At 42.1% G+C, this 144179-nt stretch overlaps 2 protein-coding genes across 10 annotated transcripts in view; both read right to left on the reverse strand.

The window, feature by feature from the left end:
* Nucleotides 1-7663: 7663 nt before the first annotated feature.
* LOC132892043 (activin receptor type-1C) lies at nucleotides 7664-114468 on the reverse strand. Of its 5 annotated transcripts, none has more exons than XM_060930364.1 (10): nucleotides 114151-114468; nucleotides 100824-101054; nucleotides 60447-60689; nucleotides 52400-52630; nucleotides 44962-45129; nucleotides 31097-31253; nucleotides 24061-24185; nucleotides 18402-18532; nucleotides 18098-18193; nucleotides 7664-7713 (listed from the first exon to the last, which is right to left on the reverse strand). In XM_060930364.1, exons 1-10 carry the CDS (start codon nucleotides 114215-114217, stop codon nucleotides 7672-7674), a joined length of 1491 nt encoding a protein of 496 aa, XP_060786347.1. In that variant the 5' UTR covers nucleotides 114218-114468; the 3' UTR covers nucleotides 7664-7671. The 5 variants fall into 5 exon arrangements, with proteins under 5 accessions (XP_060786347.1, XP_060786349.1, XP_060786350.1 ...); XM_060930366.1 differs by lacking the exon at nucleotides 114151-114468 and adding an exon at nucleotides 113707-113768; XM_060930367.1 differs by lacking the exon at nucleotides 52400-52630.
* A 21156-nt stretch (nucleotides 114469-135624) lies between these two features.
* LOC132892044 (activin receptor type-1-like) overlaps nucleotides 135625-144179 on the reverse strand; it is a 245534-nt gene continuing 236979 nt past the window's right edge. For all 5 annotated transcript variants that reach the window (XM_060930371.1, XM_060930372.1, XM_060930370.1 and 2 more), the window contains 2 exons: nucleotides 143672-143802; nucleotides 135625-136639 (listed from right to left, as the gene is read on the reverse strand). In XM_060930371.1, coding sequence (XP_060786354.1) covers nucleotides 136505-136639; nucleotides 143672-143802 — 266 coding nt within the window. In that variant the 3' untranslated portion in view covers nucleotides 135625-136504. The remainder of the gene's footprint in view (nucleotides 136640-143671; nucleotides 143803-144179) is intronic.

The raw sequence follows: 144179 nt of genomic DNA on the forward strand, positions 1-144179 counted from the left end.
GGAACACCCCCATAAGATGTACTGTTTTGGAGATGCTCAGACCCAGTCATCTCGCAATCACAATTTGGCGCTTGTTAAAGTCACTCAAATCCTTACACTTGCCCATTTTTCCTGCTTCCAACACATCAACTTCAAGAACTGACTGTTATCTTGGCTTGCTGCCTAATATATCCCACCCCTTGACAGGTCCCACTGTAATGAGATAAATGTTATTCACTTCTTCACCTGTCAGTGATCATAATGTTATGGCTGATTGTTGTCTGTAACCATTACACACACTAGCGCATAGGATATTTGGTCAAATTTGAGTAAAAAGAGTCTAAGCTGAGTCAAAACTCACGTTGCATCAAAGTCAAGTTAACGATCATGAATATCACTTTAATCAAATTAACTCCAGATCCAGGAATGCTACATCACTGGTCAAACCATGTCCAGACCTGAACACTAGAACACATACAGTATATACACACATTATATTCCTAAAGAATATTTGAAATCTCCCAAAGTCATAACATCTAAGGATGTACCAACTTTTTTTATGATACATATTTAAAAAGTCTCCGCTGATCCTTGACACTGCTGTAATACTGAAGATCACTGAAGACTTTCTGCAAGCTTATGTTGCCAAGTTGGTGAACTGGATTCAATGACGTGTTTGGGAGAAGGAAGAACACTAAACTGAGCAGGAATGAAAACCAAAGCAGTAACATGGACGCAAAATATACAATGGCCCAACAGTCCTTTGGACTGTCAAGATATCTATAGATATCCAGTAGCCAGCTGCACCAGTTGAACTTAAGTTAGATGTTGAGAGAAATTAGTTCAAAATTAGCGCTATATAAAACAGCGCTGGCACCACAGGCACTTCAAGGTACATAATCAAAATTAGTTTTTTATACGTGTGTGTGTGTGAAAATAAACAATTACAATACAGACAAATTAAAGGAAAAACCAGCACGGTGTTGGACCACCATGAGCAACTAGAACAACTTTACTGGGCATCTGCTAAATGCTGCAAATGTAAATACACCATAGGGAGGAAGATATGTCTACGAAGGTTCTCAGTCATCCAGGTCATCGTAAACCGTAGGTGCTAAAGAAGGTAAGTGGACTTGCTTGAAATCCTTGAAGACGTTTCACCTCTCATCCAAAAGGCTTCTTCAGTTCTGTCTGACTAATGGGGAGTTTCACATATTTATCCTCTCATGGACCAACCCTGCTTAGGTTTGCTTTTGGTCCACTAGAGCAGGGTTTCTCAAACTTCTTTGCTCTGGGGCCCAGTAATGTTAGGCCTTGGTGCTGCAAGGCCCTAGTCTGGTTAACACCAGACCATATCACAAGTGAAATATGGTCTGGAATCCGCCTATTGAATTTCTCGTAGGGGAGGTGTGGTTTACGATTGTCAACGGCCGTTTATTGGACGTTGCGAATGTCTATCATTTGGCGTATACGTAGCCCATGGCCAATCATGGCAGTTGTACCTGGTGACGTAGTTAGAGCGACGAAGAAGACGAAGAAGAGAAGGAAAGAGAAAGAGAAGGCAAAACAAAAATAGGAAAACAATGGCACTGAACGATTACTGCCGTTTGTGCAAGACAAATATGAGAGAAGCTGGTTTGGTTAGTTTGGTTCGTATCACTCGCCGCCATGTTAAATGTGATCCGTAAACAGTCCCAAATAAACTACAAGCTTCCGTTTGTCGAGTAGTACGCGTCACCGTCTTTCCACCCCTCCCCACTCTCTGATTGGCTCCCTAACTCAGGCGAGTCTTTAGACCATAGTTTCCATGCTGTCTTTTCAGATCGGAACGATTGTGCAAAGCAGCATGGGATTTCCCAGGCTAGCAAGGCCCTGCATAGGCCTACGCCTCTGTGCACCCCCCTGAACCCCCCCCCACACACACACACCGTGTGCGCCTCCATAGATAGATAGATAGATAGATAGATAGATAGATAGATACATACATACATACATACATACATACGTTTATTATTATTTATTTATTTTTTGTTAGTAGTACTTGTTTCAAGTAGCAGGCTTATAGCTGCATAACAATATTTTGGCTAAATAAGACCTAACAGGAGTGCATTGGCAGAATTGTAGAAAATTGCCAAATGACCAGTAACTGTCCAAAGATATGCCATTATAATTATTATTATCATCATTATTATTATTATTATTAGTAGTAGTAGTAGTAGTAGTAGTAGGCCTATTATTATTATTGCTTAGGCCTAAACTATTATTAAACAAGGGAAACTAACAAGTGCTTTGGCTTTGAGATTATTGCCAAATTACCGTACATAAATATACTGATATGTAGGCCCAATAATTTGACTATTATTATTATTATTATTACCGTAAGAACAATTAAACCAAGATTTTTTTTTTACTTTTGTGTTTTAGATTTTTTTTTTTAAACTACACCTTTGAACTTGAAGCACTGCCAAACAGTGCCTCAATAACATACACACACTTATAAAAAGGTCTACCAAAAACATGGGACCTCAAACCGAGAAACCTAAAGACCCACTGTAGCCCTAATACTGACTGGTTACACAGTCCCAGTATGAAGAAGGGAGAACTGAATGTAGGCTACGTGCTGACTTTTAACCTCAAATGACAGGCCCAGTCACCCACAGAGATTTGGTAAAAGAAAAGTAAGCATTCTAATGCGAAGGATGTGCCTGCTTTCTCGCCACTAACAGGTCGAAACGAGGAAGACAGGGTGACAAGGCCACTCGGAGCGTGTTTTCTGAGTTGAGCCTGTTTCGGTATTTTGTCTTTGTGGCTGTCAAATGTGAAAATGCGGTCTTGCAGATGTATGTTGAATGGAAAGGCATCAGTGTTTTCAGTGCCATCTCACTCAGCTGGGGATATTCATCGCAGCATGACAGACAGAATTCAGACAGAGAAAGTCGATCAAATCTCGACTGCAGACCCGCATCGCACGAATGCTCCAGAGGTTTATCCTGCACCACAGGTGGCAGAGCGCTCGTTTCTGGGTTGGTGAACGAATCTCTTACCCATTGCTTTTCCATGAGATGGGATTTTGAGGGGAAGTATGAATCAAAATAATGCAGTGTTTCGGTAAGGTGTTGCGCGATCACTGCCGGCACCTGGCCCAAATCCACACCTTCGTCAGCCAGAGACGACAGACAGCCGAACATGTCAAACACACCTCTATTAACTCTGTTGGTCCAGACTGAGAGCTTCTTTTTGAAAGACATGATTTTATCATTGGCTTGAAAAACGTCACATGCTTGCATAGCTGCCAACATTCCGAAATTGTAAATAGTAATACAAGGTTGGGTACTGAGTCTTGGTGGGGGGTCAGGGGGGCTTCGCCCCCCCGCCACCAAAGCTTTCTAGCAAAACTACCCTGAAAAATCACACTAAAACAAAATAGTTTGACAAAATTTATTCTACAAACTAAACTATCATCTTACATTCATTTGCAAAGTTCTTTTCAACAATGTATGAAAATAGTCAGTGAATCAGGCAAAAACTTCAAACAATGCAATTGGCACATATAACTTTTGACAAAGTACACATTAGAGAAATAGACTAGAGCTTACTCAGGCTACATCCACACGACAACGAGATGTTATTTAAAAATATATCGCGTCCAAATGGGCAACGATCAGTAAAATATCAGGTCCATATGGCAACGCAACGCTTGCTGAAAACGATGCAATACACATGCCACACCTCTAGGGGCGCTGTAAGACGGTCCCTTCGGAGACAACAGAACAATAGAAGAAGTAAGGACGCATGCGCATAAACTATTATGCGCGAGACTTCATATTAGCCAAAGTCAGGAAAATCTGTTCGTAAAATTACATTATAATGACCAAATACAATGAAAAGTATTTTTCCAGTCTCACCTGTGAAAGGTAATCCCATGTGATCTCGTTTGGACGGTAAACCTGTTGGTACAGTTAAACGCAGCTAATCTTTATTCTCCGCTTTGACCTATCCAATATGGCGGCGAGGATGACGTATGATTCTACGCGGAAGGCGGCGTCTTTAATGGTCCGGAATAAATTGAATATTACATGTTGATGGATTAATTTGTTGTTTCTCACCTGTGAAAGGTAATCCCATGTGATCTCGTTTGGACGGTAAACCTGTTGGTACAGTTAAAGGCAGCGCATGAATCTTTATTCTCCGCTTTGACCTATCCAATATGGCGGCGAGGATGACGTATGATTCTACGCGGAAGGTGGCGTCTTTAATGGTCTGGAATAAATTGAATGCTACACATTGATGGATTAATTTGCTCCTCTACGCCCTTTTTGAGGAATGTATTGTCGGACTTAAACCAACATCTGAAGAGGTGAGATCGCTCCTTTTTTTCCCTATTTTTGCTGGCGGGATTGACTCTGCCCTAAGGGCAGAGTCTCTCTCTCTCTCTCACTTTGCACCATTACACAATAAATATTCACAGTGAAAATATTTTGTAAGTGCGTTTCATGAACCAAGTTATAGGATTTGTTGACAACTCGCATCGCATCGCAATGAGATGATCATTGGCACTACTGGTGTTAAGAATCAGACCATTTCATAAATGAATATTTTGCTGTAGAGCTGCAGTGTTTGTACAATTGCATGTTTTTGCTTCACTATTACTGTCACTATTCTGCTTCTTGCATTACTACTGTGAACTAACACTGAACATAATAATAATAATAATAATATCCAAGCTCGTGTTTCACTCTCACTAGTGCTCTGTAAGGCTTTTTCCTGGTGATATCCTGGTGATATTCGTTACACTTCTACCCGGCGTGAAGCACTCACAGTCATGTGGTTGTGACGTCATCGTAAACAAATCCGTTCTACTCATCCAGACGACTTCACAACGGCAACGTTGCCAGATCTTTCCACTCTGGAACCCGTTCTCAAAAAGATTGCGTTTTGGGCACCCAAAACGCCGGTGCCGTGTGGACGCCAGGCCTAAACGATAAGCAATTGTATCGGAGTCACCTGAATCCGTTGCCGTGTGGACAGGGCCTTAGCCATGCTTTCTTTAGAGATTAGTACTACGCTACATCTTCATAACAAAAGCATGAAACGCCATGCTTTGTTCAGAAACTTCGTGAACAAAGGCCAGACGATAGCGTGCCATGGATGATCTAATAGCATCATTGATTGGCTGAGAGAACAAGCAATAGCCAATGAAATTTGGCGTAGTATCTGCCGCTTGGAACGAAGCGGTGTTTTATCAAATACGAATCCCACCGGTGATAGACTTTGAAAATGACCCATGAAAATTGGCAAAATCGTATTTTATTGTAGTAAATTCGTATTTTCGTAATCAAAACGACAAATCGTAATAAATACGATTTATTCGTAGTAGTTGGCAGCTATGTGCTTGGCCTTGGATCGACAGGTTTAGCATATTGAAATGGTTCAGGATGTCAGAAAGATAAGCTACCTTTATAAGCCAAGACTGATCTCGCAGGTGATCGGCAAGATTGGACTGTTTATTTATCAAGAATGCCTCAACCTCATGCCTCAACTCGTACACTCTGTTCACCACTTTACCCCGTGACAGCCAACGAACCTCAGAGTACAAGAGCAGATGAACATGATCTGCACCCATCTCATCACACAGAGCTGTAAATAGACAGGAATTTGTCGGATTGGCCTTAATGAAGTTCACTATTTTGACCACTTGATTTAAAACTTTATGAAGCTCTGAGGACAGGCGTTTAGAGGCAAGTACCTCTCGATGAATAACACAATGCGTTGCCTGCACTGATGGTGAAACGGCTTTTACCCGAGCAACAACTCCGTTTTGCCTGCCGGTCATAGCCGCTGCCCCATCTGTGCAGACACAGACGCAACGCCCCCATATCAACCCATGCCCATCAAGCATACGGAATATTTCTCCAGCGGTTGTGGTCCCTGGAAGCACCTTACAAAACAAAAAATCCTCATGAAACCGGCCCTCATAAGCATATCTGATGTAGACCAGAAGCATAGCCGAGTTAGAGAGATCTGTGGTTTCATCCAATTGAATGGCAAACCAGTCAGATGACTTCGCCCTTTCTAAAATTTGCATTTCGATGTCTGCTGCCATATCGTCAATTCGACGACAGACCGTGTCATTTGACAGAGGAATCTCTTTTACTTTGGCTGCAGCAGCCGGACCCAACACCTCAATCGAAGGCGTAATTAGCTTCTCCCCAATTGTGAAGGGTGCCTGACATTTGGAAATGCGGTGTGAAATCATGTATGATGCCTTTGTTAGCGTTTCATTCTTGGTCAAATTACTTTTCAACACTTTAGTTTGGGTGGCCAATTCATCACGTTTTTTTCTGGAAAAAATCCTCTGATTTATCCTTGAGATGCGAATGTTTAGTTTCCAAATGCCGGCGTAATTTGGATGGCTTCATAGCTTTGTTGCTTAGCATGGTTTGGCAGATAACAGATTGGTTTCGGGGGACAACTATCACTTGAAATAAAGCCAAATTGTATGTATGAAGGGTCGTAATTGCGAGTGAATGGGCAATATTTTTTTGCCTCTGGCTCATGTTGTGTATCTGCACTGTCAGATGGGCGCTTTCCAAAGAAAGAGTCAAGAGTAGCTTGCTTTGAACATGCCATGATATTGCTCTCATAAAGCGTGTGTGCGCGAATGACTGGACTCGGGATAGAATGAATGAATGAATAAGTGCAAGTGTGCAACCGGGAACGCTTAACATTCTAGAATGGGGGGGCCGGGACTTACGCTACGTGGCACACAGTGACAAAAGCACTGAGAGCAGAGCCAGCCAATTGCTCTTCTACATAATCTGATTGACAGTGACCAGTAGTTTGAAATTATAATACTGACTATTAGTGCAGAGGCAGGCTTGCAGACCGACGGTAATCTTCTCATGGACCGGTACCGGTCCACGGCCCATAGATTGAGAAACACCGCACTAGAGGATAAATACCTGGAACTCCCCACTAGTCAGACAGAACTGAAGAAGCCTTTCGGATGAGAGGTGAAACATCTTCAAGGATTTCAAGCAAGTCCAGTTGCCTTCTTTAGCACCTATGGTTTAGGGATGAAGATATTCCCTCAGTTGATATTTTGATGATGGAGGTAGAGAACACATCACTCCAAAATCTCTGGCAGGCGTTCGGTTAGAGTAGGAGTTTTGGATTGATCTGATCGAGAGTGCTCTATACTACGATCATGAAAACACTAATAAAGGGAATATGTTTTGAAAGAATGGTGCTCCATCATTGTAAATTATTTCAACAAGGCTCGTTGCTGGTTCCTCAGGTTTCTTTCAAAATTTTATAGTCTATAATTATTAAATCAGCTTCTGCATAAAATATTAAATCAACATCTCTCTATATTTCCCATGCATTTCGCATATCTCTTGATTTCGCATATTAATTATATGTTCCACAATAAACAACGCCAAATCAGGAAAAGTTGGGACAGTATGTTGAAATTGAAATTAAAATTGAAAACAATGATTGGCAAATAATCTTTGACCTGTACTGCACTCAAAACAATACAACAGCACATTATTTGATGTTTTACCTCATGAATTTTATTGTTTTTTCAAAATAAACACATTTCCATTTTGAGGCTTGCAACACATTTCAAAAATAAAATGTGTCCCATTCTTCCTGCAAACAGGTCTGAAGGTGTGCAACAGTATGGGGTCATCACTGTCCAGTGGCGGCTGGTAGTCTTTCAAACAGGGGAGGCTGGCCGGTTACGATATTTCCAGATTTTAAAAGAAAAAAAGAAAAAACACATCAATTTTGCCCATACTCTTGCCTCTGATCTGGCTGATTGTTGGCAGGGTCACAAACTGTGAAATAACAGGTTCTTTTGGCTCATTAGCCTACTGTCCAATATACATGATGGTGGTGTTGGGGGGGGTATATTTTAACATTTTATATTTTAAAATTGTGGCATGTTGTTTAAAAATTGATCATTATTGAAAGCAGCTCTTTGTCAGGAACCTCAGCAGTAACAGCAGAGTGTTCTGGAATAGGCACAAGCACTGACCTTGGAAAGCCAAACATAGAGCTGGGTGCCACACATTTCATTCAATGACACTTTCCCTATATTTTACTTATTTTGACTGAGAAATGTTTTATTGACAATTTTGATAACCCTTCACTTTTAATCCAGGTCTGTAGTGTGAAATGTTCTCGGCTGTGTTTTTGTTTAAAAATGTTTTCCAAATTGTAGCTGTGTTTAATTCATATCCAGAGAAATATATATTCCAATATAATATACTCAGCATAAACATTTTAAATAGATTCTATATTTTTGGTCCATCCATGACATATTACTAAAGTAGCCTATTTACTGTTGTTGATGTGGGTCACTTGCTGTTAGCCAATTCACTTTCTCGTACCAGGAGAGCTGAAAGGAACGAGTATTATTCCCTACCTTTTTCACCAAGTCAATTTGAGGCGTTGGTCTACCCTGCTCTTTAATTTTAATTTTTTCCTCGAAAGGAAGACTGGCAAATGGCTTCGCCAAAATTAAATCAGCAATGCTTGGCATCCGTGCGCAGCTTTCTTGCTAGCTGACTAGCCCCCTCAAGTTCAAGTTCAGTCACTCAAATAAACGAAATTTCTGGAACTAAGATAGCAAACTTGACAACACTATGTTTACACTTTATTTACAATTAAAATATATACAAACTAAAGCTGGTAGAAACCATATGTAATGAATGAAATCGAAATGTAAGCTGATCTCTTACAATACACCACAGCACTTGCGAATCCGCATGGGACTGAACTGAAATTCACCGCTGCCTGTCTATATTTGAAACGAGCTGTCAATCAAAGAAAATATCCAGCCGCTTTCACCAATCACCAGTCTCCTCGCGGAAAGCTTTGCCATGTCCCTCCCACTGTGAGGCTGGGAGTCTGTGGGAGTCCGTGGGCAGGCGTTTTCGCAGTATTTGTCCAATAATCATCTTGCATTTTGATATTGAAAAGCACATAACTCCCAAATGCCATTGAAGTCCACTGAGGCTGGGCTGCATCGCGTTGTCACGAGGGGGAAAAACTCACGCACACATTAGGCAAACTGGGGAAAGTTATAACGGAATGATTTCGCACTGTAGTTGGGTTGAGCACATATATTTCTATGATTCTGGATCTGAAATAGCAATGTTATAAGGTCGGCTATAACATAAGCCTAGCGCAATTCATCCTACACGATGTTCGTCATTTTTAGAGGAGGCTGAGCCTCCCTCGTTGTCTTAGAGCAATCGCCCGTGTCACTGTCATATTTTTCGTTTCAAAATTCTCCACATATTCTCTACTGGGGACAGATGGGACACACCCTCCTCTTCCACATCCACGCCTTTGTAATGTGTGCAGAATGCGGTTTTACATTGTCTTATTGAAATCTTCCTGGAAAAGATGTCATCTTGAAGGCCGCATACGTTGCTCTAAAATCTCAATGTACTTTTCTGCATTAATGCTCCATCACAGTAGTGTAAGTTACTTTTGTCAAGGGCACGGACACAACCTCATACCATGACACACCCTGGCTTTTGGACTTGTTCCTGGCAACAGTCTGGATGGTCCTTTTTGTCTTTGGTCCAGAGAACATGGTGTCCATTTCTTCCAAAAAAGACCTGAAATACTGATTCGTCCGATCACAATACATGTTTCCACTGTGTGATGGTCCATCCCAGATGCCTCCGAGCCCAGAGAAGTCAATGGCAAATCTGGATACACTTAACATAAGGCTTCCTTTTTGCACAGTCAAGTTTTAACTGGCATTTGTGGAACTCCGTGGAAATCCGTATTGTAGCTTGACAAAGGTTTGCCAAAGTAATCCCAAGCCCATGTGGTTATATGAGCTATAGATGAATGAAGGTTCTTGATGCAGTGCTGTCTGAGGGATTGGAAATCATGGGTGTTCAGCTTAGGCTTGAGCCCTTGCCCCTTACACACTGAAATTCCTCCAGATTCTGGGTGAAACATCCGAATCCGTTCCTATCTTTCTTTGAGGGACATTGTTTTTAAACATTTCAATAATTTTCTCATGCATTTATTGGCAAACTGGATATCCTCAGCCCATCTTCGCTCCTCAAAGACTAGGCCTTTCCTGGATACTGATTTTGTACCAAATCATGATTACAGTCACCTGTTGACATCACCTGTTTCAAATCACATCATTATTTAATTGTTTTATCTCCTTACTCGCCCTAAATTGCCCTAGTTCCAACTTTTTTGGAATGGGTTGCAGGCCTAAAATGCAGGAATGGATGTATATTAACAAATGAAATCAAGTTGACCGGAGAAAATTTGGATTCGTAAAGTCTGCAATGAAATAGAAGTCAAAGTAAATTTAGAAATCACTGCTTTCTTTTTTCATTTGCATTTTTTCATACCATCCCAACTTTTTCTCATTTGGGGTTGTACTGTATGTTTTGTGCATTATAGTGAACATGTATAATTTATCAGAACCCATTTGGGACCCTGCCTGGCTTGAAGATGGTGGATGTTACATGAATAGTTGGTAAAACGAAATAAAATAAAGCTAAATATCAGACATCACTCTGGGTAAGCAGACATTCTTCATTCAGGATTCAGTACATTCTATATTCAAAAACTTACATACATACAACTTGAGCAACTCTATAGTGCATGCTGCTCTATAGTGCAATGAGAGGAAGCAGAAATATGAGTGCTCATATAGTACAATATTATTTACACACCTGTATGATTAGCATATTAGTCACCCAACCTTAAAAGGCTTCAAATCATAGTTGTACTTTTATGAAAGTACACATGATATTGCACTTCATATCAGTGAACATACAGCTGAGTTGTACGAATAAAACAGATATACAGACAATACATGGACTTTAAGGAGAAACGCAACGGCCCTACACCAATTCAGCAAAGAAAAGTAAATGCTCTTGGGTGGATCTACATTCTCTGCAAAGCTGTTAGTATTTTTTTTCCTCGTGTTTAAAAAAATAGCATTGTTTCACAGGAAGTCACACTTGTTATATGGAAATGTTTTTGCAGTGCAAATGAAAGTGATAGTACTGATATGGAAAAAAAAATCTAAAATTCAAAGGTTTAAAAATAAAACTGTCCTAAAATAAATGTCCTCATATGGTATTTCTGAAAGAAAGTTTAATTTCTGGGGAGAATTTTTTTTTTTTTTAATTCAAAGCAATGCATTAAAAAAAAATTCATGGTGCAAATTGCATAAATCAAATTCTCCAACCAGGACACGTGTTTTTAAACTATACATAATACATTCTGATATTTTGGTGTGCGCATGAAAAAAATTTTGATTGCATGTTTGGTTTGTGCATTGCATGATTAAATGGTAATTAAGTAATCCATATAGCTATTGTTTCCTAATCAATCAATCAATCCTTTGTCTCATAAGTGTTTTGCTCAGTAACAATAACAATCCACATATACATAAAGAATACACTATATACGTATTACACCAACCAAAGCAGTTATGGCACACTGCTTAAGATGTGTGACTTGACGCATTTGGCACTTCGAGAAAGCACATGAGGTAGCAATCATCTTTGTATTCTGAAAGATTCAGAGAGTACAACTTGAACAGCAAAGCAGAATGAAAGTGATAATAGCAGCAAGTTAAAATGATACCTTTTTGCTGCAGCTCATGCTGCTGAAGTTTCTGATAGGGCGTAATTTTGGGTAGGGACGCTAGGGACGTGTCCCTATCGATATTCAGCCGCTACTGTGTAATCACGATCGATAAAACCGATGTCTTAACCTGAGCAATGATTATATGGCACACAAAGGGTTAAATGTATGACACTGCTAATAATCCCCCCTCTAACGCAGATATCATTCTCTGATTAGCTACCTGTTTCTCGCTAGCTTACATGGTTGGCTATCCCAGCTGTCACTCCATCTGCTGTAAAAGCAGCACACTTCCCACAGCAGCCGTGACTACCTGCCCATCAACCCCCCGTATCTCGGACGTACACACCTGACCTACCCCACGCACCTCCCACTCTCCGTCAGCCTACAAATTGAGCTGGACTTCGATGTCCACGCATGCTTGCCCTACGACTCGCATGCTGACTTGAGGATCATAGATGACGGCCCCCCTCCCAAGAAACGAGACATTCGTTCATTCTTCTTCAAAGTCAAGAATGTAAGTGCAGGGTTTCCGTCGAGCTTTAAAAACTCAACAAAATCCTTTTGATGTATGGAAACCCTTCATAAAAGTATCGCTGCGGTTCCTTAGGCAGGTTTAGCAACGTGACAGGACGCATCAGAGCTAGGCTACTGCATAGCTGCAGAGAAAAGGAATGCTGGAGCAATGTAACTTGGTGTTAGATAATATCCTCGATGAATGAATGTTAAATTTATAGACCTAATGGTTTTACAGAATGTAAGTAGTCAGATGTAGGCTACTGCATGGCCATGCAGATGTGCGACTTGCATTTCAGAATCAACAGCGTGACAGCCGCTGAGTCTGCTGCGTTCACCGTTTTACAGAGACCTCTTTCGACTACTACTAGGCTAGGCTAGATACAACAAATCCATGGTCCTTTACTGCCACCTACAGACGAATATTGGTAACTGCCTTGGATCACTTTTGGGTCCCCACCAATGTCAAAATCAAAAGTTACTCCCTTGGCCCCGTGGGTTAGAGCTTTAAAGGAGCAGGTCCATGAAGATTAATTATGATGCTTCAGCCAATAGTATGAGTCGGAAATGAGTTTAACTCGAACATAAACGCCTGTTTTTCCATTTGACGAATAATATACATTCACTTTAATAGGAACACATGTACCTGTCACCTGGTCTATGGTGAGCCTGTGCCTACTGTATATTCACCGTAATTCCTGTTCTTATGTGAAAAGAGTGGAACTCAATGTGGTCTCTTGGTGTTGCAGCTTCAAGACTTGACAAGTTGTGCATTTTGAGATGCTTTCCTGCTCACAACTGTTGTAAAGAGTGGTTATTTGACTTATCATAGCCTTCCTGTCAGCTCGAACCAGTCTACTCTGCCCTATGTCTGGCTGGAGTCTCATCACATCGCTCCTGTAGAGGACGGCCCCATATGGACAGTTGAAAGTCGCACTTGGAAGACGCTCTGGACACTTATAGTTTTGCTATGATATCTGAGGACTTCAGTTGACTTGCTAACTTTAGCACTGCAGTTGTTATGAACAGTTTTGCACTCAAGTTTCCATCAATGAACAGTTTATAACTTATAAAAACAGACTTCATGTTAAAACTATAATGAGTTTCCTGGTTACACAGTGATACTTTGTGACTCTATAGGACACTGTTATAGAAGCGAGTTGTTTATAAATCACGCTATCTGTTATCACCCAAATGAGGATGGGTTCCCTTTTGAGTCTGGTTGCTCTCGAGGTTTCTTCCTCATGTCGTCGGAGGGAGTTTTTCCTTGCCACTGTCGCCACAGGCTTGCTCATTGGGGATAAATTAGCTAATATTTAAAGTGTTTAACTTTCTGTAAAGCTACTTTGCGCAATAGACAATGTCTATTGTTAAAAGCGCTATACGAATAAACTTGACTTGACTACTCCAGCCATTCTACTCTGACCTCTCTGAGGAGTTTCTACCTGCAGAACTGCCAGTAGAAGTTTTTTTTACTTTTGGTCTTTCGCACTTTTCTGTTTAAATACAACATTACATTATAGTCATTTAGCAGACGCTCTTATCCAGAGCGACGTACAATAGTACCCTGGCATACTCACAGCAGTGGGCGGCCCAGGGAGCAGTTGGGGGTCGGGTGCCTTGCTCAAGGGCACGTCAGCCATTCCTGCTGGTCCAGGGAATCGAACCAGCCACCTTTTGGTCTCAAAACTGCTTCGCTAACCTTTAGACCTAACACTATAGACTATTCTGTATGAAAATCCCAGGAAATCAGCAGTGTCTGGAAATACTCACCAACCATGCCATGGTCAAAGTGACTAAGATCATTTGTTTCCCATTCTGATGTGAACATTTTTAACTAAAGCTCAGGCTGTATCTTAAGCATTACACCGCTTCCCTATGACTGGCTAATTATATCATGGTTTGAATGTACAAGTGTTCCTAATAAAGTGATAGATTCATATCGAAATTATCTTATCTGTTACGTAAAATCTATCAGCCCCTTTACCGTGTCCATCAATGGAATGAGACCGATGAGACAATGTGACCACAACTGATATTATATGGTTGGTGGATCATTCTCAAGACAGCACTAAGAGTGACACGATCGTGTGTGTGGTCCTGTTACAAGTGTGAGATGGAAAGCCGGGATTGTTTTAACATGAGATCTCTACGACTATAACATGTAGGTTGATCACGCAGGACATACACAAGTGTGTAAATTAGTATAGGTTTAATTAGGAGAAAATCACTGCACGTGTCAAATGGAAATAATCTGGGATAATCCATAATCGTAATCTGAAGAACAAGAAACCGTCCAAATCAGGAAACATGAAAGTGTCAAACGTGCCACTTGGGATATATGGTTTAGACTTAATGCATGGCAAGACTTCGTAATGAGACAATAAATCAACAGGGGATTTATAGACAAACTATTCATGGACTCAGCTGGGAACAGGTGCAATGATGGTACAAGAAGTGGAGATGAGACCAAAACAGAAATAATTACAAACAGGAATGCAACAGGGGAAACCATGACAACACCTTTGTACACCGACAACACAGACGTCTGGTGGCTGCTGCTGCTGCGATCTACAAGATGCACACAAGCTGATGCCCACCAGACCTGAAGAGGATAGTTCCTCAGCCGTATGTGATCAGACGTGCAACTCGCACGAGCATATTCATGCCAAGTCATGCACTCACTGAAGCAGTCTCAAGAACCTACTCCACAGGCAGGACCTTCTTCCACACTGCGGTCCGTATTTAGAATTGACTCTCAGACAGCATAGTTGGAGAGATTAGTGACGATAGCTTTCAGTCTTTCCAAACTCATGTTCATCACTATTTGCTTTCCGTACTGTGATCTTGTGGACTTCTTGGCTGCTGTGAACCATTGATTGATTGATTGGCCCTTTTGGTTTACCATTACTGTATAGTGCTTGTGAGCTCTGCAGCTCAGGGCCCAAATATATCTCTGACATGCTTGTGATATATGAACCTTCTAGGACTCTGAGGACATCTGGGGCTGGTCTACTGACCGTCCCAAGGGTTAGAACAAAACATGGTGAAGCAGATTTTATCATCGTGCTGCACAAACCCTGGAATAACCTCCCAGATGATGTGAGACGAGCCCTGACTCTGACCAATTTTAAGACAAAACAAAAAACATTGCTTTTTTTTTTTTATACTGCCTACTCCACCCTGTAATGACTACTATTTTATCTCTCTTCTTTTTTTTTTTTTTAAAGGTAGACTGCCTTTCAGATTTTTCAAGTGTAGGTCATAAAAATAATTTTCCCGACAACCAATTATTTTTGTTTAGTGGACCCAAAGCTAACTGAATTCGAATCACAGACTTCCAATTTTATTACTGTAGGTTTTTTTAATAGAAGAATTAATGAATTTAGGGCCACATGGCCCTAAATTCTCCGCTATTTTTTCCTGCTTCACCATACTACATCATGCATCATGTGGTGGGCTTTCCCGGTTTGCGCAAGGCATTGTGGGATTCAAATTTGAAACAGGAGAGAAAAATGGAGTATGTAAGTGTGCGAATGAAACGTGAAAGACCAACTACAGCAACGGAAAGTGAGAAGAAAAGACATTATATTATATCCGAAGGAAAGGAAACGCAGGACCAAACTAATAAATAATCAGCGCTCAGCAAGCACCTCGGTGTGATCAGCTGTTTGTTTAGCGACAGAATGATGGAACTGTCAGTGCACGGTCAAAAGTAAAGGAGAACTGAAGGCAATATTTTTTTACTATCAAAATTCTCTTTCTCATTTTATTAAATATCGGAATGCATTTCTGATCGCTATTTTGTCGCTGTTCTGAGTGTTTGAAATATGCTCTGTAATATATCAGTCCATATGTCAAAGCAATGGCCGTAAACGAGATTCGTTGAGACCTGTGCGAGACATCGTAGGACGGAAGTAAAACGTACAGCGGAAATCAAAGCGACCAACATCTGCCAAAGCTGTCAAAAGACGCACGCACCCTCTTTCGAATGCTGGCGCAATCAAGCCGGACGTTTTGTTTGTTTTGATAGCAATCAGGAAAGTCTGAAAAAGTAGGCAGTAATCATCATTTAAACTCATTTTTTTGCAATATTTCGTTTGGAAAACAGCTTTCAAAATGGCGGCACTGACACCTGGCTGACACTTCACGTTTCGAAGTCTCGCACAAGTCTCGTGAAGATCGTGCGGATAAGCGACGCCTGCCGTGGACCAAACGAACTAAATTCAACACGGCTGAAAACCGAATAGGCCGATAAGTATAATATTTAATTGCATTTAGTTGCCAATACGAGTCACGATATAAGGTTACTGAAACCGAAAACGTAATTGAATAACACGTTAAGAAATAAAACAAGTTTAAAAATGCATATGAGCTGATATCCTAGTAGTAGAGTAACCAATCAGAGCACGCGATTACTCATATCCAGTGAATGTGAATAGGATAAATATAATATATATATTAGTGCTGTCAAGCGATTAAAATATTTAATCGCAATTAATGTTGCGACTGTCATAGTTAACTCGCGATTAATCGCAATTTAATCGCACATTTTTGTCACATGAAAAACCATTGTAATTCTCTTATCAGCATAAAAAAGTGAATGGGCTTGCTTTGTACCAATGTTTTTTTTTTTAATTGCAGAGCATAACACGTCTTGTCACAGCCACTGCAAAGTCGGGCTGGAGCCGCCGATGGGAAAACGAAACCTAAGCCGAGCGCCGTGGCTCTTCGTCCCGAGGCACGGGGCTAGCGCGCCATGCCCGCACTGGTTCTTTGGGGGGAGGGCAGAGGACTCTGGCTGTGCGTGGCGTGGCATTACAGTCTAGCTGCTATCGTTTTTCTAAGCAAAGTCTCTGTTCCAAGTTCCTGGCAGTTTCAAAAGCTTATGAAAAACCTACATCATGTCACAGAGCGTTAATCTTGCGATAAAAAAAAATTATCGCCGTTAAAATTGAGTCAAGTTAACGCGATAATAACGCGACATTTTTGACAGCACTAATATATATATATATATTTTTTTTTTTAAACACCACATTTTGTGTCAATCTCACATCAGTGTCAATTTCTGACTAAAGTAGTACAGGATATTTTCGTTTGGTGGACTTCTAGCAGTGAAACCCCAGCAAAACTGTTCCGCCTGGTACACTCATACCGGGATCGCACATGCTACCATGTCACTTTCTCAGTGGTCCTGAAAATGCATCACCACACGAACAATATTTGCTCAGTCATGGTCTTACAACGGTCCCTTTCCACTGATGGATGTGGACTTGAGCAGACCAACACATGAGTCATTGTAGACTGACAAATGTGTTGTAGTTTAACCTGATAAAATGGTCAATAAGGGTAGTAGCTGAACATAATATACTGGCAACTCAGTGTACTTCGTTAACACATTAACAGTCACATTAATGTGTTAAGGAAAGATGCCAAGTCTGATTGGGTACAATCTTTTTTTCTTTTGCAACTTTTCAATGTGCTGCAGCAGGTACAGAAACATGAAAAACGACTGGAGGAGTGAAGAGTAGAAGAGATGAGAAGAGATAAGATAAAAGGAAATAAGAGACTGTGAAGGAAAAAATATATATACAGAGAAGAGAGAAAAGAGATGAAGAATAAAGTGGAAAAAATAGGCAGTGTTTAGTAGGTCATCCAGATAACGACTGAATTCTTGCTTGTATGCAAGTTCACAGTTCCTCTGCAAACTCCCTGCATCTTCTGCATTCTCGAAACGAAACCAGGTTCACTTTGAGCAGCTCAGAATCCTTTTCACTCTCAGTCACTGCGCAGAAGGAAGGCTCCACTGCTACACGCTGGAGTGTTTGGCATCACAAACGCAGAGTTTTGAAATGTGGTCCCTTAATTAGTGATGAAGGGCTCACTCAAAGGTCATCAGCACCTTTGAGCAGGTAGTGTGTGTGTGTTACTCTTTAACGTCCTTCACAACTGTCACCTGGGAGATGGTTTTCTTCACACGTAGCGCAGTGAGGCGAGCGGCCGAGTTAGCGTACCAGCACTCCCTCATGATTTTACCCATCACTCTCAGGGCCTGAGTGCGCACACACACACACACACACACACACCTCTTAAAGGTCACCAAAGTGGACTAAGTGTACGTATTCCTAAAGGATATGTCCATGAATGCCATTTATTTATTAAATGTGCTCACTAAAAACACCAAACAGTCTGGAATTATTTTAAAGTGAATAAAAAACAGGAAAATAATAAACGATACTGACGTTTTTACGTCAGCCTACCTCACAGCTCTGCCACTGGTTGGGGATGTTAGGCCGCAGCTTCTGCTCACACACGACCCTCCTCATGTCCTCCACCGACGGATCTGAAGGCACCAGGTCATAATAAGGCAGCTGGAAATCCTCATGTATCCCTGGGGAAGGAGAAAAGCGCCGAACGGTATGAAATCTACTGTTTAAAAATAGTATTCTCATTTTAGAGATGGGGGCGGCACGGTGGTGTAGTGGTTAGCGCTGTCGCCTCACAGCAAGAAGGTCCGGGTTCGAGCCCTGCAGCCGGCAAGGGCCTTTCTGTGCGGAGTTTGCATGTTCTCCCCGTGTCCGCGTGGGTTTCCTCCGGGTGCTCCGGTTTCCCCCACAGTCCAAAGACATGCAGGTTAGGTTAACTGGTGACTCTAAATTGAGCGTAGGTGTGAATGTGAGTGTGAATGGTTGTCTGTGTCTATATGTCAGCCCTGTGATGACCTGGCGACTTGTCCAGGGTGTACCCCGCCTTTCGCCCGTAGTCAGCTGGGATAGGCTCCAGCTTGCCTGCGACCCTGTAGAACAGGATAAAGTGGCTAGAGATAATGAGATGAGATGAGATTTTAGAGATGCAAAGAGCATCCTGGACTTTGCATGGCTCCGTCATGGGTCGAGCAGGGTGAAGAATCTCCACAAGAGGGAGCTCTGACTGTATATTATTGGGTATACACTCACCAGCCACTTTATTAGAAACACCCATACACATCCACCTGCTGTGTTATCTTAATCAGCCGATCCCTTGACTGCAGCACGATGCATCAAATCATGCGGCTCCAAATCAAGACAAGCTAAATAATGGTCACAATGTTCAAACATCAGAATGGGAAAAACTGATCTCAGAGTGTGACTTTCTTTCTTTCACTGTGGCATGGGTGTTGGTTGAGCCAGATGGACTGATTTGAGTATTTCAGAAACGGTTGATCTCTTGGGGTTTTCACACAACAGTCTCTACACAGAATGGTACGAAAAACAAAAAAACACTGAGTGAGCAAGTGACAGTTCTGTGGATGGAAACAAACGCCTTGTTGATAAGAGAGCTCAGAGGAAAATGGCCAGATTGGTTCGAGCTTTTTGCCAGGAAGGATATAGTAACTCAGATCAACTCTTGACAGCCATGCACTGCACAAAACTGAAAACTGAATCTGAGGAGAAAATTCCTTAATACTAGTGAAATTAGGGGCGGCACGGTGGTGTAGTGGTTAGCGCTGTCGCCTCACAGCAAGAAGGTCCGGGTTCGAGCCCCGTGGCCAGCGAGGGCCTTTCTGTGCGGAGTTTGCATGTTCTCCCCGTGTCCGCGTGGGTTTCCTCCGGGTGCTCCGGTTTCCCCCACAGTCCAAAGACATGCAGGTTAGGTTAACTGGTGACTCTAAATTGACCGTAGGTGTGAATGTGAGTGTGAATGGTTGTCTGTGTCTATGTGTCAGCCCTGTGATGACCTGGCGACTTGTCCAGGGTGTACCCCGCCTTTCTCCCGTAGTCAGCTGGGATAGGCTCCAGCTTGCCTGCGACCCTGTAGAACAGGATAAAGCGGCTACAGATAATGAGATGACTAGTGAAAATATCTTGCTGCATAGACAGATAATTTTACTTGACAAAACATCTTGGAATAAGTTGGTTCCAATCAAGAACTAGTTTTAATAATCTCAGAGTTGATGTCTTGTATTCTTCTACACTGCAAAAATCATATCTTAACAAGTTAGAATATCTTGAATATAGTTGAAACGATCGAGCATTTCCTATGAGAAGAAAATAAGACACAAACTCTGAGATTATTAAAACTAGTTCTAGATTGGAACCAACTTATTCCAAGACGTCTTGTCAAGTAAAATTATCTGTCCATGCAGCGAGATAATTTCACTAGTGTTAAGGAATTTTCTCCTCAAATTCAGTTTTGCAGTATGGTGAGCAAAAAAGCATCTCAGCATGCAACAGCAGGAAAACACACTGGGTTCTAGTCCTGCAGCCAAGAACAGGGATCTTAGAAAGAATCAAGAACAAGTTCCTATTAAAGTGGCCGGTGAGTGTATAGCATGAAGCCATAAAAACAGGATCGGACAAAGTGTTTGCATTCCCAAACTGCATGTATGTGAGGTCAAAGGCTTAGAACACACCCCATACATAGACATTAACAAATGATGTTTGGTGTTTATAGACATTATAAACTCGGATCAGAGAGAGCTACTGATATTAGTAGTACTGATATTAGTGTGACTGATATTATCAGTTAAATGTGCATTTCTGACATTGAAATTAATGCTTTACTGCGCTAATTAGCCAAATACACTACCGTTCAAAAGTTTGGGGTCACTTTGAAATGTCCTTATTTTTGAAAGAAAAGCACTGTTCTTTTCAATGAAGATCACTTTAAACTAATCAGAAATCCACTCTATACATTGCTAATGTGGTAAATGACTATTCTAGCTGCAAATGTCTGGTTTTTGGTGCAATATCTCCATAGGTGTATAGAGGCCCATTTCCAGCAACTCTCACTCCAGTGTTCTAATGGTACAATGTGTTTGCTCATTGCCTCAGAAGGCTAATGGATGATTAGAAAACCCTTGTACAATCATGTTAGCACAGCTGAAAACAGTTGAGCTCTTTAGAGAAGCTATAAAACTGACCTTCCTTTGAGCAGATTGAGTTTCTGGAGCATCACATTTGTGGGGTCGATTAAATGCTCAAAATGGCCAGAAAAATCTCATCTCATCTCATTATCTCTAGCCGCTTTATCCTGTTCTACAGGGTCGCAGGCAAGCTGGAGCCTATCCCAGCTGACTACGGGCGAAAGGCGGGGTACACCCTGGACAAGTCGCCAGGTCATCACAGGGCTGACACATAGACACAGACAACCATTCACACTCACATTCACACCTACGCTCAATTTAGAGTCACCAGTTAACCTAACCTGCATGTCTTTGGACTGTGGGGGAAACCGGAGCACCCGGAGGAAACCCACGCGGACACGGGGAGAACATGCAAACTCCGCACAGAAAGGCCCTCGCCGGCCGCGGGGCTCGAACCCAGACCTTCTTGCTGTGAGGCGACAGCGCTAACCACTACACCACCGTGCCGCCGGCCAGAAAAATGTCTTGACTATATTTTCTATTCATTTTACAACTTATGGTGGTAAATAAAAGAGTGACTTTTCATGGAAAACACAAAATTGTCTGGGTGACCCCAAACTTTTGAACGGTAGTGTATGTACAGCCAGAACAGTGTCTCTCTCTCTCTCTCTCACACACACACACACACACACACACACACACACACACACAGCTGTCAGCCAGGGCAGCATGATGGTGTAGTGGTTAACAGTGTCACCTCATATTTAATTAGTGGAACTTCTTGCCTTCTTAATGTGCTCAACTAAATGAAGAGAAACAAGATCCATCATTACCTTAAGATATGAAGAAGTGTCTTTTAATTAATAAACATAATGAAAAAACATTGAATTAGAAGATGTGTCCAAACTTTTGACTGGTATTGTACATGTTTTTGGGAGGTAGAAGGAACCTGAAGAACCCTGAGGAACCCACATGGACGCAGGGAGAACATGCACAGAAACTCCACTTAGGACCCTGGAGCTGTGAGGTAGTGAAATTACTCACTGCACCACCCACATCTTTCTCTCATCCCCATTTTCTGCTGAAATTATTGCTAGCAGATTCTGCATTTAGTCACAGATCACATAACGGTCATAAACAGTATGTCAAAACAGGAAGTGATGTGTTGTTCCAGCATTAGTGTGTAAACAGAATGTACTATTTACTGGTAGTATGGTACTATACAGATTGGGACCCAAGTGTTTGACATCTAAATTGCAAAAGTCTGAGTTTGGATTTTGAAAAAAATAAAATAAAATAAATAACCCCAACCCTAAATTAAAAAAGCCATGCAAACAGGCAAACATTTAGAGAGGGTTTTTTTGTTTGTTTGTTTGTTGCCAAAACAAATCTGTAAACACAACTAGAGCGGCGGCTACAATTATCCGCACCTTAACGATCTTTTGGCTGTTGCAAAAGTAGAAAAGACTTTCAATACGTAAATTGTGCATGAATAATTACTCAAACTTACAGTGGGGAAAAAAATGAGTTGATTCCCAATTACTCAGCATATCAGATCACGTGACACTGTTCCACAATTATCGACACCTTTGTCCACAGTTATCGACACCGTTCCACAATTATCGACATCCAGATGATTATTATTTAAAAAAATAATCGGTATGTGGTATTTAGTTAACAAAACAGTTTTTATTTAAAATTTGTTTTACACAGACTTATATTTAGTACAAAATATATTTTATATAAATATATGGATGTTGGTGTTTACGTAAATGAGGAAGTAATTCTAATGTTTGTAAACAAATGAACTGATAATGTTTAACCTGCGTCAGAAAATCTTTTTGTTCCACTTTCTAAGTATTTTCGTAGATCACGTTTTGTTAATCAATCGTTGTTGTTTGTATTAATTTCTAGTTTTGTCGTTTACCAATAAATGTCAACAGGCGATTGAGATCGTAACCACATGACAATCCAGGTCAAAGGTCGCATGTCATTCCTCCAACCAAAATATAAAATGTCTACTGATATTGTAATATGTGGTCGATATTTACAACAAACTGCAAAAAAAAAAAAATTTCTGAATGGAATAGAAAAATCTGAATATTTCAAGCATGTAATTTTTTATATGCTTGGAATTTAATTCTGCTCTAATTCTATTTATTGCACTCGGATTCCAAATACTCTATAAACATTCCATTCTGTTATGAATCAGAAAAAAATTATTATAAATCACAGCACTTTTTTTTTTTTAAAGTACTTCATCTACTTCAACAATGTTACACAAAGATCAATACATAACAGTTGTAAACATCGCTTAATCCCACAGGGTGTCGATAATGGTGGACACCGGTGAAAGTGATCACTATTATTGACACCTCACGTGACTCTCAAACGCGCGCTTAGATACAAAACAGCGGCTGTCAAATGAAAGAGTAAGAAATAAAGTAGGTTTTGACGAGGAGATCATGAAATATCGGTGAATTTGATCAGTAAAAACATGTCCATGATCTTTCCACCCTGCTCACCTGCGATGATAACTTCCAGGTTTTCCGAAAAATTACTGATCGTGCTGAAAAAAATTCCATCTCAGGTAACGAGCTGTGTCATCAGCTGGGTCTTCCGGTTGATTGATTAACCAATAATAACTGTTGGAACTGAGACTCACCTTTGTAAAATTGATTTTTATTAGTAAATCTGAAAAAGTGTCGATAATTATGGACTGTCGATAATGATAGCCGCCGCTCTAATATACAGTATTTTCACCACATTTAAATCTGAATAAAATTTTGGTTAAAAGCTTGCAATTTCTGCATTTTTTCAGAAACATGCTGCTTGTTTTCATGACCTATGAATAAGTGATAGTGATGATAACCCGTGATAGCTGAAAACATTTTATCACATTTATATTGTTACCGATTAAATTGTAATAAACTAAGATTTTATATTATGAAACACAAAAGTGGGATCAAGTTCAGAATTCAGCATTTTTACTTTCGATTCTTTCCAAAAGACAAAAACAAGACCATTTGCTGTCACTGGTGATGACTGCAACTTCAGACGGTTACCACACACACCTCTGACTGAACATCTTCTGGCCAGCTCCCAGAACACCAGCCCCAGAGAATAGATATCAGCCCGCTTAAATGACTCGAAGCTGCTCATGTTAATGGTGTCATCCAGAATCTCAGGGGCCATATACCTACAAACACACACACACACACACACACACACACACACACACCAAATTCACGTACTGTACATCAAGATCTGTGTCAAAAGTGCTTCTGAGACAGAAGGTCTCAGAAACATGAAGAAACAAACATGCCCATATGGAAAAGATGTAGATAAATCTTATAAAATTTGTATGTCCTTTGTCTGAAACTTGTATGTAAAGCATACAACAGTGAAACCAGATATAAGATCCTTAGTAAATTTGAACAAAATGAAACTTGTATGATTTGCGTATTTATCAGAACAATACACTACCGTTCAAAAGTTTGGGGTCACTTTGAAATGTCCTTATTTTTGAAAGAAATGCACTGTTCTTTTCAATGAAGATCACTTTAAACTAATCAGAAATCCACTCTATACATTGCTAATGTGGTAAATGACTATTCTAGCTGCAAATGTCTGGTTTTTGGTGCAATATCTCCATAGGTGTATAGAGGCCCATTTCCAGCAACTCTCACTCCAGTGTTCTAATGGTACAATGTGTTTGCTCATTGCCTCAGAAGGCTAATGGATGATTAGAAAACCCTTGTACAATCATGTTAGCACAGCTGAAAACAGTTGAGCTCTTTAGAGAAGCTATAAAACTGACCTTCCTTTGAGCAGATTGAGTTTCTGGAGCATCACATTTTTGTGGGGTCGATTAAATGCTCAAAATGGCCAGAAAAATGTCTTGACTATATTTTCTATTCATTTTACAACTTATGGTGGTAAATAAAAGTGTGACTTTTCATGGAAAACACCAAAATTGTCTGGGTGACCCCAAACTTTTGAACGGTAGTGTATATGACAGTAATGCAAAAGTGGCCACTTTCAGGAGTAAATTATATTCCTTATATGATGCACAATACATGAAACAAACTGAAGGTGATGGAAAGTTAATTTTTTTTATAAGTTTCTTCCATTTCTTTTCCATATGGGGAAGTCAAAGAAAAGAAAAAGTGCTTAAGGACATGGACATGTGTGTTACACACAGGGACAAACACATACATCACCTCAACACTACAGACCAAAGATCACAAAACAGAGCAAATTCAATTTACTCAGGCAGACACTTACAGAGAACCAGGCAACACACACACACACACACACACACACACACACACACACACACAATAAAGAGCTAATGGAAACTGATCCCTGTATTCAGAGGCTGCACATATGGCCTGCTGTACGTAGCCGGGCAAAATGACTCAGTAATGGTGAGCTGATAGTCACTCACATTCAACAACAGGCAGTGAACTTTAAAATCAGGAATGAAAAGAAAGCATAGCAACTGCAGAATGTAAGTGTGAGGCACATCTGCTCTTCCTGAACATGAATCCATTATGTATGTAAAAAATAAAAATGCAGTTTTAACTTTTTTTCTTTTTTTTTTTAAATATGAAATCTTTCACCATCTCATTACCCCCAGGACACAGCATCCACAACATTAAACAGAGCTATAATCTAATACACTATGGCATAAGCAAATTGCTGCATTATTAAAGGAATAAAACAATTCAGTACATGCTGTTTTTGGAAAATAATCAACTTCAGTCACTTTACATTGGGTCACATCCCACCACTACACTCCTTACATACCTGGCATCTCATCTCATCTCATTATCTCTAGCCGCTTTATCCTTTTCTACAGGGTCGCAGGCAAGCTGGAGCCTATCCCAGCTGACTACAGGCGAAAGGCGGGGTACACCCTGGACAAGTCGCCAGATCATCACAGGGCTGACACATAGACACAGACAACCATTCACACTCACATTCACACCTACGCTCAATTTAGAGTCACCAGTTAACCTAACCTGCATGTCTTTGGACTGTGGGGGAAACCGGAGCACCCGGAGGAAACCCACGCGGACACGGGGAGAACATGCAAACTCCACACAGAAAGGCCCTCGCCGGCCACGGGGCTCGAACCCGGACCTTCTTGCTGTGAGGCGACAGCGCTAACCATTACACCACCGTGCCGCCCCATACCTGGCATATATTGGTATATAATATGGGTCATATGTTAATTTTAGAGATTACAATCCAATCCAATCACCAATTTGATGCGCCATATCAGTATCAGGCAGAGACCAAGACAAAAATAGATCAGCTATCATGGAAAAACAAAAAATTCTGGAACTGGAAATGTTAACGTATCAAGAGACTTGACTTTTTTCTTTTGGTAAAGGTGGCATATTATCCCCCTTTTCCACAAGTTGACACAGTTCCCTGAGGTCGTAATGAAATGTCTGTGAAATGCTTTGGGTAAAATACCACAAAGATAAAGCATCACAGATCCCGTCTAAACAGCCCTGTTCAAAACAGCTGATTTGAAGAACGGCCTGTTCCTTTAAATGATAATGAGCCACTGCTCACTCAACCCCACCCCCCTCTCCTGCCGGCCAATCAGTAAACCTTTCTTCATTAATATTCGATTCAAAAGGAAGTTCTCAAGCCATGAGTGGTGATACTAAGATGAGGAGGCGGGATAATTCTAATGATCTCCTTGTGACATAGCAGGAGGAGCCAAATCTGAACGGCTTTTTGAAGCACGAAAGAAACTGACTATGTCTTATTTCAGAGTTTATGGGTTGGGAGGCTCAAGATACCTAAATGCATGTGCACAAGCACTGGAAAAGTGAGATTTTTATATGTCCAAAAAAGTTGGGATGCTGTAAAACATAACAATGTGAAGATTTGCAAATCATCAAAACCCTATATTTCATTGAAAATGGTACAAAGGCAACATATCAAATGTTGAAACTGAGAAATGTTACTGCTTTTTGAAAAATATATGCTCATTTTGAATTTGAGGTCAGCAACACATTTCAGAAAACTTGGGACAGGAGCAACAAAAGATTGAAAAAGTTGTGTAATGCATAAAAAAAATAAAAAAAAAAACTAATTTGATTGATTGGCATCAGGTCAGTAAGATGATTGGGTATAAAAAGAGCATCCCTGAGAGGTGGAGTCTCTCAGAAGTAAAGATGGGGAGGGGTTCACCGCTCTGTGAAAGACTGCGTGGGCAAACAATGCAACAATTTAAGAATAACGTTCCTCAATGTAAAACTGCAAAGAACTTGTGGATCACATCATTTATGGTCCATAATATCATTAAAAGATTCAGAGAATCTGGAGAAATCTCTGTATGCAAGAGACAAGGCTGAGAACTGACATTGGATGCCTGTGATCTTCAGGTCCTCAGGAGACACTGCATTAAAAGCAGACACGTGTCTGTAGTGGAAATCACTGTATGGGCTCAGGGACACTTCAGAAAACCATTGTCTGTGAACACAGTTCATTACTGCATCCACAAATGCAAGTTAAAACCAGATATAAACAATATCCAGAAACACCGCCACTAGGGTGGTCCCGAAACGTATGGGAAAATTTTTTTTTACCAAAACATTCCGACCACCCTACCATTTTTTTTACATAGGTTAAAAGAAGGCAACAAGCAAAATTTCTGAAAAATTGGTTAATATTTAGAGGTGCCACACGAGGTTGCAAATCGGGTTAAGCCATTAACATTAGTTGGTGCGTAGACTGTTGCAGAGAAGATCTCAAACCCCCAAAAAGTCTCAGTTCTAGAGGGAATATGCCACTTCTATGAAAAAGAAGAGGCAGGAAGAGTTTTTAGACTGATAGAAGGTTAACTTTCATGCACTAAGGGGTTCTTAAACAATGAGCACTGATCGTAATATGCTGATGAAGTTGTGAATGTTTTTCTTTCTATGTTTTTCAGATGGCTAGCAACAGTAATACAAGTAGTACCGGTGGTGCAAAGCACAAAACCAGAAAGGACAATTATGTTTGGTTAATTGGTCCCACTTCCAAGGAACTGTCTGGGAGAAAGCTTCCTTCTGCTAGGGAAGTCCTTAGTGTGTTCTTTTATCTCCACAAGATACCAGAATACCGAAGGGTTTAGAAAATCACAGACAAATAATAGCTATTGTTGCTTTGAACACAGGAAGTTATATTACTGTATTGTTTGTATTAATATGAAACAGTTAATAAGCCACATTATTTTATATTGTGTCTTGAGTGAAAACTTTAATGGCTTTGTGGCTCCTCTAAACATTGTTCAATCTTAACCAAATTTCGCACAATAACTTCTTTTAGGCAATGTAAAAAAAAAGGTAAGGTGGTCGTAACAAAATCCTAAAAAAAAAAATTGGGGGGACCACCCTAACCGCCACCTTCTCTGGGCCTGAACTCTTTTATGATGGACTGAGGCGAAGTGGAAAACTGTCCCAAGGTCTGACGAATCAAAAGTAGAAATTCTTTTTAGAAATCATGGACCCCACATCCTCCAGGTTAAAGAGGAGAGGGACCATCCGGCTTGTTATCAGCAGGGTTTTTTCTAGAAAAATTTAGTATGAGGGCGGCTCACCATGGCGCGGGACCGGGGGAGGGGGGTATGGGGGGGGGGGGGGGGGGGATATGGTGCCGGTTGTCCCCCCCGCCGTGCAAAGCCTTTGAAAAATGCTCCAATGGGACATTCTGAGGCTATCTGAGAGGGAAATTGTAACAAATTGTCTGTCAACATTGAAAAAGAAAGAAGTCAGGCCAAAAAAAAAAAAAAAAAGTGTGTTTCCGGTAACATGAAATACTAAAATAAGGTCGGTAGGTAGGAAAGTTTTTTTTTCTTAATTTTTTTTATTTTGTTTGAAAAAATTAACACAAGTAAACATCTTACAAAATAGTATTTTGGCACAGAATCCTTTATACCACACATCATAATAAAATAAGTGTTTTAAATCTTTAAACGAATAAAAAAAAAATATCGCGAGAGTTCGAGTTATGATCTACGGAAGCGATATTTCATGATATTTTCATGTAATAACGTGAAAACACCTTATCAAGAAATAACGTGAAAATAACGTCCTAGGCTAGGCTACTTCCATTAAAAGCAGACGGCCTAGCGTAGCCTACTGTAGAACTTGGGTCGAGCAAAAACATGGCTGAATCCTGAATGACTCCTATTTGTATAAATAGGGGACTACATAGGCGGCAAAATGTAGTGTTTTTCCCTACCATGGAAGTGCACTTGTATACTGAAAAGGAAGCAATTTGCATTACAGCCTTGAATGAGGATTCAAAATGGCGGCTCGGCTCAGTTTATGCAGGAGGGCTGATAGAAGTGGCGAAACATTTTACTTTTTATCGTTTCTTTCACAACTTGAATGCGTTGAAACAAAAAATTATGACAAACTAACGCCGCTTACACTAAAATATCGAGGGAAATTTGTAATAAAAACTTTACGGTCGGCAATTTCGACGCGGAAATTCTCGATCGGTCGGGTTACGGGAAACACACTTTTTTTTTTTTATTTGGCTTAATCTTCTTCTGCCCCGGACAGTCTTTGGCTTTCTTCCGCTTCGTGCCGCGGGATGACATCTTTAAATGCCCAAGTGTCAACAAAAACAACTCGCGAACTACTTCTGTCAAAAGCTCCCGCGTCGGTGGGTGAAAGGTCATTCAGTCTCGAGAAATCTCGCGCTACAAGTCAGCTGACCTTGTATGTAACCCATGTTAAATCTCGCGAGAGCAGCCGCGACAAGTAAACAACTAAACAACATGGCGCCTCAGTCTGGAAAACGCCAATTCGGATTGTGTTTGGACCGTCTGGCGGTGTATCTACTATGATTGGAATATTTTTGGAGCAATTATAACGTATTTGATGATCAGACACATTGTCACGTAGTGTTGCTGGGACGTTTTCACGGAGTCGGTAAGGGGGCGTACGCCGAGAGTAAGAGGGCGCAGCGCCCCTGTTCCCCCGTTTAGACGAAAGCCTGATCAGTACACAGTTCAAAAGCCAGCATCTGTGATGGTATGAGGGGGCATTAGTGCACATGACATGGATAGCTTGTACATCTGGGAGGCATCATTAATACTGAATGATATAAACATGTCTCAGAGCAACATGCTGCCATCCAGACAAAATCTTTTTCAGGGAAGGCCTTCCTTCTTTCAGCAAGACAATACCAAACCACTTTCTGCACATATTAAAACTGCATGGCTCCATAGTAAAAGAGTGCAGGTGCTAAACTGGCCTGCTGCAGTCCAGACCTGTCTCCTGTTTAAAACATTTGGCGCATTATGAAGCGCAAAATATGACAAAGGAGACCCTGACCTGTTGAGCAACTGAAATTGTATATCAGGCAAGAATGGGACAACATTTCTCTTTCAAAACTACAGCAATCGGTCTCGTCATTTCCCAAATGTTTACAGAGTGGTGTTAAAAGTAGACATGATGCAACACAGTGGTAAACACGCCCCTGTCCCAACTTTTCTGAAATGTGTTGCTGACATCAAATTAAAAAATAAAAAAATTTTTAAAAAGAGCATATCTTTTTCAAAAAGCAATAAAATTTCTGTTTCAACATTTGATATGTTGTCTTTGTACCATTTTCAATGAAATATAGGGTTTCCGTGATGTGCAAATCTTCACATTCTGTTTTTATTTAGTTTACACAGCGTCCCAACTTTTTTGGAATTGGTGCTGTCAGTGATTTTTGTGTGGAAAAAACATTGTGAAGTGCTTCAGTTTAAAAAAAAAAAAAAAAAAAGCTTAGTAGTTTTTGCCATTGCCATCTCTAACTAATATGTTAAATAATATATAAATCAAGCTGCTCTGTCCATTGTGCATTTAATGAATAAAAAGTTTGTTTTAATTCTGACAATCATAAATCTATCATGCATTATATACAGATATACAGTAGGTAATTAAGCTATACCTACTGTATATCTTAATTATATGTGCTGCTGTTCTATTTGAAAACGTTTACAAATTTAAAAAAAAAAAAAGAAAAAATGGTGTTTCTAAGAATTCTAAATGTTTTTGCACCAGTATTTTAAGCATATTCACTGCTGCAGAGGGAGACACAGACCTCTTGGTGCCCACTCTGTGGTTCGCCGGGATGTCAATAGTGTTGGTGGTGGAGTCGTGTTTGACAGCCAATCCCAGGTCAGCAATAACTGCAGTGCTGTTCTTTTTCACCAAGATATTCTTGGACTTTATATCTCTGTGAGCAATGGCTGGTTTTCCTGAAAAAAAACCCCCACACATCTATGGTCACATCAGTCAGGTTCTTTTCAGATTTATAGGTTAAAGTTACAATCAAATAATTACACCCACACAATTTAAACACTAAACTGACACTAATTAAACCTACACAATGCTCCTGATCTGTCAAGACGTTTGGTGTCCAGCGGTTACTTCTTTAGTTCTTTTGGACTGTAGTTATGAGGCTCATAAGGCTAAAATGTAAGAGAAGCTTATAGTGTTCAGTTTCGCACCATGTCTATTGTCTTAAAGACATTGTACATCTGAAGTGATTCAGTTTTTTGTTGTTTTAAATTTCAGTGCCATGGCCTGATGGTTAGAGAAGCAGCTTTGGCACCAAAAGGTCACCGGTTTGATTCCCTGGACCACTAGGAATGGCTGAAGTGCCCTTGAGTAAGGCACCTAACCCCCAACTGCTCTGGGTAGGTTGTACGTCACTCTGGACAAGAACATCTGCTACATGCTTGTAATGTAATAAAAATAAATGTTTTATCTTTTACCACTACGCTAAATTGAATGCTCGATTCTGATTGGTCAGACGGTTTTGATTAATTTTCTATGACAGTATCTCTGACAGTGATCCAAATCACAGGTTTATATTAATACACTTGTTTGAACATATTGTATTCGAACCATATTGTGATATGGTGTTTCTATAGGAACAACTTGAATGGCAGACGAAAAGAAAAAAAAACGTATCACTGATATGGTGACGTTTCTGTAAGAAACCTTTTTTCATATTTTGTGGAAGGAGTCTTCAATATCAGCCCTTTTTAACAGTTGATAAGTTTTCCATGACTGGACAATAACATGAAAAGCTGTGAGGTTTTATTCCCTTATTAACGTGACTAGCTAAGACCACACACGTCAACCTTTGGTCAATCAAACCTGTATAACCAACCTCCAAAATCCTTATTTCCTTTATAAAATCCTTATAAGATGCAAATTAAAATAATTTACCTAAAATTTGAATGATAATTAACAATGATATATCCAAGTTACTTTTTATTCAATGTTAATAACAATAAACCTTCAGAATGAATACAAAGCTCCAATGTTTGACAAAAACACAAAGTGTCACTCTAATATTCTGAATTGTACTCCATGACAGCTTTTTTAGCACTCTGCACCAATACCTCACTAGGCTGCATGTCACAGCAAGTGTCTGTGTTGATCTTATACTGCAGTAGGCCAGGTCAGTGTGTCTGCATTCAGGTTCTTTCTGCTCTCTGTGTGCATCTTCCTGACTTGAGAGAAAACTCTCTCACAGTCAGCATTACTGTGGGGTAAACAGAGCACTGCCTAAATTGAACTAAAACTCCCACTACCTTGCGTTTTCTGTCTCTTCCAGTTGTTGGCATATCAGTTTTTGAGCGCGCAAATACTGTCATCAGTGGCTGATTTTGCCTTTGGCTTGCATTCCGCTGATGTAGTTTCGATTTGAAATGTTCCTTCACATCATACACTCCCGATGCTGCAACTTTGATGTCACGCACACACAGTGTGCAGTGTGCGTATTCTTCGTTTTTGGAGGCTGCTGGTTGGATTATGCCATTGAAAAGGTCCTTCCATTCAGAGAGAAACCTACCGCTGTATTGTGTTTTGAATTTCTTTGCCGGAGTGCCCATTCAGAATCTTTTCAGTCGCTACTGAAAGTCGCTCAGGTGGAAATACGCTTTTCAAACAAAATGTTACTTCACGGTTGGCGGGATTCTCGCAATGCGGTGTGCGCATGATCAGAAGTGGAACGAAGTCTCGCTACCACGAGATAACGCGCAATTTCATAAGACTCTTTACTGGCTGTCTGTGCTTTCTGTGGTGTACAGTACGTTTGTAAATGTTATGCGCTCTTTTATCATCGTGGGAATTGATTATAGCTCTAAATAAATATTGAAGTTTTTTTAAAGAATCCGTATAACTTTATTTGTACGCCCGTATACTACGTTTATTGAATCAAATCCGTATAAAATACGGACATTCCATATAGGTTGACATGTATGTAAGACTGGTGAAGCTGCTATAATTTATAATGATAACAGGAACTAGCTTGTTTCACAGACGTTCCCCAGCTTTATTGTAGCATTTTGTTGCTTAAGTATTAAACTGTTTATGTAAGCTGTTTGTGTCGTTTCTTTCCTCATACAGTACTTGGTTACGCCTTCGCTTGCCTTGCTTCTCCTGTCAGCTCAGGATTCCACAGGTATTTTGAGATTTTCATTTTAGCCCACTTTCCACAACAACTGGATAAAATTCAGTTAGATTACACAGTGTTTCACCTGCTGAGACAAATAATCACGGACATTTTCAACAGAATTGAGCGTTGGTGGATTTACAGGTCAGTCATAGTGTCATCGTGGTCCATCATGCTCATCGAATAGGTCGCAAACACACACACACACATGCATGTGGCCCTATGCAGCCTACAGTTATCATCCTGGAATGTGTCAGTGTTGTGTTCTGCTTGGATAACGAACAAGTACAAACGTCCAACTCAACTAATAAATTATAATCTGCTTTATGCTCATTGGATGAGAAGGTACAACTGGGGGTCTGCTTCAGCATTCACAGCACGTTCTCATGGCTGGGTCCTTGAGCAAGACTGTTAACTCTCAACTGCTCAGTTGTATCCTGTCTCAACTGGATACCTACACAGTGCAAAACCATCTTCACACACCAAACATGTCCTGTCTAATCAACTGTTTTTGACATTAAACTGTTCCTTGAATTAATGCAAACCCAACCTCGGTAATGCTTGTTCATCTGTACTTCTGCATTGTAACATGTGACGTTCTAAATCATCATATTAAAGCTGTACTGCATTTCAGATTTTTCAAGTTTAGGTCATAAAAATAATTTTCCCCAACACCCAATTATTTTTGTTTAGTGGACCGAAAGCAAGTATACAGTGTTTGAATGGATCGACCTTCGAGAGATTCATTAAACCCATTTTCATAACACACTAATGATCATGATCATGTCTCAAAGTAAGTTGTTAATGGTACTGGCTTCAAATTGTGAAATATTCAAAGTTAGTTAAATTAACCTACACCGTATGCAAAAAAAAAGTCAAATAAATGTAATTTAAAAAAAATCTTTATTAAAGCTAGACTGCCTTTCAGATTTTTCAAGTGTAGGTCATAAAAAGAATTTTCCCTGACACTCAATTATTTTTGTTTTGTGGACTGAAAGCTACTGAATTCGAATCACAGACTTCCAATTTTATTAGGGTTTTTTAAAATATATCAATTAATGAATTTCTCTCCATGTGGCCATAAATTCTCCACCATTTTTTCCTGCTCCACCATGACCCAATACAAGATACTATGTCATGCATCACGTGGTGGGCTTTCCCCGTGTATGCAAGGCATTATGGGATACAAATTTGAAACAGGAGAAAAAAATGGAGGACGCAAGTGTGCGAATGAAACGTGAAAGACCGACTACAGTAACGGAAAGAAAGAGAGAAGAAAAGACGTTATGTTATATGCGAAGGAAAGGAAATGCAGGACCAAACTAATAAATATAGGCGCTCAGCGAGCACCTCGGTGTGATCAGCTGTTCGTTTAGTGACAGAATGATGGAACTGTCAGTGCACGCTCAAAGGTAAACCTGTAGATGGCAGTAATGCAACACTGTGGATGCCAGCTGCTGTAAAACCCAAAAGAAGAAGATGGTAAACCTGCGCATGCGCACACGGACTTCCTCTGTCTGCTTGACTGCGCGAAGCGAGCGATTTCATGCACATTATTTGCTTTAATCCCCTCAAATTAAATAACTTCCCAGCCACAGAATGGCCTGATATTTTGTGATATTACAGAAATAAACAGATATCACAATGACCACATTTCAGACAAAACTAAACTGCACCGATTTTATGAAATCGAAAGGCTGTATAGCTTTAATGCATTTGTGTTTCAGTTAACAACTTGTTCCACACCAGCCTGAACCTGCTTTGGGAATTTTGGGAGCCCAAAGTGTCACTGTTCTACAAATCCTATAGCTGTATTCAAGCAAAAGCAAATTTATCTAAAGATCTACATTGAATGTGTCAGTCTGTCAGAGTTGCACAACGTAACTTTAAGCTAACACAAGCAAATGGCACACCAATAGATATCCCGGTAGATGGCTCCAGACTGGTAGCTACTCTAAGGCTACATCCACACGACAACAAGATTTTTTTTTTTAGCGGGTAAAAAAATATCGCGTCCACATGGGCAACGGATCAGTAAAATATCAGGTACATATGGCAACGCAACCCTTGCTGAAAACGATGTAATACACATGCCACACCTCTACATGCGCTGTAAGATGGTCCCATCGGAGACACCAGAACAATAGAAGAAGTAGGACGCATGCGCATAAACCCCTTCTTCTACCCGGCGTGAAGCACTCACAGGAACAAACACACAACAACAAGAAGATGGCTGCGACAACGCGAGGAAATCGTGCCTTCTGTGTGTACAAATTAGTTTTATTAGTGTGCATAGTTTTATATAATTTAATTTTCTTATTGTGTGTGAACATTTTGAAAAGCATTTTTATATAATTTATATGGGTGGCACGGTGGTGTAGTGGTTAACGCTGTCGTCCGGGTTCGAGCCCCGTGGCTGGCGAGGGCCTTTCTGTGCGGAGTTTGCATGTTCTCCCCGTGTCCGCATGGGTTTCCTCCGGGTGCTCCGGTTTCCCCCACAGTCCAAAGACATGCAGGTTAGGTTAACTGGTGACTCTAAATTGACTGTAGGTGTGAATGTGAGTGTGAATGGTTGTCTGTGTCTATGTGTCAGCCCTGTGATGACCTGGCGACTTGTCCAGGGTGTACCCCGCCTTTCGCCCGTAGTCAGCTGGGATAGGCTCCAGCTTGCCTGCGACCCTGTAGAACAGGATAAAGCGGCTAGAGATAATGAGATGAGATATAATTTATATAACTTTTTATATTGTGTGTGAACATTTTGAAATGCAGTCTTATCCAATAAAAAAAAAGAAATTCAAGAAATGGTTCAGTTACTTGTTTATTTAAAAGAAAAGCTGTTGTTACGAATGATGCGCGCGAGAGTGCTGCTTGTTCTAGTCATGTGGTTGTGACGTCATCGTAAACAAATCCGTTCTACTCATCCAGACGACTTCGCAACGGCGCCGTTGCCAGATTTTTCCACTCTGGAACCCGTTCTCAAAAAATATCGTTTTGGGCCACCCAAAACGCCAGTGCCGTGTGGACGCCAGGCCGAAACGATAAAAAATTTTATCAGATTCACCTGAATCCGTTGCCGTGTGGACAGGGCCTAATTGTCTCCACTGTGTGCTGTGTCTTTATAACCACATCACTTCTTTGCTCTCAGACTCCTATTGGCTTCTTGGTCATTTCTAAATCATTGCTGTCATTTCACAGTAGAGCTGTGGTCGTATCCTGATTAAACCTTACACTCAGGCTACATCCACACGACAACGGCAACGAGATTTTATTTAAAAAAATATCACGTCCACATGGGCAACGGATCAGTAAAATATCAGGTACATATGGCAAGGCAACGCTTGCTGAAAACGATGCAATACACATGCCACACCTCTAGGGGCGCTATAAGACGGTCCCATCGGAGACACCAGAACAATAGAAGAAGTAGGACGCATGCGCATAAACCCCTTCTTCTACCCGGCGTGAAGCACTCACAGGAACAAACACACAACAACAACAAGAAGATGGCTGCAACTACGTGAGGAAATCGTGCCTTCTGTGTGTACAAATTAGTTTTATTAGTGTGCATAGTTTTATATAACTTAATTTTCTTATTGTGTGTGAACATTTTGAAAAGCATTTTTATATAATTTATATAACTTTTTATATTGTGTGTGAACATTTTGAAAAGCAGTCTTATCCAATAAAAAAAAGAAATTCAAGAAATGGTTCAGTTACTTGTTTATTTAAAAGAAAAGCTGTATACAAAAGTGAATGCAATGCAGTGATTCATACAAAACAGCGAGAGTGCTGCTTGTTCTAGTCATGTGGTTGTGACGTCATCGTAAACAAATCCGTTCTACTCGTCCAGACGACTTCGCAATGGCACCGTTGCCAGATTTTTCCACTCCGGAACCCGTTCTCAAAAAATATCGTTTGGGGGCACCCAAAACGCCGGTGCCGTGTGGACGCCAGGCCGAAACGATAAACAATTTTATCAGATTCACCTGAATCCGTTGCCGTGTGGACAGGGCCTCAGCCTCTGCATGTTTCACGTCACTTGAGCTCATGTGCAAAAAAAAAAAACCTGTTGTAAATGAACCATTAGAGCCTGTCTACAAAGCTTTTCCAGGGACTATTAGAAGCTCACATAGCCCTTTAGAAACATCCATTATCTGTAGCCGCATATCCTGTTCCAGGGTCACGGGCAAGCTGGAGCCTATCCCAGCTGACTACGGGCGAAAGGCGGGGTACACCCTGGACAAGTCGCCAGGTCATCGCAGGGCTGACACATAGACACAGACAACCATTCACACTCACATTCACACCTACGCTCAATTTAGAGTCACCAGTTAACCTAACCTGCATGTCTTTGGACTGTGGGGGAAACCGGAGCACCCGGAGGAAACCCACGCGGACACGGGGAGAACATGCAAACTCCACACAGAAAGGCCCTCGCCGGCCACTGGGCTTGAACCCAGGACCTTCTTGCCATGAGGTGACAGTGCTAACCACTACACCACCGTGCCACCTCCTTTAGAAACATACATTGGGGAAAATAAATACATCAGAGCGGTCACAGCTTCTAGACAACAATATTCATTCATCCCCTTCGATCTGCAAGTTAATACATTCAAGACTGCTCTATTTTACTGCATAATTGATGATTGTTGTTTTTTTTTTTTTTTTTTTAGTTCCAGGAATCAGCTTCTGGGAAAGAGCTATGACAGCAAAAATGATCGTATACAAATAACACAAATTTGTCACTTTGACCCTTAGGATGGTTTTAGTAATCAAGCACGGCAGTCTAATCTAAGCTGGTTGCTATTCCAAGAAGATCAAGCAGAATTATCTGAACTGATTGACCACTAAGCTGAGAGTGAACCATGTGGACAGAACAAGCTGTGACTCTTCTTTTGACGTCACTACCAAGTCAGGCTGGCAAAATATTGAGACTCGAGATGGTTAAAAGAATGTATAAATAGCTAAGTGTGTAGAATGTTAAAGAGCATGCAACAGCAAACAAAGAGCATACAGTGAATATAAAAAGTCTAGACACCCCGTTAAAATGATCGGTTTTTCTGATGTAAAAAAAAAATAAAGACCACGATAAATTATTTCAAAACTTTTCACACCTTTAATGTGACCTATAACCTGTACAATTCAATTGAAAAACAAACAAATCTGTTAGGGGCAAAAAAAAAAAAAAAAAAACATATAGTAAGCTGGTTGCATAAGTGTGCACACCCTTAAACTGATACTTTGTTGAAGCACCTTTTGATTTAATTACAGCATTCAGTCTTTTTGGGGTGGAGTCGATCAGCCTGCCACATCTAGACTTGGCAATATTTGGCCACTCTTCCTTGCAAAAGCGCTCCAAATCTGTCAGATTGTGAGGGCGTCTCTTGTGCACAGCCCTCTTCAGGTCACCCCACAGATTTTCAATTGGATTTAGGTCTGGGCTCTGGCTGGGCCATTCCAAAACTTTTTTGGCGTCATTTCTGTGCTGAAAGATGAAATTCCTCTTCATCTTCAGCTTTCGGGCCAAAATTGACTGGTATTTAGAACTGTTCATAATTCCCTCCACCTTGACTAAAGCCCCTGTTCCAACTGAAGAAATACGACCCCAAAACATGACACTGCCACCACCATGCTTCACCGTGGCCATGGTGTTCTTTTGGTGATGCGCAGTGTTGTTTTTGCGCCAAACATACCTTTTGGAATTGTGGCCAAAAAGTTCAACCTTGGTTTCATCAGACCATAACGCATTTTCCCACATGCTTTTGGGAGAGTTCATGTTTTGTTTTTTTGCAAAATTTAGCCAGGCCTGGATGTTTTTCTTTGACCCTACCTCATAGTCCAGACATATGGAGAATACGGGAGATTGTTGTCACGTGTAGTACACAACAAGTACTTGCCAGAAATTCCTGCAGCTCCTTCAGTGTTGCTGTAGGCCTCTCGGCAGCCTCCCTGACCAGTTTTTGTCTCATCTTTTCATCATTTTTGTAGGGACTTCCAGTTCTCGGTAATGTCACTGTTGTCCCATAATTTCTCCACTTCTTGATGACGGTCTTCACTGTGCTCCATGGTATATCTAATGCCGTGGAAATGTTTTTCTACCCTTCTGACTGATACCTTTCAACAATGAGATCCCTTTGACGCTTTGTAAGCTCTCTGTGAACCCTGGCTTTTGCTGGAGGATACAACTGAGTAAATGTCTGAACTTTATTTGGGGTTAATCAGAGTCATTTTAATTGATGGCAGGTGTGAACCCAAAAAGACCAAATGCTGTAATTAAATCAAAAGGTGCTTCAACTAAGTATTTGTTTAAGGGTGTGCACACTTATGCAACCAGCTTATTGTACATTTTTTATTGATTATGTTTTTACCCCGGGCAGCACGGTGGTGTAGTGGTTAGCGCTGTCGCCTCACAGCAAGAAGGTCCGGGTTCAAGCCCCATGGCCGGCGAGGGCCTTTCTGTGCGGAGTTTGCATGTTCTCCCCGTGTCCGCGTGGGTTTCCTCCGGGTGCTCCGGTTTCCCCCACAGTCCAAAGACATGCAGGTTAGGTTAACTGGTGACTCTAAATTGAGCGTAGGTGTGAATGTGAGTGTGAATGGTTGTCTGTGTCTATGTGTCAGCCCTGTGATGACCTGGCGACTTGTCCAGGGTGTACCCCGCCTTTCGCCTGTAGTCAGCTGGGATAGGCTCCAGCTTGCCTGCGACCCTGTAGAACAGGATAAAGCGGCTACAGATAATGAGATGAGATGAGATGTTTTTCCCCCTATCAGATTTGTTTGTTTTTCAGCTGAATTGTACAGGTTACAGGTCACATAAAAGGTGGGAAAAGTTTTGAAATAATTATCGTGGTCTCATTTTTTTTACATCAGAAAAAACGACCATTTTAACGGGGTGTGTACACTTTTTATATCCACTGTATATGACAGGGTCAAAAATGCATGTGCATGTTATCTGAGATATCTGCCACCCAGGAAAACCATATGACTGCTTTGGATCGGCGTGAGAGGTGTGCAAGGAGGACACTGAGTGACAGAGCCAAGAAGCGTGGACACGGGAGGAGATGTTGAAATGGACTTTAATTTTTAATCGGGTTTTAATTCTCCTGCGAACCAGTCATATTTTTTTGTGTTTTTTTGCAGGTCTGCTTGGTATTTTATTTCCTTTTTTTAATCAGTCTATTTGACTATATTAATTCAAAGATTCAATCCTGGGTTATGTTTTTATTGTGTAATAAATGTAATTTTAAATTGGGTTCTGCTCTCCTGTTGGTTTTTAACTCTGCTCCTCTGATTGTTTTAAGAATCTGTAAGCCTTTCTAGAGTCCCAGGCTCTGCCAATTCCGAGGTGGCATTGTTGCTTTTTACATGTCTAAATTTGAGAATTTAATCTTAAGTACCACCGACGTTTTAGTTGCTGGATGGCGGGGCCACACATAGCTATGGAAAAATGAAGAGAGCACTTTATATGGTGACCACATAGCTGTAAGCTCTTTCAAAGGTGCTTTAAAGGAGAACTGAAGGCTAATGTTTTAATTATCAAAATTCTCTCATTTTATTAAATATCAGAATGCATTTTTGATCGCTATTTTGTCGCTGCTATAGCAAGTTGAGTGTCTGAAATATGCTCTGTAATATATCAGTCCATATGTCAAAGCAATGGCCATAAATGAGATTCGTTGAGACCTGTGCGAGGCATCATAGGACGGAAGTAAAACGTACAGCGGAAATCAAAGTCACCAACATCTGCCAACGTTGTCAAAAGACGCGCGCTCCCTCTTTCGAATGCTGATGTAATCAGGCTGGAAGTTTTGTTTGTTTTGACAGCAATCAGGAAAGTTTGAAAAAAGTAGGCAGTAATCGTCATTTAAACTCGTTTTTGTGCAATACTTCGTTTGGAAAACAGTTTTCAAAATGGCGGCACTGACACCTGGCTAACACTTCACGTTTCGAAGTCTCGCACAAGTCTCATGAAGATCGCGCAGATAAGCGACGCCTGCCGTGGACCAAACGAACTAAATTCAACACGGCTAAAAACCGAATAGGCCGATAAGTATAATATTTAATTGCAATTAGTTCGTTTCTTAGACAAGTATATTTTTTAAGTTTGTTACCTTGTTAACAGTTTCGGCGAGAATCTCCCGCCTTCTTCAGAAACAGTCACCAGATGTCGAGTGGTGACGTGCCTTATCAGCTGATGTTGCGTGCAGGAGGCGTGAACGTCCCGGGACGTTCACGCCTCCTGCACGCAACATCAGCTGATAAGGCACGTCACCACTCGACATCTGGTGACTGTTTCTGAAGAAGGCGGGAGATTCTCGCCGAAACTGTTAACAAGGTAACAAACTTAAAAAATATACTTGTCTAAGAAACGAACTTAAAATATTTGTAATAGTTAGACATAATGAACATCCACTACGTATTAAAAATAAGTTATGGAGAAGATTGTGCCAAAGAGGTACGCTACCTGGAAAAGCTAGGAAAAAAATTGGCGCGACAAAGAAACCATCTCCGCTTCAATCTCCGCTGCCGAGACGAAGGCGTCATTCCAGCAAGCCTCTACATAAAAAATCCGATACCAACAAGAAACGCGGAAAGGACCATCGAAAGAGCGCGAATGACTCTGGTAAGAGAAAGAATCAGATGCACGACTAACAAAATCAACAATTTAAACACAGAAATAGCACAAAGAAAACAAGAATTCAAACGCCGGTTCAAATTCAGCAGTGACATGGAAAAAAATATGGAAGAACATCTGAATGCAATACAAGAACAAGAGTTTTCAAAAACAAAAACACGCCATATTAAAAAACTGAACAGACTTATCAATAAGAAACAAAATAAATGCAAGGACAAGCAAACAAACGAAAACTGGATTTGCAACCTGTCTAAACACACACTAACAACAGCAGAACGCACTATACTCTCACGGGGACTAAACTATGCCATCACACCAAATAAAATCCCGCATGAAGAATTCGTATTAGCCACGGAACTAGCGTGCAATATGATACAGGACCAAGGACAGAAGGCCGCATTAAGGAATGAAATAGCAGGCATCCTCACCTCAGCTAAACCGCCACCCAGAAACATAACCAAACAGGAAATGGAAGCCATCAGAACACTCACAAAGAACAAGAAAATAACAATATTACCGGCTGATAAAGGGAGGACCACGGTTATCATGGACACTAATCAATATGCAAAACAAATGAATGAAATGCTCACGGACCCAAACACATATGAAGTATTAAAAAAAGACCCGACGGAGGAAAAGAAAAGAAGACTAAAGCTATTACTCAAACCGTTACTGGATGACAACAAAATCGATAAACAAACATACAACCACCTCATCCCCACAGCAAACATCACCCCCCGGATCTACGGCACACCGAAAATTCATAAACCCGGAGCACCACTAAGACCCATAGTAGACAGTATAGGATCAGTTACTTACAACCTTTCCAAGATGTTGGCAGACATAATCAAACCACTCCTCGGACTCACGGAATACCACTGCAAAAACTCAAAACAACTGGCAAAAGAATTAAAGGAAATCAAGATAAAAAAGGATGAAATGTTTGTATCGCATGACGTCATATCCCTCTTTACAAAAACACCGGTCACAAACACTCTCAACATAGTAGAAAACCGGATAAAAGCAGACAGAACCCTGAAAAAACGCACAAAACTTACAGTACAGGACATAACAAAACTATTACATTTCATTTCCACTTCCACATTTTTCCAATTTAGAGGCATAATCTATAGACAAAAAGAGGGATTTGCAATGGGGGACCCGCTATCTGCCACTCTATGTAACTTTTTTATGGAGGATCTGGAAACCCGAGCCATAGAAACAGCACCGGATGACTGCAAACCTATCTTCTGGAAAAGATACGTTGATGACATTCTTGAAATAACCAAAACAGGCCACACACAACAACTCACGGATCATTTAAACTCCATAGACAAGACAGGCAACATCAAATTCACACACGAAGAGGAAACGGACAAGACAATAGCTTTTTTGGACTTAAAAATACACCACACAGAAGAAGGGAACATTAGAATTACAACATACAGAAAACCTACACACACCGACCAATATCTTCTCTGGACATCAGAACATCCCATCGCACACAAAATGTCGGTAATCAGAACACTATACGACCGAGCACAGACCATTACGGAGGAGAAAGACAGACAGGAGGAGGAACAACACATCCAACAGGCATTAAAAAACTGCCAATATCCACCGTGGGCAATTCGGAAAGGGAAATTACAGACACAAATAAAAGAAAATAAACAAACAAGAAAAAACACCGAAAAAACAAACCGAGGCTTTGTCACACTACCATACATAAAAGGAGTTACAGAACGCATCCAACGATCCATGAGGAAATACCACATCAACACCCCGGTCAAACCATACAAGAACCTCCGACAGCTGCTAGTTCACCCCAAAGACAAAATACAACTGGACAATAAATGCAACGTCATCTATGAAATCCCTTGCCGTTCATGTAATAAAGTCTATATTGGTGAAACGGGCAGATGCTTCCATACTCGAAGGAAAGAACACCAATTAGAATGTGAAAAAGAAACAACAAGAAGACTCACAAGATCCGAAAAAGAAAAAGCACACCAAGAAAACCTAAAATCAGCCATTTCAGACCACTGCAAACGGCAAAATCACATAATGAATTGGGAAGAGGCCAGAGTCATTCGCGCTGAAGAAAATAGATTCCAGCGTTGGATTTTAGAGGCAGTGGAAATACGCAAGCGGGCGCAGAGGACGATGAACCGGGACGAGGGAGCGTATGCACTGTCGCACACCTGGAGCGCCATCCTGGAGGAGCGACCTGACAGCAGGAGGCGTGGACTACCTGTCAAATTGGGCGGGACGTTCACGCCTCCTGCACGCAACATCAGCTGATAAGGCACGTCACCACTCGACATCTGGTGACTGTTTCTGAAGAAGGCGGGAGATTCTCGCCGAAACTGTTAACAAGGTAACAAACTTAAAAAATATACTTGTCTAAGAAACGAACTTAAAATATTTGCAATTAGTTGCCAATACGAGTCACGATATCAGATTACTAATACCGAAAACATAATTGAATAACATGTTAAGAAATAAAGCAAGTTTAAAAATAACTTCAGTTCTCTTTTAAAAGTCACTTCTGAGCTTCATGAGAGCCGACACAGACAGCTAAAAGCATACAGTTCAAAATGTTGGATAAGGAACCCTATTATTCTCCTGAAATCACAGTTTAAGCATTTGAGCAAGATCAGCATGAACAAAACACCTTTGACAGAAATGCAGGATATTTTCTTCACTCTATTATCTTTTTGTCCAGAACAACTCCAGGGCTTTTAGGATAAATGCACCCTTGGATAGTCACTTGCTCATGAAGAGGTGTGCTATTCTCGGAGGAACAGAAAGAAAGGATTTAGCAGATACAGGTGAAAGCAGGAAGGAGAATCGAGTGCTGGCTCACCCTGAGTGCCGATGATCTCCATGTGAAGGTGAGCCAGGCCGCTGGCGATGGACAGCGCGAGGACGATCATGCCATCAACAGACACTGTGTATCTGTTCAGGTAGTCAAACAGTGAGCCGTGTTCATGATACTCTGACACCAGCCACAGCTGAGTCCATGAACCGTTATCTACACAAAGAAAGAGACAGACACACAGGAGTATGATAATGTGCAATTTCTTTTTATAGTCCATTTTGACATCCTAAAGTGAAATAAAAGTTAAATCAAGAATTCATCTCTCTTGGGGAATCTTCAGAGGATATATTCACTATATAACAGTACTCAAAGTCAAGGCCATTTAGGAAGTGAAGACTTGAGGAGCCCTTAGTTTTAAAAGCATATGAAGCAGCTTTTAAAAAATAAGAGTTCCTCAAGAGTTCATTTTCTAAATAGCCTTTAGTAAGTGAATCTTTGGAGGGGAGGGAGCATATGAAGTTATCACCAATACCTCATGAGGAACACCTTTACCTCACCCAGAACAGAGATACCTGGGCCCCACTCTGGAGCCAGGCCTGGGGAGGGGCTCATTGGTGAGCATATGGTGGCTGGGCCTTTACCCATGGGGCCCAGCCAGGCACAGCCCAAAAGAGCATTATGGGTCCACCCTCCTGTGGGTTCACCACCAGCAGGGAGAACCATAAGGGTACAGTGCAATATGGACTGGGTGGCAGTATGAGGCGGGGGATTATATTACTTGGCTGTCCTGGGAACACCTTGGCATCCCCCCAGAGAAGCTGGGAACAGGAACATTTGGGCATCACTTCTGAGACAGCTACCACCACAATCCAGAACCAGATAAGCGGTAGAAAATGAACAATGGAAATATGAAGTAACACTGAAGAGTACATTTATTTATTTAGAAAGATCTCATAGACACAGGCAGCATGGTGGTGAAGCAGGTATTGATGCCCTGTTACAGATCCAGGGTCTGCGTTCTGATCCTCAGCATTGTCTGTTTTGCCTGTCCTCACCATGTTTCCTCCAGGTTCTTCAGATTCTTTTCACCTCCCAAAAATATGTTGCTAAGTAGATTGGAAACTTTAAACTGCCTCGAGGTGTGAATAAGTGTGTGTATGTTTTCTTTTGGCGCTAGTTGGAAAAATAGATCCCTCATTGGTTGTTTGGATTAATAACGGTTCTACTTTTTTCTGAAAGGAAAACCATTCACTGTGGGATTCTATGTGGGAAACCTTAAAGGGTCCCCAAGTACTAAATGGAACTTTTCTTTTTAAAACGGCATACAGTTTGAACTAGTGTTGTAGTACTTGAGATTGGTCTTGGTCTCGAGACCGGTCTCAAGACCACTTTTTGAAGGTCTCGGTCTCATCTCAGAATCGGCTGGATTTTTATTCAGTCTTGACTCGATCTCAGACATAGAGGACTCGGGAATTTATTTCAAGACCAGTCAAGACCACAACTGTGGGGATTTCACTAGATTGCCTGTGTATTGTCTGATTTATTTGTTAATATCGTTACTGTGATTGGGTCTAAAATTTCCTGAGTCAAATGCGACCAATAACATGACTCATTGCTAAGCAGGGCTTTGAACCGGTTCAAGGAACGAAAACCGGGAACTTTTTCTATTTCACATGGAACAGAAACAAAACCAGAAACTTTATTATTTTTTATGTTCCGGAACAGAAACGCTTATTAAAAATAATGGTAACCGGTTAATACCGGTTTTTATTTCGTTCCTCAAAGTTTCCGTAGCCTACAAATAAAAAAGTCATTCTTCTCCTGCGCAAGTTTCTATGACCCGCTGGGGTTCACTTCCTGTGTGACGTTCGCTGACTGAATGGAGAGAGCGGGAGGGTGGACTACTATCACGTCTCCACGTGATAAGTGAGTAAGTGCATTACTGAGTGTCTGAGCAAAGAAGAGCCTGAACGTTGCAACCTCCCTATTGGCTGTTTGTAAAAATGTATCAATTGTTGCCCTTCCCACGGGAATCATCGCGGGCTCGAGAGACGAGACCTGACGAGTTAGTTTGTTGGTAGCAGAACAAAATGTCTGGACACAAATCGGGTTTTCAGAAAAGGAAAGAAAATAAACGGAGGGTCGAAAATACAAAAAAGGAGGCAGAAAATGCAAAACGAGTTTTAAGGTAGGACAAATGGTTACTTTTCTGAGGCAGCCCGCCGTGGCTGCAGGCTTTCAGTTGTGTCATTGAATGGTTACTTTTCTGAGGCAGCCCGCCGTGGCTGCCTGCAGGCTTATTTATTATAGCCCATTTAGTTAAAATAGTTGATATAAAATGTTTATAGTTATAGTTATGTGATGGTTGTCCTGATTTAGACTGGTGTTTTTTTGGGGGGGGTTGCGCGATGTTGCACCCGGGTCCAGATTAGGGCAGAACCGGCCCTGGCTACATTTCAGGTGTAGTTTGTTTTATGTATGTATGTACTTGCATAGATGTGTACTTGGTCTTCCAATATGGCGCCTAACAAAATCTCGCGGCGCGGTGGCGTCATGCGGTAGCCCTCTATAGGACCTGACTAGCCTTTGGTAACACACTAAACTAATTATCTTTCATTTTTGGCACTTTTTCTGTTTGTGTAGATGGGAAGACATACTGAGAATCCAAATCACCAACATTTGAAATAATAATTGTTTTGAATTATTTCTTGTCTTATTTAATGAAGGTTGTAATAGAATTAGCCTACATTTGGCTTAAGCTGGATGAGACAGAGACATAATTTTATAGCCATTTGTTAAACAGCTGACAGGGAACGTAATTAACTGTTCCGGGAACGAAATTTTTTTGTTCTAACCGGTTCGGGAACGTCTATTTAATGGTGGAACCCAAAACCGGAAACGTTAAAATTCCGTTTCTGTTCGGAATGAACCAATAGGAAAAAAATTCTGGTTCAAAGCCCTGTTGCTAAGTTTAAATTTTTCTTCCTGTTAATGGCCGTTACCCCTCCCCGACTCCCCTTCACACCCACTGGTCTGGTTCTGGTCTTGACTTGGTCTCGCCCTGTCTTAGTCTTGACTTGATCAAACTTGACCCCCTCAAAGTCTTGGTCTTGTCTCGGTCTCGACGCACTCTGGTCTCTGTCATGACTTGGTCTTGGTTTAGGTGGTCTTGACTTCAACACTAGTTGGAACCACTGGTACTGACCTAGTGGTCTATGGAAAAAAAAGTTTGGGGAAAAGACCCCCCACACAGATATGAGCAGAATTTTGGTTTATCGACAGTTAAAGCTAATTTCCATCAAACCTTTTTGACCCTGTCCTTGAGGATGGGTATTAATACAACAGCCTACACTTTAGTTCCATCTACATGTCTGACAGACCTGCTGCAGCTGTGCATCTCATCATCTCATTTCTCTCATTAAGAGCCCCTCTACAGCAAATGAGTGAGACAAGTTGGATAACATGCTGACTAACAGGCCCATCAGTGTCGCCATGTGGTATGAAGAAAACACAAGCTGGGCTGCATGACATATCCTGAGCTCCAGAGAAAGCCACTTGCCTATCTGAAAGAGAAGTCAGTCAGATGTCAAGTACATTTGGCTTTTTCATTTCCCTCTCTGTCTGGTATGGTCTTTCGTTAGACTTCTAGCTAATGGAAACAACACTAAAAGAGATCATTACTCTTTCTATACATCAAATGTTAGCATCCCTCAAAGCTTTACGAATGAACTTTGAGCCACAGTGCTGTTAAATGCTCGATTCTGATTGGCCAGAACATACTGAAAAACTGTTCTCTAAACCAGTGCAGGTTGGAATGTGTTTCTCTTAGCAAGGTTTACAGTAATGGGCTCATTCTCATCATTCTCACATGTGATCGTTTCTGTAGTAACAGCTTCCACAGGGTCTTGTATGGCAGACATGCTATGTCAAAAAAGTGTAGTCATTGGTATGGTGAATCACTTCCTGTGAGAAGACTTTAATTTTACAGTTTTGGAAGGCATCTCCAGTGTCAGCGCTTTGTAACAGTGACAGACGAAGTTTTCGGACATCTTCAGGATGGAGTGTTTTTCACGCTTTGTGGTTCTTGGTCACATGACGAGCTGGATTTTTTTTTTTTGGTCTTATTAACTTCAAGAGAGAGAAAAAAGAGCTGCTATAAGTGAACCAGGGAACTAACTGTTTTTTCGGACATTCTATAATGAAAATGACATGTTCTTTTATTTTTTTTTTTATCTTTGACTTTGATCTAAGTCAAATAAAACACTAAAGAGTGCATTGTTACTGGAGAATAATCAACTTCAGTGTGGTAACAGTAACTCCACTTCATGTCAGGCCACATTACACCACCTTGTCATTGATTATTGATTGATTTTTCCTAACAGCATACACCCAAGTGCTTTATTCCTTACTGACATTATCTTAAAACATTCAAAAAATAGCCCGAAAAGATATTTTGACCACAGACATATACAGGAGAATATGGAAGTCATGACCTCCAAGCCAGAGAGAGAGAGAGAGAGAGAGAGAGAGAGAGAGAGAGTGTGTCGTGTCAAGTCAAGTCAAGTCAACTTTATTGTCAAATATGCTATACATGCTCAACATACAGCACAGACGAAATTTCAGTCCTCTCTGACCCACGGTGCAAACAGGCAATGCAATAAATAAAAATAGAATAATTGAAATAAACAATATAAACAGTATAAACACTCTAGATAAGAACTAGACATAGACTAAACACTCATATATATATATATATATATATTGGAGCAAATAAACAGTCAAGGGCACTTGAGGTACAGCAGGTAAACATGAAATAAGCAGTATAAGCAATAAACTAATGGCTGTTAAGGTGAGGTAGTGTGGAATAGTGCAAATGAGCGAGGTAAAGTGAAATGTGCAGTCCCTGAGTTCAGTGTGTTAATGAACGTTGAGAGTACGTGTGTGTTGGGGGGGGGACTGTGAGGGTGACATGTCAGATGTTGAAGGGGGGACAGGTAGTCTGGTTAACACCAGACCATATCACAAGTGAAATATGGTCTGGAATCCGCCTATTGAATTTCTCGTAGGGGAGGTGTGGTTTACGATCGTCAACGGCCGTTTATTGGACGTTGCGAATGTCTATCATTTGGCGTATACGTAGCCCATGGCCAATCATGGCAGTTGTACCCGGTGACGTAGTTAGAGCGCCGAAGAGGCGAAGAAAGACTGAAACGCCAAATGCTGTTCTTTTTTTAAAACAAACTTTCGCTCTAAACTATTCAGAACAGTGTCTAAAGCTTGATCGAAAGTTTGGTTCATATCGCTCGCCGCCATGTTAAATGTGATCCGTAAACAGTCCCAAATAAACTACAAGCTTCCGTTTGTCGAGTAGTACGCGTCACCGTCTTTCCACCCCTCCCCACTCTCTGATTGGCTCCCTAACTCAGGCGAGCCTTTAGACCATAGTTTCCATGCTGTCTTTTCAGATCGGAACGATTGTGCAAAGCAGCATGGGATTTCCCAGGCTAGGGGACAGGGGTGTGTGCAAGCAGAATCTGTGGCAGGGGGCAGAGGGGGGAGGAGGGGCAGAACAGGGAGGGAGTTGAGCCTCCTGACCGCCTGGTGAAAGAAATTGTCCTTGAGCCTGCTGGTTTTGGCCCGGAGACTCTGCAGTCTCCTCCCCGATAGCAGCAGACTGAAGAGGCTGTGAGATGGGTGGGTGGGGTCACCTGCAATCCTGATGGCTTTGCGGGTGAGGCGGGAGTTATAAATATCCATTAGAGAAGGGAGAGAGACACCAATGATCCTCTCAGCTGCTCTCACGATGCACTGCAGAGTCTTGCAGCAGGACACCGTGCAGACGCCGTACCACATGGTGATGCAGCTGGTCAGGATGTTCTCGATGGTGCCTCTGTAGAATGTGTGCATGATGGGGGCCGGGACTCTTGCTCTCCTCAGTTTGCGGAGGAAGTACAGACACTGTTGGGCTTTTTTGGCCAGTGATGCAGTGTTGTTGCTCCACGACAGGTCTTCAGAGATGTGCACACCCAGAAACTTGGTGCTGCTCACCCTCTCCACTGCAGCACCGTCGATAGATAGTGGAGCATGCTGGGTGTGCGCTCTCCTGAAGTCCACAACAATCTCCTTTGTCTTCTCCACGTTCAGGCAGAGATTGTTGTCCTTGCACCACATGGCCAAGCAGCTCACCTCACTCCTGTAGATTGTCTCATTGCCATTGCTGATGAGACCCACCACAGTCGTGTCGTCCGCAAACTTAATGAAGAAATTGCAGCTGGATGTTGGTGTGCAGTCGTGGGTCAGCAGAGTGAAGAGGAGGGGCTCAGCACACATCCTTGGGGGGCCCCGTGTTCAATGTGATGGTGCTGGAGGAGTTGCTGCCGACCCGTACAGTCTGAGGTCTCCCCGTCAGGAAGTCCAGCAGCCAGTTGCACAGGGAGGTGTTGAGTCCCAGCTGGTCCAGTTTATGAATGAGCTGCTGAGGAATGATTGTGTTGAATGCTGAGCTAAAGTCTATGAACAGCATTCTGACATACGAGTCTTTTGTCTCCAGGTGGGTGAGGGCTGAGTGGAGGGCAGTGGAGATGGCGTCATCGGTCGAACGGTTGGACCGATATGCAAACTAGAAAGGGTCCAGGGCAGGGGGGAGGGCAGACTTGATATGCCGCATGATTAGCCGCTCGAAGCACTTCATGAGGATGGGAGTGAGTGCGACAGGGCGGTAGTCATTGAAGCAGGAGGGAAACTGCTTCTTCGGGACCGGGATGATGGTGGTGGCTTTGAGGCATGTGGGGACAACAGCCTGGCTCAACGAGATGTTGAAGATGTCTGTAAAGACATCTGTGAGCTCCTCGGCACAGTCTCTCAGGACACGACCAGGAATGTTATCAGGACCCGGGGCTTTCCGTGCATTTGTCATCCTGAGAGCTCTCCTCACGCTGTCTGGGGACAGTACCAACACCTGGTCACCGGGAGGTGGTGGGGTCTTCTGTGCCGTGGTGCTGTTGTCTGCCTCAAAGCGAGCGAAGAAGTCGTTCAACTGATTCAGCAGAGGCATGGAGTTGTCACAGGTCTGCAGCGAGGGCTTGTAGTCTGTGATGGTCTGAATCCCACGCCACAGGTTCCTGGTGTCTCTGCTGTCTGTCTGTCTGTGCGTGTGTCTCTCTGTGTGTGTCTGTCTGGGTGTGTGTGTCTTTGTGTTTCTGTCTGTCTGTGTGTGTCTGTGTGTCTGCATGTGTGTGGCTGTTTGTCTGTGTGTCTGTCTGTCTGTCTCTCTGTGTGTGTGTCCGTGTCCGTGTGTGTGTGTGTGTGCGCGCGCGCACGTGTCTGTGTGTGTCTCTCTGTGTCTGTTTGTGCGTGTCTCTCTGTGCATGTCTCCGTGTCTGTCTGGCTGTCTGTGCATGTCTCTGTGTCTGTCTGTCCATGCATGTGTCTCTCTGTGTCTGTGTGTGTCTGTCTGTGTTCATGCATGCGTGCATGTGGCTACCTTTGTTATCAGCTGCGATGAAGCCCAGAATGTTCTCATGCCGAAGCATGATGGTCTGGTAGATCTCAGCCTCGCGGAACCAGGAACGTTCATCTCGGGAAGAGAAGATCTTCACGGCCACATCTTCTCCTCGCCACTTCCCTCTCCACACCTCTCCGAAACGGCCCTTACCGATGCTCTCCTGTAGCACTATGGTTCGTGCTATCGTTCTCTGTACCAGCAGTGGCAGCCCTGAGACCCACATACCCACTCTTTCAGTCCAAATACACTGTATATTCTGCTTATATACAGCACATTGTGATTACAGAACCAACCGTGAAATGAACAGAAGCAGACAAAACAGCATGGAACATGTTTGGTGAACTGGTAAAACACTAGTTATAGGATCCTGAACATTCAACAGAACTGTCTACCAAAAAAAAGTAAAGTCACTCAACTGCTGAAGGAAAATCCCTCATAAAGTCTTGGAAATTATTTTTTTCACCCTAATATACACTATATGGCCAAAAGTATGTGGACGTCTGACCATCACACCAAAATGTGGTTCTTCCTCAAACTGTTACCACAAAGTTGGACGCACACAACTGTATAGGACGTCTTCATACAGTATACTCTCGCATTACAATTTCCTTTCACTGGAACGAAGAGGAACAAAGAGGCCCAAACCTGTTCCAATATGACATTGCCCCGTGTACAAAGAGATGTCCATGAAGATACGATTTGCCAAGCTCAAGGTTAGAGTAGAAGAACTCAAGTGTCCTGCACAGAGCCTTGACCTCAATACCACTGAACACCTGTGGGATGAATTAGAACAATGACTGTACACCGCCTCCTCATCTGACCTCAGGAATGCTCTTGAAGCTGAATGAGCACAAATTCCCACAGCCATGCTCCAAAATCTAGTAGAAAGCCTTCCCAGAAGAGTGGAGATTATTATAATAGTTAAAGGGGCACTACATCTGGATTGGGATGGTCAAAAAAGCATGAGTGTGATAGTTAGGTGTCCACAAACTTTTGGCCATACCGTGTATTTTGCTCCATTTTAGAAGTACGTTTTGCTTACAGTGTTTGGGGTCAAGGCCAGCAATGTAACAGGAAAAAGGCTGTAATAGTACATGAACTTGGCCCCCACCTGAAAGATTTAATCATAAACCCACATTTTATTTCTTAAGCAACTGTGCTCGAATCGGGTAACACTTTGGTATAAAGTTCACAAATAAGCATATTATGAAAAACTCACTTTTTCAGTGCATTTGCACATACATTGGGTATCCGGAGCCTACCGACCCACAAACTCTGAAATAAGACACACAGTCAGTTTCTTTTGTGCTTCAACAAGCCGTTCAGATTCAGCTCCTCTTTCTATGTCACAAGGAGATCACTAGAATTACTCCGCCCCCTTCATCAGAGTATCTCCACTCATGTCTTGAGAACCTCCTTTGCGAATGAATATCCTTGGGTTTCAGTCACATGACTTTTCATAGTGGTTTTACTGGAAGTGAAATAGCTGGAGGTCTAGCAAACCAAAACGGCTGCCGTAGTGCAAACAACTAGCAATAACTTATCAGAGTATGCTGGTAATTTAGAAGCCACTGCTGGCTTTAGATATATTCAGAAGATTGCTCTGTGCAATGGAATCGACCCCTACAGTCTGGGAAAGAAGGATTTGTCATACGATCTCGAAAACTGCCCTTCAGTCGAGTTCCCCGACATCTCGAACTATCTGGTGTTGCAGACGTCCTTCTACACCGCAAAACAGATGAAAGCGTGGAAGAGTATGGAGGCTTACAACTTTTTTGTATGTGGCTGGGTAAAGGACCTCGGGATCAAGTCACTGCCCAATGAAACCTGTCTTGTTTTTGCCCGTGGAAGTAGGTTTTTTTTAAGCTTTTCGTTTGCGTCTTTACAACGAAGTGCGGCAAGTTGAAGTGTAAACAAACAACAGTTGGCTTGATTCTCACTTGTGTTGGCTCTTATCTCTCAGCTAAATCATTCACAAAGATCATCAGAAACCCCTTTAAACACCTGGATCTTAGTTAAACAAGACGGAGAAGTGATCACGGCGCATTGTAACTGTACGGCTGGGGAAGAATTTTGTCGCGACCTTCATGCATATGGACTTTGTGAGGAGTAAACAAAGAAACAGCTGGGGACTTTAGCGCTTCGTGACTAAAAAAAGTACCATAAAATAATGATACATAGCAAGAAAAGTACTTGGAAAACACTAAGGACGTAGCTGAGATGGAAATACAAACCTTTCACCAAGTGATCACTGCAAACTCGAGCATGCTTCAACTCGGCTCCCTTCGATTTCACCGAGAGGTTCAAAAGCCACCTTTCTTGACATCTTTTTGTGAAATCCTGTGTTCGTTCACCCTTTTTTATTAGTTCACGGGGAACCCTGAAGAAACTTTTATCAGTTTCACAGTTTGATCAATTCGAACAACCTAAAACAACGCAGGCATAAGGAATTTTTCATGCAAGCAATGCACCTTCTCTGTACAAACGCTTTGTCAACTGAGCTTTGGTCGACCACCAGCTAAAGTTTTGAATAACTAATGAGGCGGATGTGATGTCACGTGAAACCCAAGAATTCATATGGAAAGTGCTACCTTACTGGCCAGCAGAAGATTTGGGGGGGCTGTTGCAAGGGAGTAACTTTGATTTTGACATTGGTGGGGACACAAAAGTGATCCAAGGCAGAGCTTCCGAAAGGTGTTTTTTTTTCCATTAGCAATCATAATTTCATGTCATGTAGATCTTATAGGTTAATGAGGGCAGCTGTGGCCTAATGGTTAGGGAGTTGGTCTTTGGATCCCAGGGTTGCAGGTTCAAATCCCATCCTTACCTCTCCCTACATCTCCATCCATGGCTGAAGTGCCCTTGAGCAACCCAACATTGCTAGAATCTGATGATTTATTACTTTTATACCACACAATTTCTAATTTGTGTTTAAGCAGTCGTTCTGTCTCTTCCACAGAAATACATGAAAATAAGAATTAAAAACTTTAAGCATTTTTAGCATTAAATATTGGGTTTTTTTTTTAATTCAATATCTGTATTGTTTGACATTGGGGGGGGTCTCAAAATTCACTGACTGCCTTATTGAGACACTCATAAATAGGTGCTACTGGTGGCATTTTCTATTCTGTAATTAAGCTCAAATTTAGTTAAAATGATATTTGGATATATAATTTAGTGATTGCCTATTATAGCATGATTATGATTACATTAGTATTGCATTTGTAGAATACCCGCATTTTTTTGTCTTTTTGTTGCCCCTCCATTTTCCATATCATGTCTTTTTGTTGCCTGTTTCTGTGTTCGTAACGTGTTATGATTTTCACTGCAGATGTGCTTGTGACTCCTTTTATGTTCATGCTGCAGTTACCAATATTCGTCTGTAGGTGGCAGTAAAGGACCATGGATTTGTTGTATCTAGCCTAGTAGTAGTAGAAAGAGTTCTCTGTAAGACAGTGAACGCAGCAGACTCAGCAGCAGACTCAGCGGCTGTCACGCTGTTGATTCTGAAATGCAAGTCGCACATCTGCATGGCCATGCAGTAGCCTACATCTGACTACTTACATTCTGTAAAACCATTAGGTCTATAAATTTAACATTCATTCATCGAGGATATTATCCAACACCAAGTTACATTGCTCCAGCATTCCTTTTCTCTGCAGCTATGCAGTAGCCTAGCTCTGATGCGTCCTGTCACGTTGCTAAACCTGCCTATCATGTCGTCCATGATACTCAAGTCAGCATGCGAGTCGTAGGGCAAGCATGCGTGGACATCGAAGTCCAGCTCAATTTGTAGGCTGATGGAGAGTGGGGGGTGCGTGGGGTAGGTCAGGTGTGTACGTGTGAGATACGGGGGGTTGATGGGCAGGTAGTCATGGCTGCTGTGGGAAGTGTGCTGCTTTTACAGCAGATGGAGTGACAGCTGGGATAGCCAACCATGTAAGTTAGCGAGAAACAGGTAGCTAATCAGAGAATGTATATCTACGTTAGAGGGGGGATTATTAGCAGTGTCATACATTTAACCCTTTGTGTGCCATATAATCATTGCTCAGGTTAGGACATCGGTTTTATTGATCGTGATTACACAGTAGCGGCTGAATATTGGTAGGGACATGTCCCTAGCGTCCCTACCCAAAATTACGCCCTAGGGCTGTTGAGTGAACAGTGGCTCAAACAACCGCTATACAGGCGCTTGGCCCAACACAGGAGAGCCAGCTCCTCAGGCCAGGACTCGGCTGTCTACATTCATCTTAACAACAAAGGACAGTCATTTCAGGATTGTAATGTACGCATTTCAGGCCAAGTTTACATTAGACCGTATCTGTCTCGTTTTCTTCGCGGATGCACTGTCCATTTACATTAAAACGCCTGGAAACACCGGGAAACGGGAATCCGCCAGGGTCCACGTATTCAATCCAGATCGTGTCTGGTCCGGTGCTGTGTAAACATTGAGAATACGCGGATACGCTGTGCTGAGCTCTAGCTGGCGTCGTCATTGGACAACGTCACTGTGACATCCACCTTCCTGATTCGCTGGCGTTGGTCATGTGACGCGACTGCTGAAAAACGGCGCGGACTTCCGCCTTGTATCACCTTTCATTAAAGAGTATAAAAGTATGAAAATATTGCAAATACTGCCCATTGTGTAGTTATGATTGTCTTTAGGCTTGCCATCCTTCCACTTGCAAGTGGTAAGTGACACGCATGCCCGACATGCACTGAGATCACACACACAGCGGCTCAGTCCCAAATCACTGCTTGTGCGCTTCACTCGCGCGCTCTGTGAGCTGCGCAGGGCTGGAGTGCGCACCCTCCAGAGGGCACTCGCTGTTCAGGGCGGAGTGATTTGGAGCGCAGGATGCCTGCGGACCCGAGCGTATCCGTGTATTGGCGTTGCTGTGTGCACACTAATCGTTTTAAAAACATTAATCTGATGATCCGCTGATACGGTCTAATGTAAACCCCACCTTAGCCAGAGAGGATCGTTGGTATGAGCGAGGAGTTAAAGAAGCCATTTTTGTCAACCTGGAACAGCCATCACTGAACAGAGGTGGGGGTCTAAGACATCATTTGTCAACCATCTACAAGGCGGTATTGGACACTCTTCCCAGACGGCTGGGTGTACGCCAGGACCCAGCTGTTTTCAGTGACTCACAGGAGGACAGAGAGAGTCAGATTGCCATTGATCACCCTAACGGACAACCCTTTGATCACCCTAATGACTCGCCGTTCACACCCAGCCTCCAGTGACCCACACCAACATGATGCCTCAATGACACCTTAGATGAGCTGGTCATCAGAATTCTGATTCTGATTCAGGAGAGGATAAATATCTGATACTCCCTATTAGTCAGACAGAACTGAGGAAGCCTTTTGGACGAGAGGTGAAACGTTTTCAAGAATCTTCAAGCAAGTCCAGTTGCCCTTTTCTACCACCCACAGTTTACTATGACCTGGATGATTGAGAATCTTCACAGACAAGTGGCTCATTCTCATTTAAAAGAACAGGCCGTTCCTCAAATCAGCTGTTTTGAACAGGGCTGTTTAGATGGGGTGAGAAGGGACAGGTTGTGCTTTATCCTTGTCATAGGCCAAGTTTACATTAGACCGTATCTGTCTCGTTTTCTTCGCGGATGCACTGTCCGTTTACATTAAAACGCCTGGAAACGCCGGGAAACGGGAATCCGCCAGGGTCCACGTATTCAATCCAGATCGTGTCTGGTCCGGTGCTGTGTAAACATTGAGGATACGCGGATACGCTGTGCTGAGCTCTAGCTGGCGTCGTCATTGGACAACGTCACTGTGACATCCACCTTCCTGATTCGCTGGTGTTGGTCATGTGACGCGACTGCTGAAAAACGTTACGGACTTCCGCCTTGTATCACCTTTCATTAAAGAGTATAAAAGTATGAAAATACTGCAAATACTGATGCAAATACTGCCCATTGTGTAGTTATGATTGTCTTTAGGCTTGCCATCCTTCCACTTGCAAGTGGTAAGTGACACGCATGCCCGACATGCACTGAGATCACACACACAGCGGCTCAGTCCCAAATCACTGCTTGTGCGCTTCACTCGCGCGCTCTGTGAGCTGCGCAGGGCCGGAGTGCACACCCTCCAGAGGGCACTCGCTGTTCAGGGCGGAGTGATTTGGAGCGCAGGATGCCTGCGGAGCCGAGCGTATCCGTGTATTGGCGTTGCCGTGTGCACGCGAATCGTTTTAAAAACGTTAATCTGATGATCCGCTGATACGGTCTAACGTAAACCCCACCATATTTTGAGCAAAGTACGTCACAGACATTTCATTCAGACCTCAGGGAACTGTGTGAACTTGTGGAAAAAGAAGATAATATGTCACCTTTAATAATGATGAAATACGACATGCAGAAATCTTTAGCACATCACAAGATAATGAAGTATACAATACATATATATATATATATATATATATATATATATATATATATATATATATATATGAATGAACATGTTAACTCATCCTGTAAATTAATATCATGACTTATGTAAAATTTACAAGATTCTCTGATATAAATACAAATGAAATATACTGATAACATTTTCACCTGTGGCATGAAGCGCAAGTATACAGTGTTTGAATGGATCGACCTTTGAGAGATCCATTAAACCCATTTTCATAGCACACTAATAATCATGATCATGTTGTCTCAAAGCAAATTGTTAGTGGTACTGGCTTCAAATTGTGAAATATTCAAAGTTAGTTAAATTAATCTACACTGTATGCAAAAAAAAAAGTCAAATAAATGTAATTTTAAAAAATTTGATTAAAAGCTAGACTGCCTTTCAGATTTTTCAGTTCAGGTCATAAAAAGAATTTCCCCGACACCCAATTATTTTTATTTAGTGGACCAAAAGCTACTGAATTCAAATCACAGACTTCCAATTTTATTAGGGTTTTTTTAAATATATCAATTAATGAATTTAGGACTACATGGCCCTAAATTCTCTGCTATTTTTTCCTGCTTCACCATGACCCAATACGAGATACTACATCATGCATCACGTGGTGGGCTTTCCCTGTTTGTACAAGGCATTGTGGGATACAAATTTGAAACAGGAGAGAAAAATGGAGGGCGTGAGTGTGCGAATGAAACGTGAAAGACCGACTACAGTAACGGAAAGAAAGCGAGAAGAAAAGACGTTATGTTATATATGAAGGAAAGGAAACGCAGGCCCAAGCTAATAAATATCGGCGCTCAGCGAGCACCTCGGTGTGATCAGCTGTTCGTTTAGCGACAGAATGATGGAACTGTCAGTGCACGCTCAAAGGTAAACCTGTAGATGGCAGTAATGCAACACTGTGGATGCCAGCTGCCATAAAACCTAAAAGAAGATGATAAACCTGCGCATGCGCACACGGACTTCCTCTGTCTGCTTGACTGCGCAAAGCGAGCGATTTCATGCACATTATTTGCTTTAATCCTCTCAAATTAAATAACTTCCCAGCCACAGAATGGCCTGATATTTTGTCAGATATTACAGAAATAAACATATATCACAATGACCACATTTCAGACAGAACTAAATTTTGCCGATTTTATGGAATCAAAAGGCCGTCTAAGCTTTAATATGGTGTCATTATATTCATTAACCAAATGAGTTAACAAATGTTCATGCTTAATTTTTACCATTATTAATTCCTATTTGTATATGCTGTTAATATACATGCTTCGTTCATTCTTGATAGGTTAAACATTAATATATTAAGGAGTTAAATATTAATATATCAAAAATATTAACTATCTGTGAACCTTATAGTAAAGTGTCTTCTTGAATTTTATCGTTTTACAGGACCTTCTTGAAAATCATTTTGATGAAGAAGCATCCTGTTAAAATATCATTAAATAAACAAACAAACAAACAAACAAACAAACTGAAGGCAATGTTGAATTCTATGTTTGGGGGGGGGGGGGGGGTCCCCTTGAAAGCAGTTATCTTCATGGTGCTATATCTGTTTGTTTTTCTCTTCTCTCTGGTCTCAGCTCACCTGATCCCGAGCCTGACGTGCTCATGTCATAGATCAATTCTTTCAGGCATTTCTCTGACGACACGAGACTCTGGTCGTCCAGAGGCTCCTCTGGATCCTGGTTTCGGCTCTTACTGTGCACGCAGCGCTGGTTCCGGATAGCACACACACCCAGAAACACACCAACACACAGTAGGCATGAAGGCACCAGGATAACAGCCGATAACTCAAGCCGGCCCCAGTCAGGGTCCACAGAGGATGGTTCTGTAGTGCACACACACACACACACACACACACACACACACACACACACACACACACAAATCCAATGAATACTGTTGACAGAAACATATGGCTGCAAGAACAGATAATAATCCATCCACCAGGGGCATTGCACCCTCTAGTGTTGGCTTCCTCTAAGCGTGAGATTGACTGCCAGGGAGTTGTGATAATTAGTTCACAGTAGTGGTAGTAATGGAGCCACAAATGATCTCATTTTGCCCAGGCAGTGCAAGAGCTCCTTGGTACAGCTGTAGTCAGAGAGAATCAGAACCAACTGTGAAATAGCTTTTGTATGTGAAAGCAGCCTTTAAAAAAAAAAAAATCCACGCTCTAAGACCAGGGTGAAAGTGTGACTCACTCAATCAGGTGTATCAGCCCAAGAAAATGTGCAAGACATGGGGTTCTCCAGGATGTGTGATACAGGTCATAGCACAACAACAGGAAATACACAGGGCGTCCAAAAAGTCAGGAACTACAGTAATTAGAGTACCAAGAAGTACCAGGAGCCTCGACCCCTTCATCCAAATGTTAATGCCAGCGTACATAGTTGTGGTCAGAAGTTTAAATACAGTGACATGAATGTCATCTTGGATATGAACGTCATGGCAATATTTGGGCTTTCAGTAATTTCTTTGAACTGTTCTTTTTCTGTGGCAGAATGATTGTACAGCATACAGCTTTAATTAAAAAAAAAAAACACTAGCATTTGGTGCACAAGTTTTAATTTTCTTTGGGTTTTCTGAAATCAACACAGGGTCAAAATTATACATACAGGGTCAAAAGTGTACATACGCTCACTTAGATTATTAATTCAGAGGTGCTGAAGCTTCCAAAATGTCTCTTATCTTGCCAAGGTCGAGGTCTCTTAATTTCCTGTTAGTGATGACTGACTACAGCTGGTAGCTTCTCTGTGCCTTCATAAAAAGGGCTTGTTTACAGCACTCATTGGATTGACCAACACACAGTAAAATGGGAAAGTCCAAGGAGCTCAGTGCAGATCTGAGAAAGATGATCGCAGATATGCACAACTCTGGAATGTCTCTTGGAGCCATTTCTAAACAACTGCAAATTCCAAGATCAGTTCAAACAATTGTATCCAAGTTATTGTGAGGTGTAGTCACTTTGCCAAGCCACTTTGCTTCAAGAAAACTCAAACTGTCACCCTCAACTGAAAGGAAATTGGTTTGGATGGTCAGGAACAACCTGGGGACCACCATGACACAGCCCTGCCATGAACTGGAAGCTGATGGATCACTGTCTACAGTTCAGATCACTGTGGACTAAGAGGCTGCTATCCAAGAAATAACCCCCTGCTCCAAAACCGACACCTTCAAGCTTAACTAAAGTTTGAAGCTGACCACACGGACAAAGAAAAAAGCCTTCTAGAGGATAGCTGTATGGTCAGATGAGACAAAGATTGGGTTGTTTGGCCACAGTGACCACCATGTACAGAGGGACACTGTACCAGCTGGTGGCCTTTCTGTGCGGAGTTTGCATGTTCTCCCCGTGTCTGCGTGGGTTTCCTCCGGGTGCTCCGGTTTCCCCCACAGTCCAAAGACATGCAGGTTAGGTTAACTGGTGACTCTAAATTGACCGTAGGTGTGAATGTGAGTGTGAATGGTTGTCTACGTGTCAGCCCTGCGATGACCTGGCGACTTGTCCAGGGTGTACCCCGCCTTTCGCCCGTAGTCAGCTGGGATAGGCTCCAGCTTGCCTGCGACCCTGTAGAACAGGATAAAGCGGCTAGAGATAATGAGATGAGATGAATATTTAATATAATATAACTACATGGTGCTAATCTTGGGTGCATTATAATACTATTGTATCTTGCCTTTTATATCCATGTTTAGCTAGCAATTTTGGGTTTTTTTATTTTATTTTTTTATTCTACTTAGTGCCATTTGTACAAATTTATTATTGATAATACACTTAATTCCATGATTAAACAGTCAACATGGCGCCATCCTGAAACTTTCCTTTGGACAACAATGGAAATAAGTATTTTACACTTTGTTGTGCTATCCTTGGTTTTAGTTTCATGTATTTAGTTCAAGTGTGCATTAGTATATTGTCGTATTTGTATGTAATTTTTACCTTAATAAAACTATCTATCTCTCACTCACTCATTTAGCTGGCAACGGACCCAGTTGATCCTTAGCTGCCTTCACAAGTCCTCGTCAGACATCACGCTCCTTCGCTAAGGTCCACCAGCTATTAGGGTCCTCTACTCTTAAAGATGTCATATCTTTTCTTCAGTTGTCACTCCACCTCTTCCTTGGTCTCCCTGGGGGTCTGATACTGACAGGAAATCCTTTGGTGATTTGTTTGACAGATCTTGTTTCTCCCATTCGGGTGATGTGCCCTGCCCATCTTAGCCTCATGGCATGTACCATGTTGGTCATAGGTGGTAGTCGTGATAGGTCCCGTAGCTCTTGGTTATGTTGTCTTCTCTTCTCTCCAGTGCTGTCGTCGATGACTTGGCCATAGATTCGTCTTAGAATACCATTTTCAAAGACCAGTAGTTTTTGTTCTAGTTGTTTTGTAAAGGCCCAGGTCTCTGCTCCATATATAACAGTTGGTCGGATGATGGTTGTGTATATCTGGAGTTTGGTTTTTCTGTTGATATTTCTTGCATTAAGTATTGATTTCATTGCCCATGCACAGCGAGAACCCGTTGCTATTCGGGTTTTTACCTCTTCAGCAATGTTGTTGTCAGATGTTACAGTTGACCCCAGGTATTTATTTGAAGCTGGCTACCTTTCCTAATACAAGGTTACTGAAGGTGTAACCTTCTTCCCCACCTGTTCTTGAGGCTTTCATTATTTTTGTCTTACTTTCATTTATTTCCAACCTAACCTTTCTTCCAGCTTCTTTAAATGCATTCAGTGTTGGTTCCAAAGCAGCAATTCTTGTTGAAAATATATACACATCATCTATATATGCTAATCTGTCACATGCTGCCGTTCCAACGTGAATTGTTGGGTTAGCCTGAGGAGTTTGTCTCATCCCATTCCAGGACCAGGTTGAAAAGGAGAGTTGAGAGTGGGCACCCCTGTTTGAGACCACCTCCATCTTCGAATGGTTCAGTTGTCTCACCTCCAAGTCTAGCATGGCATCTGGTATTCTTGTAGTACATTTGGATTAGTCTCGCTAATTTTGGTGGTATTCGGAAGTATTCTAAAACTTTCCATAAAGACTGTGTATGCTGTCATAAGCATCTATCTATCTATCTATCTATCTATCTATCTATCTATCTATCTATCTATCTATCTATCTATCTATCATTAATATTATAAATATTTGAGCTGTACTGGTTGAGAGTAGAACTGTGCAAGGTGGCCCACTTTAGATTGTTCCTTCTGGACTAGACAGGGCCAGAGTGACCTACGCCATCATTGATGGTCTCGTTGTTCATTATTGTTATTGCCTCTTTCAACAAAACAATATGAAATCCGTAAACATTTTATTTGTAATATTGACTTTTAATAACGGTCTGCATAAATACTCTAAGTACAGCATGGCCGATTGACTGAAAATGGAATTCAATGTCCAGTGGTGCTTGAAAGTTTGTGAACCCTTTAGAATCTTCTATATTTCTGCATAAATATGACCTAAAACATCATCAGATTTTCACACAAGTCCTAAAAGTAGATTAAGAGAACCCAGTTCAACAAATAAGACAAAAATATTATACTTGGTCATTTATTTATTGAGGAAAATGATCCAATATTACATTTCTGTGAGTGGCAAAAGTATGTGAACCTCTAAGATTAGCAGTTAATTTGAAGGTGAAATTAGAGTCAGGTGTTTTCAATCAATGGGATGACAATCAGGTGTGAGTGGGCACCCTGTTTTATTTAAAGAACAGGGATCTATCAAAGTCTGATCTTCACAACACATGTTTGTGGAAGTGTATCATGGCATGAACAAAGGAGATTTCTGAGGACCTCAGAAAAAGCGTTGTTGATGCTCATCAGGCTGGAAAAGGTTACAAAACCATCTCTAAAGAGTTTGGACTCCACCAATCCACAGTCAGACAGATTGTGTACAAATGGAGGAAATTTAAGACTATTGTTACCCTCCCAGGAGTGGTCGACCAACAAAGATCACTCCAAGAGCAAGGTGTGTAATAGTCAGCGAGGTCACAAAGGACCCCAAGGTAACTTTTAACCAACTGAAGGTCTCTCTCACATTGGCTAATGTTAATGTTCATGAGTCCACCATCAGGAGAACACTGAACAACAATGGTGTGCATGGCAGGGTTGCAAGGAGAAAGCCACTGCTCTCCAAAAAGAACATTGCTGCTTGTTTGCAGTTTGCTAAAGATCACGTGGACAAGCCAGAAGGCTATTGGAAAAATGTTTTGTGGATGGATGAGACCAAAATAGAACTTTTTGATTTAAATGAGAAATGTTATGGGGCGGCACGGTGGTGTAGTGGTTAGCGCTGTCACCTCACAGCAAGAAGGTCTGGGTTCGAGCCCTGGGGCCGGCGAGGGCCTTTCTGTGCGGAGTTTGCATGTTCTCCCCGTGTCCGCGTGGGTTTCCTCCGGGTGCTCCGGTTTCCCCCACAGTCCAAAGACATGCAGGTTAGGTTAACTGGTGACTCTAAATTGAGCGTAGGTGTGAATGTGAGTGTGAATGGTTGTCTGTGTCTATGTGTCAGCCCTGTGATGACCTGGCGACTTGTCCAGGGTGTACCCCGCCTTTCACCCGTAGTCAGCTGGGATAGGCTCCAGCTTGCCTGCGACCCTGTAGAAGGATAAAGCGGCTAGAGATGATGAGAATGAGAGGAGATGAGAAAATGTTATGTTTGGAGAAAAACACTGCATTCCAGCATAAGAACCTTATCCCATCTGTGAAACATGGTGGTGGTAGTATCATGGTTTGGGCTGGTTTTGCTGCATCTGGGTCAGGATGGCTTGCCATTGTTGATGGAACAATGAATTCTTAATTATACCAGCAAATTCTAAAGGAAAATGTCAGGACATCTGTCCATGAACTGAATCTCAAGAGAAGGTGGGTCATGCAGCAAGACAACAACCCTAAGCACACAAGACATTCTACCAAAGAATGGTTAAAGAAGAATAAAGTTAATGTTTTGGAATGGCCACGTCAAAGTCCTGACCTTAATCCAATCGAAATGTTGTGGAAGGACCTGAAGCGAGCAGTTTGTATGAGGAGACTCACCAACATCCCAGAGTTGAAGCTGTTCTGTACGGAGGAACGGGCTAAAATTCCTCCAAGCCGGTGTGCAGGACTGATCAACAGTTACCGCAAACATTTAGTTGCAGTTATTTGCTGCACAAGGGGGTCACACCAGATACTGAAAGCACAGGTTCACATACTTTTGCCACTCACAGATATGTAATACTGGATAATTTTCTTCAATAAATAAATGACCAAGTATAATATTTTTGTCTAATTTGTTTAACTGGGTTCTCTTTATCTACTTTTAGGACTTGTGTGAAAATCTGATGTTGTTTTAGGTCATATTTATGCAGAAATATAGAAAATTCTAAAGGGTTCCCAAACTTTCAAGCACCACTGTACCATACATTTTCATTATTATTGTTATTTACCACAAAATATTCAACAATAAGTAGCAAATGGATTTTTGTCTGAAAATGTGTGAAAATTTGTGAGAAAATATATGTGAGAATGGAACCTTTAATAAAAAATAAAAACACTTATGCAAAAAAAAAAAAAAAGAAAAATTCTTAGGAGCAGATTATGTAGCTGGATGTAAATGCAAGCAATTAGTCTTTAATAAAATCCAAGTCGATAATCAAACTTTGGCATAATGTTGGCTGGATCTGAAATAATGGATTAACTGGATCAAAGGGCGAGCAACTGGAAACAGGCCAAAGAAGGAAATCAATCAGAACTGCAAAATGATAAGATGGCAAGCTTCACAAAATAAAAACAGGAAACAAGTCAAACTAGCGTTCAAGTGAGTAGGAATGTCTGTACTGGATTAGTATCTGGACTGAGAGCAGAAGCTTCTGGCTTGGTGGTAGAATAAGAAGTCTCTATAACTTTGTTTGATTGGGGTATAAATATAGTCTATAACCCCAAATCAGGAAAACTTGGGATGGTATGTTGAAATTGAAATTAAAAACTGAAAACAATGATTTGCAAATGATCTTTGACCTGTATTGCACTCAAAACAGTACAGCAGCACATTATTTGATGAATTTTACTGCTTTTTCAAAAACACATTTCAAAAAAAAGTTGGGACAGTGAAGCATTCACCACTTTATAATGTTGCCGTTCCTCCTCACAACACTTAAAAGATGTTTAGGGACTGAAGACACCAAGTGATGAAACGTTTCAGGTCTTACTTTGTCCCATTCTTCCTGCAAACAGGTCTTAAGGTGTGCAAGAGTACGGGGTTGTCACCATCATATTTTTTTATTTCTAAATTCCCCACACATTCTCTACTGGGGACAGAGGGGACGCACCCTCTTCTTCCACAGCCATGCCTTTGTAACGTGTGCAGAATGTGGTTTTGCATTGTCTTGTTGAAATCTCCCTGGAAAAGATGTCGTCTTGAAGGCAGCATATGTTACTCCAAAATTTCAGTGTACTTTTCTGCATTAATGCTCCATCACAGAAGTGCAAGTTACCTTTGCCAAGGGCACTAACACAACCCCATACCATGACACCCTGGCTTTTGGACTTGATGCTGCTGGTAACAGACTGGATGGTCCTTTTTGTCTTTGGTTCAGCGCACAAGGTGTCCATTTCTTCCAAAAAAAAACCCTGAAATATTGATTCATCTGACCACAATACATATTTCCACTGTGCGATGGTCCATCCCAGATGCCTCCAAGCCCAGAGAAGGCATGAGGCTTCTGGACACAGTTAACATAAGGCTTCCTTTTTTTTGCACAGTAAAGTTTTAACTGGCGTTTGTGGATGAAACTCTGTATTGTAGAGCTTGATAAAGACTTTTCAAAGTAATCCTGAGCCCATGTGGTTATATCAGCGAGAGATGAACGATGGTTCTTAATGCCGTGCCGTCTGAGGGATCAGAGATCACGGGGGTTCAGATTAGGTTTGAGCCCTTTGCACACTGAAGTTCCTCCAGATTCCCTGAATCTTTTATCGATATTATGCACCATAGAGGGTGAAATATCCAAATCCCTTCCTATCTTTCTTTGAGAAACATTGTTTTTAAACACTTCAATAGTTTTCTCATACATTTGTTGACAAACTGGAGCTCCTCGACCCATCTTTGCTCCTCAAAGACTAGACCTTTCCTAGATACTGCTTTTGTACGAAATCATGATTACAATCACCTGTTGACATCACCTGTTTCAAATCACATCATTATTTAATTGTTTTACCTCATTACTTGCTCTAAATGCAGGAATGGATGTATATTAACAAATGAAATGAAGTTGGCCAACAAAACATGAAATATCTAAAAACAGAGTTCATACTGTGTGCAATGAAATACAAGACAAAGTAAATTTAGGAATCACTTTTCTTTTTTTATTTACTTTTTCCATACCGTTCCAACTTTTTCAGATCTAGGGTTGTATTTTATTTAAAAAAAAAAAATTTAATTACAGTTTAGTCAGTATTTGTGCCACAGATAAATGTAGATACAGAAGGATACAGAATAGTAAATTTAAAAAAAATACTTTTGTACTTTTTACAGAATAACATGATTTAAAATGAAAAACTGAACAATAATGTAGATTTAATAGATAAACTGGTCACTTTCAGATCCAAATATAACTCTGTCAATCTAATGTTTTCTGAAAGGCATGTAAATCACTTCAGCCAGGGCTTCTCAACGTTTTCTGCTTTAAGGCCCACCTATTCATACTTATAACAAGTTGGGGCCCTTTAAAAAAGATCCCCAATTATTTTGGCTCATCAATTCTATTAGAATCTAATAATCTACTGTAAAGTGTATTAATGGGCTGCAACATCACTCCCTGTTACAGATGGGAGAATAAATGCAGTAAAAACAAACTGTTTGTAATTGTAGGTATTGTATTTAAAACTGTATGAATGTGCCAGAAGCGAACATAAAACCATGCATGCAGGGCATTCTCAGTCAAAAGGAATTAATGATCCAAAAGTGGAGTCTGGTCCATTAACACAAGACCTTATTGCCATGTTTGTGTTCAGCAAACAAGCAGGTTATTAAAACCAATAAGTACACTCAAAAGAAGTGGATATAGGAACCACCCAATGGGATTAGATCCTTACACACTAATAAAGAAGGATTTTTTTCCCTGCAAGTTGGAAAATCATCCATCCGTTGAGTTCCCTGACATCTCAAACTACCTGGTGCTGCAGACATCAAGTCAAGTCAAGTCAAGTTTATTTCTATAACGCTTTTAACAATAAACATTGTCGCAAAGCAGCTTTACAGAATTTGAACGACTTAAAATATGAACTAATTTTATCCCTAATCTATCCCCAATGAGCACGCCTGTGGCGACGGTGGCAAGGAAAAACTCCCTCAGACGACATGAGGAAGAAACTTCGAGAGGAACCAGACTCAAAAGGGAACCCATCCTCATTTGGGCAACAACAGACAAAATGACTAACATTAACAGTCCTAACATCAAGTCAGCTTCATTGATGCTATAAACCCCCCACCGACGGAAACCCGAGTGGGTTCACAACAACCACAGTCCCAAAGTCAGCAAGTCAACTGCAGTCCCCAGCCACAAAAGCACCACTGCAAGAGTCCAGAGCGTCCTCCAGGCGCGATCCCCAACTGTCCACATGGGGACATCGTTCTACATGGACACACGGATGAAAACCTGGAAGAGCATGGAGGAGTACAACTTTTTATATGCGGCTGGGTTAAAGATCTGGGGATCGGGAGACTAGAAGATAGATGGCGGTAGACGGATCTAAGTGCAGGAAGTGTGTTCATTAGCAGGCGTTATATTTACAAAAACAAAACACGAACAAAAGCAATGCAGAATCATAAAGCAGAGCATTTAAACAGCGTTATAAACATGGCTAGAAACAAATGTGACAGTGATGCTGATGATACTTCGTAAAGCCTCTGTGAAAACAGCATCCTTATCTGTGCATGCTGATTGCACTCAAATCAATATCAGGTGTTTCCCATAACGACTGGGTCCCAAGTGCACGCACAACGTGCTCCGTGAGCACACACGGCTGCTCAAGCTGTGCTATACTCAAGCGCGCGAAGTCGTGACAGTCAAGTGTTCACCTGCTGTGTGACCACAGCTTTTAGCTCGCCATGCATCACCACCAAAATGGTTAATTTTTATAAATAACCCATCGCAAAGTATCGCAAGCAGTCATGTGACCGTAGCTTAATGAGGCAGATGTGATGTCGGATGCAACATCGGATACAACCCAGCAACTGTACCCGACTACGAGTAAAAATTAGCTTCAACTTGGAAAAAAAAAAAAAAACGGCCCACTAGACGGTACTTCGTGGCCACTAATGGGCCGTGGCCCAGTGGTTGAGAAACACTGACTTAAGCCCATAAAAATGCATGAGTGATAGTGCTAATATCGACTATAAGACAAATATACTGTACTTTGTGTGATACATGTGTCTAATGAGCACGATCAAGATCGATGCCTTCTCCAATTAGATATAAATTCATCCATCCATTCATTCATTATCTGTAGCCGCTTTATCCTGTTCTACAGGGTCGCAGCCAGGCTGGAGCCTATCCCAGCTGACTACGGGCGAAAGGCGGGGTACACCCTGGACAAGTCGCCAGGTCATCACAGGGCTGACACATAGACACAGACAACCATTCACACTCACATTCACACCTACAGTCAATTTAGAGTCACCAGTTAACCTAACCTGCATGTCTTTGGACTGTGGGGGAAACCGGAGCACCCGGAGGAAACCCACGCGGACACGGGGAGAACATGCAAACTCCACACAGAAAGGCCCTCGCCGGCCACGGGGCTCGAACCCAGACCTTCTTGCTGTGAGGCGACAGTGCTGACCACTACACCACCTTGTCGCCCTTAGATATAAATTTTTTCCAATATAAATAAACAAACAAACAAACAAGTCTCACCGATGCTGATTCCCTATCCAGATTTTCTCATTTTAGAGTAAACTTGTGTCATCTATGTTTCACTTCTGAGAAGATTTTGATGATGTCCTTTACTTGGGTTTATGCTGTGCTTCCTTTCTCTGCAGCGTTGCTGTGCCTGCTTAAGTAATCATGCTCCCATAATGCCGAGAACGTAAAACATTATGAGCCTCAGGCTTTAAACAAGAACAATCAGCTTTCACAGTACATCCTGTCTTCTGACGTGACTTTATAGCTTGTTTTTATGGCTGTGACAATAAACACAAATGTGAACATTACCCACTCCTCTTGTTCTTTTACACAGTTTCAAAGGAGTAATTCTGTTCTTCAGAGCCGGCTGGGACTCTCTGCATCTTATTACATTGATAACCAGTTGTGAATGTGCAGCATCAAATATTTCACTGACCAACAAACAATAACTGCAAATCAGAACATCACAAAAAGCTGCACCTGTCGGAGACAAACAAATGGATTTGGCAAACGTGAACAAAAAGTCAGTGAAAGGAAATCACTGCTGCCCAGATGGAGTCTCTCTCACACACTCGAACAGCTCTTTTCTTCTTAAAGCATTTTCTTTCAGAGGCTTTTCACGTGTCTTAAATGGACTGCTTGGCACGGTTTTACAAACTAAATCTCTTACATTTAATTGCAGGAATTTATCATTGCAATAACTAAAAAAAATTAAAACTTAGAAACCAACTGAAACTCAACAAGTGAGCTGAGAAGATGAAAATGGCAGTGTTGATTCATAGCTGAACGCATCACCTGAACAATCCAAGTCCATTCAAAAGAATCAACCTTTCTGTGCGAACCTGAAGTGTATTTTAGTTCTCTATTAGAAACTAATATATCAATCACAAAATCAATTCAGTTAAATTGAACAGAAGACACAGAAATCACAAAGCGGCTTTCCAGAAATCCCAAATATTTAGATCCCTAATGAGCAAGCCAGAGGCGACAGTGGCAAGGCTAAACTTGAAGAAACCTTGAAAGGAACCAGATGCAAAAGGGAACTCGTACTCTTCTGTTCTGATATCCGATATTGGGATTATTAAATCATTACTCTTCTGCAACTGCATACGATCAAGGCACACAGTATTAAGTGTGTTGAAGGGTTGAAAGAAGGTTCAGTATGAGCATATTGTGAATAAGAGTCCTGGGATAAGCACAGGAAATAAATATATCACAAACGCACACATCAGTCCATCAGCCGTAACATGAAAACCACTGACAGGTGAAGTGAATAACAGTGAAAAGCTACTGTAACATGAACTGCTGAAGAAGTTAATGCTGGATAAAACAGAAAGGTGTCAGCATTAACTTTTCAGCAGTTTGTGTTAGAGTAGCTCTTCTGTGGGATTGGATCATATAGGCAAGCCTTTGTGCCCCATGTGAATCAATGAGCCTTGTTCACCGGTTGTCCTTTAGATCCTTGGACCACTTTTGGGAGGTACTAACCACTGTATACTGGAAACACCCCACAAGATGTGCCATTTTGGAGATGCTCAGACCCAGACATCTAGCATCACAATTCAGCCCTTTTCAAAGTCACTCAGATTCTTACGCTTGCTCATTTTTCCTGCTTCCAACACATCAAGTTCAAGAACCGACTGTTCTCTTGGCTTGCTGCCTAAAATCTCCCACCCCTTGACAGGTGCCATTGTAATGAGATAATCAGCGTTATTCACTTATTCACCTGTTAGTGTTTTTAATTTTACAGCTGATCGAGATTATCTATATATATATATATATATATATATATATATATATATATATGAGTGATTCCACGCTTATGGGTACTGAAATGGGGACATGAACTTATTCACCTAAAACCATTTCTTTTTTTACCATCAGGTCACAAAATATGTAATCTTTAATGAATGATATGTTAAAAGATAACTTTAATTTTCTGAGATGTAATAAAAACATATTTATATGCCAAAGTCAAGCCTATGAGTTCCAAAATGATGTCTGTTCCATTACTTCTGTTACGATTGTCCATCTCGCGTCTGTTACAAATTAATTACAATCTAGCTCTATACCATGTTAATCTTATTGAAAGAATGTGTATGTTTATTCTACTACACATGTTTATTAATTATATTTGCTAAAACATCACCTTCCTATGTTTCAAAAAGTAATTCTACATTGTTAAAATTGAGAATATATATGTCCACAACACTTCTGTTACGTTCTGACTTTGGCATATAAATATGTTTTTATTACATCTCAGAAAATTAAAGTTATCTTTTAACATATCATTCATTAAAGATTACATGTTTTGTGACCTGATGGTAAAAAAAAGAAATGGTTTTAGGTGAATTTTTAAAAATAAATTCATGTCCCCATTTCAGTACCCATAAGCGTGGAATCACTCATATATATATATATATATATATATATATATATATATATATATATATATTATATAACACACACAGAGAGTACTGTGCAAAAGTCTTCAGCACCTGTAAACAAATGCTGTCGACCAAAAATGGCTTAAAAATAATGAAATTAAATAAAATGCTTCAACAAAAATACTATAAACAGCAATAAGCCAAAATAAATCAATATTTGGTGTGAGACGACCCTTTGCATAAAAAAAAAAAGTAGTCTCAGGTCCAGTGAGTGCAGTTTTATGTGGAAATGAGCTGTAGGTTTTACTGAGTATCTTACAGAACCAGCCCCAGTTCTTCTGGACACTAACTGTCACACTTGCGTCTTCATTTTGCACCAAAACCCAGCAGCCTTCATTATGTTTTCTTTTTTAATCTGAAAAGTGCACTCTTATGGAACATGCTGCTCAGATACAGATTTTTTTTTTCCTGTCACATTTCATTTTGTGCTGGAAAAAGGACATTTGGACTCCAAAATGTTTTTGTGTTGTTGACTTGAAAATGTCGAAGTCATAAAACAGAAAAATATCTCAACTAAGTAAAAAGAAACAACATCCATCATTACTTTAAGACAGAAAGTGTCTTTTAATTGATAAAAATAAGGAAAAAACATTGAATTAGGAGGCGTGTCCAGATTTTTATCTGGTACTGTATATATTCCAGTGTTGTAGTCGAGTCACTAAGCCTCGAGTCCGAGTCCAGTCTCGAGTCAAGTCTGAGTCATTAAAGAAAATTTTGAGTCGAGTCCAGGAACAAGACTCCATCCGCACCATGTGACGGTGGCTGTTGCTGCCTTTATATGAAAGCGTCTCTGCGACTGTGTCGGACTAATGTTACTGCTCGACTGCCCCATTTTAGTTAACAGGCTACAGATAAAAAAAACTTGTTCATTGCTCAGCAAGCCCCGCCCACTATCAACAGGGCAAATAACATGAGAGAGGGTTAACACTAGCTAGTTCATCGCTCAGAAAGCCCCGCCCACTACCAACAGAGCAATGAACATAGCGTGTCACTTCCTTCTCTGGGTGGAGTCTTACCAAATGACGATTGAAGTTCGAGGTTGTCCCCGTTGTCTCCTTGATAGTTCTTCTACATATGGAACACACAGCAGTGCATTTTTCCCACTGCACGAGAAGTCTTAGAAGCAAAGCGGGCAATCCTAGCGGCGTCTCTCCAGGCATTTTAGCGCCATTAACGTTAGTTTGTTCCTGAACATGACGTATGAACAGGTGAATGTGCATTCTCTTGCATGAAGTTAGTACAAAAATTTATGTAGCTGTAAATATAAATATCTTATGCCAAATTATTATGGCATGTTACAAAAAAATAAAGAAAAAAATCCGAGTCCTCGTCTCCAATTTACGAGTCTGAATGCAGTTAATGCACGAGTCCAAGTCCAAGTCATCAGTGCTGAAGTCCAAGTCAAGTCACGAGTCCTTAAAATTAGGGCACGTGTTGGACTCGAGTACTACAAGCTTGGTATATTCATTCATCTCTCTCTCTCTCTCTCTCTCTCTCTCTTTTTTTCCTCAAATCACTCACACATACACATAATGGTGCAAAATTCAGAAGATCAGGTCCTGGTATGGGAGGGACTTTGACTACTACTATTACACTGCACCTGTAGTCTGCACAAATATATCTCTCTGTTTGGAACACATGATCTGGTCACACCTCATCTCATCTCATTATCTGTAGCCGCTTTATCCTGTTCTACAGGGTCGCAGGCGAGCTGGAGCCTATCCCAGCTGACTACAGGCGAAAGGCGGGGTACACCCTGGACAAGTCGCCAGGTCATCACAGGGCTGACACATAGACACAGACAACCATTCACACTCACATTCACACCTACGGTCAATTTAGAGTCACCAGTTAACCTAACCTGCATGTCTTTGGACTGTGGGGGAAACTGGAGCACCCGGAGGAAACCCACGCGGACACGGGGAGAACATGCAAACTCCGCACAGAAAGGCCCTCGCCGGCCACGGGGCTCGAACCCAGGACCTTCTTGCTGTGAGGCGACAGTGCTAACCACTACACCACCATGCCGCCCTCTGTTCATACCTAATAAAGTATATTTTATTTGGATATATCCCTAAAAAACAGGCACAAATAATAAACATTGCATAAAATTATTAATGTTGTAATTAACCTCGGGAAAAATGCTGTTAATTATACAAATGTTTCGACTCTCTCTCTGAATTGTAACTGATGAGAATTTCAGGAATCAGAAACTCTAATTGTTCCACTACGGAAATATGAAGCTTCAGTGTGTGTTTTGCGAATGTGAATCATATTTTAACACTTTGATTGTACTTATAACAAGGTCTTTAACATCTCGACACTGAAAGTGTTCCCCTTCTACAATACAGTTGGGAAACTGTAAGTGTGAGTTGAACAAGCTTCATCATTTATCAACAGTAACAAACAGAGTTTCGTAACAAGTCTGTATTTCAGCACTGCAGTGTGTCAGGAGTAAGACACCCTGGTCTAAACTGGCTCCTGGTGTGTGTCTTCTTTCCCTGAGGGCCACTGTTTTTCTGCATTTGTACAGGGTCACGGCATAAAACAGAGCTCAGTGTTTCAACACACGTTTCCCTCCCCTTTCTCTCAAAGCGTTCTGCAACCCAGGGTTCATCAATGCAAGACAAGAACACTTTAGAAGAAAGCAGACATCATTACCGAAGAAGAAGAAACACGACCTGTCTGTAAACACTCCTTTTTGAGGATTCTGTCAGACTGACAGGATGGGATTTTACATAAGAATGAGGTGTTGAAAGCATATACAGACAAGGGAAAATGTTTGCATACCCTGTGGCTTTTGAATGAAAAAGAAAAAAAATCAAATCAATCTATCTCTATTTTATAATTTATCCACAAAAAAGGTTTCACAATGACCCTCAGCCTCCAACCTTGACATCTCACAGATACGGTATGTGAAGTAGAAAGGGCAAACAGTCTGACAACATTAGAACAGAAATGTTACGAAGAAGGATGGTGACAAACTGAGATGATGAAAAAGACACTTTAAGAGTACAAAAGAGGTTGGAAGCAGTTATAAATGCTGATTACATTCAAAAAGGGAAATTAAAACTTTTTGTTGAACAAACCTTTGCACTTGAGTATATTGTATATCGGCTATGGTGTGTAATACAAGGACAACAAGAAGACAGAGTCATCTATATCCCGCGCCCGATATACCAACGATATGCCAAGTTTCAAGATATTATTTGTCACATTTTTCAAGTTGTGCTGCAGGAAACCAACCCGACCTCTTTACACTGACCTCAGCAGCCCATGGCATAAACCCACTGGATCTTTGGTCCAGGTGAGCTAAAAATTTATATTTCTCACATTTCTTAGCATCAAAAGGCACAAATACATTACTTAATCAACACATACACCAACTTTCAAGACCAAACCACTCAGTTTTCAAGTTCTGCTCCGGAAACAAAATCTACCTCTAGCCGCTTTGTCCTGTTCTACAGGGTCGCAGGCAAGCTGGAGCCTATCCCAGCTGACTACGGGCGAAAGGCGGGGTACACCCTGGACAAGTCGCCAGGTCATCACAGGGCTGACACATAGACACAGACAACCATTCACACTCACACTCACACCTACGGTCAATTTAGAGTCACCAGTTAACCTAACCTGCATGTCTTTGGACTGTGGGGGAAACCGGAGCACCCGGAGGAAACCCACGCGGAGAACATGCAAACTCCGCACAGAAAGGCCCTCGCCGGCCACGGGGCTCGAACCCGGACCTTCTTGCTGTGAGGCGACAGCGCTAATCACTACACCACCGTGCTGCCCTTGAGAGACTACTGCAAGTCTGAAATTGTTTCCATGGAAACATGAAAAATTTAAATTTCTCAAATTTCTTAGTATAAAACGGCACATCTACATCACCTTGTTAACACGTGCACCAAGTTTCAAATCCGTATCATGAATAGTTTTGGATATATGCTTCAGAAACAAATGTTGCTCTTAGAAACTAATGGCCCTTTTCCACTACCCTTTTTCAGCTCACTTCAGCCCGACACGGCTCGCATTTCGACTACCTCAGAGCAGCACGACTCAGCTCGCTTCAGCCTTACTTAGCACCCAAAACTCGCACGGTTTTGGAGTGGGGCTGAAGCGAGCCAAACCGAGCCGAGTGAGGCTGGGGGCGTGAGCAGACACTCCCCTGTGCACTGATTGGTGAGGAGGAGTGTCCTCACATGCCCACACACGCCCCGCGAGCACGCTGGGATCTGTAAACACCGTAAACCCGGAAGAAGAATAATTCCGAATTACGAGAATTATGAAGCCTTATGCGCCTCGCCTCATCTATACGCTCTTGCCAGTATCTGTTGGCGTTGTCGGTGACAACAAGCCACAGCACCAAGACCAGCAACACTAACGACTCCATGTCCTCCATGTTTATTGTTTACTATCCGGGTCGTGAGACTACCGCTTAAAAGATCACTGATGTCACTGTTTGCGCCGCCTAACGACATCACGTGACGTCCACCCACTTTCGCTAACTCCACCCAATGTGTCCACCCACTTCCAGCCAGCACGGTTCAGCGCGGTTGTAGTCGAAATGCAACCCCAACGGCCCCGCTCAGCTCGACTCAGCCCAACTCAGCACCGCACGACTCAGCCCAACTCAGCTGCGTTGGTAGTGGAAAAGCAGTATAAGTCAAAATCTATTTTTTATGTAAAAATTTGAAAAATAATTTTTTCCAAAAATCCAAAATAGCAAAATGCGCTAGTTCACATGTTGCTTGATATGTATACAAAGTTTCATGAAGATATCTTCAGTAGTTTGAAAGATATGGCCCAGAAATGAAAACATGACCGGACGGACGGAACCCATTTCTATATCCTCCGCCAAACTTCGTTTGGGCGGAGGATAAATATCTGAGTCAACTACCTGACCACTTATTACCTAGCTTTAATTTATTGAGTAAATATGTGAAAAATAAGTCTAAAATTTGCATCATTGATAATGAGACAAAATGAAGTGTTATTCTTAAAAGGTAACAACTAACACCATGTGTTAGGAGTATTATCAGAATCAGAAAAAGCTTTATTGCCAAGTAATTGTTGCAACTAGAAGGAATTTGGCTTGGTCTTGTTTAGGAGGCCAGCAGTGGCAGAGCATTTTTTAACATAGTTACTGGGAGACCAAATGGTCTCCCAGTGGCCAGATTTGGTCTCCTAGTCAATGCCAAACCAGCTTCACTGGGAGACCAAATTTTAAACCAAGTTATGTCTTATCATTTGGTTCAATCAGTTGCAATTAATTAACCAAGTACCATGCAAGTATACATTTAACAAGGAAAACGAAGATCTATGTTATAAGATATACACACAAGATCATGTTGGTTAAGAAAAACAAAACTAAAATTTGGTTACTGAGATGGCTGATGTCAGAATCCGATGTCATTACTGTGTAACTTTGAGTGTCTTTGACATAACATTTGTGCTTGGTAATTGCTCTTGATAGCTGTGTAATCACTGTAGTGTGTTTGTCTGTATGGTGATTGGTGAACCATTTTGCATCACAGAATATGCCGCAGCGGTGCAGCCACATGGACTCTGGGGCCTGTGATTATATTGCCCAGACCAGTTGGTCTCCTAGTGGAAAATCCTTAAAAAATGCTCTGAGCAGTGGTAGGAAAGAAACTGTTTGTGGTGTGAGGTTTTGGTCTTGATGGACCACAGCCTCCTGTCGGAGGGGAGCGTCTCAAAGAGTTTATGTCCGGGGTGGGAGGGATCAGCCACAATCTTTCCTGCCCACCTCAGTGTCCTGGAGGCGAACAGGTCCTCAAGTGAAGGCAGGCTGTAGCCGATCACCTTCTCTTATAATGTGCAACCATTTATTATGAGTGTAAAAACCTGATGTTTTTAGAAGAGGCCTTTCTTTGTCACATGTACACTCCAGCACAGCAAAATTCCTCCTCTGCATTTAACCCATCTGAAGCAGTGAACACACACACATACCCAGAGCAGTGGGCAGCTCTGCTACAGCACCCAGGAAGCAGTTGGAGATTAGGTGCTTTGCTCAAGGCCACTTCAGCCATGATGCAGAGGGAGAGGAAAGAGCTGTTTATTCACTGAACTCCCTTCACAATTTTCTTGCCAGTCCTGGGAATCAAACTAGTGACCCTTTGATCCCAAGGCTGCTTCCTAACCTTCAGGCCATGGCTGCCCATAGGGATATGCGTTGATTTAAAAGGCAAATTGGGTCCACAATTATATATTAATTATTATTTCTTACAATTCATTTAGAAATTTGATTATTATTAAAAAAAATACAGACCTGTGTGTGTAAAAAAAAAAATAATTAATTTTTCATACTGTTGTGTAAATAATTTAATAGGCTAGGTGATTTGCCCATAACACTAATACATTAAAAAAAAAGCGTCCTTCTCTACGTCACGATCATTTGGAATTCAACAATAAGCCAACCCCAGAGTCTGAACAAAACATTGGTCACATGTTTATTAGATGCTACTGAATCAAAACACATCAGATTCAGTAACACTGAAGAGTTAGCCTGGCTAACGCAACTTCAAAGCTCTGCGAGCATTGGTCTGGCATAGATATTAAGCGTTTCCCAAAGCGCGTGGTTGACCCGCCTCCCTGAAATGCCTCAGTTTGCTACTGGTCGAAGCCAGAAAAGGCTGTGGCGAAGCTTAAACCAATCACATCACTCTTTCCTCTGACGTATGTGACGCGACGGAAACTGCTTGAGTAACAGGAAGAAGATAAATACCTCCAGGGCTGCTCTTTGCTCCGTTTTCAATGAGAACTTCCCGTTGAATGCTTTCAATACAGCATCTACTGCTGTGTCAAAGGCTTGCCGCTGCTCCATGTTCGTAATGTTTCTAGTGAATGAAGCGCTTCCGGCATAGATTCTGTAAACAATCTATGGCTTCCGGTCGCAGTTCTACTACATCACTGCCTTGAACACGCCTCTACCCAGGGCCGTTGGAGATACTCAAAGTTGATTGGCTCCCGATTTTTCGGGAGCTTAGAAGAGCTGGAGATAGCTTGCCTTGCCAGACTAAGTTCGCAACATCTCCCCGTGTTGCGTCACACTTAGGATGGGCGGGCTCAGGCTACTGAAGAGTTGCCTAGTGAATCAAAGTAGTATTGTTGTCTTAAAGGTAGATTACCTTTCAGATTTTTCAAGTGTAGATCATAAAAAGAATTTTCCCGACACCTAATTATTTTTGTTTAGTGGACTGAAAGCTACTGAATTCAAATCACAGACTTCCAATTTTATTCGTTTTTTTTAAAATGAATAGAACAATTAATGAATTTAAGGCCACGTGGCCCTAAATTCTCTGCTATTTTTTCCTGCTTCACCATGACGTAATACAAGATACTACATCATGCTGGGCTTTCCCCGTTTGCGCAAGGCATTGTGGGATACAAATTTGAAACAGGAGAGAAAAATGGAGGATGTGAGTGTGCGGATGAAATTTGAAAGACCGACTACAGTAACGGAAAGAAAGAGAGAAGAAAAGATGTTATGTTCTATACGAAGGAAAGGAAATGCAGGACCAAACTAATAAATATCGGCGCTCAGCGAGCACCTCGGTGTGATCAGCTGTTCGTTTAACGACAGAATGATGGAACTGTCAGTGCACGCTCAAAGGGAAACCTGTAGATGGCAGTAATGCAACACTGTGGATGCCAGCTGCTGTAAAACCCAAAAGAAGAAGAAAAGAAGAAGGATGGAACCCATCCTATTCAAGAAAACTAATAACCAGAACTCAATATTAAATATAATAACTTCAATAATGGTGGGTTGTCGTTTCCACTGGTGTCAATACATTTAGAAATCACAGATATGTTGGCTATGCTTCATGGACCCCATGGTAGCTAGACTCCAATTTAGGAACTAGTGAGCAAAGAAAGTTTTATCTGCATCCATAGATAGTTAACATTTAAATAATATTGGCTGCTGTTGAGTGGCATATCAGATAAATTCAATTCAGCTAGCATGATACTGAATAAGTTGAAGACGAGTAGCTGAATGGAATATATCTGATAGACCAGGGCTTTTCAAAGTGTGGGGCACGCCTCCCCTAGGGGGCACCAGAGTTCTTCAGGGGGGGTGCAACATGAGGAAAAATAAACCAGAATAAGTTACTATTGCGGACATTTAGCGAACTTCAGCTAGCCTTTGCCAGAGACAAAATGGATCGATTTTTAGTAACTAAAGCTCCAGTGAGTGAGGAGACAGAGTCTGGGCCAAGCAAAAAAAGAAGGAAGTATGACCACGATTATTTAAAGTTTGGATTTTCATGGACTGGATCTGAAGATGCTCCACTGCCACAGTGTGTTGCCTGCCAAGAGGTGCTAGCTAACAATGCTATGGGATGTTTAAAATGTGTAAAACAAGATGTTTTTTTTTTAAAGCACAGATGTTTAAAATGTGTAAAAAAAAAAAAGATGTTTTAAAAAGCACAGATGTTTAAAATGTTTAAAAAAAGAGGTTTTAAAAAAGCACAGATGTTTAAATGTGTAAAAAAAAGAGGCTTTAAAAAAAGCACAGATGTTTAAAATGTGTAAAAAAAAGATGTTTTAAAAAAGCACAGATGTTTAAAATGTGTAAAAAAAAAAAGATGTTTTAAAAAGCACAGATGTTTAAAATGTGTTAAAAAAGAGGTTTTAAAAAAGCACAGATGTTTAAAATGTGTAAAAAAGAGGTTTTAAAAAAGCACAGATGTTTTAAAAAGCACAGATGTTTAAAATGTGTAAAAAAAAAAGGCTTTAAAAAACGTTTAAAATGTGTAAAAAAAATATGTTTTAAAAAAGCACAGATGTTTAAAATGTGTAAAAAAAAAGATGTTTTAAAAAGCACAGATGTTTAAAATGTTTAAAAAAAAGAGGTTTTAAAAAAGCACAGATGTTTAAATGTGTAAAAAAAGAGGCTTTAAAAAAAGCACAGATGTTTAAAATGTGTAAAAAAAATGTTTTAAAAAGCACAGATGTTTAAAATGTGTAAAAAAAAGATGTTTTAAAAAAGCACAGATGTTTAAAATGTGTAAAAAAAAAGATGTTTTAAAAAGCACAGATGTTTAAAATGTGTTAAAAAAGAGGTTTTAAAAAAGCACAGATGTTTAAAATGTGTAAAAAAGAGGTTTTAAAAAAGCACAGATGTTTTAAAAAGCACAGATGTTTAAAAGATGTGTAAAAAAAAAGAGGCTTTAAAAAAAGTTTAAAATGTGTAAAAAAAGATGTTTTAAAAAAGCACAGATGTTTAAAATGTCTCATCTCATCTCATTATCTCTAGCCGCTTTATCCTGTTCTACAGGGTCGCAGGCAAGCTGGAGCCTATCCCAGCTGACTACGGGCGAAAGGCGGGGTACACCCTGGACAAGTCGCCAGGTCATCACAGGGATGACACATAGACACAGACAACCATTCACACTCACATTCACACCTACGCTCAATTTAGAGTCACCAGTTAACCTAACCTGCATGTCTTTGGACTGTGGGGGAAACCGGAGCACCCGGAGGAAACCCACGCGGACACGGGGAGAACATGCAAACTCCGCACAGAAAGGCCCTCACCGGCCACGGGGCTCAAACCCGGACCTTCTTGCTGTGAGGCGACAGCGCTAACCACTACACCACCGTGCCGCCCTGTTTAAAATATGTAAAAGAAAAAAATAATGTGTACAACAACCATTTTTTTTTAAAATACGAATGGAACATTAAGTAAAGCAACAACAAAAATTGTAAGGGGGGCGCTGTTGTTTATTTGCTCTCTGAGGGGGGGCTGACTCTCCCACACTTTGAAAACCCCTGTGATAGACCATAAAAAAAAGCAAGCCAATATTATTATTATACATTCCTTTTGGGTGTTCAATGCATTTTTCTCTTTCAAAATTCTCTCAAAAGCTTCCATATTTAACGAAGCAAACCCGGCAGCCATGTTTGTTAACAAATTGTCACAGTCGCTTGCTAGCGCGGAAGTTTTACGCTGGCGGTGAATAAAGAAATGCTTCTGCACAGGCGCAGCAGAAAACTCTCTCACTGGATATTCGCATTAGCTCCGATGTGTGACGTCATGTCACCTTGACAAGCATGCAGTATCGTAAACCATATTCAACATTCGTTCTCCATTGGGTAGAGTGACATAATACACATAGGATAAGCGATATGCTAACAATATTGCATGCTATCAAGCCAAATGAATGAAAACCGCTAGAAGGGAATAGAACACATGGTTTTATTCCATCAAAAAAGTGTCCTGTATGGATAATAATTATCATTATATCATCAAATACGGGCGGCATGGTGGTGTAGTGGTTAGCGCTGTCGCCTCACAGCAAGAAGGTCCAGGTTTGAGCCCCGTGGCCGGTGAGGGCCTTTCTGTGCGGAGTTTGCATGTTCTCCCCGTGTCCGCATGGGTTTCCTCCGGGTGCTCCGGTTTCCCCCACAGTCCAAAGACATGCAGGTTAGGTTAACTGGTGACTCTAAATTGAGCGTAGGTGTGAATGTGAGTGTGAATGGTTGTCTATGTGTCAGCCCTGTGATGACCTGCCGACTTGTCCAGGGTGTACCCCGCCTTTCGCCCGTAGTCAGCTGGGATAGGCTCCAGCTTGCCTGCGACCCTGTAGAACAGGATAAAGCGGCTACAGATAATGAGAATGAGATCATCAAATACCTAGAAATACATCTATGAAGTAAATATCTGTCTAAAAGTTGCATGAAGATTCACAAAGGAAAATGATTTCGAATTAAACTATTAACCAACTTTACACTGTTAAATCATGAAAATAAGCAAGAAAAATGTTGGGTGGAAAGGGTTTACTGAATATGTAGTCATGTTCCATATTGAAACCATCAATCTGCCCGGATGTTTTTATGCTATTTTGTATTCATTACTCCAAGAGTACAGATGCAGTTCAATTAATTGCTTCCACCCCCACACAAAAACTCATCAGCCTCGGTCAGTCTGCTCACAAGTTTCAGCATGGCAATGTCATTTCATCATCATCATCTTCCTTTATTTAACCAGGTAAGGGGGGAAAAAAACCCTCATTGAGATTAAAAATCTCTTTTCAAGAGTGACTTAGTCAAGAAAGCAGCAACCATTGCTAAAAGAGTAAAATACAAACAATACAAAGACACACACAAACAGCCATTCCAAACATTTCACTATTATTCCAGGAAATCGAGTTGTACATGAGCCGATAGCCACCAAGACGCGTAGCACCGAGTTGGCTATAAGCCATGTACGACAAGATTGAGTGGAATAACTGTTTTATTCTATCCACATTCACTGGATTTTGAGAAACGGAGCATTTTTATTTTTTACAAATTTGATAAAAACTTTACACAAAACATCTGACAAAATCATTTCCGCTTAGAATGCAAACAATCCGGCAAAATGACAGGAGTAATTTGTGAAACATGTAGCAATAATAATTCTTGAAAAAAAAAAAAAAAGATACGTTCTTACCATCAAATACTTTCATTCCATATTTTGTTGCGCTTTTTTTTTTATTTTGGGGGGGTTTTGTTTTCGAGTAGAATTTTTATTTCGTCCTCGGTTGGTTCAGCAACACGCTCCGCCATTTTTTTTTTAAAGATATTTTTGGGCTTTATTATTGGATAGGACAGTGTAGAGACAGGAAATGAGCAGGAGAGAGAGACGGGGAGGGATCGGGAAATGACCTCAGGTCAGAATCGAAGCTGGGTCCCCGGATTTATGGTATGGCGCCTTATCCACCTGAGCTACGACGCCCCCCACGCTCCGCCATTTTGTTTTTATCTACTCACGGTATTGCTGGGCTTCAGTCATGTGACTTTTCCAAGCGGTTTTACCGGAAGTGGTGGTCTGAACGGCTGCCGTGGTGCAAACAACTAGCGATAACTTATCAGAGTATGCTCGTGATCTAGAAGTCACTGCTGGCTTTAGATATATTGTGTGGAAGAGTATGGAGGCTTACAACTTTTTTGTACTGTATGTGGCTGGGTAAAGGACCTCGGGATCAAGTCGCTGCCCAATGAATCCTGGATTGTTTTGGCTCGTGTGAGTACGTTTTGTTTTTTTAGCTTTTCGTTTGCGTCTTTACAACGAAGCGCTGCAAGTTGAAGTGGAAACAAACAGTTGGCTTGATTCTCACTTGTGTTGGCTCTTATCTCTCAGCTAAATCATTCACAAAGATCATCAGAAACCCCTTTAAAGACCTGGATCTTATGCCGCTTTTCCACTACAAACGCGGCTGAGTCGGGCTGAGCCGTGCCGTGCTGAGTCGGGCTGAGTCGAGCTGAGCGGGGCTGTTGGAGTTGCATTTCGACTACAACCGTGCTGAACCGTGCTGGCTGGAAGTGGGTGGACACATTGGGTGGAGTTAGCGAAAGTGGGTGGACGTCACATGATGTCGTTAGGCAGCGCAAACAGTGACATCAGTGAGCTTTTAAGCGGTAGTCTCACAACCCGGATAGTAAACAATAAACATGGAGGACATGGAGTCGTTAGTGTTGCTGGTCTTGGTGCTGTGGCTTGTTGTCACCGACAACGCGGACAGATACTGGCAAGAGCGTATAGATGAGGCGAGGCGCATAAGGCTTCAGAAAGTCTCGTAATTCGTAATTCTTCTTCTTCCGGGTTTGCGGTGTTTACAGATCCCAGCGTGCTCGCGGGGCGTGTGTGGGCATGTGAGGACACTCCTCCTCACCAATCAGTGCACAGGGGAGTGTCTGCTCACGCCCCCAGCCTCACTCGGCTCGCTTTGGCTTGCTTCAGCCCCACTCCAAAACGGTGCGAGTTTTAGGGGCTAAGCAGGGCTGAAGCGAGCCGAGTCGTGCTGGTTTTTGGTAGTCGAAACGCGAGCCGTGTCGGGCTGAAGTGAGCTGAAAAAGGGTAGTGGAAAAGGGCCATTAGTTAAACAGGACGGAGAAGTGATCACGGCGCATTGTAACTGTACGGCTGGGGAAGAATTTTGTCGCGACCTTCATGCATATGGACTTTGTGAGGAGTAAACAAAGAAACAGCTGGGGACTTTAGCACTTCGTGACTAAAAAAAAAAGTACCATAAAATAACGACACACAGCAAGAAAAGTACTTGGAAAACACTAAGGACAGAGCTGAGAGGGAAATACAAACCTTTCACCAAGTGAAACTCGAGCATGCTTCGACTCGGCTCCCTTTGATTTCAGTCAGAGGTTCGAAAGCCATCTTTCTCCACATCTTTTTGTGAAATCCTGTGTTCGTTCACAGGAAACCCTGAAGAAACTTTTATCATCAGTTTCATGGTTTAATCGATTTGCACGACACAAAAAACAACGCAAGCATAAGGCGTTTTTCATGCGAGCAATGCACCTTCTCCGTACAAACGCTTTGCATACATGTCAACCTTTGGTCAATCAAACCTGTATAACCAACCTCCAAAATCCGTATAAGATGCAAATTAAAATAATGTACCTAAAATTTGAATGACAATCAACAATGATATATCCCAGTTACTTTTTATTCAATATTAATAACAATAAACCTTCAGAATGAAGACAAAGCTCCAATGTTTGACAAAAACACAAAGTGTTATCAGCGTAGTTACAAAGGAAATACTTCGTTGTTTGGAGACAGGTTTCACCAAGCGGCTATTATGCGTGAGTCTTCATATTAGCCACAAAGTCAGAAAAATCTGTTCGTAAAATTACGTTATAATGACCAAATACAATGAAAAGTATTTTTCCAGTCTCACCTGTGAAAGGTAATCCCATGTGATCTCGTTTGGATGGTAAACCTGTTGGTACAGTTAAACGCAGCACATGAATGAGGCATCTTTATTCTCGGGCAAGGATGACGTATGATTCTACGCAGAAGGCGGCGTCTATGACTTCACGGTTGGCGGGATTCTCGCAATGCGGTGTGCGCATGATCAAAAGTGGAACGAAGTCTCGCTACCACAAGATAACGCGCGATTTCATAAGACTCTTTACTGGCTGTCTGTGGCGTACAGTACGTTTGTAAATGTTATGCGTTCTTTTATCATCGTGGGAATTGATTATAGCTCTAAATAAATATTGAAGTTTTTTTTTTTTAAAGAATCCGTATAACTTTATTTATACGCCCGTATACTATGTTTATTGAATCAAATCCGTATAAAATACGGACATTCCGTATAGGTTGACATGTATGGCTTTGTCAGCTGAGCTTTGGTAGACCACCAGCTAAAGTTTTGAATAACTAATGAGGTGGATGTGACATCACGTAAAACCCAGCAATATGAGCTGATATCCTAGTAGTAGAGTAGCCAGTCAGAGCATGCGATTGCTCATGTGCAGTGAATGTGGAGAGAACAAACTGTAATATCCAGTTTCTATGCAATAAAAGATCACTGCTGGAACATGTACAATTTCCAAATTCATGCCAAAACAAATAATGCGTTGCCTGATTGTGCTATTTTCTCAAGCTATTAAAATTGACTTACATTTCCTCATAGTGACCAGCTCTGTCAATTTCAGCGCCTTCTGTAAATTATTAAAATTGTTAACATTTATTGATTTGCAAGTGTAAGTTAAGTAAAAACATACTAATGCCCATCAGGGCTTCCAGGTTCTGGGGGGCCCAGCTGAAGCTCCTTGTCCCTGTACCGTGTAGGTGGACCAACTGAAAAACTGAATAAGAATCAATATGAATTGTTTCACACATCCACTCCAGGCGGAAAGGTGGTGTAGTGGTTAGCGCTGTCGCCTCACAGCAAGAAGGTCCGGGTTCGAGCCCCGTGGCCGGCGAGGGCCTTTCTGTGTGGAGTTTGCATGTTCTCCCCGTGTCCGCGTGGGTTTCCTCCGGGTGCTCCGGTTTCCCCCACAGTCCAAAGACATGCAGGTTAGGTTAACTGGTGACTCTAAATTGAGCGTAGGTGTGAATGTGAGTGTGAATGGTTGTCTGTGTCTATGTGTCAGCCCTGTGATGACCTGGCGACTTGTCCAGGGTGTACCCCGCCTTTCGCCCGTAGTCAGCTGGGATAGGCTCCAGCTTGCCTGCGACCCTGTAGAACGGGATAAAGCGGCTAGAGATAATGAGATGAGACATCCACTCCAAAAACGAACATGGAAATTTGAATTTCCCCTGAAACTCAAAGTCGAGTACTCTCTCTCAACCTGAATGACCAGTTACATTACATGACATTTTTAATTATTGGTGCATTTTATTTTAATGCATGTTTCTCTCTCTCTCTCTCTCCCCCAAAGTGGCATTCGGGCCCCTTTATGCTTCAGTACACAGTCCCTGGTAACAATAACCATGGTAACAGACAGTACGGTCCTGATGCAGTGACAGGCTGCCAAACAGAGAGTCGAGCTTTTCAGTCACACCTTCCGGTCACCCGTGGACTAAAATCTATTATAGCAGAACCGGATTCTCAAAACAGGTTTATTCAGGGATTTCACGGTTTCACGTCCAGCTGCCCAAAGGATGCCTGCTCATTAGAGAAGGAACATTCCACAGAAAACGCCCTGCTATGTGGAAAACAAAAATAGGTAGTCCGGCCTCCACATTTAAAATTTTTTTTTTCTTAAATCTAACTCAAGGACTTGCAGTAGGGCCAAAACATAGTTGGTTAATCCATGGAATCAGTTTTCTTTTCAAAGCTAGTGAAAAGAAAAATTGAACAAAATGCTTCAACTTTTGATTTTCTGACCTTCATGACAGAATGCCAAATTCACAAATTTCAAAAGCTCTGACTCATCTTTGTTAGTTGTATGCTCGTGTTGGTTGGACTGCCTTGTCCACACATGGACTTAAACATCGGCATGTTCTCGTTTATGAATGTACAATCAAACCGGAATGTCTGCACACCCCTTTCACCTTTTATTACATTACAGACTTATTCTACAATAGATTGAGTTCATTTTTTTGCCTCAAACATCTACACACAATCACTAATAATTACAAAGTGAAAACAGGTTTTTAGAAAATATGCAATTTTATTTTACTGACAAAAATAGGTATTTTAGGGGTTACACAGGGGTTATAGCTTCAATGCGTCTTGGGAAAGAAGCTACGAGCTTGGCACACTTGTTTCTGGACATTCTTCTTGGCATATCCTTGCAAGCTCCGTCAGGTTGGATGGGCAACATTGGTACAAAGCCATTTTCAGCTCTTTCCACAGATGTTCAATTGGATTCAGGTCTGGGCTCTGGCTGGGCTACTCAAGGACATTCACAGACTTTCTCCGAAGCCACTCCTTTGTTCTCTTGGCTGTGTGCTTCGGGTCGTTGTCATGTTGGAAGGTAAACCTTCGCCCCAGTCTGAGGTCCAGAGCATTCTGGAGCAGGTTTTCTTCAAGGATCTCGGTGTACTTAGCTGCATTCATCTTTCCCTCTATCAGGACTAGTTGCCCCGTTCCTGCTGCTGAAAAACATCCCCACATCATGATGCTACCACCGCCATGCTTCACTGTAGGGATGGCATTAGCCAGGTGATGGAGCGGTGCCTGGTTTCCTCCAGATGTGATGCTTGGTATTCAGGCCAAAAAGTTCAATTTTGGTTTCATCAGACCAGAGAATCTTGTTTCTCTGGTTTGAGAGTACTCTAGGTGCCTTTTGGCAAACTCCAAGCAGGCCGTCATATGCCTTTTACTAAGGAGTGGCTTCCGTCTGGCCACTCTACCATAAAGGCCTGATTTGTGGAGTGCTGCCTGGATGGTTGATCTTCTGAAAGGTTCTCCCATCTCCACAAGGATACGCTGGAGCTCTGTCAGAGTGACCCTTGGGTTCCTGCTCGCCTCCCTGGCCAAGGCCCATCTTCCCCAGTCACTCGGTTTGGCCAGGTGGCCAGGTCTAGGAAGATTCTTGGTGGTTCCAAACTTCTTCCATTTATGAATGATGGTGGCCACTGTGCTCTTTGGGACTTGTAAAGCTTCAGCAATTTTTCTGTACCCTTCTCCAGATCTATGCCTTGGCACAATCCTGTTTCTGAGGTCTGCAGATAATTCCTTTGACCCCATGGCTTGGAGTTTGCTCTGACATGCACTGTCAACTGTGGGACCTTATACAGGCAGGTGTTGGCAATCCCCAATCATGTCCAATCAATTGAATTTACCACAGGTGGACTCCAATTAAGTTGTAGAAACATCTCAAGCAGTATCAGTGGAAACAAAATGCACTTCAGCTCACTTTTGGGTGTTGTATCAAAGGGTGTGCACACTTGTGTACATATATTTTACATTTTGATTTTTAATAAATTAGCACAAATGTCTAAAAACCTGCTTTCACTTTGTCATTATGGGCTATTTTGTGTTGAATTTTGTGACAAAAAATGAACCAAATCTATTGTAGAATAAGTCTATAATGTAATAAATCGTGGAGAAGGTGAAAGGGGTGTGCAGACTTTCCGGCTTGACTATATTTTAGGTCTGCTTCCATCGTCCCTTCAAGTGTACTTTTGTCAAAAAAAACAAGTATGGGCAGTTAGTCTTCATTTGCAGGATCTGTTCTTACTTTCTGTTCCAAAGGTCTGTACTGAATTGGGAAAAAAGGCATTTAACCTCCTAGGGCCTAGCGGTCATATACGTGGACAGCACTTTTTAGAAATTCAGAACAAGAATCCACATATGTGGACATACTTTTTCTCAAAAAGTACATCTTATCAAAGATGATGCTTAGTTTTTATTCTAATCAGGTTCTAATAAGCCCAAATAGCAAAAAGAAATAAAAAATGCATGTAAAAAAACAGCTTGGGTCTTAGGAGGTTAAGTTTTTTGCGCCCTCTGCTTGGAACCAATTACAAACTGACCTGAAACTTAAGGAGTTGGTGTCATTACACGTATTTAAAATGATTTTAAATGATCTGCAGACAGAAACATCCAGCTGTAAATGACATTTTGTCATACCGTAACCACTTATCCTGTGCAGGGTCGTGGGCAAGCTGGAGCCTATCCCAGCTGACTATGAGCAAGAGGCAGGGTACACCCTGGACAAGTCACCAGATCAGGAGGAAACCCACACGGATATGGGGAGAACATGCAAACTCCGCACAGAAAGGCCCCCGTCGGCCACTGGGCTCGAACCCAGAACCTTCTTGCTGTGAGGCGACTCTGCTAACTACTACACCACCATGCCGCCTCATTTTGTTATACTGATTTTTAATGAACTTTTGTTGATTACTTTTAAATTCTCTCTTCAGTGTGCAACTTATTTTGGAAATTATTTCATGTTTGTGTGTCTGGATGCATGTTTTGGCTCTATGCTTTGTTAACTGTGCTGCTGCCAGTCTTGGCCAGGACGCTCTTGTGAAAAAGATCTTTAATCTCAATGAGTCTTTCCTGGTTAAATAAAGGTTAAATTAAACAAATAAAAACTGTAAATGACGTGCACCACATGCAGAGGAATAGGTTCACTGGGATCAGAGGGCAATGTCATGATCTCATCACGTGTTGTATAATATTCGAGTTGACCCTGAGAAAATTAAGTACCGTACACGGCAAAGTCTCAAGGTTAGCAGCTCACTCATCCAAACTGTAATAAATCACGGAGATCATCTGTAGTGCACTAACTCTGCAAGCCATAAAGGCAAAAAAAAGTCATGATGTTTTATCTGTATGCAAACATAATGCTTGGTAATATTCTATGTTGGTCACTCTGATAGTTTACAGTATAATATCTACAATCCATACAGACAAATCTTCCACTCCATAGTGAACATACCAGGTGAGAATTTGGCATTATTCAGAATTCAATACCACTAAATTACAAACCATAATATACACAATCGTCTCAGACAGTTCATGACTGTTAAGAAACCATTAATCGCTTACTTACAATTAAAATCTAACCCTGAGCAAATCAGGATGATAGTTTCAGGTAGATCTACTGATTACACACACACACCAGGCAGCACTGAGCTCTAATCACTCTGCCATGAAAGTTTGGCATAAGAGGATATAATCCAGTGCATAATCTTAGCCTGTCTTCCCTTGGCAGAGTGCATTTTCAAAGTCAGTGCTCAGTGTGAGTTTGAACACCTCCCATTAGGCCATAGTGAAGTATTAATAACTCTCAGCTGGGAGATAACACTGCCAGTGTGCACGTAACCCTGCCAGGATATCACATCACAGCTCAGCAGAAGAGGATCAATGTCTTTCTCGTGTGCCAGGGGTCAAAATTTGAGATCACACATGCTCATACATATAAAAAAGACTTGCCCTTTATTTCAAATTATGTCTTTCATTCATTAGACTGAAAGAGATTTTAGAAAATGCTCGAGTTTATGAGCACCACCATGATTTATTCATCTTCAGCAGTGTGGGAAATAAGGAATTTTAAGCAGACTGTCACAGTGAAATGTCTGTCCATCCAAATTTCAGCCTGTCCGAATGACGGGCCAAAGGCCCGGAACAATGAGGCTGGGGGTTCGGGGCCCGCCTTTGGGCCCTGGAAGCTACGTTCACACTGCAAGGCTTAATGCTCAATTCCGATTTTTTTGTGAGGTCGTTCACATTAACAAATATATGCGACTTGTATGTGATCCTCAGTATGAACAAAAAGCGACCTAAAAGTGTTCCGCATGCGCATTGCAGGATACGATGACGTCACACGCAGTGAGCATGGCCAGTGTTTACGGAAGTAAAACCGCCCGGTTGCGGTATGACCCATCCAATCTAGCTTGAATAGCTGCATCCCCCCAAATGGAAATCAGCTCCCTAACATCTGCGTCCTTCCATTGAGAAGATTCAGAACCTTCACAGCCCGAAGTGTCCCTCGCATTGATGTCATGCGCAGGGGCGCAGATACGTTTTTTGAACTGGGGGGGACAAAAAACTGGGGGGGACAAAGCTGCCAGCAAACCAACCCCAACCCCGATATGCCTGTCAAACTTGTTGTGGGTTACCATAGCAACCAAGCTCGAGCTCGCAACCTGTGCAGTCTGCGCAGCTCAACCAACCGAATATCAGTCTTTGTTTTATGTGAGTTGTTGCAACTATGTATGTACTGCCGTGCACCTCAATAAACCGAATGGTAATTAGTCTTTTGATTTTTCCGTGAGGTTTGCCTTATGCAAAGAAAGACAGCATAGACGTTTTTTCCTCCCTATAAGTGGGGGGGACTGAACGAGGTGAATTTAAATCTGGGTGGGACGAGTCCCACCCTCTATCTGCGCCCGTGATTATGCGCCATGTTGTTGTAACTTTTTTTGAGAGACCCGCCGCCTACTTCAGCGCAGAATAGTGACGTTTGTGGCTTGTTGATGACGTGTAAAGTCGGATGAATGCGACCTGGCGGTTCAGACTGAAGTCGCATATGAAAAGAGCGGATAGGAATCGGAATTAGGACCACATATCCAAACGGCCTGGGTCGGATTTGAAAAAATCGGATCTGTGTCGTTCATATTGTCAATAAAAGATCGGATACAGGTCACATATGGGCGAAAAGATCGGATTTGAGTCACTTCAGCCTGCAGTGTGAACGTAGCCTAAGATGCCTGGAGATGCTTCTCAGCTTTTTCCAGGCACATTTTTGTGGTCTTCAAAGGCCAAATTACACAAAACCTTGAATATCATTTACAAGAAAAACATGCTTAGAAGTTTATACCCAAGGAAACAGTAGCGCACACAGGTCAGTTCCATATCTAGAAAAAAGTATGGGGGGCCAAGAATATTCCAGTTGGTTACAACTTACTGGTCCTCATTACAGGATATCGGTATTATAACAACACTCATGAAACATTATGTCAACAATGACTATTTTTTATACTATGGTTATAATAAGTCTATAAGAAATTTAGTAATTAACAATACAACTATTCTTACATAGAGTTAAAATTTTGAGTCCGAGATTCCAAGTAACTTAACAAAATTGCTTAAAATGACTCAGAACTAGACATGGTCATATCATTTGGCATTCAGACTAAAATCTGCGGGACTAGAACTTAGAAAATAGAAGAAAATTCTTTTAAACTCTATTCAAATATAAATCTACATCCTCCAAAGCATATGGCTGTGACTGTCATTCTTATTATGAATTAAAAAAAAAATGCACATAATAATAATAATAACAACAACATAACCTCTGATTGGCAGTTTGGCACTTAATATTGCACTGCAAAGTTTAATGTAAACTGAACTCTTTATCACCTGACTGGATCAATCAGATACCGTCAACGAAAAACACGAGTTCAACTGCATTGTGCAATCAAAACAACAGTGAATAACGAGTGTATTATTATTGTCTTATTTAGTGTGCTACTAGGGGGAGAGGGAGTTGCCTGTAAATTTGAATTTTTAAATCCTTGCGTGCACGATTTTAAATCCCTGCGTGCACGAGTTAGGAATTTTTAAATCCCTGCGTGCACGAGTGGCTGGAGCTAGGGCTCGTGCTAAAGCTTCCCATGATCCACGCTCGCTTCTGACGTCGGATCGGGCCGAGCCTGGGCTGGTTCAAAAGGGCTCAGGGAGAAGGATGTACCTGTAAATTGTGGTGGGGCTAGGACTTTGGGTGGCCGAGTTATGAAATTTTAAATGCTAGCTCGAGCCAGGGCTCGTGTTAAGTTTTTTGGGGGCTCTGGGGTGAATAGCAGGCCAAGCCACGGTCATAGTGGGCCATGCCTGTGCTGTTTCGAAAGGGCTCAGGAAGAGGGAGGTGCCTGTAAATTTTGGCGGGTCTACGACCTTCGGTGGCCAAATTACGAATTTTTAAATCCCCGCACATGCAAGAGGCTGGAGCCAGGGCTCGTGCTAAAGCTTTCCGCGATCTGCGTTCGCTGCGGACATCGGATTGGGCCGAGTCTGGGTTTCTTTGAAAGGTTTCGGGGAGAGGGAGATGCCTGTATATATTTTGGTGGGGCAAGGACTTTGGATGGCCGAGTTATGAATTTTTAAAGTCGGCCCGCGGGGGCCCCCGTTTCACAGACCGTGTTACAACAATGTACTCGCCTGGTGTAACATTTAGAAGAAGATTAGAAGTAGATTAGACCTGTATCTTTACAATTTTTTCATGGGCCATCCAGGTTGATGCTTTTGAAATAGAAACGGACACATTCGAATTATTTTTTAATCGGCCATCCGGTCCAATGCTTTTGAAATACAGACAGACAAATGCGAAAATTACCGGTCAATGTCCACCAATCCGGCCTTATTTCCCACACTGTTCAGTAACCACTTCATCCTGGTCAGGGTCTTGATGGATCTGAAACCTACAATGGGAATATTGGGTGTGAGCCAGGAATACAATTTGCAATTTTGGTCCATCATAGGGCACAGTGCACGTGCACACGCACAATTACCAGTGCATTCCTTATTTTTAAGACCATACCACATTGTTGATTTGGCCACTATTATTGAGAATTCCCATCAGCAGCTGCCAAATCCAAACGCAACACACGGAATCAACCTCGGACATGTTCTCTCCTTAATTTGTCATGAAATAATGATGAACTAGGCCATGAAACTGCTCATCAATCCATTGTCCAATTAATTTTGGGCCTCAGAAAGTGACTGTCAAAAAAGGCTTCAATTCCTAAAAGGTTAATGCAATATTTTTGTTAAATCTCTTGAATTAAAGCTGAAAATCTACCCTTCAAGCACATCTTTATTGCTTCATTTCATGTCCATCGTGGGGGTATATAGTGCCACAACAACAGATACGGATGCAGGTATATGGAGCTTTACGAGAATTAGCAAACAAAAGAATAAGATGTAATCTGAAGCAGTGTCACAGTCTAGGCAAGGGTCAGGTGATCGACAAACAACATGAACTAGTGCAGGCAACAGCAGGACGTGAAAACCAGAAAGACAATTCAAAAGCAACAGCTTGGTATAGACTGGTACAGAAATACAGCTCATATTTCACAACGAGTAAGTGGAGTGAGAATCCTTAAGTACTGTGATTTGTGATCGAGTCCAGGCGTATGTGATCGGTAATTAGGCGAGTATGAACAAGTCTGTCATGGCTGTGAGTTTTAGTCCTCAGTGGACATGTTTGTCGGCCATGCTGTACTCTGGGAATTGTAGTTCTGATGCGTTGATGTAACATACAAAGGCAAAAATCACTTATCCAAATACTTATGGACAACTGTACAAGCCATAACATTATAAGCACTGACAGGTGAAGTGAAGTGAATAACACTGATTATCTCATTATAGTGGTACCGATCAAGGGGTGGGATATATTAGGCAGCAAGAGAACAGTCAGTTCTTGAAGCTATGCATGGGGCATGAAGCCTAGCCTCAATGTTCCAATCCCACAGAAGAGCTCCTATCACACAAACTGCTGAAAAGTTCATGCTGGCTAAACCAGAAAGGTATCAGCGTTCATTTTTTCAGAAGTTTGTATGACAGTAGCTCTTCTTCTGTGAGATTGGAATAGGGCTGCGTACCGGTACTGTGTACCGGTACTGTACCGTGAAAATCGATTCGGTACAGGTCCAAAATACCGGATCATGAAGTACCGGTACTGTACCGATATAAATTTACACCAAGTATCTGCTTATTTTGTGACTGAAGATGCGTAAATCCTACCACAAAGACGAAAATTTAGCACTGGAAAAGACGTAAAATGCCGCGCTGAAACTTGAAATCGGAGCCGTCTTTGACTTGAGATCCTCTCGCCACAGTCTCACGAGACATTGCGAGAGCTTGGCTGATCCAGCATTCTGATTGGTCAAAAAGACTCAAAAGCAGGTCAGCCATTTTTCCTTTGCTGGCATTGGCAGCCTTTGTTGCTTTGTGTAATTTTGCCGCGTAAGTTAAAGGCCGCGGACTGCGCGTAGTCTGTAGTACTCTAGTGTAGTCACTTCTCGCTGTGAGACAACTTATGACTTTTTGTCCCAAGTTAACTATAGGGTGACTGAGAAGTGAGGTAGGAAACCTAGTTATGTTCGGTTTTCTTTGAATAAAGATACTGACAAGTTGTCAACAGTTTATTAAATGTTTCTGTCATTATTGAAGAAGTTCAGAAGAATTTGTCAAATTGTTCAGGTACAGGTCCGGACCTGTACCTAAACCTCTGTACCGGTACCTGTACCTGATGTTACGTTTAGGTACGTAGCCCTAGATTAGAACATATGGGCAAGCCTTCGTACCTCATGTGAAATCAGTGAGCTTTCGACACCCATGACCCTGTCGCCAGTTCACCGGTTGTCCTTTAGATCCTTGGGCCACTTTTGGTAGGTACTAACCACTGTATCCCAGGAACACCCCACAAGATGCATCATTTTGGAGATGCTCAGACCCAGTCATCTAACGATCACAATTTGGCCCTTGTGAAAGTCACTCAGATTCATACACTTGCCCATTTTTCCTGTTTCTAACACATCAACTTTGAGAACTGACTGTTCTTATCTTGCTGCCTAATCTATCCCACCCCTTGACAGTAATGAGATAATCAATGTTATTCACTTCACCTGTCAGTGGTCATAATGTTATGGCTGATCGGTGTCTAGCAACTACACTAATTGGACATTTACTTTTCTAGGTATTGAGTTATTCAATTCAGCTCGATTTTATTTCCTTAACAAAACAAGCCACATGTAACCATGGCAAGTAAAAACTCCCTGACCTGACATGAGGAAAAAAATCTAGAACCCAGATATCCCACCTTTTCTGTGGGATACCAGTTAGTGGGATTATAAAATGTTATAAACAAACACTAGTAAATCTGTCGGATGTTCAGTATGAGGAAGACTGTGAATAAGAGTCCTGGGATGAGCACAGGACAATCTTTATGAATACAGCAGCAGTCCTTATGTTCCGGTCAGTATCCAGGTGAGATTAGGAAGATTATTCCCTGAAGCAAGGGTAAGACTTCACTATTAATGGCTTTTGCAGTAGACAGTGAGTCAGAAGTACTCCATGCAATAATAGAGCATCAGAATGACTCAGACATGGGGGTTTTGTTTTTTTTTTTTTTTTGAAAACACACACAGTTATAAAACGTGTCCTTTACCATTCAAAAGGACCTGACCATGAGATTGTTGTTAACTGGATCTTTCATTTGGTGGACCATTTCTTTTAAATTCTTGGGCAATTCTGCTGTGCATCTGGTATGAAACACTCATACCAGAATCACGCACACCAGTCAACACAGCAATATCATTTCCACCATCAGAATAGTTCACCAATCAAATATCTTCTCAGTGGTGGAATGTTTCCATTAAAGGATGGGGTAGAGGAAGCTGACAAACTGTGCAGTAATAACAGATGAAATACACTGAGGCTACATCCACACGACAACAGCAACGAGATTTTTTTTTTTAGCGGGTAAAAAAATATATATATATATATATCGCGTCCACATGGGCAACGGATCAGTAAAATATATCGGGTACATATGGCAACGCAACGCTTGCTGAAAACGATGCAATACACATGCCACACCTCTACATGCGCTGTAAGACGGTCCCATCAGAGACACCAGAACAATACAAGAAGTAGGACGCATGCGCATAAACCCCTTCTTCTACTCGGCGTGAAGCACTCACAGGAACAAGCACACAACAACAAGAAGAAGATGGCTGCGACTACGCGAGGAAATCGTGCCTTCTGTGTGTACAAATTAGTTTTATTAGTGTGCATAGTTTTATATAACTTAATTTTCTTATTGTGTGTGAACATTTTGAAAAGCAGTCTTATCCAATTAAAAAAAAAAGAAATTCAAGAAATGGTTCAGTTACTTGTTTATTTCAAAGAAAAGCTGTATACAAAAGTGAATGCAATGCAGTGGTTCATACAAAACAGTCTGTTGAAGGGTCTTCTGACCCTTTTCCCCTCTGCCTCCATTATAGTCAGGTAACTGTTGCTTTGTGTGGAAGGCTGGACTTTCTGTTCATCAAAGCGGGTGTAAATTGTCTGTCTGGCAGGTCAGTCAGGTTAATGTGTCAACAATTTCAAAAGATTCTTATCCAATAATAAAGATTCTTATCCATTGTTGCTGTTGTTGTTACGAATGATGCGCGCGAGAGTGCTGCTTGTTCTAGTCATGTGGTTGTGATGTCATCGTAAACAAATCCGTTCTACTCATCCAGACGACTTCGCAACGGCGCCGTTGCCAGATTTTTCCACTCTGGAACCCGTTCTCAAAAAATATCGTTTTGGGGCACCCAAAACGCCGGTGCCGTGTGGACGCCAAGCCGAAACGATAAACAATTTTATCAGATTCACCTGAATCCGTTGCCGTGTGGACAGGGCCTGAGTAGCCTGCCTGCTAGGATTACCTGACATCAGGCTTGTAGTACTTGAGTCCAGGACTCTGACTCGATTCCGACTCGTGACTTGACTTGGACTCTGACTCGTGCATTAACTGCATTCGGACTCGTAAACTGGAGACGAGGCTTCGGATTTTTTCTTTATTTTTTGTAACATGCCATAATAATTTGGTGTAAGAGATTTATATTTACATTAATTTTTATACTAATTTTGTGCACATTCACCTGTTCAGGAACAAACTAACGTTAACGGCATTAAAATGCCTGGAGAGACGCCCCTAGGATTGTCCGCTTTGCTAATACAGACTTCTCGTGCAGTGGGGAAAAAATGCACTGCTATGTGTTCCATATGTAGAAGAACTGTCAAGGAGACGACGGGGACAACCTCGAACTTCAACCGTCATTTAGCGAGACTCCACCCAGAGAAGGAAGTGACAGGCTATGTTCATTCCTCTGTTTATAGCGGGCTTGCTTGCTTGCTGAGCGATGAACTAGCTAGTGTTAACCCACTCATGTTATTTGCCCTGTTGATAGTGGGCGGGGCTTGCTGAGCGATGAACGAGCTTTTTATCTGTAGCCTGTTAACTAAAATGGGGGAATTGAGCAGTAACGTTACTCCAACACGGTAGCAGAGACACTTTCACATAAAGGCAGCAACAGCTACCGTCAAATGGTGCGGATGGAGTCTTGTTCTTGGACTTGACTTTAAATTTTCTTTAATGACTTGGACTTGAACACTGGGGACTCGAGACTGGACTCAGACTCGAGGTTTAGTGACTTGACTACAATTCTGCCTGATATACTTGCAAATTGGTGTGTATATTTAACAGTTATTCCATGAAATCGAGTTGTACATGAGCTAACAGCCGACAAGGTGCATAGCGCCAAGTTGGCCATAAGCCATGTACAACGAGATTGAGTGGAATTAATTGTTTTATCATATCCACATTCACTTGATTTTGAGAAAGAGAGCATTTTTTTATTTTTGCAAATATTCGATAAATAAAAACTTTATGCAAAACGTCCTCCAAAATCAGTTCAGCTTAGAACGTAAACAAACCGGTGAAATGACAGGAGCAATTTGTGAAAAATGCTATAATAATAATTCTTGAAAAATAAAACAAAAGATATGTTCTTACCATCAAATATTTTCATTCCATATTTTGTTGCTTTTTATTTTTTGGGGTTTTGTTTTCGAATAGAGTTTTTATTTCATCCTCGGTTGGTTCAGCAACACATTCAGCCATTTTGTTTTTCTCCACTCATGGTATATGAGTGGATAGCCTAGTTGTAGAGTAGCCAATCAGAGCGCACGATTGCTCATATCCAGTGAATGTGGATAGAATAAATAAAGTTAGTACAGTAGTATTTGTCCTCCTGGGAGACCCAGGGCTTAAGAGACACTACAATAATTATTCACTTATAGTATATTGAAATCAACTCATCCCTCAGAGGAAAGCTGAACACAAGAAAAGAAAGCACAGTACCTGAGCGTAAATGAAGTGTTTCGTTGTTGCAGAAATCAGTAAAGCAGCAGTTGCGTTTGGACACATCTTTAGAGCTGTAGCAGAACAGCTGTCCCTTTAGCTCGCTGGGGGACAAGCAGGACTTTACAGCCTCCTCCTTCCCATTGATGAGCATCACGGAGTTCCAGCATGCACCCTCAGCCTCCGTCTCACAGGTGTGATTTGCACACAGATGACACACACACTTAAGTGCTGGAAACACACAGAGAAAAATAACTGGTTGTTAAAATTCCAAGGAGTCCCACATTTCCACTACCCGCTCACTTCTCAAGCTATTATTTACAACTAGCTAGTGGTCAGAAGCCTTGGTTTGAAAGTGTACAAAGGCATTTAAGATGTTAATGCAAATTAACACCGTTGATGTGATTTTCCAAATATACTATATCAGAAGGGGCGGCATGGTGGTGTAGTGGTTAGCGCTGTCGCCTCACAGCAAGAAGGTCCGGGTTCGAGCCCCGTGGCCGGCGAGGGCCTTTCTGTGCGGAGTTTGCATGTTCTCCCCGTGTCCGCGTGGGTTTCCTCCGGGTGCTCCGGTTTCCCCCACAGTCCAAAGACATGCAGGTTAGGTTAACTGGTGACTTTAAATTGAGCGTAGGTGTGAATGTGAGTGTGAATGGTTGTCTGTGTCTATGTGTCAGCCCTGTGATGACCTGGCGACTTGTCCAGGGTGTACCCTGCCTTTCGCCCGTAGTCAGCTGGGATAGGCTCCAGCTTGCCTGCGACCCTGTAGAACAGGATAAAGCGGCTAGAGATAATGAGATGAGATGAGACTATATCAGAAGTCCCTTTAATAACACATGGGGTGTTTGTCACATAATTCCCGGCACAGCTCATAGTGCTACAGTGCACATATCCTATAGTGTTTGTTCACATAACATGTTAATTTTGGTTTAATATCTTGTCTCCTCCCTCGTCTTGTCATTGGTTGGCCTTCCTTATGAGTGATTATCATTTGCACCTGTTTCCCGTTTACTGCTGATTAGTCCATGTACATAAACCGTTTTTCCTGTGTTCATCACGAAGTGTTCACTCAGAGTGCCTTACTTGAGTTTACCAAGCCTTGTATTTCATGTTATGTTGTCTTGCTTTTGCTTACGGTACGTCACCTCGTTTGCTGATCGCCTGGCCCACAGCCTGTGCTTACGTTTAGATCCTGCTTGATGATTTGGAATTGTATGCTTATCTGTTCCTGTTGCAAATAAAGTTCTTATACTGTGAATGTATCCAGCTCCAGCCCCTTTTCCTGACAGAATACGTCACCTTTATTATGGATGCATTAGTTGAGCGGAAATGGTGCAATGCCAGGATCGCCATGTCGGTGCTCGAGTCCATCAAATTTCCCCAATATATGTGGATGGAACTCCCAGCTCCCAACAACGGTATCGAAGACCCTCCAAATGAATTCCTACTCCAGAGCCATTACTATTATGGAAGTCTGGTGGAACCCAAGCCAAGAGGGAGTGGGTGGGTGAGATTTCTGAGGTCCCGACTCACTGGGCGAGCAAGTACCTGGTTGGCATGAAACACCATTGACTAAGGAACTCCTCAGAATTCACTGATGTCTTTAAATGGGTGTTGCGGCAGACCAGACATGAGGGTCACCAAGAATTTTATTTGGGGGGAGAAATCTGTGAACTAGCCAAACCTAGTCAGCTGCACATGAGTTTGTGTATGGAGAGAAGGGCTGGAGATGAAGGGAAGATGAAGGCTTCAGCCAAAGTCATTCCAGAGGCCAGCAGGGTGGCCTCGAACCAAAAACTCACGCCAGAGGCCGACAGGGCAGCCTCCAACAAACTTGCCATGCCATGCCAGAGGCCAACAGGGCAGCCTCCAACAAAAAGCTCATGCCAGAAGCCGACAGGGCAGCCTCCAACAAAAAGCTCATGCCAGAGGCCGACAGGGCAACCTCCAACGAACTTCCCAGGGTAAAGGCCAACAGGGCAACCTCCAATGAAACGCTCACACCAGAGGCCAACAAGGCAGCTCCCAAAAAACTTCCCATGCCAGAGGTCAACAGGGCAACCTCCAAAGAATAGCCCATGCCAGAGGCTGACAGGGCAACCTCCAATAAATTTCCCATGACAGAGCCCGACAGGGCAACCTCCAACAAAATGCTCATGCCAGAAACCGACAGGGTGGCCTCCAACAAAAAGCTCATGCCAGAGGCTGACAGGGTGACCTCTAACAAAAAGCTAATGCCAGAGGCTGACAGTGCAGCCTCCAATGAACTCCAAAGGCCAACAGGGTGGCCTCCAATAAACATCCCATTCCAGATGACAAGGCAGCCTCACCAGCAAATCCTGGACCTTTTTGGTAATACAGTAATTTCTAGCTTCACACTTCAGGTCTCAAGAGATAACAGTTCTTAGAAGCTTGAAGAGCTCCACAGCCATCACAGTCTCTGGGGTGCACCACCAATAATGGTCAGGCTTCCCAATGTGAGTTACCCAAGCTTTACCTGCTGCCTTCACCAGTAAGAAAGCTGCAGAGCCAGTTACAGGTAGAGGCAGGAATGATGATCTGTGTAAATTTCAAATGATGCCGATCCAGAATTGAGGTCCACAAATAGGACCTTACAATAGATTCCCTGGCAGTCCAAAAAACCATACCTTCCATTGTCCTCTTCTTGTTGCTCCACAACTAATTGCTAGAAATAGACACAAAGATGGGTATAATCTGCTTAACTTCAATCGTCATTAGCCATCTTGTGGCCACTAGCTGACTGAGTTGTGCTTTTTCCTGTTGTTATGCAACAGGATCCAGGATTTTAGACTGCAAGTAAATCTGGGTAAGGCTACTTAGGTTAACACTGCTAATCTCAAACTGCCCCACTCACACATGTCCTGCTAAAACTATTTAAACTCTCCTGCTTTCAAAGAACAATCCAGAAAACAGGCAAAATTCTATGCCACAGAAGAAGGTAGATTCCAGTTATCCACTGCCCAAGAACTGCCTACTTCTGAAGAAAGAGACAATATGACCGACATGTCAGGCGAGCAACCACAGACCTTTTCCCCATCAGCAAACATGAGATTATCTTGTTTACATATCAATAACTGCTTAGAAATCTCTTTAATAAATTCTATAGTAGGGGGTCTGTGAACATTTTTCAGCCCAGTGACTATAGCTTGCTTCGAAACAAGTCACCGTGTCGCAGTATTCAAAAGCTTCTTTTGCCACTGAAAATGCCTGCATGGAAGTGTGGAAAGTCAATCAGATTATAACTCTCCTGAATCTCGTGGCCAGAAAAGTATCAGAAATATTTAAAATGCTCCATGGCCTATGGGTTAGGATTAGAATGCATCATTTGAAATCTTCATATTGACAGTATAATAATGGCACAGAAACAGGGGAAATGAGACCAAGTTGTAAATAATATCTACATTTTCTCAAGTAGCTCAGTAACTTCCAAAGAACCAATTTTGTACAACTGAGATTACACTTACAACCACAGATTGAATTTCCATCACAAGAACGGCAACACTGCATCACAACTTGCAAATTCTCAGCTGTCAGAAAGCGAGTTTCAAAGAATGCGAGTACCAAAAAAACCAGAACATTCATACAAAGTCATCTCAGACATGGTGAATATTGGGTTCACTTGTCCCGGTAGAAGTAAGAGTAACTGCAAATCAATACAAAGTTCTTAAAAGCTGGAAATAAAATCTGGTAAGGCAACAGCAGCATAAAAATTCATCCAAGATAGATGTTAAAACCGGCCAAGCAAAATCCTTCAAATTCTGCAAAGATTTTTTTTTGTCTCAATTGATTTCCTCTTGTAGTCTGTAGAAAGCAAGGCTTCCGCAGTTAAAGAAAACCCTGACTATGTTTCCATCCACATCAAATGTTTTTTTCCCCTCTTCATTGCTTCATAAGATGCTTGCTATCCGACAGCTTACACTTTAAATACATTAAAACCCAGAAGAAAGTGGCCGTGAAATTTCCAGCATTCATTTCAGCTCGCTTTTCTCAAATCATTTCTCAGCACCATGACCAAAAAAAAAGACTTTGTAGTCTTCAAAGTCTTCAAGCTAACGTCCTCCTTTGGATACACTCAAAGACAAAAAAATAAGGTGAGAAGTACAATCCATCACCCCACAAATTCAAGCACACTTCATAAAACAAGAAGTCAGTGGAATTTTAGACTCATTTTTTTCATTTTCATATACTATTTAAATAATATTGGCCAACTTTGAGTGGTCTGTCACGGGGTTCTCAACGTTTTCTACTGTAAGGCCCACCTATTCATACTTATAACAAGTCAGGCCCTTTAAAAAAGATCCCCAATTATTATGGCTCACCTATTCTATTAGAATCTAATAATCTATTGTAAAGTGTATTACTGGGATGCAACATCACTCCCTGTTACAGATGGGAGTCCAGGAATTAAATAAATGCAATAAAAGCAAACTGTTTTTAATTGTAGGTATTGTATTTAAAACTGTACGGATGTACCAGAAGCCAAACCACGCATGCAGGTCGTTCTCAGTCAAAAGGGATTAATGATCCAAAAGTGGAGTCTGGTCCATTAACACAAGAACTTATGGCCATGTTTGTGTACAGCAAGCAAGTAAGTTATTAAAACCAAGAAGTACACTCAAAAGAAGTGGATATAGAAACCACTCAATGGGATTAGATCCTTACACGCTAACAAATAATTATTTTTTTCCTGCAAGTTGGAAAATTATCCATTTGTTGAGTTCCCCGGCATCTCAAACTACCTGGTGCAGCAGAAATCATTCTACGTGGACAAACAGATGAAAACCTGGAAGAGCATGGAGGTGTACAACTTTTTATATGTGGCTGGATTAAAGATTTGGGGATCAGGCAGTGTTGCCAGATAGGAAATATGCAAGTATCGTACCAAAACCTCAAAATTATCGTTTTTTGTGAGAAATTATCGTACACAAACAAAACGCATACAATCAGGGCTTTGAACCGGTTCAAGGAACGAAAACCGGGAACTTTTTCTATTTCACATGGAACAGAAATGAAACCAGAAACTTTATTATTTTTTATGTTCCGGAACAGAAACGCTTATTAAAAATAATGGTAACCGGTTAATACCGGTTTTTATTTCGTTCCTCAAAGTTTCCGTAGCCTACAAATAAAAAAGTCATTCTTCTCCTGCGCAAGTTTCTATGACCCGCTGGGGTTCACTTCCTGTGTGACGTTCGCTGACTGAATGGAGAGAGCGGGAAGGTGGACTACTATCACGTCTCCACGTGATAATAAGTGAGTAAGTGCATTACTGAGTGTCTGAGCAAAGAAGAGCCTGAACGTTGCAACCTCCCTATTGGCTGTTTGTAAAAATGTATCATCAATTGTTGCCCTTCCCACGGGAATCATCGCGGGCTCGAGAGACGAGACCTGACGAGTTAGTTCGTTGGTAGCAGAACAAAATGTCTGGACACAAATCGGGTTTTCAGAAAAGGAAAGAAAATAAACGGAGGGTCGAAAATACAAAGGAGGCAGAAAATGCAAAACGAGTTTTAAGGTAGGACAAATGGTTACTTTTCTGAGGCAGCCCGCCGTGGCTGCAGGCTTTCAGTTGTGTCAGTGAATGGTTACTTTTCTGAGGCAGCCCGCCGTGGCTGCCTGCAGGCTTATTTATTATAGCCCATTAAGTTAAAATAGTTGATATAAAATGTTTATAGTTATAGTTATGTGATGGTTGTCCTGATTTAGACTGGTGTTTTTTTTTTTGGGGGGGGGGGGGTTGCGCGATGTTGCACCCGGGTCCAGATTAGGGCAGAACCGGCCCTGGCTACATTTCAGGTGTAGTTTGTTTTATGTATGTATGTACTTGCATAGATGTGTACTTGGTCTTCCAATATGGCGCCTAACAAAATCTCACGGCGCGGTGACGTCATGCGGTAGCCCTCTATAGGGCCTGACTAGCCTTTGGTAACACACTAAACGAATCATCTTTCATTTTTGGCACTTTTTCTGTTTGTGTAGATGGGAAGACATACTGAGAATCCAAATCGCCAACATTTGAAATAATAATTGTTTTGAATTATTTCTTGTCTTATTTAATGAAGGTTGTAATAGAATTAGCCTACATTTGGCTTAAGCTGGATGAGACAGAGACATAATTTTATAGCCATTTGTTAAACAGCTGACAGGGAACGTAATTAACCGTTCCGGGAACTAAATTTTTTTGTTCTAACCGGTTCGGGAACGTCTATTTAATGGTGGAACCCAAAACCGGAAACGTTAAAATTCCGTTTCTGTTCGGAACGAACCAATAGGAAAAAAATTCTGGTTCAAAGCCCTGCATACAATATAGTTATTTTAGCTGTATTTTAATTTCCAAAGAATATTACTTAAATTTTTAAACAGTGATTCGCAATATTCCCGTAGTAGAGGGAAAACTATGACACAAAGAGAAAGTAAATGCACAATTACCGTAAGACTAGAAAGATTCGAATTTCTCACAGCCACATTGTGCTCTGCCATGAAGCCTGCAAGCTTGATCTCTGCACTCTTCACAGCCTTGTCTAATTTTTGTTTTTCAGGTGGTTTTTGTAGGCAGTGTGCTATTGACTTCTGAGATGGTGCAAGATTTTTCTTTTTTTCTGAATGCTTCTTCGACTTGTCGTGGTTTCTCAAAACTGTGCTCTCTGCTACCATTTGAATGTTGCAACAACGGCAATATGCCTTAGCATCATTTCCTGGCACAGGTTTTAGCCATCCGGAAAATTTAGGATCTTTCTCCCACTCTGTCCGGCAAGTCTGTGGCCTGTGCTTACTTTTCCGTTGCTCTTCGGATGCTGCCTTTCTCTTTGCGCCTCCACTTTCATCCTCCCCTTCGTTTTCTGAACTCATTTAGGCACTTTTCTTTTTACGTCTCTTTGTCGACAGTTTCTCTTTTCTCGCTTAGCTGCTAGGCTCAAAAGTTGTGTGTGGTAATGATGCATACATTTCTATGGCTACGTGTACGTGTTTACGTGGTTACGTGTGTGCGTTCTGTGTCTGTCTTTTGATGGCGGCTGAGTGGAAAGCCTGCGAAATGATTCTTGGGGGTCAGAGAGAGGGATGCGTGTTTGGACAACCAACTGAAAACTTTGAAATTATCGTACATTTCAGATTTTTTCCCCATTATTGATCGTACATGGCGGCACGGTGGTGAAGTGGTTAGCGCTGTCGCCTCACAGAAAGAAGGTCCGGGTTCGAGCCCCGTGGCCAGAGAGGGCCTTTCTGTGTGGAGTTTGCATGTTCTCCCCGTGTCCGCGTGGGTTTCCTCCGGGTGCTCCGGTTTCCCCCACAGTCCAAAGACATGCAGGTTAGGTTAACCGGTGACTCTAAATTGACCGTAGGTGTGAATGTGAGTGTGAATGGTTGTCTGTGTCTATGTGTCAGCCCTGTGATGACCTGGCGACTTGTCCAGGGTGTACCCCGCCTTTCACCCGTAGTCAGCTGGGATAGGCTCCAGCTTGCCTGCGACCCTGTAGAAGGATAAAGCGGCTAGAGATAATGAGATGAGACATTAAAAAAACTTGAATAAAATATAGTAACTATGCTACATATATTAAATATATTGCACAATAAAGGATTTATAGCAGCACATATTCCGGATAGTGAGGTTCTTGTCCAGATATATATGGTTGGGGATTATTTAAAGTTCTAGGAGTCTGATAGCTTGGGAAGTGACTTTTAATTAATAAAAAATACAGGAAAAAAAAAACCCTCACTGAATTAGAAGGCATGTCCAAACTTTTGACTGGTACCAGGCTTGTAGTACTCGAGTCCAGGACTCGGACTCAAGTCCGACTCGTGCCCTAATTTTAAGGACTCGTGACTCGACTTGGACTTGAGCACTGATGACTCGGACTTGGACTCGTACATTAACTGCATTTGGACTCGTAAATTGGAGACGAGGACTTGGATTTTTTCTTCTTTTTTTTCCTAACATGCCATCATAACTTGGCATAAGATATTTATATATACATTAATTTTTGTACAAATTTCGTGCAAGAGTGTCACACCTGCGCACCTTGGCGCGTGCATCAGATAGACTCTCGGGCGCGATCCGGACAGCATGCGCGCCAAGTGGACTCTCACGCACGCCGTAAACGGTTTCATACAGTATAAAGGCAGCAACAGCCACTGTCAAATGGTACGGTTGGGGTCTTGTTCTCGGAATCAACTTAAAATTTTCTTTAATTACTTAGACTTGAACACCGGGGACTCGAGACTGGACTCGGACTTGAGGTTTAGTGCCTCGACTACAACACTGACTGGTACTGTATAATGTAACTATGGAAATCAAAAATAACACTTCAAGGTTTCTAACAGTACATGTTTAAAAAAAAAAAAAAAACACCCACACAACAGGGTCAGTTAAGGCCACTCAAAACACATCATCATAAAAATCTGCTCTACTGGGAATATTTCTGGGACTGCCAGTTGCAGCAATAATTTTTGCAATAACCCTTGGTATAGGTTTGAGTTCAGCTTGAGAAATAAACACTTCAGGGAAAACTGACGACTTGATTATCTGAAGACTTGACAACAGGCGTTTGCGAAAGACCCCAAGAGCTCCTTGTTCGTTCAGCAAATTAATTAAATCATGCCACAAAAACAGGTTGTGCATGTCCAGTTAACTCTCATAACTGTTCTGTTCCCATTTCCCACCTAATCATCGTTAGATTATTAATGTAGTTAATAATTAACTTAAATTACTTCAACAAGATGAGTAAGTCCATCTTCATTTTATAAAGACAGTGGAAAAGCTGGGTCTGTCTTGAACATTAACTTCATAAAGAGAACTCCGAATGTAAGAATTAACATGTCAAGAGCATGAAGAGCACTATTAATATATGAAAAGCTGACCACTACGGCAAAAATATCAGCTGTTTTGGAAAAGAAGAAGTGATTTAAAAGTTGGAGGGAAAATGCAGTAAGCAGCACAACAGATGTTTCGCCAGACGTTCTGAAAAAAATAAAAAGTTTTAAAATTTCTCAGTGCAGATTTAAATCTGGAAGTTTTAAAGACCCTGGGTGATCTATACTTAGGCAAGGGTAGTGCTTGGATATAATGGGTTACAATAGTGATGCTTCATTTTATCAGGCATTTGTGGTGTCATGAAATGAAGCTTCATTACCCCCTGGTGGTCTGGTGTATACCTGGGGTAGGGGTCATGGAGTAGGAGGCATCAACCAGACCAGTATAAGAACTGAAGGCACGTCATCTGTGATCTCATTGTTCTGTCACAAAATTATTATTATAAAGAAAAAAAAAAAGTCATTCAAGACGTAACAAACCATGGACCAGCAGAAGGAAAACTTAAGAACGAAGAGACACAGGAAAAGCCAGAGACAATATCGTGTTTGACCATAAGGAGGCATTTTTCTCCAAAACATCAGCCAATGAAACGGAGTCGTAAACATGCAGAATCAAATTCTGATTTTTAAATAAATAAATAAATAAATGAAATCATCCACCCCTACCAATAGTCGATTCTATCTGAGGAAGAAAAAGAAACTTGAAAACAACCCATTAAGAAAACGAGAAGAAAAATAAGTAAGAAAAATAAAGCAAGATGGAGGTGGAGACATAGAAATTGAACCCCCCCCCCAAAAAAAATAAAAGAAGTGATTGGGGGGGGCATCACACATCCATCCATTATCTGTAGCCGCTTTATCCTGTTCTACAGGGTCACAGGCAAGCTGGTGCCTATCCCAGCTGACTACGGGCGAAAGGCGGGGTACACCCTGGACAAGTCGCCAGGTCATCACAGGGCTGACACATAGACAACCATTCACACTCACATTCACACCTACGGTCAATTTAGAGTCACCAGTTAACCTAACCTGCATGTCTTTGGACTGTGGGGGAAACCGGAGCACCCGGAGGAAACCCACGCGGACACAAGGAGAACATGCAAACTCCGCACAGAAAGGCCCTCGCCGGCCACGGGGCTCGAACCCGGACCTTCTTGCTGTGAGGCAACAGCGCTAGCCACTACACCACCGAGGGGGAACAATAATTAATTAATCATTTCAGAAAACACCGAGACACAGAGTGTTTCAGAACTTGTGTTTCACTGCAACACTTAAAAAACAAACAAACAAACAAACAAACACACACACACCACAACTCCGAAACAAAGTAAAGTATCCAATACAAATATCAAATATAAACTTCACTACAAATCTCATAAAAGCCAGATTAGAAAAGGGACAAGAGGTGACGCTTAGTCTCGTTACCTCATTACACACACTTAACTCACTGACGAGCTGATCATCAGCGTTGCATTCAAAGCAGTACATGGACAAAAATAGCAAGTGTGTATTTACAACATATTTGTAGTATTACACTGGAGCTGCAAGAGGTCTTGCGAAATATTAAAACAAACTGGTGAATCTCCGTCTATCTAGTATGAGAACATTGCACTTTCTCCCAGCTATTTTGTGTTCTTCTTCTCTCTTGTCTAGCACTGTTGCCAGGTCGGGGTCCATGTGGACCCTATTGATCCACGTCATATTAACTGGAGCATAGTCTTACACCAGATACCCTTATTGCCACAACACTCCAACCATTCACACACACACACACACACACACACACACACACACACACACACACACAAGCAATTTAGTTAGCCTAACTGCATGTCTTTGGACTGTGGGGTAAACCGGCAGCAGACACAGGGAGAACGTGCAAACTCCACACAGAGACAGCTGTAAAGTTCGAACCCAGAACCTCTCTTGCTGTGCTAACCACCGCACCATCGTACCACCTCGCCGATGTGTGTTTATCCTCATATGATCCAAGGAGGACACATCCAGGCCGGACAAACTGATCAGGCGGGCCGGCTCTGTGGTCGGCATGAAGCTGGACTCTATGGTGATGGTGGCAGAGAAGACAACTATGGACAAACTACTGAACATCATGGACGATGCCAGTCACCCTCTGCACACCGTCATCAGCAACCAGAGGAGCCTGTTCAGTGACAGAATGCTCCTTCCCAAGTGCAGGACGAACAGACTCAAAAACTCCTTTGTCCCTCACGCCATCAGACTGTACAACTCCTCTCTGGGGAGGAGGACGGGAAGGAGCAGTAGCCTAGCCTGACAAAAAGCAATACTGGACAATGTGCAATACCTTTCCTGCTAGATTTTTTTTTTTTGTATATGTTAATCTCATCTCATCTCATTATCTCTAGCCGCTTTATCCTTCTACAGGGTCGCAGGCAAGCTGGAGCCTATCCCAGCTGACTATGGGTGAAAGGCGGGGTACACCCTGGACAAGTCGCCAGGTCATCACAGGGCTGACACATAGACACAGACAACCATTCACACTCACATTCACACCTACGCTCAATTTAGAGTCACCAGTTAACCTAACCTGCATGTCTTTGGACTGTGGGGGAAACCGGAGCACCCGGAGGAAACCCATGCGGACACGGGGAGAACATGCAAACTCCACACAGAAAGGCCCTCGCCAGCCCCGGGGCTCGAACCCAGGACCTTCTTGCTGTGAGGCGACAGCGCTAACCACTACACCACCGTGCCGCCCTATTTAATCCTTCGTTTGTCTAATTTTTATTTCAGTTTTATTTGTTATCTGTTTGACATTTTCTTGCTACTGTAACACGTGAATTTCCCCGATGTGGGATGAATAAAGTGAATCTAATCTAATACTTAATTTATCTAGAAGTTTTCTCTATTTATTCTGTAATAATGCTGCTGGAATTTTAATTTCCCTGAGGGAACCCTCCCAAAGGGATCAATCAAGTTCTGTCTAATCTAATCTTATTAGTTCTTTTCCCAGAATTCTTCCTGGATGAAGACATTGTACAATTTCCATAGTAACCAGGTTGCTACCAAGTGGAAATAGTAAACTTATAAATGACAAGGCACACATTACAAGGTTAACAGGTTGTTTTTTGTTTCTGGATGGATGGATGGATGGATGGATGGATGACTTTATTCATCCCCAAAGGGAAATTAGATTATCATAGCAGTGCGGTAAATTTGAATACAATTAAAAAAAAAAAAAACAATGAAATAAAATAAAGTACTGAGGTCAAAATAAAATAAAATAAAATAAAATACTGAGGTCGAAAGAATAAAAAAAAAAAAAAAAAGATATACACATACCTTAAATAATATACACTACCGTTCAAAAGTTTGGGGTCACCCAGACAATTTTGTGTTTTCCATGAAAAGTCACACTTTTATTTACCACCATAAGTTGTAAAATGAATAGAAAATATAGTCGAGACATTTTTCTGGCCATTTTGAGCATTTAATCGACCCCACAAATGTGATGCTCCAGAAACTCAATCTGCTCAAAGGAAGGTCAGTTTTATAGCTTCTCTAAAGAGCTCAACTGTTTTCAGCTGTGCTAACATGATTGTACAAGGGTTTTCTAATCATCCATTAGCCTTCTGAGGCAATGAGCAAACACATTGTACCATTAGAACACTGGAGTGAGAGTTGCTGGAAATGGGCCTCTATACACCTATGGAGATATTGCACCAAAAACCAGACATTTGCAGCTAGAATAGTCATTTACCACATTAGCAATGTATAGAGTGGATTTCTGATTAGTTTAAAGTGATCTTCATTGAAAAGAACAGTGCTTTTCTTTCAAAAATAAGGAAATTTCAAAGTGACCCCAAACTTTTGAACGGTAGTGTACTATGAATATGTACATAGAATGTACAATAGGATGCGAATATTACAAAAATATGATATATAATATCAAAACGGATAATATTCCCACGTCACATGATGATGATTATTATTATTATTATTATTACGACACCTTCAGGAGTGGAGGGAAGAATACAATAATATGATGTCAGTGATGTCAATAATGTGACCAAACCCCATTTTATCCCCATCTGAAGAGAAGTGTTGTTCCTGAGTGATGAGGGCAGTCAGTCAGGGGCATCAGGCCAGGGAAACACACCTGCATGGAGAATACAGTTCTGGGGGAAAAAAAAAAAAAAACTCCAAGGACTGAAGGAAGCCTGGACTCAGCTGACAATCTGAGACATGAACTGCATTTTTTTGTAATTCTTTGCTGGAAGAGAAAGTTCCGGTTCAGGTTGCGTTTGGTGCCCTGCTGTGTTACATAACGTTCAGAACTGCATGGGTTCAGAGTCCTTTTCTAAAGTTTATCATTAAAGTCTTGCAAAAAAACACCACCATGGAGATTTATTAGAGGTCAGTCGGTCCACGAGGCATAGAAAGGAAGCCAGAGAGAGAGAGAGGGAGAGAGAGAGGGAGAGAGCGCAGTCGGTGTGATGAGCGGCGCGGATCTGCTTACCTGCGACGAGCGGCGCGAGCGTCACCGCCAGCAGCAGCGTCGCGCACCTGAGACTCGAACAATCCATGCGCTACATCCGCCTCTCCTCCGCGCGCGCACGCTCGGGTCTGATCGCCACCCCGGGGACTCTCACATCGCACCGCTTCCTTCACTCGGGCTGTCGGTGTTCACGCGCGGGACTGCAGCCTCACCGGAAAGGAAACGGAGCGCGCGCATAAAGGCGCAGTCAGAGACCGGGGGTGTGATCCGCTCCGCCTCCGGCCCACACCGGGATATAAACCGATTAGAGCGCGACACAACACACGCACTCACACCTGGGCTGTGTTTATATACAACCGGTGCTAATAATAATAATAATAATAATAATAATAATAACCTGGGGAGAGTGCACTAACGTCATTTATAAAGCACATTGAAAACAATCAAGTTGCTACAAACAAAACTGACACCAAAGGAGCTTAAGAACATAGTGTGTGAGTAAAAAGGTTGAGAATCAAGTCACTTTTAACAATAAACACTGTCGCAAAGCAGCTTTACAGAAATTGAACGACTTAAAATATATGAGCTAATTTTATCCCTAATCTATCCCCAATGAGCAAGCCTGTCAGTGGCACAAGGAAAAAAAAACTCCCTCAGACGGCATGAGGAAGAAACCTCGAGAGGAACCAGACTCTAAAGGGAACCCATCCTCATTTGGGCAACAACAGACAACATTAACGGTTTTAACATAAAGTCAGTTTCGTTGATGCTATAAACCCCCCACCGACGGAAACCCCAGCGCAAAAGCGTTCACGACAACCGCAGCCCCAAAGTCAGCAAGCCAACCGCAGCCCCAAAGTCAGCAAGCCAACCGAAGCCCCAAAGTCAGCAAGCCAACCGCAGCCCCAAAGTCAGCAAGCCAACCGAAGCCCCAAAGTCAGCAAGCCAACCGAAGCCCCAAAGTCAGCAAGCCAACCGAAGCCCCAAAGTCAGCAAGCCAACCGAAGCCCCAAAGTCAGCAAGTCAACCGCAGCCCCAAAGTCAGCAAGCCAAGCGCAGCCCCAAAGTCAGCAAGCCAAGCGCAGCCCCAAAGTCAGCAAGCCAAGCGCAGCCCCAAAGTCAGCAAGTCAACCGCAGCCCCAAAGTCAGCAAGTCAACCGCAGCCCCAAAGTCAGCAAGTCAACCGCAGCCCCAAAGTCAGCAAGCCAAGCGCAGCCCCAAAGTCAGCAAGTCAACCGCAGCCCCAAAGTCAGCAAGTCAACCGCAGCCCCAAAGTCAGCAAGTCAACCGCAGCCCCAAAGTCAGCAAGTCAACCGCAGCCCCAAAGTCAGCAAGCCAAGCGCAGCCCCAAAGTCAGCAAGCCAAGCGCAGCCCCAAAGTCAGCAAGCCAACCGAAGCCCCAAAGTCAGCAAGCCAACCGAAGCCCCAAAGTCAGCAAGCCAACCGAAGCCCCAAAGTCAGCAAGCCAACCGAAGCCCCAAAGTCAGCAAGTCAACCGCAGCCCCAAAGTCAGCAAGCCAAGCGCAGCCCCAAAGTCAGCAAGCCAAGCGCAGCCCCAAAGTCAGCAAGCCAACCGCAGCCCCAAAGTCAGCAAGCCAACCGCAGCCCCAAAGTCAGCAAGCCAACCGCAGCCCCAAAGTCAGCAAGTCAACCGCAGCCCCAAAGTCAGCAAGCCAAGCGCAGCCCCAAAGTCAGCAAGCCAACCGCAGCCCCAAAGTCAGCAAGTCAAGCGCAGCCCCAAAGTCAGCAAGTCAACCGCAGCCCCAAAGTCAGCAAGTCAACCGCAGCCCCAAAGTCAGCAAGTCAACCGCAGCCCCAAAGTCAGCAAGTCAACCGCAGCCCCAAAGTCAGCAAGTCAACCGCAGCCCCAAAGTCAGCAAGCCAAGCGCAGCCCCAAAGTCAGCAAGCCAAGCGCAGCCCCAAAGTCAGCAAGCCAAGCGCAGCCCCAAAGTCAGCAAGCCAAGCGCAGCCCCAAAGTCAGCAAGCCAAGCGCAGCCCCAAAGTCAGCAAGTCAAGCGCAGCCCCAAAGTCAGCAAGTCAACCGCAGCCCCAAAGTCAGCAAGCCAACCGAAGCCCCAAAGTCAGCAAGCCAACCGAAGCCCCAAAGTCAGCAAGCCAACCGAAGCCCCAAAGTCAGCAAGCCAACCGAAGCCCCAAAGTCAGCAAGTCAACCGCAGCCCCAAAGTCAGCAAGCCAAGCGCAGCCCCAAAGTCAGCAAGCCAAGCGCAGCCCCAAAGTCAGCAAGCCAAGCGCAGCCCCAAAGTCAGCAAGCCAAGCGCAGCCCCAAAGTCAGCAAGCCAAGCGCAGCCCCAAAGTCAGCAAGCCAACCGCAGCCCCAAAGTCAGCAAGCCAACCGCAGCCCCAAAGTCAGCAAGTCAACCGCAGCCCCAAAGTCAGCAAGCCAACCGCAGCCCCAAAGTCAGCAAGTCAACCGCAGCCCCAAAGTCAGCAAGCCAAGCGCAGCCCCAAAGTCAGCAAGTCAACCGCAGCCCCAAAGTCAGCAAGTCAACCGCAGCCCCAAAGTCAGCAAGTCAACCGCAGCCCCAAAGTCAGCAAGTCAACCGCAGCCCCAAAGTCAGCAAGCCAAGCGCAGCCCCAAAGTCAGCAAGCCAAGCGCAGCCCCAAAGTCAGCAAGCCAAGCGCAGCCCCAAAGTCAGCAAGCCAAGCGCAGCCCCAAAGTCAGCAAGCCAAGCGCAGCCCCAAAGTCAGCAAGCCAAGCGCAGCCCCAAAGTCAGCAAGTCAACCGCAGCCCCAAAGTCAGCAAGTCAACCGCAGCCCCAAAGTCAGCAAGCCAAGCGCAGCCCCAAAGTCAGCAAGTCAACCGCAGCCCCAAAGTCAGCAAGTCAACCGCAGCCCCAAAGTCAGCAAGTAAACCGCAGCCCCAAAGTCAGCAAGTCAACCGCAGCCCCAAAGTCAGCAAGTCAACCGCAGCCCCAAAGTCAGCAAGTCAACCACAGCCCCAAAGTCAGCAAGTCAACCGCAGCCCCAAAGTCAGCAAGTCAACCGCAGCCCCAAAGTCAGCAAGCCAACCGCAGCCCCAAAGTCAGCAAGCCAACCGCAGTCCCAAAGTCAGCAAGCCAACCGCAGCCCCAAAGTCAGCAAGCCAACCGCAGCCCCAAAGTCAGCAAGCCAACCGCAGCCCCAAAGTCAGCAAGCCAACCGCAGCCCCAAAGTCAGCAAGCCAACCGCAGCCCCAAAGTCAGCAAGCCAACCGCAGCCCCAAAGTCAGCAAGCCAACCGCAGTCCCAAAGTCAGCAAGTCAACCACAGTCCCAAAGTCAGCAAGTCAACCGCAGCCCCAAAGTCAGCAAGTCAACCGCAGCCCCAAAGTCAGCAAGTCAACTGCAGTCCCCAGCCACAAAGGCACCACTGCAAGAGTCCAGAATGTCCTCCAGGCGCGACCCCCAACTGTCCACATGGGGCCGTCTTCCACAGTAGCGATGCGATGAGACTCCAACCAGACACAGGGCACCAGGATGGATCAGGCAGGTCCAAGGAGCAGAAGAGGTCAGCATCTCGATCCCAGGACCAACATGTAACTCAGAGGGACAAATTTTTTTTTTGGGGGGGGGGGAGGGGAACCCACAGGTTGTTAGGTATGCTCAATGTCACCTGAATAAGTAGGAACAGTATACATATTGCACTGAGTACAAGCAGGGACTCCAGCAACTAACTATGACAGCATAACTAAAAGGGGAGAGCCAGAAGGTAACACGGGCATGAGGGAGCCCCAGGACATAAAGCAGCAGCCACTACACCGTCAACAAACTCAAGTGAGCGAGTGAGTGGGGGACTGATAGCATCCATACATCCCAGTTGAGAATCCACCTTTTGGCGAAGTAACTTCATCTCACACTGAAAACATTCTTCACTTAGCTACACTGTGTTCACTATCAATCATTTCCAGGGCTGCCAATAATAATGGCGTGTTTTCATTGAAAATTATTATTTCTTGATGAGGGATTTGTTTTTCCTCTCAATACGTTTATTTCAACAAGAGTCATCAGGAGATGACCCATCTCCCCCCCCACACAAATTTTCCTAAGTTGAATTAGTTGCCATGGAAATAAGGGTTGAAAAAAATAAAATTAAATCACAGAAACCCTAAAATGTCAACAGGCACAACTGTTCTAGTCACTTAACTGTCAGGTTTTGTGGGGGAAAAAAAATCGTAATAGTTTTTGAGTTATGCTCCGGAAACTAAAATGTTTACAGACGGACAGCATGATAGCTATATCCCTTTGTATTATATACCAGGGCAAGTGGTGCCAACAATTCTTAGTGAGAGAATATGATAGTGCAGTGGTTAGCACTGTCGCAAGAAGGTTCTGGGTTCGAGACCGATGAGGGCCTTCCTGTGTGGAATCTTCTTGTGCTCTGGTTTCCTCACAATCCAAAGAGTAGGGTGTGCAAACTATTGACTGGTACTGTATAGTTGTAATTGATGATCCCTTCATTTCAACTGTCGATTGCTGTTTACACACATGGCAGCACGGTGGTGTAGTGGGTAGCACTGTCGCCTCACAGCAAAAAGGTTCTGGGTTCGAGCCCAGCAGCCGACGGGGGCCTTTTTGTGTAGAGTTTGCATGTTCTCCCCGCGGGTTTCCACCACATTCCAAAGACATGCGTCCGGAGGAAACCCACACAGACACGGGGAGAACATGCAAACTCCACACAGAAAGGCCCCCGTCGGCCGCTGGGCTCAAACCCAGAACCTTCTTGCTGTGAGGTGACAGTGCGAACCACTACACCACCGTGCCGCCCTTCAAAAAGACTTTTCTGTGCCAATTCCATGACTTACTCACAATATGCTCATACTGAACATCCTTTGAGTTTATAGGATACAGCTGGAAAAGAATAATGATTTATAAATCTCGCTACACGGTCACTCAGAAGAGGATGGGTTCCCTTTTGGGTCTGGGTCCTCTCAAGGTTTTCCTCATGTCGTCTCGGGGAGTTTTTCTTGACACCGTCATCTCAGTCTTGCTCATTTGTGATAAGTGTCTGTGACAAAAATCTACTGTTAAAAGCATTACAAAGAATAATCCTCAATTAAATTCAATTTAGTATGGAAATTAACAACAACTTTAACTCCATTATTACTGAGTATTGTGTCTAAAAATAAACTCGAGGTCAAGTGCTTGTCCTTAAGTGCACTTTGATAAACAATAAGCAAGCCTGAATGTAGGTTAAATGTAGTAGACAAAGAGGAATATAGAACATTTCCAAACACATTTAAAAATAGTATTTAAATACAGTAATTAATTACTAGAAGACCACACCAGTCATTCACAGGAAAGGATTTTTGGCAGCACTTCACAAATACTGTTTTGACACAGAAATGGAGATTTATCAAGTGAGTACCGAGTTTAATGACAGCCAATGCCAGATTTACACATATGTAAAATCATACACTGCTCAGCCAAAAAATAAAAAAAGTCACCATTTGGATTGAAATAAACAAATAATTAAGATCCTTTGATTGGATAATTATTGCAGTGATAACGTTTCAACTGGCAACAATTCTTTTAACCCGAACTGATGCAGTGAGTAGCTTCTCATTTCTTTTAAACCATATGTTGGAAGACTTATTACACGGTTGTGGAAAAGATGTTACTGTGTTTCAGAAGAGTCAAAATACTGGCCTGCATCAGACAAAGAAAACAACTAAGATTAGATTAGATTGGTTAGATTGATTAGATTAGGTTAGATTGCTGAAATTGCTGGAAAGGAATTAAGAATTGTCCAATATGTTACTAACCTGGAAGGATAGTAATGAACCATCAACTTCACAAAAGAAATGTGGTCCGGGGGGGAATTTTAAAAAAAAAAAAAAAAAAAAAAAAAAACTTGACTGAGCGTGATCAGAGATGACTTCAATGTTTTTGAAGTCAAAACATCAGAAAATAAAATCAAAAGAACTCACAGCTACAGTGTCTTGCAAAAGTATTCATCCCCCTTGGTGTTTGTCCTGTTTTGCTGCATTACAAGCTGGAATTAAAATGGATGTTTGGAGGGTTAGCACCATTTGATTTACACAACATGCCTACAACTTTAAAGGTGAAAATTGTTGTTTTATTGTGACACAGACAATAATTAAGATGGAAAAACAGAAATCTGGAGTGTGTATAGGTATTCACCCCCTAGTCGATACTTTGTCGAGCCACCTTTTGCTGCAATTACAGCTGAAGTCTCTTGGGGTATGTCTCTATTAGCTTAGCACATCTAGCCACTGGGATTGTTGCCCATTCCTCAAGGCAAAACTGCTCCAACTCCTTCAAGTTAGATGGGTTGCATTGGTGTGCAGCGATCTTCAAGTTATGCCACACATTCTCAATTGGATTGAGGTTTGGGCTTTGATTAGGCCATTCCAAGACATTTAAATGCTTCCCTTTAAACCACTCCAGTGTAGCTTTAGCAGTATGTTTAGGGTCATTGTCCTGCTGGAGCGTGAACCTTCATCTGAGTCTCAAACCTCTGGCCGACTCAAACAGGTTTTCCTCCAGAATTGCCCTGTATTTAGTGCCATCCATCTTTCCTTCAGTCCTGACCAGCTTTCCTGTCCCTGCAGATGAAAAATAGCCCCACAGCATGATGCTGCCACCACCATGCTTCACTGTAGGGATGGTGTTCTCAGGGTGTTGGGTTTGCGCCACACATGGTGTTTCCCATGATGGCCAAAAATATAAATTTTAGTCTTATTTGACCAGAGTCTTCTTCCATGTGTTTGGGGAGTCTGCCACATGCTGTTGGGCAAACTCCAAATGTGATTTCTTAAGCAATGGCTTTTTTTCTGGCCATTCTTCCATAAAGCCCCGCCCTGTGGAGTGTACAGCTTAAAGTGGTCCTATGGACAGATACTCCCATCTCCGCTGTGGATCTTTGCAGCTCCTTCAGTGTTATCTTTGGTGTCTTTGTTGCATCTCTGATTAATGCCCTCCTTGCCCGGTCTGAGAGTTTTGGTGGGCGGCCTTCTCTTGTCGGGTTTGTAGTGGTGCCATATTCTTTCCATTTTGCTATAATGGATTTAATGGTGCTCCGTGGGATATATATATTTTTTTATAACCCAACCCTGATCTATACTTCTCCACAACTTTGTCTCTGACCTGTTTGGAGGCTCCTTGGTTTTCATGTTGCTTGCTTAGTAGCGTTGCAGAGTCAGGGTCCTTCCAGAACAGGGTGATTTATACAGATGACATCATGTGACAGATCATGTGACACTTTGCACACAGGTGGATCTTAATCAACTAATTATGTGACTTATGAATTGAATTGGTTGGAGCAGCTCTTATTTAGGGGTTTCATATGAAAGGGGGTGAATACCTATGCACACTCCAGATTTCTGTTTTTTCATCTTATTGTTTGTCACACAATAAAACAATTTTCACGTTTAAAGTTGTAGGCATGTTGTGTAAATCAAATGGTGCTAACCCTCCAAAAATCCATTTTAATTCCAGCTTGTAATGTGACAAAACAGGACAAACACCAAGGGGGATGAATACTTTTGCAAGTATTCCTTTTGTTCAATAGTGAAAGTAAGAGCATTTTCACACTCACAATGCAACAAGATCTCACAGGATTGGGACTAAACAGCTGTGTGTCCATCAGAAAACCACTTGTTAGAGAGATTAATCAGTAGAAAAGGCTTCAATTTGCTCGGGAGCATAAAGATTGGACTCTGGAGCAATGGAAAAATATTACGAGGTCTGACGAGTCCAGATTGACCCTATTCCTGAGTAACGGGTGCATCAGGGTAAAAAGGGAAAGCACATGAAGCGATGCACCCATCATGCATATTGTCCACTGAACACTGCCTCCAGATGCTTGTAATGATCTGGGGTTGCTTCCGTTGGTCAGGTTGAGGCTGAATGTTAAGGGGCAATAAAACGAAATCAGCTGACGACCTGAAATGTACTGAATGACCAGGTTATCATGTGAATGGATTTTTTCCCCCCTCTCCTGAGAGCACGGGCATAAAATTAGGGCTCAAATTGTGAAAGAGGGGTTCAGGAAGCATGAGGAATCATTTTCACACATGAACTGGCCACCACAGAGTCCCGACCTTAACCCCATTGAAAGTCTTTGGGATGTGCTGGAGAAGACTTTACAGAGTGGTTTGACTCTCCCATCATCAATGCAAGAGCTCAGCCAAAAATGAATGCAACTCCGAAAAAAAATAAATAAATATTGCAATGTTACATAAAGGTTGTTAAAACAAAACAATGCTACAACGACTGCACATCATAATCAAAATTAAAGGAGATCCGCAGAACCATGACCTCACTGTTTGTTTATAAATGCCTTCAGACCTCAAGAATGGCACAGGAATAGTTTTAAGCATGAACAATAAATCTAATATTGTCATTTTTACGATGAAAGTGATTTATATAGGTAGCGGTCTGAGTGAATGACCTTGACATCTGTGATGTCACAGCAGGAAGTCTATCGGTCTCATCGCCATTTCCGCTATACTAAAACACAGAGCTGACGGCAACTCCGATCCTCTATTTTGAGCTAATTTATCGCCATGCCACGTAGATGTGTTGCTGGTGGGTGCAGCAACACGACAGAAGGTGGATTTACGCTGCATTCATGGCCCAAGAATGTTCAAGCTGCAAAGATTTGGATGCGTTTTGCGAGAAGTTCACGGGCACATTGGGCACCTATGAAGTGGTCTCTCCTCTGCTCTGCACATTTTACTGAAGACTCGTACGAGACCTCTGATCTGTTGAGGAGCGTTGGCTATAAGCCCGTATTGAAAGAGGGTGCAGTACCAACAATTAAAGGAAAAGAAAACTACAAGAAAAGGAAAGCAAGTTCAGTTGCAGCAGTTCTCCCGGAGTGGGAGCCGAGGGTTGTTGCTAAAACCCGGGACGGGACGGGACATCATATTGCTGGGGCAGTGACCTCCCCGCGGCTGTTATTAAAACCGGTGATGTCCCGTCCCGAGTTTTAGTAATTGCCTGAGCCGAGCAAGGCAAGGCAAGGCAAGTTTATTTATATAGCACATTTCATACACAGTGGCAGTTCAATGTGCTTTACAGAAGTAAAAGCAGAACAGTAAACAACAGAAAATAAAATTACATAAAATAATTGGGGAAGAAAAATAAGAAGAATTAAACAATAGTAGAAATAAAATAATAAAATGAAATAAAAGTTCAAAAAAGGAATCAGCCTCGAGATTAATTATTATGGGTTTAACTCAAAGCGCGCTCTTCCCGTGGCTCTTCCACGAGGATCACCAAAAATCGTCCCGCAGAGAAAATCTACGAGGATCACCAAATAAAATCGTCCCGCAGACAAAATCTACGAGGATCACCAAAAATCGTCCCACAGACAAAATCTACGAGGATCACCAAAAATCGTCCTGCAGACAAAATCTACGAGGATCACCAAAAATCGTCCCGCAGACAAAATCTACGAGGATCACCAAAAATCGTCCTGCAGACAAAATCTACGAGGATCACCAAAAATCGTCCTGCAGACAAAATCTACGAGGATCACATAAAGCGCGCTCTTCCCGTGGCTCTTCCACGAGGATCACCAAAAATAGTCCCGCAGACACAATCTACGAGGATCACCAAATAAAATCGTCCCGCAGACAAAATCTACGAGGATCACCAAAAATCGTCCCGCAGACAAAATCTATGAGGATCACAGTAACAAAGAATTAAAGTAAAAGTAAAATCATTAAAATCCAAGATCAAAAAGAAATTAAAATAAAGTAAAATCATTAAAATCAAAATTAAAAGAAATTATGTTAAAGGAAATTAATTACTTAGGTAAAAATTAATCAAGTGAAAGCATCTGAAAACAGCTTTGTCTTGAGCCTGGATTTAAAACTAACAACAGTAGGAGCATTTTTGATATCATCTGGAAGTTGGTTCCAAAGCAGTAATGGCGGAGCAGTAATGGCGGAGTACTCAGGATGGAGAAAACGGCGAATGAGTGGACCAGCCGTCTGATTTCTCCGCTGGATATGCTCGCCTCAGCAGCAACATCTTGCCCTTACGTGGAAGAAGTGAATGAACGGAGAACTGAACGAACAACTGAAAGTCAGATTGTTTCAAAACAAATCAGCCACAAGGTCGTCCTTCAAGAAGCAAGAACACAGACGGGTAAGCTCCGACTCTCATTTGGATACAAAACAACAAAAAAAAAAAACTCGTTGTTTACCTGCATTTAGATTAATACCTGTAACTTTTATTGTGTATTTAAATTACTGATATAAGATTATTTAATTTGCTTCAGAATGTGATTGTCTCAGTTCATCTGATTATTTAATTAGCCTTTTACGTTTTATCAGTGAAAATGCATGCATGTACATGTATGTTGCATAAGTTATAACACCCATCCTGTTTTAATGAGAGTCAACCCACAATCAATGAAGTCAAATCAGTCTTAGTTGAGCGAGTTGGTAACGGGATTTCTTACTTTCACCATACATTTTTATTTATATGACTTTGGTCTATAGCTGTAAAAGGCCTTGGCCTTAAAACCGGTTCCCGCTGTGACGTCACGCACTCAGGGCTGGCTGGCTCAGCGGGGCAGCTCCAATGACAACTTTGCGTTCGATTTTAACTCTCAAAAATATTTTTTTTTATTCCCATTTATGCAGCAGACAAAAGTCAAGGATGGAGATACTATCCACTCAGAAATTTATTTAAAAATAAAGGTTCTGCGAATCTCTTTTAAAAGCAGTTCAACCAAATATTGTCGGACTGTGCAAGGTTTTTTTTTTGGGGGGGGGTGCAAGGCAGTGTATTTTGAAATGCCTGTACTGCTTACTGGCTCACCGGGCAGCTGAGTGCACAGTGCTCCAACTTTGGCAGAGTGTGTGTGACTATTCAGGCGAGAATCAGGTCAAGGGTAGAGCGAGTGTGTCAAAGACCAGCGGCCAAACAACTCTAGGACAGGGCATTACTGTATCCACTTCTGCTTGCATACTGCATTCAGCTGAATTTTGTCCGAGTACAGAGCAAAATAAAATATCATCCTGAAAAAGAGCTCTAAAAATAAATAAATAAATAAATAAATAAATAGACAAAAAAAACAACAACATAAAAACAAAGAACTCTGGCTCTTGTACTACATTATTCAAAAGTGCTGATTTCTTTGAAATGCACAATAACTCAGACTAATGAAACAGACCTACTAATTTTCAAAGTCAAAGTCCTTCCCACGCCTTACAGTACCTGGTATTCCTGGGCAGTCTCCCACTCAAGTACTAACCAGGCTCAACTCTGATGGTGGCGCCGATCTCCGTTTCTGTAGCCCTCGGCCTCTCGCCTATTACATAGCTAGGGTTACAGTGGGGGGCTAGTCCTCTGGTAACCACGAGAGTTTAACTCCCCATGCACATCTGTATTGCAGCGTGCCTTGCCAGATGGTAGTAGGTACCATTTTTATGATGGTCTTTGGTATGACCCGACCGTGAATAGAACTCACGAGCTCCCGATCGAGAGGCGGACACGCTACCACTAGGCCACTAGTCGGTTCCTACTAATTTTACATAAGCCAAATCTACAGTGCATTTACAGCGAAGTTAAAAGCACTTCTGCTTTATACAAGTGTGTATTTGCCATCCTCTGCCTCACTGTGCTCGGTTTCTATTCAAATCAAAGGTTATAAAGTGAAGCTGCACCTAATTGTAGCACAGGATTCATTACGCTGTAGTGCATTTCTGGAGGATTAGAGGGATCAGGCCTGGCAACTCTCGCATTTCCTGAGGACAATTTGAGAAGATCTTCTATCCGATTGTTTCAATTAGTGAAAGCATTTCTATCCATTCGAGCTCGAGTTTAGTCATCGTTTTCAAATACACAGTCCCCTCCAAAAGTATTGGAACAGCAATGCCCCCCCCAAAAAAACTATTTTCCCCCTTTTATTTGCTAAACACGAAAGACATTTGGGTTTGAGATCAAAAGATGAATATCATGGTGAATTACAACATGGTGCCTTTGGTTGCAGACCAACCTAGAGGGGGGAGGGGAAAAAATCAAATCCGAGCCATTGCATAAGCACTGGGTACAGCCAAGACAACAATATGGAATGTTCTGAAAAAGAAACCCCTGGTGTACTAACAGCCAGAAATCGAGCAGGTCAGCCAAGGAAAACAACAGCAGTTGATAAACACTCAGAGCTGTGAAGAAAAACCCCAAAACAGTTAGTGACATCAACAACTTCCACAGGGCACAGGTGAAGGTATCACAATCCATCGTTTGAAGAAGACTTCACATGGAGAAATATCAAAGTCCAAACAAGAAGATGTAAACTACTCATCAACAGGAAGAATCAGAAGGCCAGATTGAAATTCACAGAAGATCTGGAACCAAGATGAACCTTTGCCAAAGTGATGGAAAGGCCAAAGTGTGGAGAAAGAAAGGATCTGCTCACAATCCAAAACATACAAGCTCACTGGTCAAGTATGGTGGAGGTAGTGTTAAGGCTTGGGCTTGTATGGCTGCTTCTGGAATGGGCTCATGAACATTTATTGAGGATTTAACTCACGATGATGGCAGCAGAATGAATTCGGACATCTACAGAAGCGTTCTACTAATTTACAGAGAAATGCATCCAATCTAATTGGGAAGAACTTCATCATGCAGCAAGACAATGACACAAAACACACTGCCAACATAGCAAGGGACTTCATCAGGGGAAGAAAGTTTGACTGACCAAGTCAAATCACTAGATTTTAATCTAATTGAGAAGGATTTCACCTCCTTAACAGGAGACTGAAGGGAGAAACCCACAAACAGCAACTGAAAGAAACTGCAGTACAAGCCTGGAAAAGTATCACAAAAGAAGAACGCAAGAGTTTGGGGGCGTCACTGGGTCGCAAGCTTGATGCAGTTATTGCAACCAAATAATTAACAATTATTCCATGAAATCGAGTCGTACATGAGCTGATAGCCGATGAGGCATGTAGCACCAAGTTGGCTGTAAGCCATGTATGACGAGATTGAGTGGAATAACTGTTTTATTCTATCCACATTCACTGGATTTTGAGAGAAAGATAATTTTTATACAAAATGTCTGACAAAATCATTTCGGTGCAGGCGAACTTCTGAAAAACCTATCGATGGCTGCACAAATTGACTTTAGTGATTTTTGTTTTTTTAGTAAGTGCCGTCTTGCTGTCGTGCCGAGGTATAGAATAGCTTTTGACATTTATTTAAGTCTTCCTTGGACATTTCAGTTCTGTCATTTTCAAACTTTTGAGCTTTTGAACCAGTCTTTTAAAAAAAAAAAATTCAACAAATTTTAATGGTTAAAGATGAAGAATGTAAAACCGGCAAAATGACGGTAACAATGTGTGAAAATTATTATTAAAAAATAATAAAAAAAGATACGTTCTACCACTGAATACTTTCATTCCATATTTTGTTGCTTTTTTTTATTTTGGGGGGTTTTGTTTTCAAGTAGGTTTTTATTTCATCCTCGGTTGGTTCAGCAACACACTCCGCCATTTTGTTTTTCTCTACTCACAATATACGAGCTGATATCCTAGTAGTAGAGTAGCCAGTCAGAGTGCGCGATTGCTCATATCCAGTGAATGCGGATAGAATAATAAGTGTCATTTACATTGAGTCTATCTGTTCCAGTATTTTTGCCGAACAAAAATTGGGTGGTCTTCCAGTAAAGGTGCTATGTTCCGAGTTGTTTACATGTAGATGGACATATCAGGAAATGAAAGCTGAAATTCTGATCCCTCATCTTTTCATCTCAACCCCCCCCCCCCAAAAAAAAAAGGAAATGGCCCTCCTGCAGTTCCAATACTTTTAGAGGGAACTGTATGGACACATCCAGATCAACAGTGAATTTGCTTGAAAGTTACAACAGACCTTGAAATACCTGACTACAGAAACGTTTCCAAAAATCTGTTAAATACCAATGAGAAGGAAAAAAAAAAAATTAAAAAGATAAAAAAACTGATGAACTGCTGCCTAAATAAATAAATAGAGTCTAAAACATTGGCAGGATATTTAGTTATTAGCAAAAATCTATCAAAAACTATTCAGACACAAGTTTTCACTGTGAATAAAGAATGATATAGTGGTATACAATAAGCCCAAGAGCTGTATGTCCTGCTGCAACCCTACAATCTGCCTCTGGACAATAAACTGAACTTTGAGTTTCGATTAATTGATTTTAATATTTAATAATACGCCTGTACATCTTAAAATTAACTTAATCCTCTACGCAATGGCTGTACCAGTCCCCATAAAAACAAATTACATTTAACAGATGTAATTCCCATAAAATAGTCTCCTGTCCACCCACTCGTTTTCTTCGCTCCGCACAGGTTTTTCAGTTCAAAGGCTCATTTTTTTTTAAATGATAAATTCATGCAAAGGAATTCCATGCTTGGCATATTTGGCTGCATTTTTTTTTAACATGGAAAACCTTCATTTTGTCAACACACAGCTAGTTTTTAAACTAAAACCGAGCGAGAAAGGGTCTGTGTCTCAGCTTTCTCAACTCGTGGTACCGGTATGTGTGTAGTGTTTTTGTTCATAAGGCTGTTCAAAGAGTTGTTTAAAGTCTTGATGCGAGATCTATTTCTTAGGGTCACAAATCAAAAGACCACAGTTTTTTTCTACAATAAATAAAATTGCGGGCGGCACGGTGGTGTAGTGATTAGCGCCGTCGCCTCACAGCAAGAAGGTCCGGGTTCGAGCCCCGTGGCCGACGAGGGCCTTTCTGTGCGGAGTTTGCATGTTCTCCCCGTGTCCGCGTGGGTTTCCTCCGGGTGCTCCGGTTTCCCCCACAGTCCAAAGACATGCAGGTTAGGTTAACTGGTGACTCTAAATTGAGCGTAGGTGTGAATGTGAGTGTGAATGGTTGTCTGTGTCTATGTGTCAGCCCTGTGATGACCTGGCGACTTGTCCAGGGTGTACCCCGCCTTTCGCCCGTAGTCAGCTGGGATAGGCTCCAGCTTGCCTGCGACCCTGTAGAAGGATAAAGCGGCTAGAGATAATGAGATGAGATGAGATAAAATTGCATTAAATGGTCATTCTACAATACTGACATTCAAAAATAGAAAGATCCTGAAGCCCTTTCACCCTAAAGAAACTGAATGAATGCAAATTAGAAACCAACAGGTTATATTCAGTCACGTGACTTTTGCTTGCGAGTTTATTTCCGGTGAATGAAGTGGTGGTCGGGCAAACCGATTTGACTGCCATTATGTGAAGAGCTAGTGAAACCGTCTGACTATTTTCGCAGTTTAGAGACCAATGTATGGTCAAGATCTCTTCAGAAGGTCGCTCTTTGCAATGGGATTGATCCTTACATGTTAACAAATAAGGATTTTTCCTACGAGTTGGAAAATTATCCATCCGTTGAGTTCCCTGACATCTCAAACTACCTGGTGCTGCAGACATCATCCTACACAGACAAAAACCTGGAGGAGCATGGAGGAGTATAAATTTTTATATGTGGCTGGTTAAAGATCTGAGGATCAGGACACGACAAAATAAATCCTGTATTGTTTTTGCCCGGGTAAGGCGGCATTTCTGGGCTTTTTGTATACGTCTTTGCAATGATTGCTCGGACGCTACATGTTTTAGTATCGGCTGTAAACAAACCACAGCCGCTCGATTCCCAATCCTCCGTGCTCTTCTGTTCCAGGTAAATCATTCACAAAGGTCCACAGAAACCTCTTTAAAGACCTGGGGATTGGTGAAACAGGACGGAGACGTTATCGCGGCTCACTGTAACCGCGTGGCCGGGGAAACAGTTCCGTGCTGTCAACTCATGAGCTCTGCTTTTGTGTATCTTGATTATCTTATCTCTCTGGTTCAGTGTAGGAGCCCAATCTACATCATCATCGTCCTTGTAAAGATCGCTAGGACACCCTGATAAATAAAGTGAAAAAAATATGCGTTAGTTTACAATATGGCGACCACGATCAAACACAAACACATCTGAGGACGGAAGTGTCTCCTGAACTTCAAAACATCACGAAATAACAGAAAACGGCGAGAAAAGTTGGTGATTTGTGAATCAAAATGAAATAAATCAGAGGAATTTACAAACCTTTCACAAAGTGATCACTGCAAACTCGAGCGTTCTTCGACTTGGCTCCCTTCCATCGCAGCGAGAGGTTCAAGAGCCACCTTTCTCGTCATCTTTTGGTAAAATCCTTTGCTCTTTCACCTTTTATCACTTCACGGGGAACCCGGAAGAAACTTATCAGTTTCGTGGTTTGTTTGATTCACGCAGTTTAAAACAATGTAAGCACTGGGCATTTTAATGACTAGCAAGGCGTCCCAGCGATAGCAACGCTTTGTGAACAGTGAGCTCAGCTGACCACCATTTCATGTCTTGTACACTACCGTTCAAAAGTTTGGGGTCACCCAGACAATTTTGTGTTTTCCATGAAAAGTCACACTTTTATTTACCACCATAAGTTGTAAAATGAATAGAAAATATAGTCAAGACATTTTTCTGGCCATTTTGAGCATTTAATCGACCCCACAAATGTGATGCTCCAGAAACTCAATCTGCTCAAAGGAAGGTCAGTTTTATAGCTTCTCTAAAGAGCTCAACTGTTTTCAGCTGTGCTAACATGATTGTACAAGGGTTTTCTAATCATCCATTAGCCTTCTGAGGCAATGAGCAAACACATTGTACCATTAGAACACTGGAGTGAGAGTTGCTGGAAATGGGCCTCTATACACCTATGGAGATATTGCACCAAAAACCACACATTTGCAGCTAGAATAGTCATTTAGCACATTAGCAATGTATAGAGTGGATTTCTGATTAGTTTAAAGTGATCTTCATTGAAAAGAACAGTGCTTTTCTTTCAAAAATAAGGACATTTCAAAGTGACCCCAAACTTTTGAACAGTAGTGTACATCTAAATGAGGCGGGCATGACGTCAGACGCAACCCACTAATCCTCGACTTGCAAGTGACGTCAAAGCAAAAATAGAAACCCAGATGTCGGCCATGTTGGTGGATATATAAATGTGGGGTCAAGCAACATTCCATACAAAACAGTCACGCGTGCGCAACTCTCTTTGTTTTCCCGCTGCTTTAAGCGTTCTTTTAGCGATGCCATATCTTTGTGCTGTAGACGGTTTTGGTCACAACAGTGCTCGTGACCGTGGCACGTTCCGATTTTTTAGATTTCCGTCCGTGATTCGGAAAGACGGCGAGGAAACTCTGAGGCTGAGTACGGAGAGGAGACGAGCGCGGCTGAACAACATCGGCAGGGCTGATCTAACAGAGACTAAAACCAAAACAGCTCGTGTTTGCAGTGATCATTTTATCTCAAGTGAGATTCTAAAGCTTTCTTGATAATATCACGGAAGAATTTGTGACCCCTCACCGGATCCAGGGACACATGTCGGCCGAAACGAATCCGAGATAATCGCAAAAGAAGCATTTTTTTTTCGAAATTTGTGATTTTTGTTTTTTTCCATCATGTGCAAGTTGAGATCTTGAAGAATGCAATCAGTATTTCAGATAATAGATTGTTTTGTTGGAAAAGCATACATTTTTTGTTGCAAATTGTCTCGTTTTTGTCAGAACTGTAGCCTGCTGGGGGGTGTGGGTAAATTACCATATGGGCCATTCACATGATGATTTAAGTCTTTTGGGTTTTTTTTTTTTTCGCGAATCAGCTGTATGATACGAGCTGAGCGCATGGCTACTTAACCTGCATACAGGCGTGTAATTTCACTATGGAATGAGTTACTAAACAGAGCGCAGAGGAGCTGAAACACCGCGAAGCAAACAGACGCATGGTATTTACATCGGAGATCACCATTTCTAGCAAAAAAAAACGCAACCTCGTTTTCCAGATTGAATGGAATACTTGAATGATCGGATGATACACGGACCGTTCTAGGATTACATTCCATCGGAGGCATTGGTGTGTGCAAGGCGCCGTTTCTCTTTCTGATGGGGTGAGTTTATTAATCTAAGGCTGTGTGGTTATTTTTGCATGTAACGGAGAGTGTTGTGGTTTGGTTAAGCCTAGGTCACAACCGGACGTACGATTTTTTTGGCCTGGTGATTTTTGGCGTTTCCCAAATCGCTGCGTTTTTTTTTTTGTTCATGGAGAAAGACGCGCGTTGGCCGTAAGTTTGTCTTGCAACCTGAAAAAAACGTAAGCGCCCGTAGAGTTTGTTTGACATGACAAAGAACCTCTGCGGCCGGTCTGCGGCTCGAAAATCAGCACGTCACACGCGCGCTCTCGTGCGTTTCTTGCGTTTTTTGCGAGTAGACCGGCCGTAGGAGCACATACGGCCGGTTGTGACCGAGGCTTTACATGAAACTAGTGTTGTGTTAGTTGTGTCATCATCGTGCTATCTTTCTCTTACGGTGTGAGTAATTTTTCAACCACAAAACGTTAAAGTATACTTTAGGACTTATTTTTGTACTTCATAATTGTGTTGGGCATACTTTGCATGGAAGGAAAATTGACGTGGTGATTTTTGTTTACATGAAAGTAGTATCGTGCTAGCTCGTAGGGGGTAGGGCTTTCCTTAATGTCATGCAAATGAGCACCATTATGTGCCCGCCCTACACCCAGAGTAGCTGAGATGGAAAACTTTGAGGGCGATTTTCTCCCTTTTCTGTTTTAAGAAGTATACACTTTCAAAAGGCCACACATTCTTCAAATATTGTCAGATCTCCACATGGAAGGCATCATTGGAAAGCTTAGAAACTGTACTTTCTGAATCTGTCAATAACTCAAAATGCCCCCGGGCAGACATGTATCCCTGGATTCTGTGATCTGCCACATTTTATTTCGTGTTGCTAGAATTTTGCTATAAAATGAGCGTTCTCTCTTGTCGTGGTTCACTCAGTCGTTGGTATAATTTTAACACGTGTATTACCATTTTGCTTCGAGGAGCGCCAGCGAAATTATACGATAGAAACAGTCCAGACTGGGCGCCCACTCAGAACATGGGCTATGTTTTGTCCAAGGTCCGACTTCATTCTTCGGCAGCCGAACCAGCTAGAACGCGATATCTGGGTCAGTAGAAGCGTCTTATCTTCAGAAAAAGTCTGACTTTTTTAAATAACATGGGTCAAAACCCACACATACTATCTTCTCTTTGTATCGAATCTTCGCTCGAGCGTCCAAATCGTAGTAATACTGAGAAAATTCATCGCTGTTTACAGACACGCTTTCAGCGGCTGCCGTCCGAGTCGCTTTGTATATCCACCATCATGGCGGACGCTCATGACGTAGCACGTTTTGATCACATGGTTGCAAGTCATATATCGACACACTACCCACTTTTCCTGATAAGAGTATAATAACGGACATTTGCATATTGAAATCTGATTGGTTCTTATATTTATGGACCACCGACACTAATTTATATATGTATTTAATACTAATTATGAGATTTGTAGCTCGGCATTTCTTAAAGGAATTTGGCAAAATGGCCAAACTGTTTCATAATGAAATCCGCTCATCATTACATCATAAAAATAAGTTTAGGGTGAAATCTATACTCTTAGTTACGACAGTAAAAAAACACATTTAAAGGACATGGGACATGAAACATAAATGCACGCTATATCGGTTTCTTTCCATTAAAAATATGAATTAATTGCATCAACAAATACAAAATCATCTATTAAATTCAGCAAAATCGTTATATTCGTGATGATTATACGGCATTTCTGCTCGAGCTCCGATATGCATATTTTACAACCGGAAGAGCCGCTGTCACGTGATCATACGTCACAAAAACTTTCGGGCACAGCACAAGCGGGTAGATGAACAGAGAAGTGAATGACAAGAAAATTGTTTTTATAGTCTTTAACGTACCATTGAACATCATGGTGTATTGTGCTGCTTATGGTTGCAATAATTCCAATGGGAAATGCCCTGGAGTAAGGTTTTTTTGCATTCCCCAAGGACCCGAAGCTGAGGAAAGTGTGGGCTCACTACTGCCGTAGAAAAAACTTTGCACCTACTGTTTCCCACAAACTGTGTTCGGACCATTTCACTGAGGATTCTTTCAACATTAATACTCAGGTACTGAGCGATATTAATTGCCAAGCCAAATTTAAGAGGCCGTATAGCCGGGTTCATGGAGGCAGTGATAGCGCCATAATATACAGGGCCTAACATTCCTACAACTGTAGAGACAGTCAAGAAATCCTGTAACATTAATGGACATTTAAATAGGAACAGTCCACCGTACTTCCATAATGAAATATGCTCTTATCTGAATTGAGACGAGCTGCTCCGTACCTCTCCGAGCTTTGCGCGACCTCCCAGTCAGTCAGACGCGCTGTCACTCCTGTTAGCAATGTAGCTAGGCTCAGCATGGCCAACGGTACTTTTTGGGGCTGTAGTTAGATGCGACCAAACTCTTCCGCGTTTTTCCTGTTTACATAGGTTTATATGACCAGTGATATGAAACAAAGTTCAGTTACACAAATTGAAACGTAGCGATTTTCTATGCTATGGAAAGTCCGCACTATAATGACAGGCGTACTAACACCTTCTGCGCGCTTCGGCAGCGCATTGATACCTTCACTCGGAGTTGTACCATTATTTTTTAGACAGGGCGGACGGACCAGGGCATTCGCCCGCCTGGCCGTGCCCGACGAGGAGCGCTCTGGGCCGGCTTGGGAGGCAGACGGCAGCCCCTCCTGGAAGTGTGGTTTTACCATGGGCCTCATGCGGAAAAATGCCGAGGTGCATTCGCTAAGCGACTGAAAGCCGAGGTAAGGATTAGTATTATAATTTTGGGTGTATCAATTATTGATTATCATAATTCTGACTCGTTTCGCCATTTTGAATGTTTTCATCTCGGACTCTGGAAGCATTGTATCTCAATCAATCTCGAAAAATATCAGCAAAAAAAAAAAAAACCTAGCTTGCAACGGACTTTAGCTAGATCTATGATGAACTTTCAATGTATGATACAAAAATAATACTTCTTTCAACAGATCATTAGCCTTTGAGCAGAATTGTTTTTAACTTACCAGGAAGTGTTATCGAGCCGACCGCTTTCAGTTTCATGGGGATTGAATGAACTCTCACTCTCAGAATCATCTGACCCGTCAGAGTAAAGACAAGATCCATGTTCATGTGAATTTCCAGCTATCGGTTCGAATTGATAGGGTCTAACTTCACATCTCTGTGAAACATCGGGAACATCACTGTCGATGGTGTCCATTTCGGTAACCTGTTTACATTAGATTCCCAAGCGCTGGCTCCTTGAAAAGTTTTTGTGACGTCACGGGTCACGTGACCACCTAGCTCATTAGCGAATCCTTGTTTTACGCTGATGTATAAAAAAGTTGAATAATGTGGTGATTTTCACATTTTTGACGCCCTGCAGTGATTTAGATGGCATTTCTTATGTCCTTCATACATAATTATACCCAGAAAAAAATCCATGTCCCATATCCTTTAAATAGGAAACCAATAACCCAACATTTTTTAAAAAACCTTAAGTTGTGTGGCCAGTGCACAGATTCATTTATAAAAGTTTACAGTTGAGTTTTTGAGTTAAGATTTTTTTTTATTTACTTTAGCATCTATACTCAATAAAGCTTATGAAACAAACAAACAAAAGGAAAATAGCTAAATGCTCAATAATACAAAAAAAAAAAATCAGTGACACGTTAAACATCTCAGGCAAAACAGTAACAGAGTGGCTATTGTTCGGTTCAAAAACAAAAGTTAAATAAATTACAGCTTGAGTGATATGAATGAAGGCAGAGATGCTCTTTTTTAGCATTATACTGTAAACGGCAGTGCAAAAGTAAACAACGACGACAGAAAAAAAAAAACAAGAAAGACTAACATAAAACTAAAAGTTGCTTGTATTATCTCTGTGGTTGATAGTGGATAAGAATACGATGCTAGTGGAATATAAAATACAGCCTTTTTTGGCAAATTGTCATCTTTTTTTCCCCTCCAAATTCTTCCACAACAGTGCAAGTAAGGAATGCCAGCGACTGCCAGTGCAATTAATCAAAAAAGAAGCACAGACAATATTGCTAAAGGAAAGACGTCGTTTTCGGACAGTTCTAAAAATCAAAAGCTGTGTTAGAAGTAAACTGGAGCTCTAAAGCGACTTTCTCCTTTCCAGCTCTTGCTACAATAACAGTCTCTGTGAAAGCTAGGTCACATAGCTGTCGTCTTTTTTTTTTTTTTTTTTTTTTTTTTTTTTAAATGCCCTCTGTGCCATCTTTGGATGCCAAAATGTGTCCCACTGTACGTTTTAAAATAAATACATTGTGCCTCTAAGAGAGCACTGTGCCGTGCGGTCCCTTTTTTTTTGTTGTTTTTTTGTTTGTTTCATTTTCCTGGATCTCCAGACGAGGCATCCGCTGGACATTATAAAGGCCTTTGAGATTCTTCCATACGAAGAGAGTTTAAATGTCCGCTTTAATTTTGTCCAAAGAGTTGTCGATTTTTGTCAGAGTCTTTTTGATGCGCAAAGCCGTGAGCCTCGCCGATGGGTTCTGGTACCAACACTCTTTCATGAGTTTGGCGATGGATGTTAAAGTCTGAAAAACAGAGAAAATATCAGGAATCAAAATCAATGAAGCAAATGAATCAAGACTTATTCAATATCGAGATCGTGAGCCAACTGAGGTTGAGGCAAGGTTTCTGCTCTGACCGTCCGACGCGCCAATAAATATCTCCTTTATAATCTGAATACTGATCTCAAATTATTTTTTCAAGTGGTTGAATGACAATCTTTCGACTTTAAATACTGGCAAATGTAAATTGTTAATATTCGGTAGTACATGCAAGCTTGGCTCTTTTAGTAATATTTCATTGGAAGTTAATGGGCAGCCACTTAAGTGCAAAGAATCTTTTAAATATTTAGCTCATCTCATTATCTGTAGCCGCTTTATCCTTCTACAGGGTCGCAGGCGAGCTGGAGCCTATCCCAGCTGACTACGGGCGAAAGGCGGGGTACACCCTGGACAAGTCACCAGGTCATCACAGGGCTGACACATAGACACAGACAACCATTCACACTCACATTCACACCTACGCTCAATTTAGAGTCACCAGTTAACCTAACCTGCATGTCTTTGGACTGTGGGGGAAACCGGAGCACCCGGAGGAAACCCACGCGGACACGGGGAGAACATGCAAACTCCGCACAGAAAGGCCCTCGCCGGCCCCGGGGCTCGAACCCAGAACCTTCTTGCTGTGAGGCGACAGCGCTAACCACTACACCACCGTGCCGCCTAAATATTTAGCTGTTACACTAAATGAAAATATAACCTGGTCTGATCATATGGATGCCCCAAGCACAAAAGTCTTGGTGTATTGCGCTGCATTAAAGCTAGACTGCCTTTCAGATCTTTCCAGTGTCGGTCATAAAAAGAATTTTCCCCGACACCCAATTATTTTTGTTTAGTGACCGAAAGCTACTGAATTCGAATCACAGACTTCCAATTTTATTTAGTTTTTTTTTTAATAGAACAATTAATGAATTTAAGGCCATGTGGCCCTAAATTCTCTGCTATTTTTTCCTGCTTCACCATGACGCAATACAAGATACTACATCACGCATCACGTGGTGGGCTTTCCCTGTTCACACAAGGCATTGTGGGATACAAATTTGAAACACGAGAGAAAAATGGAGGACGTGAGTGTGCGAATGAAACGTGAAAGACCGACTACAGTAACGGAAAGAAAGCGAGAAGAAAAGACGCTATGTTATATATGAAGGAAAGGAAACGCAGGACCAAACTAATAAATATCGGCGCTCAGTGAGCACCTCGGTGTGATCAGCTGTTCGTTTAGCGACAGAATGATGGAACTGTCAGTGCACGCTCAAAGGGAAACCTGTAGATGGCAGTAATGCAACACTGTGGATGCCAGCTGCTGTAAAACCCAAAAGAAGAAGGTAAACCTGTGCATGCGCACACGGACTTCCTCTGTCTGCTTGACTGCGCGAAGCGAGCGATTTCATGCACATTATTTGCTTTAATCCCCTCAAATTAAATAACTTCCCAGCCACAGAATGACCCGATATTTTGTCAGATATTACAGAAATAAACATATATCACAATGACCACATTTCAGACGGAACCAAATTTCACCGATTTTATGAAATCAAAAGGCCGTCTAGCTTTAAACATCTACTACTGCTTGGCGCTCACTTGAAGCTTTACAATAGCCTTATTTATATTACCGTGTTTTGATAATGCGCATTTAGTACGGGGTGATAAAAATAATGACATTCCTACAACATCTTCAATTATACATACGGGCCACTTTTTCCATGGAATAAAAACATGTATTCTGTTCCCTTCTAGTGGGTTTACTGACAGGATGCAATATTGTTAGCACATTGCTTATCCTCCGTGTATTACGCCACTCTCCCCAATAGAGAACAAGCATGCAATACTGTTATAATATTGCACGTTGTCAAGACAACACGACGTCACACGTTGGAGACGTAAAACTTCCGCGTTAACGAGCAACAGTGACAATTTGTAAACAAACATGGCTGGCAGGTTTGCTCCGTTAAAACGGAAGATATGGCTGCCAGGTGGCTTCATTGTGTGTAGCTGTCGATGTTGATTTTAAAAGTAACTAAATTACACAGGAAAAAAAATAATATTCAGCATTGGCCTTCACTAATGCTACGCCGGCTGGAAGGCAACTGGACTGCCCGCTAACAGCACAGAGTCACGGGTAAGTTAGCGCTGGCCTTTGCTAGCACTATGCCAGCTGGAACATAACTGGACTGCCGCGCTAACAGCACCGAGTCACAGGTAAGCTAGCGTTGGTCTTCAACACTATGCCGGCTAGAAGGTCATTAGACTGCCACACTAACAGCACCAAATCACGGGTAAGTTAGCATTGGCCTTTGCTAACGCTATGCCAGCTGGAACGTAACTGAACTGCCACGCTAACAGCATCGAGTCACGGGTAAGCTAGCGTTGGCCTTCATCAACACAACGCCAGCTAGAAGGTAACTAGACTGCCACGCTAACAGCACCAAGTCATGGGTAAGTCAGCATTGGCCTTTGCTAATGCTATGCCAGCTGGAACATAACCGGACTGCCGCGCTAACAGCACCGAGTCACAGATAAGCTAGTGTTGATGAAGGTCAATGCTACACCGGCTAGAAGGTTACTAGACTGCCGCACTAACAGCACCGAATTGCGGGCAAGTTAGCGTTGGCCTTTGAGAACGCTGATATGTAGTGTGTGTGTGTGTGTGTGTGTGTGTGTGTGTATAATAATAGCTTTTTTTCATGGTCTATCAGATATATTCCATTCAGCTAGCAGGATATATCTGATAGACCACTCAAAGCCAGCCAATATTATTTAAATATTACAAAATAATGCTGGGCGGCACGGTGGTGTAGTGGTTAGCGCTGTCGCCTCACAGCAAGAAGGTCCGGGTTCGAGCCCCGTGGCCGGCGAGGGCCTTTCTGTGCGGAGTTTGCATGTTCTCCCCGTGTCCGCGTGGGTTTCCTCCGGGTGCTCCGGTTTCCCCCACAGTCCAAAGACATGCAGGTTAGGTTAACTGGTGACTCTAAATTGAGCGTAGGTGTGAATGTGAGTGTGAATGGTTGTCTGTGTCTATGTGTCAGCCCTGTGATGACCTGGCGACTTGTCCAGGGTGTACCCCGCCTTTCGCCCGTAGTCAGCTGGGATAGGCTCCAGCTTGCCTGCGACCCTGTAGAAGGATAAAGCGGCTAGAGATAATGAGATGAGATGAAAATAATGCTGCAAGATCTATTTTAGGCCAACCCAAGTACTTTTCTGCCACTCAAGCCATTCATCAGTTAAAATTGGAACCTCTAGCTATCCACCGTCGCCATCGCTGTTTTAATGCCTTAGGAATATGATAGATTTTAAATTTTACTAGGAACTGTAGTATCCATAATGATACACGCCGCTGTCAGGATTTACACTTGCCACATGCGCGCACTAATTGGGGCAAAGTGTTTTATATTTCACGCAGCCGCTAAGTGGAATAATTTAGAAATTACTATAAGACAGGCATCTTGCCTTCATGATTTAAAAATCGTTTCTAAAATGAACTTAATTTTTTTTCATATACATCACATATATTTTGCATGGTTTTAGAAATATTTTGCTCTTAGTTTTTATTTGTATAATTCTTATTATTTCTTTATTAGACAGATATGATTATATCTCTGAAAAACACCGTGGTGATGACAGCCTTCTGTAGAAACACTGTTATAAATAAATAAAAATAAATAAAAGCCTAGTAGTTGCTGGTTACGGCTCTATTTTGCCAATCTACATTTCTTAACCTGAAGGCTCATCATCAAGTACCTGCATGAAAAGCAGTGCAAAATGTTGAAGCTAAAGGTGGTGTTTACATTAGACCGTATCCATCTCGTTTTCGTCGCGGATGCACTGTCCGTGCACATTAAAACGCCGGGAAACGACTCCACAGGCGGAACAACTTGAATCCGCCAGGGCCCACGTATTCACCCCAGTACGTATCTGATCCGGTGCTGTGTAAACATTGAGGAACGAGGATACGCTGTGCTGAGCTCTAGCTGACGTCGTCATTGGACAACGTCACTGTGACATCCACCTTCCTGATTCGCTGGCGTTGGTTATGAATATAATGCTTTGCTTTGTTATTCTTAATGTTGTTCATGGTAAGATGCAAATACTGCCCATTGTGTAGTTATGATTGTCTTTAGGCTTGCCATCCTTCCACTTGCAAGTGGTAACTGACTTGCGCATGCCCGATATGCACTGGGATCACACACACAGCGGCTCAGTCCCGAATCACTGCTCGTGCGCTTCACTCGCGCGCTCTGTGAGCTGCGCAGGGCCGGAGTGCGCACCCTCCAGAGGGCACTCGCTGTTCAGGGCGGAGTGATTTGGAGCGCAGGATGCCTGCGGAGCCGAGCCACTGAGGAGGAATTTACACATTACACAGGCTTTCGTCTAAACGGGGGAACAGGGGCGCTGCGCCCTCTTACTCTCGGCGTGCGCCCCCTTACCGACTCCGTGAAAACATCCCAGCAACACTACGTGACAATGTGTCTGATCATCAAATACGTTATAATTGCTCCAAAAATATTCCAATCATAGTAGATACACCGCCAGACAGTCCAAACACAATCCGAATTGGCGTTTTCCAGACTGAGGCGCCATGTTGTTTAGTTGTTTACTTGTCGCGGCTGCTCTCGCGAGATTTGACATGGCTTACATACAAGGTCAGCTGACTTGTAGCGCGAGATTTCTCAAGACTGAATGACCTTTCACCCACCGGCGCGGGAGCTTTTGACAGAAGTAGTTCGCGAGTTGTTTTTGTTGACACTTGGGCATTTAAAGATGTCATCCCGCGGCACGAAGCGGAAGAAAGCCAAAGACTGTCCGGGGCAGAAGAAGATTAGGCCAAATAAAAAAAAAAAAATAGTGTGTTTCCGGTAACCCGACCGATCGAGAATTTCCGCGTCGAAATTGCCGACCGTAAAGTTTTTATTACAAATTTCCCTCGATATTTTAGTGTAAGCGGCTTTAGTTTGTCATAATTTTTTGTTTCAACACATTCAAGTTGTGAAAGAAACGATAAAAAGTAAAATGTTTCGCCACTTCTATCAGCCCTCCTGCATAAACTGAGCCGAGCCGCCATTTTGAATCCTCATTCAAGGCTGTAATGCAAATTGCTTCCTTTTCAGTATACAAGTGCACTTCCATGGCAGGGAAAAACACTACATTTTGCCGCCTATGTAGTCCCCTATTTATACAAATAGGAGTCATTCAGGATTCAGCCATGTTTTTGCTCGACCCAAGTTCTACAGTAGGCTACGCTAGGCCGTCTGCTTTTAATGGAAGTAGCCTAGCCTAGGACGTTATTTTCACGTTATTTCTTGATAAGGTGTTTTCACGTTATTACATGAAAATATCATGAAATATCGCTTCCGTAGATCATAACTCAAACTCTCGCGATATTTTTTTTATTCGTTTAAAGATTTAAAACACTTATTTTATTATGATGTGTGGTATAAAGGATTTTGTGCCAAAATACTATTTTGTAAGATGTTTACTTGTGTTAATTTTTTTTGAACAAAATAAAAAAAATTAAGAAAAAAAAAACAACAACAACAAAAAAAAAAACTTTCCTACCTACCGACCTTATTTTAGTATTTCATGTTACCGGAAACACACTTTTTTTTTTTTGGCCTTACTTCTTTCTTTTTCAATGTTGACAGACAATTTGTTACAATTTCCCTCTCAGATAGCCTCAGAATGTCCCATTGGAGCATTTTTCAAAGGCTTTGCACGGCGGGGGGGACAACCGGCACCATATCTCCCCCCGCCCCCGCGCCATGGTGAGCGCCCTCATACTATTGCCGCTTTTCCACTACAAACGCGGCTGAGTCGGGCTGAGCCGTGCCGTGCTGAGTCGAGCTGAGCGGGGCTGTTGGAGTTGCATTTCGACTACAACCGCGCTGAACCGTGCTGGCTGGAAGTGGGTGGACACATTGGGTGGAGTTAGCGAAAGTGGGTGGATGTCACGTGATGTCGTTAAGCAGCGCAAACAGTGACATCAGTGATCTTTTAAGCGGTAGTCTCACGACCCGAATAGTAAACAATAAACATGGAGGACATGGAGTCGTTAGTGTTGCTGGTCTTGGTTCTGTGGCTTGTTGTCACCGACAACGCCAACAGATACTGGCAAGAGCGTATAGATGAGGCGAGGCGCATAAGGCTTCAGAAATTCTCGTAATTCGTAATTATTCTTCTTCCGGGTTTGCGGTGTTTACAGATCCCAGCGTGCTCGCGGGGCGTGTGTGGGCATGTGAGGACACTCCTCCTCACCAATCAGTGCACAGGGGAGTGTCTGCTCACGCCCCCAACCTCACTCGGCTCGCTTTGGCTCGCTTCAGCCCCACTCCAAAACCGTGCGAGTTTTAGGGGCTAAGCAGGGCTGAAGCGAGCCGAGTCGTGCTGTTTTTTGGTAGTCGAAACGCGAGCCGTGTCGGGCTGAAGTGAGCTGAAGCGAGCTGAAGTGAGCTGAAAAAGGGTAGTGGAAAAGGGCCATAAATTTTTCTAGAAAAAACCCTGCATTACACATTTACACATTTCAACTTACGTGTCGTCTAATTAGTCATGTGATTAGCGTATCCGTGTATTGGCGTTGCTGTGTGCACGCGAATCGTGTATTGGCGTTGCTGTGTGCACGCGAATCGTTTTAAAAACGTTAATCTGATGATCCGCTGATCCGGTCTAATGTAAACCCCACCTAATATAGCATCATAACGTTCAAAATCCATGGTTCCTTAGACTTTCAGGGGTTCAGCTGAGTCAGATTTGTTTCTTGTATAATTCAGAAACTCAAGGATGAATCATAGATTTTTAGGATTACAAAATTTTATCGTTCTAAATGGAACAGAGACAGACACTCAAGTACAGCCAAGATTGTAAATTCATGTTTTACTCAGATCCCCCCTCCCTTACAGAATATCAATATTGCCTTCCATGATTAGGAAATTAAAATGAGGAAAAACACTCAAGGACCCCAAAATGTTCAACATTTCAACTGATTGCATTCAAATATATACTCACTGAATCTGAGAACCATCTGTTGGGGATGTTGGGTCTTTGCTGGTCTATACACACCACCTTTTTCATGTCCTCAAAGCTGGGGTCACTAGGCACTACGTCATGGAAGGGAGGTTTGTAGTCCTCTACAATACCTGCATAGTCAAATTAAAATAAATTATCTCTCTTTTATAAAATGAAACACATTTTTCTTCCCAATTATCACATTTGTGATTCAGATTCCCAAATAAGCAGTAGAGTAATTACCAAAGCTGAACTGTGCTAATTTGTCTAATGCGTAGCTTATGCAGGTGGATTATGAAACGGAAAAATGCGCACCGGGTCGCGCTTCACTGCTGATAGACTCTATTAATAGCAGGCTAAAGCCGTGCACAAGAGAAAAATCGGCGTCTATTTCAGATACTGCACTCAGACACGAGTGATGGCACGACTGTCAAATGACTGATCTACAATATGCTTTCAGTCTCAGCTATTAATAATGCTAGAACATCATGCTGAGACAGAAACCCCA

This window comes from Neoarius graeffei, chromosome 9 (genome assembly GCF_027579695.1).
Source record: "Neoarius graeffei isolate fNeoGra1 chromosome 9, fNeoGra1.pri, whole genome shotgun sequence".
Classification (NCBI taxonomy): domain Eukaryota; kingdom Metazoa; phylum Chordata; class Actinopteri; order Siluriformes; family Ariidae; genus Neoarius; species Neoarius graeffei.

What these genes read in the sequence shown, in the direction of transcription:
- LOC132892043 (XM_060930364.1), bottom strand. Translation starts at nt 114,217, where the DNA reads ATGGATTGTTCGAGTCTCAGGTGCGCGACGCTGCTGCTGGCGGTGACG. An exon ending in CATCGCAGCTGATAACAAAG is followed by an intron (nt 45,130 to 52,399) that starts GTAGCCACATGC and finishes TTCTTTGTGTAG; the next exon opens with ATAACGGTTCATGGACTCAG. An exon ending in CACAGAGTGGGCACCAAGAG is followed by an intron (nt 24,186 to 31,096) that starts GTCTGTGTCTCC and finishes GTGTGTTTGTAG; the next exon opens with GTATATGGCCCCTGAGATTC.